The 121,896-nt window shown below is 39.9% G+C and overlaps 1 protein-coding gene across 2 annotated transcripts; it reads left to right on the top strand.

The window, feature by feature from the left end:
* Nucleotides 1-20,531: 20,531 nt before the first annotated feature.
* C1QTNF3 (C1q and TNF related 3) lies at nt 20,532-103,422 on the top strand. 2 transcript variants are annotated; one of them, XM_063456842.1, is made up of 6 exons: nt 20,532-20,713; nt 23,233-23,341; nt 39,071-39,225; nt 92,329-92,458; nt 99,015-99,114; nt 103,124-103,422. In XM_063456842.1, exons 1-6 carry the CDS (start codon nt 20,630-20,632, stop codon nt 103,281-103,283), a joined length of 738 nt encoding a protein of 245 aa, XP_063312912.1. In that variant the 5' UTR covers nt 20,532-20,629; the 3' UTR covers nt 103,284-103,422. The 2 variants fall into 2 exon arrangements, with proteins under 2 accessions (XP_063312912.1, XP_063312911.1); XM_063456841.1 differs by having other exon boundaries at nt 20,532-20,908.
* The last annotated feature ends 18,474 nt before the right edge of the window (nt 103,423-121,896 follow it).

The raw sequence follows: 121,896 nt of genomic DNA, 5'->3' as shown, positions 1-121,896 counted from the left end.
AGTCGCGAGGAGCTGAATGGGCGGAAAAATCTTCAAGAGGATTCCTGGACACAGCTACAAGTGACGAAAATCGTGTGTTTCTGAAAACCAAGATGGCGCCGTATGAGAACCGGAAGTGGATCCTCATGCAGCGCTGACCTCGAACGGTATGGAGCCAGGTAAGGGGTGTCCCTTAAGTAGGGAAGGGGTGTGTCATACGCCCCTCCCACAATTACAGGCTAAAAGGCCTTAATACATATATATATATATATATAATTAACCAGATGATCAGCACTATATATCCTTATTACTTACAGAACAACATTTGAAGATTTTCTGTTTTACACAATTTAAGCGCGCTGTTTATTGGTATACTAACTTTGTGTGTCATTTGTTTGCACTTTTGGTGAGTGCTACTCTAATTGTGTGAATTTGTGCACTATTTTGGTATTCTTAAGCACTTTACACTTTTTTGTGTTTTCTACTGGATTTCATTGGCTTAGAAGAATACGTACGTTTGTGCAACTGACAACGCGAGGAAGATACTGAAACTGGACAGGGATTGGGGTAAAAGAGGCCAGGCTACAAGGCTGAATACTGCAAAGGATTTTGCAGCACAACTTGTAAATGAGAAAGAATTGAGCAGAAAGAAAACAGCAGGTATTTCAGCATATTTGCTTTAAAAAGTGCACACGTTGTTTGGGAGCCCGGAGTGTCCCTTTATGATACCTAGACGGGGCAAAAAGATGGGTAAGAATGTCAAAATTGGTATTAAGAGACCAGGGCCGGACTGGGAAAAAAATTAAGCACGGGCATTTTTCAATCAGAGCGGCCCCCTAAGAAGGGGGCGGGGCCAGAGAGGGTGTGTTTTGCCATCACTAATGACAAGCACGCCCCCTCTCAAAGTGAGCATGTTAGTTCAATGCGCAGAGCTCCGCTGAAGAGCTCTGGCATTAGAAAAAGGCCCTGACTTAGTTCTGCGCAGTGCAAGCAAATTTAATAACATGCTTGCGCTGTTTGCTTTTAAATTGTCTCTAGTGTCTCCACAAGTGGGATACCAGAGGACAAAAGGGCCAGGAAAGTGCATGGTGCATATGTTTTGAGCCTGCTTGTGGGATTGCGTGTGTGTAGAGTGTGGTGTGGTATTGTGTAAATAGGTCAATTTAATTTGTGTTTGTGGTGTAATATGTGTGGCTAGGGGCTGTAGAGAGTGTGTGTATAGGGGGCATAGTTTTATAGGGGATGTAGCGAGTGTGTGCATACAGGCTGTAGTGTGAGTGTATAGGTGACGTAGTGTGTGTAGGGGCTGTAGAGAGGGTGTGTTTAGAGAATGTTGTATGTGTTTGCTGACAAGGAATGTAGTGTGTGTGTAGGTGGTGCAGTGTGTGTGTGTGTGTGTAGAGGATTAAGAGTGCATATAGGGTAAGGGATCTAGCGTGTATCTGGAGCGTAATGAGTGTAGTGGTGCAGTGTGAGGGGTGCTGTAGTGTGTGTGTGTGTATATATATATATATATATATATATATATATTTGCACGTATTTTATGTGTGAGGGGCGCAGTGTGTGTGTATGTAAGAGGGGTGCTGTGTGTGAGGGTGTTTATTCTAGGTTTCTAATTTTCTTTGTCTGTTAACTCACTCAGGGTTATTTTATATATTATATATATTTAAATATATATATATGTGTGTGGGAGTGTGCTGTATATGTATGAGCGAGGGTGCTGTGTGTGTCTGAGGGTGCTGTGTGTGTTTGGGTGCTGTGTGTGTTTGGGTGCTGTGTGTGTCTGGGTGCTGTGTGTGTCTGGGATGCTGTGTGTGTCTGAGGGTGCTGTCTGAGTCTGGGTGCTGTGTGTGTCTGAGGGTGCTGTGTGTGTTTGGTTGCTGTGTGTGTCTGGGTGCTGTGTGTGTCTGGGATGCTGTGTGTGTCTGGGATGCTGTGTGTGTCTGAGGGTGCTGTGTGTGTCTGGGTGCTGTGTGTGTCTGAGGGTGCTGTGTGTGTCTGGGTGCTGTGTGTGTCTGGGTGCTGTGTGTGTTTGGGTGCTGTGTGTGTTTGGGGGTGCTGTGTGTGTCTGGGTGCTGTGTGTGTCTGGGGGTGCTGTGTGTGTCTGGGGGTGCTGTGTGTGTGAATGTATATTTTATTTAAATTTAAATATATTTTTAAGGTTATATCCCCCCCTTCTTACCTTTAGCCTGGGAGGAGGGGGGGAACCGTTCTGCCTGGGGGAGGGGGGGTGCCGTGCTGCCATCTTTCCCTGGTGGTCCAGTGGTGAGAGTGAACTTTAGCCTGTAGGCTAGAGTTCACTCTCGCGAGATCTGAGCATTGCCGCTCCTATGATCTCCCGTGCCGGCCTCGGCCGCACGGCCATCGCGGCCCACCGGGCATTTGCCCGGTATGCCCGATGGCCAGTCCGGGCCTGTGAGAGACATACAAGTGAAGACTCATTTCGGGCGTTTTTCAAAATGTGTCTTCAGCTGTGTAGCCAAAATTCCTTACATCGGCCCTGAAAACAAAGTGTGAATACTGAATAATTTTAATGAAATTTACTAAGTAACTTTAATGTATTACTGGTGATAAGTGCTTTAAAGTAATGGTTATTTGCGGAGCCCTAGTTTTTCTTTTTAAGTAAATACCTTCCAAAAATACATACTTTATAAAGGTTTTCACATGTTTGGAATCAACTATGCAAGGTTTGATATATTGATTTATTATGATGTTGGATGTAGTTATTTATGCACCTTGGGGGTAATTAATCACTTCGCACAACGGACAGAATGAGAAGATCAGTTCATGATTTTTAAAAAGAAACATAAAAAATTATTTCATAGAGTTAAAAGGTAAGGCATATTTGTTAATTCCTATGTGATGTATATGGCAAATTAAACTGGGCAAAAAAAATGACATTCTGTTGCATACATACATTCCTCTTAAATAAACACATACATGGCTATTTACTAAACTGGGATGTGAACAATTCTTCAAGTCAGCTTTTGTTTACAGCTCTGCTATTTTGAACTAAAATGTGCACATTCTCTGGTTAGTTCTCAACAGACCAAAGTCCTTTGCCAAGGCAAAAAAGGCGTAAATCATTTGGCAGATACTGAAGCCTCTAGGAAGATAAATAACAGTGCTTGTTCAATAGATGTACTGACCTCTCTAATTTACTAAGCTGCCCCAAAACTGATCCAGATGAATTCTCACAACATGCTAGGCATGGTATTTAAGCTCCTAAGTCATATTGCTGTTAGTTTCATTTTTTTTTTTTAACCATCTATCTGCTGTCATTTTGTGCAAATATGTTTGAAATACATAGCAGAAATCAGTGAATGTGCCTACAGCTATTCCGGTTGGGATCTAATTTGGTACATACTCTGTGTGTAAATATATCTGCCACCCCAAGTTTGTTTGGTCAGCCCAGACTCAGTAGCAGATGTGACAGCCCCTGTGCATCATTCCAGTCTCCTATTAGGGCTGGACTGGGTATAAAAAAACAGCCCTGGAATGTATTTTTTATAACAGCACTATAATGCATCTTGTCACAAAAGAAAATTCAAACATGAGGGAGCTTGCTACAAACATTGTAAATAAACCAAACAACTTACTTTATGGTAATGTGCAACATGTGCATCAGTTTTAGCCCCATTGCTTCGACATTTGGTAACGAGACAGAAACATCTAAAATGTTGACTGTACAGCATGATTATAATACTATTATAATTATATATTTTTTGCTAAATGTTTTTGCTTTTCAAAAGTAAAGTGCCAACTGATGCACACACTCTCACTGAATCACACACACACACACACACACACACACACACACACACACACACACACACACACACACACACACACACACACGAGCTGTATACAAGCAAACACTGTTACACATATGCACACACTATTACACATGCACTAGCAGATACACACATGCACAGATATATGCATGCACACAAACACTGTTACATATATGCACCCACATATGCATTATACATATATGCTCAAAGATAAAACACACTATCATACAGATACACAAACTATGTTACACATCTACACACTCATAACCTGATCACCACCGCTAGGCAATGCTTATGAGTGATTATGGGTCCCTACTGCAAATCTGAGCCCCTGCATAAATTAGGTAGACTAAATCCTGATCACTACATAGTTATTTGGATGAGATGGGCTTGGACTATATAAAAATGGATATCAATTCTCAGGATGAAAATATTATTTTGCCTCTTTATAATTCACTGGTAAGACCAGATCTTAAATATGCTGCGCAATTTTCGCACCTGATCTAAAGAAGGATATTATGGCACTAGAAAACGTGCAGAGGCGGGCTAAAAAATTAATAGAAAGAATGAAACATTTTAGTTATGAAGAAAAGTTAACAAATTTATCTCATTAGTTTTGAAAAAGGGCGCTTCAGAGGGGTTATGATAGGATTATAAAAATGTTAGGGGCCAATGTAAACCAGTGTCTGGAAATCTATTCATAAACAGGACTATACATAGGACACACGGTAATGCATTTAGATTGGAAGAAAGGAGATTTAGTCTAAGGCAAAGGACGTTTTTTACATTTATTTTTAAAAGAACAGTACGGTGTGGAATTCTCTGCCTAGAGAGGAGGTTTATCAGAGTCTGTACAGATATTTAGAGCAACTGGATGAATAATTGCAAAAACATAATATTCAGGAATACAATTTTTAATATATGGGTTAACGGTTTATTGATATATGAGATATCTGACTTCCAATCGAGGGCAATAAGGAATTTTTTTCAACTTTGTTGCAAAATTGGAAGTGCTTCAAACTTTTTTATGCCTTTTTTTTTGGATGAACAGCAAAAACAGATGTGAGAAAGGTTGTACTTTATAGACACATCTATGTGACTATGTAACCATCACTGGGCTCTATACCAGGGGCTTCACACATATTTTCTGTGTAGGGCAAAACGTTACATTATTGTGCCAATAAAGCAGTGTCTTACACACATGGCACACAACTGCGCCTGCAGTTCCTTATTGCCAGCTTCTAGTGCTCCATTCCTACCTCCTCTTTCTTGTTACCCTGAATGACTTCCTGTGCGCTGGGGGGAAGTGAAGTTTAATCACTTCCTCCCAACACAGTGATCTCACATGGCATTAGTATGTAGAACAAATCCCAGGGCCATTTTTTTTTTTCAGGACATTAGTCCAAACAAATGGGACGGTCCCTGCAAAAAACAGGACAGTTGCAAGCATGTTTGAAATATGAACCTTGGTCATTCAATTTAATTGAACTTTAAATTTATTGCAGGAGAGGAGAACTGAGAAAATGCACAAAGTGAGAAAATTGAGTACAGAAAAATACAATGGAAAAATGTCCGTAAGACAGTACATACAATTCCAGGACAAGTGGCCTCCATAAAAGTACAACAAACCCACACCTAAGAATATATTAGTAGAGATTGAATTTTGCACATAAAAAAATAAATAAAAAACAGGTCTACTAAAAAGGCTGGAGACCTAAACGATCGTGAGAAAGGGTTCCATAGCAGAAGGGCCGAACCCAAATAGTAGTAACATAAAACATCATAAGAGAAAAAGTCCTCCACAATGGGAGTACTAGAATTTCATATACAATTGAACATATGTGAACCTCCACCATTACTAAAAGAAAGAAAATGACAAGAGATCAAGCAAACCTAATGAGAGACATTAAATTCAGAATTCTATTGTCATAGTAGTTATATACTCCTTTTTTAATACATATAGCAAACCTATTATTGGACCATACAACCTCTGTTTTCTTTCCATCCTGTGTGTTTGAAATGTCATATATCTGTCTTTGTCACCCAGAACTTGTCCTTCTTCAGTTGCTTACCATATGTCTTTCTTTACTTCCTTTCTGTTATTTTTTAATTTTTAAAAAAATAATTTATAAAGTGTGACCACAAAAGAGTACAACTTAAACGCCACAAACTTCTAACAATTAGTAACACAGCCACTCATGTATCTATCCCTGTTTGATGAGACATGCTTAACATTTAAATTAAAATAAATTATCTTCCTAAATAAGTCTTAATATATCAGCAGTGCATAGATTTGTTTTTTTTAGGTTATTTTATACAAATATATATTTCATATCAGTTGAAATATAAATGGAAATTATAAAAAGTACAGCATGAATAGTTTAGTACAAGTTTTATGTGGATGGTGGAGATGTTCAGTTCATTGGTCAATATGAGCATTTTTTCGGTACGCAGGGCACATGTGTTTTCTCAGTACACAATAAATTTGTGGTGAATTGAAAGGTGAATTTACAAAATGTAAACCACATTTGCACAGTTAGAAACATAGCATTATTGAGCTGGTGAGTTTTCCATTTTGACTGAAATGTTGCAAACATGTCTTTGGTTTCATCACAAACCCACTGTTTAGTAAAATAATCATATAGTTTATAGTGCACAGTTGGTTCCCATAAATATAATAAAGCTGTTGCACTGGAATATGAATCTACAATATTTCCAAATTAATTCAAAGCTCTCCGAAGACTCCTGCTAACATTTCTTCAAAAATCCTTATGCATTGGGGCAATATTTTCTTGTAACACATTTTAGTCAACTTATGATATATGTCTAACAATATCTAATGCTCCTTAAAGTGAGACTATAGGCACCAAACAACTTTAGCTTAATATAGCAGGTTTGGTTTATAGATCATGCCCCTGCAATGCTCAATGTTCAGCCAATTAGGAGTTAAATCACCTTGACAATGCAGGCCTTGTCACATCTCCCTGAATTTTACTTACAGAACCTTCCCAAACACTTCCTGTAAAGAGAGATCTAATGTTTAAACTTTCTATATTGCACAGTCTGTTTAATCTAGAATTTTTTATGTCCTGTTTTGTTAATAGTCTTATAGAACCCGTAGGAGGCTCGTGTGTGGTGTTAAAGTTCAATTTACAAAGTTAAAAAAATTCAGTTCATTTGTAACTTTCCTAATCAGTCCTATTACTCTTTATTAAATGAGCATTGTTAGATGAGCAACATTTAAGGTTATCCCCAATACTAGCTGGAGAGTACAACCTTTCAAAGATTTTGTCTTCCTTGCCCTGCTGACCGTTGGAAATTGATTTCATTATGTTGTCTCACCTTTAGCACTCAGTCTTTTGTAGTTGAACTCTAGTAGAGTTCGATTAACAAACTGACCTTTGAAGTGGACCTTGAGACAGATACTTTAGGCTGACATTCTTGACTTTGATGTCCATCATAAAGCACTCATTGATTTGGAAACAGCAATGGGCTATATGGTTACTAACTCATGATCAGGAAAGACCTTGTCATCGGTGAAAACGTTAATCTTACTTTATTTGAAAGCATTTTAAAGGTTAATACAGCTGTACTAGTATCCTTGTGTAATCTCTTTTGGTATTTCAAAAACTATTACAGAATATTAATATAGCATGAATATCACAACCAGGTTTCAAGGCAACTGACTCACAAAAAGTGGCATTTTAAATATGCCTACTGCTGCAATGTGGCTTTCAACATTTTGTTCTTCTCTATGTCCTCAGGAATTTTATGATTAGTTAAAAAGGAAATTCTTGTAAGCATTATTACATTTTTCTAAACACTAACTGGAGCACACATTCCTTTTCTTAACTTTTTAACACCATACATAGCTTCCTTTTAACTTTCGTATGCATTTTTCTATTAAAATGTAAAACTATTACCGGAATAAAAAATAGTGGGTATGACTTCAACATATCCTGTAACAAGCAAAACAAAATTTGCCAATCCTGTCCATAAAGTTCAAACAGTGTGCTTAATTCATCAGCTGGATTTTTGCAGATGGATTTTAAAAATATATCTTGTGTTTTGACGAAGTTTCTCATTTTTTCAATAAAACATTTACAATATAGGATGTTTAGTTTACACTTTTAAACAATGTCTAGCTTTGTTTCCATGATGCCATAAAAGGTTCTCCAAGACAACATCTAAGAAAGCTGTTCTTTAGTTTATTGTAATGACTGTTATATAATAGACTGGACTCCGAGCACACAATGGAAAAGAAATAGAATATTGGTACAGACAGTCATGTGGAAGCAAAAGTTCCCGTTATTGCACGTAACCAGCAATAAAATTACTCCCATCTATCAAAATTGTTGTTTAAATGCCATGTCCACTTAATCCTCACATCCAATGGTCAGTCCGATTACGTGCCTGATTTGGCCAAGCTTTCATTCACATTGTAAACGTTTTCATGTCTTGTTCTGCGTGTTCCCATATGTTTAGTGCCTGTACTTTTGTGTATTCCAATTGCTGCCAAATGGCTTGAATTTTTTCCTGTATCATTAAGTTACTAAATATTAATTCGCAAAAGATCTCAGACGTTTCAATTTATGTACCTTTTTTACAGTGGAGGAACTACAGGGGTCGCTGAGGTTGCAAGCTACAATATTTTTGTCATTGTAAAAAATGTGTGTTTAACCCCTTAACCCCTTAAGGACCAAACTTCTGGAATAAAAGGGAATCATGACATGTCACACATGTCATGTGTCCTTAAGGGGTTAAGGACCAAACTTCTGGAATAAAAGGGAATCATGACATGTCACACATGTCATGTGTCCTTAAGGGGTTAATACAGACTCATTGCCGATAAACCGGCAGACATTAAAAAAAAGGTATAGGGTTTTTCTGTTTAGAAGGATGAAAACGGTATGCATTTAAAAGGCTGTTGTTATCAGCTAGTATAGAATACAGACCTGAACATTGCCATGGTTGATGATAGATACATTTAGGCAGGCCCATCTATAATATGAATAGGACCCTGAGCAATGCATTTTCTTGGCATAAAATGCATCTATGTCATTATTTTAAACACAGATTCATATCATTTCAATTAATTTTTTCATTGTTATGTAGAGAACTAGGTGCCTAAAATGTTCTTAAATTTATAGTCTTTCTAAAAATGATGGACGGATTTTTGGGAGAAGATTTTCAATTTTTTAAAGAGAAAAGACCAGTATGTTTTAATGCTTTTATTTCATGACGGTGTACATTAAATTAGGAAAAAAAACACAGTGGATCTGATTATTTCCCACTTTTTCCTATTAGATAATGTTTTTCCCACAGTCTTTTCTACTTCCTGTGTTATTATTATTTTCTTTTTTTTTTTTTTTTAAATTCTTTATTTTAATTGTGCTTAGAATAACAAACTTGCTTGTGTTGCCACAACAGCAAATACAAGCAGATGGAGTAAACAAGATTGTCAATAACATGGCAAACATTAACAGCACATTTGTTTTTTTTAACAAGAGAAGTTAGGTTAGGTAGAACTGTCTATGACATTACTTTCGTCTAGGTTGGCAGCTACGAGAGGCAAAATAGACATTTCGAGTAGTGTCAGGTGCGTTTAAAGATTAGGCATAGTGTGGGCCTACGAGTATGGTGATGCCCTTAGGGCCGAGTAGTTGTATAAGCGTCGCTATAGTAGGTAGGTCGGTTGCCTTGTGCCATGTGTGTAACGGGTGTTCATCAAGAGAGTTAAATGGCACAAAAGTAAGAAGCGTGGTGTAGGTTGGCTGCAGGCATAAGCAGTGTGGGTGTGTCAGCTAGACAACCTGTTGTGTGTGACCTGGGGGTAACTGCCACTGGGCATTCAGGTGAGGCAGGGACAGTACTGGCAGTGATAGAGTTAATGCAGCGCCGTCTTGTAGCTCAGAGCCCGTCAACAGTGGGTTAATGGAGATATGCAAAATGAAAGACAACGGGCCTAGACCCCGCGCACCCTGGTGAACCGGGAGTCAATGCAACCTCAATACACCAACCCTGATGCCTATGCCACAGTTACAACAGCTTGAGACATTATAGTGTGATACATTATGCTTTTGAGTTCACTATAGGATGAGATTTAAGAAATACCAATAACAAATATTGAGTGATGCAATGATAAAACAAATAATCAGTTAACTAATGACAGACTGGCAATGCATACACTGTGAGACTGCAGTATTGTGGCAGAGATAGAGAAAAGCAAATCAATAGGGAAAAACAGAGTAATAAACGAAAGATGAATGTAATGAGTGCAAACTGAGCTCAGCTGCAGTTAAGAGAGTCCTTTCTGCTGCAAACCTTCACCCGATGCCATTAATGTGCTGGAACCGATAGTCCATTCTTTGGCCCGGTATGGTGTCTATTTGTGCCCTCTTGCTGGGCTGTGGCAGGTTCCGGACCTCGTATGGTTCAGGCATGTTCCGATACAATATCTCACGACCGGGTCGGTGTGGCGGGTTGTGGCTGTCTGGGATCTGGGTAGGTGATTGTGTTTCTTGCTCCTTCAGACCTTTAGTGTTGGGTCCGGCAGTGCTAGGGTTTGGAGGTTTCTGTACCCTGTCTCGCTGTCTGCGCCTTGCTTGTTTTCTCCGTGGGTGTCTCAGTTGAGTTGTGGCAGATCAGCGAGATATTTTCAGGGCGTGCTTGTGAAGCTGCTGCAAGGGCCCTGCTCGCGGCTTTGGGCGGCTTTTTCCCCTTAGTGACCTCTGCATTGCCACATAGAGTTGTCCTCTGTGCTGCCTGCTTGCCTGTACCTGCATGAGCCACATCTGTGGGTGACCCGGTAGGAAGTTAGGTCTCCGCCGTTCCGCAGTCCCAGCGTTTGCCGGTACCTGCTGTGTGGAGGGTGCGTCCGAGTGACCCGGCTGGGTGTATGAGGGTGCCGGTTGTTGTGATGCCGTTATGGCTGTCGGAGCAGGTTTGTACCTCTCTTCTAGACGCTCCCAAAATCGTTGGCATACTGCGTCAAATTTCGCCTGAAAGGCTGCTTCCCATTCACTAGCCGTCTGTTGCTCTAAGTGGGCTGCATTGCTGCCGGCCATCTGGCTGGGCCTCGTGGTTTTTGTCGGTAGGTTTTGCGCCCTGGAGTGTCCAGAGGGTAAGTGCACTCTGTGGGTGGGTAGACCGGGATAACCCCCACCGGTCCAGAGGGGGGGGGAACGAGGGCCCATGTGCACTGGGACAGCAAGTTGTGGCGGCGGGAGAGCGGCCATCCCTCCCGCGTCCGCCATGCAAGTAGGCCCTTGACACTTGTCGAGTGGGTACCGTTTGTCCTGTCGCTTGGATGGTGTCCTGGTGCTCCTCTCTGCGTCACCTCTCGTTTGCTGGCTTTGGTGTTACAATTAGTCACCGTTTTAACCATAAAAATCTGTTTTATTTGATGCTTGTTGCAGGAGCTTCTGAGGCTAACGTCCTCTCTGCTCAGCGGTTAGGCCCCGCCCCCATTATTATTTTCTTTTAAATATATTTTTATTGAGTTTTTTTCATTTGATTTGCTTTACTAGAGATGTGCATGGGCAAAAAATTTGGTTCAGTTCAGCACTTCCAAAATTCGGGACTTTGGCTATTCAGGAATCTGAGACTTTAGCATATCTCTAACCCTACCTCTAACACTAACCCTACCTCTACCCCTAACCCTGCCCCTACCCTACTAGGGTTAGGGGTAGGCTTAGGGGTAGGGTTAGAGGAAGGTTGGGGTAAGGGTTAGGGTTAGGGTTAGGGTTAGATTCCTGTCATCATTGCCTTATTTTCCCTCCCTCTCCTGTTTTGACACTTTTCAGAAATCCAAAGCACTTCCGAAATTCGGCACTTCAGCACTTTGGAAGCATCCGAATGGCCAAGATTTGTTCGAATTTACTAGTTACTTCTGGTGCGAGTTAATTATCTTTTGAGTATTACCTCCAGACAGACTGTTACGGCAGCTTATTAATATATATTTTGCCGATTGCTTGTTTCAAGTATCTCAAATATATCTGTTGAGGTTGATGATCATGTCCATAAAATTACATTATTTTCTATTATTTGTTGAAATACATTTAGTAGAATATAGACTATTGTTAATATGTTGAATAAACTCTTCCAAAGAATTCTGAGTTATTTTACAGATGGCTAATTGTAATCTATAGAACACTGACGTATAATCAGTTTTGCCCTTCAGAGATGCTGAGACCAAAGAAAAATGTAATTCCCAGTCCCACATTAAAATATTGGCATAGCAGGGGGAAATCTGGCATAGATGAGCTCCAAGATGAGTTATATAGAATTTATTATAAATTCTTAAAACTCAATTGAAATGTGTGGATTTTCAGGTAATACTTTCTTGTCTGCTTTCATTCTGTCTGCTTTTATTTACCGAAAAGAAATGTGACTTTAAAGATGTCCTGTATAGAATAATCCTACCATTCCATATGCCTTATGTCTTGTAAAATATTGGTTGTGTTGCTTGCGCATATTACTGCAAATGACAACTTAAACGTTATATGGAAATAAATTGTTAAAACTATTATTCATTTACCCTTCACTAAAATATTTTCCAGATTTCTGATACATTTTCCATCTGCGGCTCCTGATTATTTTGGTGTATTGTTTGGTTTCCTAATGTATCGTAATCTACGTAGTCATCAGACCTACCATACTACCATCTACCTTTTTGATGTTAATGTCATACCTTTCGTCATAGTCAATACTTCTGAATTTTGCTCTTACATTACATATTTTTCCACCATTTTATTTTTCATTGTTCCAGTGGATCCAATTCATTTTAAGTACAGTTGTATTTCTGTTAGATTCAATACACCCTTTTCTTTCTCGCTTTCTCTGACTCTCTCATCAGGGCAAGTACAAACTTGCTGAGTATTTGAAAAATAGCCAATATATATATATATATATATATATATATATATATATATATATATATATATATATATATATATATTGTGATCCTTGTTTGCAGTTAGCACGGTCCTCAACATGGAAACAGTCCTTTGGTTTTCACATAATCCAGGCACTTTATTGGTAAATCCACACAGGAGACTGCAAACAACTAAAAAAACAATAATGTAACAGGTTTCCTTTTAAACAGAATCCTAGCTCATCTGAGCACTGACTGACTTTCAATTTCCCTCTCTATCAAGGTTTAAACTTAAGCCTATCATAGATTTCACCAACTGTGTTAAATAGCAACACTCTGCACTCCAGCACTTAGTCACCTTGACTGCTCTCCTTCTGCACCCCAGTGCTCAGTCACCTTGACTGCTCTCCTTCTGCACCCCAGTGCTCAGTCACCTTGACTGCTGTCCTTCTGCACCCCAGTGCTCTCAGCCAGCCTGCTGCTTCCAAACCCTCAAGGAGAACCAAAAATCCCCCTTTACCTGCCTAGAAGGGAGGGGTATATTCCCACTGCTGCAGCTGATTACCTGCAGCTGAGCAATGGGGTTGGAGACAGTCCAAAACCCTGTCCTGGACCTCATTTCTCTTAGTTGTATATAAACTGAGGAGTGGAGCACCGGCCCGCCCTACTCTCCAAATGCTCCACCATTAGTTTGTGTTGCATAATACAACACATACAAAGCATACTTCCTCTGGGGTTAAATGTCATATGCCTCTCTGCATTCACTTTATCACAATATATATATATATATATATATATATATGTATACAAGAAATTGAACAGTCCTTGCAATCAGGCTTAAATATTAGCTTTAAATGCCGGGTGCCAGTCCAGGGGTATGAATATTCAAAATAACAGATAAATGGGCTGCACTCACGGTCTTTCCATGTAAAGTATTACTTCATGCTAAAAACAGATCAACAGTTCCGTCCACTCAGGGACCTTCCTCAGGATTTGACTTAGGCATTCCTTTAGCAGTTCAAATGGTATTACGAGTTTTACTCTTATCTACTATGGTTATCATTTTGTTGTGTTTATTCTATTATACATTATAGCTTCAGTACTCAACCTAAGTATCTCCACCAACCTCCCTCCTTTGTTCCACAGATTACAGCAAATTACCCAAACATCAGCTTTGACTTGATTAACCCCTTAAGGACACATGACATGTGTGGCATGTCATGATTCCCTTTTATTCCAGACATTTGGTCCTTAAGGGGTTAAAGATGAAATCACCTAAAATTCAACCGAGATTTGATTAAGGATCCAGTGGTGGAACTACCGCGGTCGCAGGGGTCGCAGCTGCGACCAGGCCCACCACTCCAGGGGGCCTGGCCGCCCTGTGGACCCCTGTGACCGGCTAAGTAATGCGGCCCTGGCCCACACAGTGTAACCGCCGAGGCCGCATTGAAGGGGCCCATCGAGTGGCCCATGCTGTTAGGAACTCTGACTCCAATCAGGCTGAGCCACTGGATCCCAGGGAAAGATAGGTGTGTCTGTATCAATATCTGTATGTGTGTGCATGTATGTCTGTCTGTGTGTCTGTATGTATGTGTGTCTGTCTGTGTGTCTGTATGTATGTGTGTCTGTCTGTGTGTCTGTATGTGTGTATGTCTGTGTGTGTGTATGTATGTCTGTGTGTATGTATGTATGTATGTGTGTCTGTCTGTATGTATGTGTGTCTGTCTGTATGTATGTCTGTGTGTGTATGTATGTCTGTGTGTATGTATGTATGTATGTGTGTCTGTCTGTCTGTGTGTGTATGTCTGTCTGTGTGTCTGTATGTATGTGTATGTCTGTGTGTCTGTTTGCATGTGAGTCTGTATGTATGTGTGTGTATGTCTGTCTGTGTCTGTATGCATGTGTCTCTGTGTGTATGTATGTGTGTGTGTGTATGTGTGTGTGTTTGTATGTGTGAATGTGTGTGTGTCTCTGTATATGTGTGTGTGTCTATGTGTTTGTCTGCATGTGTATCTGTTTGCATGTGTGGGAGAGGGGGGACGTATGGGATGGGGACGGTAGGTCTGAATCAGGGCTCTCAGCTAGGCTGTATCTGCTAGGCCAGGTTCAGAGATTTATTTGGAAAACTAATGGCCATGTGTCATGGAGAGGGGTGTTCCATTGCCTTAAACTATTCTGTTTCCTTATTTATATTTCCATTTATCTATTCTCTAGTCTCCTTTTTATATTCAGTATTTAGGCTTCTTATTTCTTTCTTCTGTGAATAGGACCACCTTTGGGTGGGATAAAATGAGACATCAATCTCATTCCTGGTAACTGCCCAGATAGGGGAAAGGACAACCTAAAGAACTGGGAGGTCAACCTGGTGTGAACACATGCCTATTACTCACCCAACCCAACCCACTGAGAGTGGACCATGCAGAGTTTGCTGTTTCAGGGTCCTAGTACTTATAGCATAGTGTGAGTGTGTCTAATGATGTGCTCCCCCAAAATCAGCACACCAAGGAACAAAGTAAGGACAGCAGAACAGGATCCTAAAATAGGGACTGTCTTACCAAAATCAGCCTGGTTGGTAGGCCTGGTTATGTAGTTTTAATCGTCCTAATTAATTTTACGTGTAATAAAATGTATTTGCCTAAATACAGCAAGTAAGTTCCTCCATTGCTAAATGATCCTTTTTTATCTTCCCGTTCTCCAACTCATGTCGGCATGTATTAAGATGTGTGGATTGCTACCTTATTTCATATTCCATAAACCCCCATTTCTTTTTATTGTGCTTGCATGAGAGTACAGTGATGAAATAGATTATCTGCCAGGAGCTGAATACTAGCAGATGGAGAAGGAGGGAGAGCTTTGGGTAAGGAAATATTGCTTCCCTTTTCTGTAGCAGTGGGAAGTTTGGAATTACATCACAATTTTTAAACCATTACCGAGAGTTTATAAATAGTTCATAGTTATTAGACAGTTACTAATAAAAAAGGATCCAGAAAGAATGTAATGTCTGAGATCTAGCTAAATCTATAATCTAGAATCTCCAGTCTTTCTACTATACAGGACAGAACAAAGAGGTTGTCAATGTGCAAAAGTAAAATAAAGAGATTTAAAAAAGTATATTAAAAACAAAAAAACAAAATCACCACTACAAGATATAGTTTATAAAATGCTATGTGATACTGCTATGCTTGCTAAGTTGCTATGTGTAGCAAGACCTACCTGAGGTGGAGCAAACCTTAATATGGCTGCTCCTTTTATGGTTTGGCATGTCTCTGGAGCTCCGTTGGTGGTAAGTGTTGACGTCTGCTTCAGCTCCCACGCATGTAGGAACCTCTTCCTCCTTGCCACAGAAGTGGATCGGCGTGAGGGAGGCCAGGTAGGTGTGTGAGCCGTGGCACACTGAAATGCGACAGGCGCCATCTTAACTTGGGCCCTGCTTACAAGTGTTTATTTTTTAACCCCTGCAGTGACATTCTGTGTATAAGATGACCCCCAATTTTAGACTAAATATTTTTTGGAAAAACATAGTCTTATACATGGAAAAATAGGGTATACCAGGGTAGAATAGGCTTTTGACTCAAAAGTACATTAAACACATCAGGATACAACTGGTTTGGGATTTCAAAATATATTAAAAAAATACTCCAGGCACCATAACCATAACAACTTTTTGGGAATTAAGTTGTTATGATGCGGGGAGGATCCAGGCGCCGGCTTACAAGGTGGTGAACCGGCAATGAATGGTTCATTACCAATTGGCTCTGCCAATGAACTTCCTTTCTTCATCTGAGGTGTAACGGATCCCCTATACTCCGGCTGAGTATATCCACGGTAGTTCCCCAAACATCAGCCTAGAACTGAAGAAGGGTAGAAACGGATGTGTTTAATCATGGCCATATGACACACTTATATACAAAACAAAGATGCAGAAAAACACGCCCAGAACACTCACACAAAATGTCCACAAATTCCTGTGTCAGAGTGACTCGGCATAAACACATAAAATATCAAAATACATAAAAAATACATACAAAACAAATTATATATAATTAAATAGCCCTGATGTGAGTGCCCTCAGTTCTCAAAATAGTGCTCAAAACCATGCATTTTAGGGGAAATGCCACCGTGTGGAAGTTCTGACCGGCCGCACACATGGTCCTGTGCCAAAAATAGTTCCAGGGCATTTGGTGCTTTTGCCGGTCAACTTTCGGGAGCTCCTGCGGCCTCAATACGGGGTGCTCCAGCTGGCTCCTAGGTAGCATTTGTTCCCCTTAGTCTCAGACACCTTCCCTCCAAAAAGGGAAAGGGAGTCGTTTAAAACTAAACCGCACTGTCACCTCCTGCCTAAAACAGTTCCATAACATTCGCAGCTAAGTCCCGCTGAGGTAACTGGGAACCCACAAAGTCCTCATGCCAAAATTAGTTCCATAGCGGTCACGGCTAAGTATCGCTGGGACTATTCGTGGGTTTGGTTCTCGCGAACAGCCACCAGAGAGCTAGCGTTCGGTTCCATGCGCATGAAGGAAAAGTGCCGAACCGGGGACACCCAGGGCAAGCTACTAATGGCAGTTGGGAAGATTTAACTCCCAAACAGGGTCTTGGAATATGGTCCATAGTCCTGGGGAAGGAGGCTAGCTAGCAGGCTCCTCCAGGAGCTCATGGCAAACATCCAGGGTAAGGAGCGTTTGTCACATGAGGCTTCAAACAGGGAGCCTTGGATTGGGAGCCACTGATGGCTGAGATATAAGTAATTCAACATTTACAAAATGGAGAAAGATAAGTGGTTTTCTCAATACGTTGTGTGATAGGGGAATGTCAGTTAAACACACTCAGTCTATCAGCAGTGCCCAGTTCAAGGATAATGGGCTGAACTGAAGACTTTCGGGGTTAAACCATTTCTTAGCCTTTGAGATAAGCATGCACCATAACAACTTAATTCTAATAATGTTTTTATGATACCCAGAGTGTCCCTTTAAGCAGACCATGATGTAACCTGTGTATTAATTTGAAAAGAAAAGAAAAATCCAGAATATGTTCTTCATCATCCAACATGCCACCAATATATCTTTAGTTTTCAGAGTTTTGTTGCCATAGCTGTATGATTAGCTTATATATTACAGTATATGTTAGTTGAAATATAAATTTAGGACCTACATAAGACAATGTAATATAAGCAGAGCTTGTGGATAAGACTGTACATATTTCATTATTTTTGCAATGTGCTTTTTTTCCAGACTCTTTTGTTACTTCACTGCTAGAGGGTAAGTGGAAATTGAAAAAGACAAATATAAATTATCGTGCCACATTTAATATCATAATGGCACACTGAATGGAGTAGTGAAAGATGCTGTCAAAATTCTCACAGTTTCCCAAACAAATATAGAGACTCCTATTGTGCACAAACAAAATTACCCATAACTCTAAATGCAAGGAATAAAGGGCACTTGAGAATTGATATGTGACGTCGTGTATCAAAGACAGTGTGCAAGAAAATGGCTTATAGAACCTTATGTATGAAAAAGCATCACTTAAAATTTAATTCAAAAGAATGTTCACAGTTGTGTGATAAAAACACAAGATGAAAGAAAAAAAATCATTGTGCGATACATGTATTACTAAATGGTTAATACACTTACCAGGAAAGGTTACAGGAACTTAACAGGTATAGTTTGGAGGAAAGATGAGACAGGGGGCATATGATAGAAACATTTAAATACATAAAGGGAATCAACACAGTAAAGGAGGAGACTACACAAGAAGAAAAACTACCACAACAAGAGGACAGTCTTAAATTAGAGGAGCAAAGGTTTAAAAATAATATCAGGAAGTATTACTTTACTGAGAGGGTAGTGGATGCATGGAATAGCTTTCCAGCTGAAGTGGTAGAGGTTAACACAGTAAAGGAGTTTAAACATGCGTTGGATATACATAAGACTATCCTAACTATAAGATAAGGCCAGGGACTAATGAAAGTATTTAGAAAATTGGGAAGACTAGATGGGCCGAATGGTTCTTATCTGCCGTCAGAATTTTTTTAAATTTTTTTTATGTTAAGAACATGTAAAAGTAATACACTCACAAATCTTTAAGCACATATGTAAAAATGTGCCAATAATGCCTTGGCCTTACAACCAACCTCCAGTCAGATATATTGGCATAAACAGCTGGTATGATGTACAGGTATTAGAGAAAAAAAACGTATGGGTCTATAGTAAAGGAATACTCCAAGCACCATTAAACCACAGCCTGCTGTAGTGGTTATGGTGCCAGGGGTGCCTTAGCTTTGTCCCAGTGTAAATTCATACAAATAATAGGTAATAATCCCATCCTGCATTAAAACGCATAGCTCAGTGGAGCTAATTGAAGCTCCTCGAGGGATGGCAGCAACAGGCACCCAGTGTACCCCAGGTAAGTTGTCAAACAGTTCTTAAACAGTTTGACTTCTTACACTAGGAGAGTGTCTGGAAACTCCTGGCACCATAACCTTTACAGTGGGCTGTAGTGGTTATGATGCTTGCAGTGTTTCTTTAAGTCTACACAGTGGATGAAACATGCAAGATGGAACTACTTTTTGATCTTTCGCATGATCAATCCATGTCTTAACATGTGAATAAATTAACTTTTGCATTGTATCAGATTAGTTTTCTTTACTAAGATTGCAATGAATGGCAATATTTTCAATGTGTATGATTTATAACATAGCCATGGCTTTCATGGACTTTTTGTCCATTTCGCCAATTAACCATTAATCACCCATTCTAAATTACTTTGTCCTGAAAGTAGGTTAAGACAAAGAATAGAACAGTTTGAATAAGTATTCATTAAAGTAAGAATTTAATGTAAATTCATAGTGGATTTAACATTTTATACAGGAAAAAAGTAATTGTTTTAGTACTCAAATACTTGATGGTGCAGGTATTAGAGGTATTCCCCACAAGAACCTCAGTTATATATACAAAAATAATTAAGTGGTTGACTCACCTGAATATTTATGAACTTCCAACTTCATGCATATGGTGTTCATGGACTGTATATAGTTGTAAATAGTCTGGGATGTATATATTGTGAAATTTTGTCACATATGTTATAGATGAATTCATAGAGAGATCATCAATTTAAATATTTGGTAGTAGTGATTTTTTTTTCTACCTTCATGAATTTGGTGTATTTAGTGTACAATAAATGATTTTTTCCCCATATTTATACAGTAATTCTCTTTTTTATGCATATTGTTATGCATGTGAGTGCGGTATTAATTGATTAATTTTTTGGATTTAACATTTTAGACCAAAGTAGTTTAAGTAAATGAATTCCCGCTTTAGTAAATATCCCTTTTAGAGTTAGAACAGACAATCTGTCTTTTCATCTAACACATTTTTAGAAGGTCTATTTGAATGCGATTTTTGCATTAAATAACAGAGAAAATAAAACAATTATTTCAATGACCAAACCTCACTTTGTTAACTTGCTGTAGCTTGAAAAATGTAAACTTCCAAAAATATTCCAGTGCCTTAGAAAGTTGATTATTTTTGGAATGCATTCACGGAGTGATGTACGTGTATGAAAATTTTGGCAAGAACACAGGCAGCCTGGTTCCAAAGCTGCACACTTTCAATCCATAGATTTTCCATGTCTAATGAAGGCTATAAATCCACTAAACTCATGCTTACAAATTCCCAACTCTCTTTATTTTTATTTTTTTTGTATTCTGACAGTACTATGCCAAAGAAAGGTGTCACACTTGCTTTGAATTAAAACATGACAGTACTATAGATAATGCACGACACACAGAAGCATAGAAATCAATTTGACTGGCAAAAGGTATGACTAATAGTTTCCTTGAGACATGGCTGATTATGCATTTAAGATTTTTTTTTTTCATTCTCACAGCTGCATCCAGTGGTATAAAAACCTCATGAAGGAACTTTTGCCTTTGAAACAGCTAGCTACATCTCTGCGTGTGGATTCTATTTAACTTGAAGACCCAATGGCTCCAAAATGGTTTACATTCTTCTGGCTGCTGCCTGTTGTTGCGGTTCCATTTTGCCTTTGTCAAGATGAACACATGGAGGTGAGGAGAAGATCTAATAAGCCAGTGGCCAAAGTAGTTGAAAGTCGTCACCAACGGACGAGCAATAATGTCCCCGAGAGGGCAGTAGTAGAAAAACGGATTCATCTTATAGAGGCTCTAACCATTAATGCTTCTACAAACTTGTTGATGAAACCAGAGGTAGATGATGTAGAACAAACATCACACAGAGTCCAGGTACTCTGAATTCTTATTCTCAGAATATGTCATGGTTATTTTGTAGCAGAGACGTTCTAGTGTTGTGGAGTAGAAAATGGTCTTGATTTTATAAAAAATGTTGCATAAATGTAAATGACTTTATTAATACTTAAAATTGTATTAATGCGTTTGTTTATTGTATACATGATGACGAGACATAGATGATGATTAGTTTTAAGGCAACATTAGGCACATTGTTTATGGGTCATCTTCACCAAACAGCGAATTGAAACCAAATTACAAATGTTTTAAATTCTGATATTTGAACCCTCATTTTGAAATTCAGTTTTAAATGCACTCACAATTAGTTCAACAACATTTGTTGGCTTCCTTATTTTTTAATATTGAAAAAAAAAACAACAACAGTATTTGACTATATATATATAATATATGATTGTGATTTTTTATATATATATATACCACTAAGCTTAATTGGCTTAGTGGTGCATGAAACTGTTAAATAGGAATGCTGGATAATAGAAAACTCTGTTAACAAATGATTTGCCCTGCAGAGTATGTTTTAATGTTAATGTGAAAAGATAACTTTTTGGCACACGTAGGATTGTAAATTTCTGGAGCCATTGCTAAATAGCAGTGATTGCTATACATTCAAAGATAATCTTGCTGTTGATATGGTTCAAGAATAATTTAAAAAATAAGACTGAAAATCTACTTCTAGGAATTAAATACTTGCATTACATATCAGCTTCATCTAAACAATAAAAATAAGTATTATTAATATTTAACAGTAATTTATTATTAATACATTATTAATAATAATTGAATAATTTAGAGCAAATTTAAATTTCACAGGCAAAGCCTTATGGCTGAAAAGTAATCCGGATAAACAAACAAAAATAAAAGTAATTTCAGTTTTTCTTTAATTAACACTGTTTCTAATGCCTGCTTCTCTGCAATCTAATGATTTTAATAATAGGTAGAACTGTTGTAGAATTCTGTAGAACTATAACTCCATAATGATTGCATAGTCTTTAGACTGGCAGAACATCATGGAAGTTATGATTGGGTTAAACCAGAGGATCTAACCTTTTTGGCACCCCTACCCTAAGCTCTTCAGGTTTGTGCATTTTTACCAGACTGCTTTCTAATCTGCAGCATACTGGACAACACACCCTGAAATATGGTTTTGATTAAAGAAACACTCCTAGCACCATAACCTCTACGGCATGACTTCTAACAGTGGTCCACCAGGCTAGACTCCTCATCTCCACTACTTCAGATAGAGAACTTCTGTCTGCCTGTCTGAGCTAAGCCCAGTGATGCAGTGCTTAACTTATTAGCTGACAGTAATGCGTTAATGTTAACAGCAGATGAGCTAGCCCTGCACTGAGCTTAGCTCAGGAGAGTTAACAAAAGATTTTTCTTAGGAGTTTCCATCTCTCTATCTGAAGTAGTGGACGCAAGGTGCAATGTAAACCCATGGAATGCAGTCAAACCTTTCAAAATACTTTGAATTCTTGCAGTGTAGGGTTGCCAGGGCACTCCTGGCACCACAACCACTACAGCACATTGTAATGTTTATGCTTAAAGTGTTTCTTTTAGCGTTCTTGTCACTGTACTCTGGTACCACATGAGTAGGATCTTGGTCATGATCATACTTACCATGGCTCCAGTTCAAGCTCTTGATGAATATATAAGTATCACAGGGCTTTTGTGCAAGCCTGTGTCATTCTCTGGTTGGTTGTACGTAGAGAATGGATACATGTTCTATCAGCCATCTCCTAGGTAAGGTCTTGCAAAATAAGTGAGTTAGCCTTATGGTAATGGTTAGGATTAAAGAGTGTGCTACACACTTGCATTTAGATTGAAAATAAATTACATTGCTCTGAATAAAGACCTAACCCAAATCTGTTTTTAGCCATTAGTATAATACTTACCAGTATAGATAACCAGGTGGTTATCAGGCATTCCCACCAATCAGATCTGGTGAGGAATCTCAGTATCCTTACTCGATTTCTGAGGTGTGTTATGCCGTGAGTTAAAGTCCTCCTTTTGTCATTTTTTCATCAACACAATAATTTCGTCAAATATATATTTTTATTAATATTTCCTACAAGTGACAAATCACCAACATTCCATGTTGACAAAGGTTCATTGGATGGACCTTCCATTTGATGCAGTGATTTTTCATAAATTGTGAAGTTATCTAGAGTAGATGCAAACATTCCTTCAAGCAGAAAACAGGAGTTTACTTTCCACCAATCCCATCACCGTTTATTATCTTGTCTTAAACATTAAATGTCATCAAAACAGATAACACAATGCATCTTTGTGCCTTTTAGACACCACAACAACCGGATTGCAATACATGCTGCAGAGGAGATTTTGGATACCGAACACCTCACTCAGTTCCAGGGCCACCTGGATTACCTGGGCCACCTGGCATTCCAGGTAATTAAAGCAAAATAAAAAGTTAAGTGCATTAAATGGGTAGTTAACATGATTTCATATATCACTTCTGAGCTACTTCTATATCTGTGTATAAACAGAGCTTAAATTATTTATTCTGCTGGGAGTGAACAAAAAAAAACACAAAACATTGAACCCTGGTAGGAAAATTGCATGTGTTTCATTGTCCCCCAGCTCCTCCATGTGTCTCTCTCTCCCCCTCCTCCCCCCTCCCCTCCTGTACCTTCTCACTAGTGCAGTAAAGCACTTCCTGGGGAGCCTAGGCCAGCCAGCACAAAACCAGGATACACCACTGCACACACACACACACACACACACACACACACACACACACACACACACACTTTCACAAACAGACACATACACTCTCATTAACAGAGACACACACACTCTCACTAACAGACACACACAATCCCTCACTAACACACTCACTAACAAACACACACTAACAAAATCACAATTTTTTTTTTTGCTTACGTTTTGGTGGATTTTTCCCTGTGGTCCAGTGGGGCTGGCTGCAGCTTGGCGGGCGTTTGGGCAGGTAGGCGCAGAGGGGAGGCGGGTTGTGAGGGAGCTCTGATCCTCCTGCTCAGCTCCCTTGCGCACCTCTGATTGATGCCAGAGCTGGCGGGACATCGTATTCCGACTCAAGCATCACTGTGATGCACACGAGGGAGCTGAGCATGGAGAGCTCAAGGGAGAGTGCTCCCTCGCCGAAATAGATTGTGCTATAAATTAAGTATATAAAAAAAATAAAATGAGAAAATCTCATCCCTACTTTTAGTATATGACAGGATCCTTCAGCCATATACATGCAACTTGGGTTAGACAGTGTTTTGATTGGATAGTTTGTCTATCTGATGATGTTACTGCTCTGTGCATGGAATAAAGCAGGGAAGACCGTAGAGACTATATAGAGGTTTTCAAACACCGTCTGACCCAAGGTGTTGGTATATAGCTGAAGGATCCTGTTATATACTAAAGGTAGGAATGAGATTTCAATTTTTTTTTTTATTAATTCTTTATTTTTATTGTGAAAGGTAGGTACAAGCATTTTCAATACGCCACAACAGCGTTCACTTGCATATGCATTCAGTTTAGGCAATGGCATGAGTTATTTGCACATTTTTTATATATATAACCAAGCTTAAAATTACGCGTATATGAGTTATCTATTTAAGACTTATGTCCAGGCTTAACTGAACGTTGCGAAAGAGAAAACGGTTTGTGAAGCTAGCTTTAAGGTGTAGGTAGCTTGACAACAAAGAGCAAGACATAAAAGTGGTGTCAAGATCAGGGGTATGCTGTGCTGTGTAGAGTGTCCACCCCATGTTGGTTTAGTGCAGCTAGTCAAGCGTCCTTGTCGGGATGCCGGGCGATCCGTCTGTTTGCAGTGCGGTCTGCCATAGTGGGATGAGCAGATTGATGACTTTGGTGGTAAATGCAGTCCCATTAGGTGTCCGTGGAGGGAAACAATTTTCCACCCAGGGGCATTTGCTGTCCAGCCTGATGCCTGCCTTGTAGAGGGGGAGAGTCCCAGTATGGTGACTTTAGGTTGTCAGGCAGTATGTTTCTGCCCCTCTGCGGTGAGTTAAGCAGCACAGTAGGGTAATTCAGGGCCTTAAAGCATTGTTCCATGGTGCGATTAGTACCCTCTGATGTTGTGGGTAGTAGTGCTGCACCTCCCTGGCTTGTGGTACCTTGGTACTTATTCGCAAGTTCCTGCTCGTTCAGGGTCTGCAGTCCGCCTGTGTAGTATCAGGAGAGGGGGATGCGTCCGGCAGAGTTGCCTGCCACGCGGTCTCCGCCATTTTGGAAGCGGACCCTCGACAAGTTCGTGGCACTCCGGTGGGTCACAGGGTGGGGACCGGAATCACCCCCGCCGGCCCAGAGGGGGGGGGGGACAGGGCCGGACCCGCCTAGCTTCTCGGTTCTGCCGTACCTCTGGTGGGCAGGATAGCTGGGCAGCGCCCGTCCACCCCGCTCACCGCCCGAGCGGTCTCCATCTTGGCTGACAGGGATCGCCCCACCGAGGGACTAAAACCTCACGGCAAGCCTCTCCCCGGTACCAGGGTCGCCTCTTGTGCTGTGGCACAGCTACCAGTTGCTGGGTAAGAATTTTGCAGGTTTTTAAGGGTTAAAACTGGGTAGATTGTCGGGAGCTATTCCTCTGTGCGTCCGCTCGGCATGGCGGTCCGGCACCACCCACCGAGATTTCAATTTTTTTTTTTTAACATATACTTCATTTAACACAGAATCTTTTTCCTTTCAAAACTTGTCGAAAAGATCATTATATTAAAAAAATAGCATCGAAGTGACAGCTGCCTTTAAAACTCATCTTAATGTAGAAAAAATGGTGAAATATGACTTATGAACCAATATTAACTTTCCTACACTAGGTTTTTTGTTCCTTACATCAGATATATTAGTTTATGGATACTAATGGCTTCTACTCAATTTTTCTGAGCTCCTGCAATATTTCGTGATACAGGGTCATGGAAATATTTCACAAACAGCTGTCAGGCGATTCCTGTAGATTGTCTGGAAATGCTCTCTGACTGGCTCTGGTGGGAGTTGGATCTCTGTTTCCCACTGCACACTGCTTGCGGCACCACCATGTAATTGATTTTCCAGGGTTGATTCCAGATGGTTGTCTGTTTGACTCTGACCCACCTGATATATTCTGGATGCTTTTTGTAGGTCACCTGTGGGTAACACATGTGCTACTGTTCTCATCTGATCCCAGCAACAATGAGCCAATCAGGTACAGGAACTCCTTATTTATGGAGGGCTATCTGGATGACCTGGGCCCTTTTCTGGTTCCAGTATCTTTTGTGATATTTTGCCCTGATCTTAATTCTCTGTTATACCTGACTATGTTCTGCTCTCCTGCTCTTGTGTACCTAACCTGGCCTGTTTGTCTTCTGTCTGATTTTGTGTTCAAGTCCATTGCTTGTTTGACTACCTGATATGTGTACCAGTCCCTGGCTTGTCTGACATCCTATTCTGTGTACCAGTCCCTGACTTATGCTCCTGACCCTTGCCTGTGTCTGGTATTGTGTATTTTATGTTTTGTTATTCTCCTGGCCTGTAGCTATGTTCCTTCCTAATTTTACCTTTATGTTAGTCTAGCTACTCTAAGGCCCAGTAATTGGCCTATTCATATCCTTTTTGTCTTTGCCTTTGTTAGTTTGCTGCCTCTAATTTTGCTAAGGATCCTTTAGCCAACCCTTACAGAGATAAAAAAAAAAAGATGTCTACAAAAGAAGCCAAAAACATAAATAATAAAACTCTTAAAGTGCAAATAAAATAAATATGATGACCAGGGCCGACCTTGGACCTTAAAGCTCCCTGTACTGAAAATCTTCACAGCGCCCTCCATGGTCACATATAACGTGTGTATAGGAGTGTAGTGTTTGTGTAGGGGGCTATATTCCTGACTACAGGGTCAGGAACACAAACATGTATTCCTGACCCTATAAAGTTAAAAACACTATTTAGGTGTCCAGCTGCCCTTTGCCCCCCTTAAAGAGGATAAAACCTCACCTTTATTCCGGCGTGCATAGGTCTGCTGGCACTGGCTCCATCCCTGATTCGCCTCTAATGCCGAGATCATCAGAATGGATGATCTCAGCCATTCCAATACTTTCTAATGGACAGGGCAGGGGGCGGAGCCATAAACTAGGCTGGCCAATCAGCATTTACTCATAGAGATGCATTAAATCAATGCATCTCTATGGTGAAAGATCATTCTAAGATGTGTAAAAAAATTTTTTTTTTTAATTCGCCAATTTTTTATTTTCCTGTTTTTGAAAAGAAAAGAAACAGTGGTAGTATATAGTAAACACATGTACAACATATTAGTCCATGTCGTGAGTTGCAGTTTGTATCACTTGGCAGGAATGCATTGTATGACAGATTTACATGTTTATTCAAACAGATTGTAGACAAACAAAAAGTTGACAGGCAACACATTGTGTGTATGGTAGTAGATATATATTGCTATAAAGAGATTTTGTTCAACCTATGTTCTCGGAATTTGGCAGGGGTCCGTTTGGGACCCTGTTTGTTGGGGTGCATGAGATCATACAACAGCTGGCAACCATGCGGTGGAGATGTTGCCGCCCTTTATTTAGGGTTTGGCTAGTGAGTGTAGATGCGACTCCTTATATGTGTTTATTCCAAAGTCCTGCTAGTGTTGTCGTGTTGGGTTTGACACTTTTGGATTGAAGTTGTGAGGGGGTGCATTAGTAGGCGAGGATGTGTGAGGGGATCAGTAAGGTGGGGCCTGTTAAGGCTCTGGAGGTCTATCTCGAGTATGGTGTGGTTATTGATCGGTTTGATGGTTGACCGGCTGTAAGGTGTAGTGACAATTTATGAGCAATGCCTCAGTATTGTATTTAGTTTGGAGACCAGCACATCCTTCAGTAAATGTTAATTGAACCCAGCAACCTGGACGATATGAAGTATCATTAGTGAAAGTAATCAACAACATAACAAATGATATACACTATGCACAAGTGGGTTTCTGTGATTATTCAATGTTAAAGTTGGTGAGCAAGCGATCCAAAGTGGTGTAGGTGTTGTGTATAAACTTCCCCAACATATGGTAGTATAAATATTTTTTTCCCCTTTACTCATAACTTAGCACGTCGGATATATGTTTCCCATTTCTCTTGGATCCTTCCAAGTGTAGTGCCCCTACGGGAGTGTTTTTGAGTCCTGCACTTGTAGTCAAGATTAATACATTGTATCCTTTGTTGTTCTGCATCTCCAATAGGTACCAGAGGAGGTCAGATGTCCGGCACCATGTACCATCGCTATTGATGTATAGTCACTTTTGTATAGAGTATGGTTGCCTAATAATACGCTTTAATATCGGGCAGAGCCAAGCCGCCCTCCTCTACTGATCTGCTAAGTATTCTACTTGCAACACGGCTTTTCCCTCTACTCCATACGAAGCGGACAAATAGTTTGTGGGTTGATTCTATGAATCTCTGGGGAGGGGCAATTGCAGTGTTCTTAGCAGGTATTGAAGTTTGGGCAGCAGGGTCATTTTGATGCCCGTTATTCGGCCTGTCTAGGATAGGTAATTGCCTTCCCATGATTTCAAGGTGTCAGATATTTCCCTTAACACTCTCTCATAGTTTAGTGTGAACATGTTGCCCAAATTCCTTGGGATCTTAAACCCCCAAAAAGTCATATAGTCGTTTCTCCAGTCTAGGAAGAAGGACGACGTCAGCATTTGCATCAACACTTTTTCAATGGATATTGCCATTGCTTGGGTGTTTGTGACATTTAATTTATAGTATGCTTGTCGACTATATTCATGGACTTCCCCTAGTAGCTTAGGCAGAGACTCCTGCAGTTTGGTAAGTGTGAGCAGGACGTCACCTGCAAAGAGGTTGGCCTTATATTCCCTGACTACCAGTTTTATTACATGTATAGCATCATTGGCTCTGATCCTTCCTGCCAAAGGCTCCAGTGCCATGACATATATGTCACGAATGGGTAACCTAACATGCAGAATAATAACCTATAGGTAAAATAAATACCTAAACCGGTCCTTAGAATGGCCGGGTTAAAGAACGATAAGAATAGAATAGTCAAATAGGCCTATGTAAAAGGGAACCAGAAAATAACCAAAAATGAATATCAGAGCCGACTCAAGGGAACCAGAAAGCAGAGTAGTCAGAGAAAAGCCAAGTTACTAATAAAAAAGCACAAAACCGGTAAGAAATGCATTCCTGGGGCACTAGTGAACTAGGAATAACAACAGGGCTCTGAAACACTGGCTAAAGGTGCTTTTCTATGTTTGGGGGTATGATAAACGTAGTCACAACACAAAAACGTGAGTTGGCATCTGTACTGCCCAGCACCTGGCGTCGGCACACGTGCACTCCATCATAAAAAGGGGCGTGCGCACAGTAGTTGGCATTCAGGAGACTGACAGATTGGGCAGGATGATCAGAGGAGGCGGCCCGCCGATCAGCTGTTCCTCCGATCGAGCGGACCGCCTTCTCCTATCATCCTGCCCAATCTGGCAGTCTCCTGAACGCCGGCTGTTGTGCTCACAATAAGTACAGGACTCCTCACAATATAGGAGGGGGGAGAGCCTTGACCCTTTGGAAATTGTAAATGGGTCCCTTAGAAAACCTACGTTTAAAACATAGTCTGTGGGGAAGCTGTAAAATGCTTTAAGTACTGACAGGCATGCCATATTTAGTAATTGAAAGCTCATGGTGTCTAAGGCCCTTTGGTGGATATGTCTGGTGATAGCAGCTATTTGGGATTGTAGCTCTGAGGTGTGTGTGGATTGATTTTGAATGTTAAGGTCCTATGGTTCTTGTTTCCATGCAAGTAGTTGGGTTTGGGATTTTCTATGCAGGTAGGTTGCCCTACGTATAAGTAGGCCCCTAGCAACCGGTTTGTGTGCTACCCAAAGTGTTTGATGGGACCTACCGGGTGTTACGGTGGTCACCAAACACTATATGTAGGTCCCCAGACTCCTCTTGTGGTTTGGTCACCCTGTGCCCATAAATGTGATGGAGCTATAGTGCTCCGACTGAGTACCTCTGCCAAGTTCACTTCCTAGCTATCAGGGACCCTGGAACACTTTAGACCCAGTCGCCGAGGCTTGACTGGGATCTTTAAGGTCCTTACATAGTTACATAGCTGAAAAGAGACTTGCGTTCCTCAATTTCAGCCTTCCTCACATATGTTTTTGCTGTTGATCCAAAAGAAGGCAAAAAACAAGTCTGAAGAGCTTCCAATTTTGCAACAAACAAGGAAAAAAATCCTTCTTCATCCCAAAATGGCAGTCAGATATCCCCTTGGATCAAGCAGCTATTACCCCACTAATTAGAAATGATATGCCTGTATGTTATGTTTTTTGGAAGTATTTATCATATGTATGGACTCTGCTAAAACCACCTCTTCAAGCAGAGAATTCCATATGCTTCTAGTTCTTACTGTAAAAAACAACAACAATTCTTTGCCTTAGATTAAGTCTCCTTTCTTCCAGCCTAAATGCGTGACCTTGTGTATGTATAGCCCTGTTTATGAATAGATTTCCAGATAATGGTTTGTACTGGTTCGAAATATATTTGTATAATGTTATCATATCCCTTATGAGGCGCAGTTTTTCCAAACTAAAGAGATTTAAATTATTTAACCTGTCTTTGTAACTAAAATGCTCGATTCCTTTTAACAATTTTGTAGCTTGTCTCTGCACTTATTCTAGTGCCATGATATCCTTCTTTAGAACAGCTGCCCAAAATTGCAGAGAATATTTAAGGAGTAGTCTTACCAGTTATTTATAAAAAGGCAAAATTATATTTTCATCCCGATAATTTATGCCCTTATTTATACATGACAAAACCTTACTGGCCTTAGTAACTGCAGATTGGCATTGCATATTGCTGCCTCATTGGTTGTGTATAACAATTCCCAAATCCTTCTCGTGTGTGGTTATTCCTAATTCACTATCATTTAGGGTGTAAGTTGCTTGTGCATTCTTGACATAACTTTGCATTTCTCTTCATTAAATTTAATCTACCATTTTAGAGTCCAGTCCCCCAACCTATCTAAATCCCTCTGCAGCAAAGCAATATCCTGTTCACATTTTATTACTTTACAATGTTTTGAGTCATCTGCAAAAACTAAAACATGGCTTTCAATGCCTATTGCAAGATCATTTATAAATATGTTAAATAGAAGTGGTCCCAAAACAGAACCCAGAGGGACACCACTAACCACTTTTGTCCAGCTTAAAAATGCACCATTAATGACAACTCGTTGTACTCTATCCTTAAGCCAATGTTCTACCCAACAACAAGAATATTCATCTACAACAATTCATTTTAGTTTGAAGACTAACCTATTGTGAGGAACAGTATGACATCCACTGCAACACCCTGATCTATACTTCTACTTACTTGTTCATAGAATGCAATTAAGTTAGTTTGACATGACCTATGTTTCATAAAACCATGCTGATTATTGCTAATAACAAGGTTCTTCCCAATGAATTCCTGAATATTATCCCCCAACTATTTTCCCAGTAACAGAATTTAAGTTCACAGGTCTATAATTTCCAGGCAGGGATTTTAAACCCTTTTTAAATATAGGAACGACATCTTCTTTCCTCCAATCCTCCGGTACTACACCTGAAACAAAAGAATCTTGAAAGATTAAATACAGAGGTTAACTTATTTCCCCACTTAGCTCCTTAAGTACTCGTGAGTGAATACCATCAGGCCCGGAGCTTTATTTACATTAATTTTCTTTAACTGCTGTAGCACCCTGTCTCAAGTCATCCAATCACAAGTTATCTGCAATTTTTTTGCAGCAATCATTTGCATATCTCTTGCCATAGGATCCTTATTAATATATACTGAAGAAAAATAGTTATTTAAAAAGTCTGCTTTTTCCTGGTCTTCGTTAACTAACAGACCCATCTCTGTTTCCAGTGTACCTATACTTTCATTTTTTGTTTTTTTTTTAGAATTGATGTACTTGAAAAAATTAGGGGGGTTGGTTTTGCATTCTTTGGCTATCAATTTCTCATTTTCTAGTTTAGCCACTTTAATTGCCTTTTTGCAAGCATTATTGGCTTTCTTAGATCTGATATAGGATATCAGGATATTTGATACAGTTCCCCACAATAAATTAGTGTTCAAACTCAAGGAAATCGGTCTAGATGAAAATGCTTGTTTTTGGGTAGAACATTGGCTTAAAAAAAGAGTACAAAGAGTTGTCGTTAATGGTAAATTTTCAAGCTGGACAGAGGTGGCAAGTGGTGTCCCTCAGGGGTCTGTCCTGGGACCTCTTCTATTTAACATGTTTATAAATGATCTTGAAGACAGCATTGAAAGTCATGTTTCAGTGTTTGCAGATGACACAAAACTTTGTAAAATAATACAATGTGAGCAAGATATTACTTTGCTGCAGAGGGATTTAGATAGACTGGAGGACTGGGCACTGAAATGGCAGATTAAATTTAATGTTGAAAAATGCAAAGTTATGCACTTCGGCGTAAAGAATACACAAGCAACGTATACCCTTAATGGAAGCAAATTAGGGATAACAACACACGAAAAGGACTAGGGAATTGTTATAGACAACAAACTATGCAACAATGTGCAATGTCAATCAGCAGTGGCCAAGGCCAGTAAGGTATTGTCATGCATGAAAAAGGGCATTCATTCTCGGGACGAGAATATCATTTTGCCTCTTTATAAATCACTGGTAAGACCACATATTGAATATGCTGTGCAATCTTGGGCACCTGTTCTAAAGAAGGATATTATGGCACTAGAAAAAGTGCAGAGGCGGGCTACAAAATTAATAAAAGGAATGGAACATATCAGCTTTTAAGAAAGGTTAACAAATTTAAACCTATTTAGTTTAGAAAAACGTCGCCTGAGAGGGGATATGATAACATTATCCAAATATATTCGGGGCCAATACAAACCATTGTGTGGAAATCTATTCACAAACCGGACTTTACTTTTTCCTAGCTTGTTGCAAAATTGTGCTTCTAACTGGGCTTTTTTGCCTTCTTTTGGATCAACAGCAAAAAACTAATTTGAGGAAGGCTGAACTTGATGGACGCAAGTCTCTTTTCAGCTATGTAACTATGTAACTATGTAACCTCTGATTTGTCAGATTTAAATGCTTTTAATTCCCTTTTCTTATTTAAAATATCTTGTTTTAATTCTCTACTAAGCCACATTGGTTTCAATTTGTTTCTTTTATATTTATTACCCAATGGTACATACTGAAAAATGTACCTTTCTAATATTTGTTTGAAGAGTTTCCATTTATCCTGGATCAGGCTACTAGAATTATAGTCCTGGACACCTTTTCCATCAGCAGAGCAGTAATCAGAGCTCGTTTCTCAAACACCAGATGATACTTGGTGAAGGTTAAACCAACAACTAACTTTAATACACATAGCACACATATTTATTCCCCCTGCAGCCTCATTTACATACAATAGGGTAAATAGAACACTATAGTACTTGGAAGGGTAGGGCCAGACAATTGCAAGGGCTGATGGGAGATTGAGGAGGGAAAGGATAGCGAGTTTAAACTACTGGTCTGGCAGTGTCCCTGGGACAATGGGACAACGCACAGCTGGGGAAACAATAGGACAGGAAAAAGGGGAAGGGGGAAAGGCACAGACAATCAATACATTCAACATACCCGGCACCAATAATGGGCACAGAATGACCAAACAACAAGAGGAATCTGGGGCCATACATATGTCTTTCTTACATCCCCAGTGATGGTGACTACCGTTACACCGGGTGTGCCGTTTTCTACAAAGTATTGCTCTTTGGAGTTCTCCCGCAAAGGTTGGGTGACACAGTAGAGTGTAGTAAAGCCTCCACGGGCTGCAGTGTTTAAATTTGTATTAGTCTGCGATTTGATCAGTGCATGGAGAACCGATCGATTGAGCATCCAGTCACTTGGTTAAGCGACGTTCCTGACATGAGAAAGTTATCTATGCGAGCATACGTGTTATGTACTGCTGAGTAGTTTGTGTATGTTCAGTCATTTACATGGTGGATCCTCCACACATCCTATAGATTGAAGGTAGGAAGCAATTTTTGTAAGGAATTGCATTGGTGTTTAAGGGGCTTGTATCGTACGCTCTTATATAAGAGCGTTGTGTCAAGTTTGCGTCTAGTACATGGTTGAAGTTGCCACATAGGACTGTCACTCCCTGTTGGATTTTAGACAGTTTATTAAGGATATGGTGAAGAAAGTTGCACTGGTTGGCATTAGGGGCATAGACGTTAGCTATGGTGTATAATATGGTGTAGAAATGTGCAGGAAGGGTCTGCAAGTAGCAGGAAAGGGCAGCAGGAAGAGGAAGCAAGGAGCGGAAAGGGACAGAAGGAGCACAAAGGTTAAGTAGGAGAACGAGCAGAAAGGATGAGAAATGAGCACGATGGGTCTGCAAATAGCAGGGAGGGTCAGCAAGGAGCAGGAAGGGTCATAAGGAGCAAAAAAAGCATCAGAAAGAGAAAGGAGCAGAAGGGCGCAAAAGAAGCTGAAAGCTAAAGGAGCAGAAGGAGCCAAGGAGAAGAGAAGACAGAAGACAGTGTCAGAATAAAAAGAAGACTGTGCCAAATGAAGGAGAAGAAAAGAAGATTGGAGCAGGAAGGACAAGTGAAGTGATCCTTCACTTCATTCTGGAAACCACATCATAAGGATTTGGTCCCTGGGCCTGGCAGGAAAATCTTGGACCTTCTCATCATCCCAGGTAAAAAAAAATATATCAGTGTTAATGTGTTCACTTTTATTTACTGAGTGTCAGGAAGCACAGAGTGCCGCTGGAAAGGGGTATCGCTGACTGGCTAGAGCTTTTTCATAAAAAAGTAAAACATTTTTATGAACCGGGAACTACCGATTGGCTTAGAGCGTCAGCTGACCACTCTAACCAATCTGCAGCACCCATGCCTGACGTCAAGCTGCACTTCCTGACACTCTGTTTCAGAAGCCAAATACCACTGAGCAACCTGGGGATCTGGAGCTGGAGGAAGCCTTTGGGTTTAAACAGACAGTCACACACACAGACAGTCACACACACACAGTCACACACAGGCAGACAGTCACAAACACAGGCAGACAGTCACACACACACAGGCAGACAGTCAAACACACAGACACACACAAGCAGACAATCACATAGTTACCTCTGTTCCTTGTAGAGGCAGACAGGCAGTGCAGCTCCTGGATTCTGGTCGTGGGGGGAAGCAGGGACTCCTTCCTGCTTCCCCTGCAGCAATAAGACGGCATTTGAGCTCCGCCCCCGCCACAGCTAAGCCCCGCCCCTGCCGCACGCTAAGCTCCACCCCCGCCACACGCTATGCTCCGCCCCGCCGCAAATTATTATTATTTTTTTTATTCATTTTTTTTTTCTGCCATGTGTGAGCTGAGCGGCCGCAGAGCGCCCCTTGCTCCATGGCGCCCTATGCGGCCGCAAAGCTCGCACACCCCTAAGCCGGCCCTGGTTGCATGTTTTGTTTGTGCATAATCAGAATGACTGGTATGGTGCTGGTATTTTTCGTATTTCTCATTCTTGCAATGTCCTTGCTTCACTTATATGGATGGATTTTTTTTTTATAACTATCAATGGAATCCTTTGAAAACATTCTAACACAATACTACTTGTACAAAATCTAGTAGGGCACATTTTCCCTCCATAAATTTATCAAGTATGTCCTCACAGTATATATACACACACATCTACTTTACCAAAAAATCTTATATGAAAGAAAAATAACAACATTATCGCTTTAAGTGTATGTCAGAATTCAGTGTTTAACTAATATCTCACTACAGAGATTCCCATCACCAAAACTATTATAAAGAGGGATTCTTGGCAGCTTATTGCTCTCTCACAAGTACACAGAGATTGCTATTATGCCGTTTCTAGATGCAGTTTCACACATTGCTTGCACTAATGAATTAGCTACTGGAGAAAATAAGATCACTATCAAATAAATGGAATTTTAGTAGACTGTGTTTTACTGCATTTTCCAATTAAATTATCGAAACGATTCATTAAAGTTTTCAAACAGATTTATTGGAGTTTCACAAAACAAATGTATTTTCTATTGAGCTGTTGACCAATTTTGACATATAAAATTCACTGCACTCAAGGAAAAAAAAACTCCCTGATTAAACTAGTTTCCTTTTTTATTGTTGCTATGTAAGAAAATGCTGCCATTTAGCCCAAATTATACAAATTCTAAGATCTCTTTTGGTAATGTATTATCAATAATAATGCATTGTTATGAGGCCTCTCAAGGTTTCACAACAAACCAATTAAAATATATGAATTGGCTAATGGCTAATTAATCCATTGCATAGAAAATACTTTATAGAATTTTTAAGCTCCATATACCAGTGTTACTAACATTCAATTGCAATGTGATAATGAGCATTACAGTGATTTCTCTCAATACATTGTAATTTATTTTGTCTTTCAAATGTTTGCATTGTTGACAAACAGTATAATTATTTTATGTATGCAAAATGGAAATGTATGCCAATCGAGGTTCTTGTGTATGAGAATGTATGGCTTCCTTAGTTGAAATGAATGTGTGGGTTAGTTTTTCCATATGATCCGATATTGTGCAATAAATCCAATTAGAACAATTCCAATTATTTATATGGCACCAACATAGTCTGTAGCATTGTACAATAGGCAAACAAGACAAACATTAAATTCTAACAAAACATGTAAGACATATGGGAACAGTTAAAGAGGGCCCTGCACAAATGAGCTTATAATCTAAAGGACAGCAAGAATACATTGTGTTGGAATAGATTCATTATTTTGGGCTGCAAATGTATATATGAAGTATGGATCTCCTAACCACAGCTATTAGACATTTAATTAATATGCAAAAATGTTGCTTCCCGAGAAGGAATGCTGATTACTGAAATAACTGTAATAAAAAAATCAGAAGATGTATAGATCAGGGTGTTGTAGTGGATGTGATCTACTTGGATTTTGTTAAGGTATTTGATATGATTACTCTAAAAATGTTACAGTACAAACTGAAAGTTACTGATTTCAATTAAAATCTGTGTTTCTGGATTGCTAATTGCCTTAAAGTTAGAAAGAAATTGGGTCAGAGCGAGACTTGTTGTTTAGGGTTTTTGTTTGAGCAAATTCCTGTTCAAGCTGGAGCAGTATTCCTGAAATGGAAGTTTTGATGCATATGTCATTAAGCAATGACAAACACTGGTTTGAGAATGTGAGGTTTTTGGTATTCTGCCTGGAGTTCAAACAGGTCTGGCTTTGTGTAATTTTTAAGTGTGGTGATTGGTTAGTCCTGGTTTAATCTAGCTGAAATCTTTGTTTATGGTGTGTGGCATGACATGGAGCAGTGTGGTATAACCTGGCATCAGCATCGCAGCTCTGGATCGCAGCTCTGGATTTTTAGGCTGTGGTTGAGTTGTGGCAAAATGTGGAATTGGGGCAAGTGAGTTTTGGAATAGATGGCAAGTGATGGTGTTGTTTTTATAATAATCACTTGTGTATTTGCTTTGAAATATGGCATCACAAACTTTTCTCAGAATTCCATTTTAACATATTGTTGCATTTTTTTTAATCTTGTAACTCTTGTTATCCTTTCTTGTTTGTTTTGTATCTACTGATATTTCTGTCTGCCTGTCTATACAGCTGTATAATTACAGAGTTCTCAGCAGCACTCCAATAAAAAAAAAAAAAAGGACTTGTCTATCTATATCTACTTGTGTGTGGTCTGTACTTTTCCTTATTGTCCTGTATGTACATTTTTGTTCCATCATTTAGTGAATTGAGTACGAAATCATAGATTTAGATGTATTAGGATTTTTAATTTACAAAATGTTTATTTCTGAATATATTAACGTAGAGCACCAGGTATATATTAATCAGCTCAGGAACACAATTAAAGGGACACTCTATGCACCAGAGCCACTACATCTAACGGTCTTCTTGTAGTTTTTGCAGTGTAAACACTGCCTTATCTGAGAAAAGGCTACCTTTACACTCCTCCCTAATGCCACTTCTAGTGGCTGTGACTCAGACAATCACTGGAGGAGCTTCCTGGTGCTGTCCTTCAATCTTTGGAGGACCAATGTTTGCTGTCTCCGCGCTCAGCATGAAGAGATTCTAATTGGTGCAGAGCGACGATTGCTGCCCATGTACACTAGCCTCCCAATGCTTCCCAAAAGGGAAGCATTGGATTAGCTGAGATTATCAATAATGATGATCTCAGCCAGGGAAGAAGCAGCGGCGGTGAGTCTGGCTCCCCGTGAAAAGAAGGTGAGTAATGGTTTACTTTTTCATTTTTTGGGGAGGATAAGGGGGGGGGGGGGAGAGTAGGGGCAAATCTAAATAGCCCTTAGATCAGTATAACATTAGGAACACATGTTCTTATTCCAAACATTAAACTGTTCCTCTAATTTTGAAAGAAAACTCGGAAACAGTAATTAGGAAAACCTTGAATCAAAGTGAGATCTTTATTTGAAATTGTTTTTAATTTTTTTTTTTTAATCCTACTCACAATTTAACATTTTTTTTTAAATCTTTGTTAAACTGTTAGTCATATTGAATATTGTGGGACTGCTACAACGTTTTAAATTAAACATTGTCATGCATATTTTCCACACCACAATGATGTTGATAAAATTAACATGTTAAACTGCAGAAAGATAAAAAAAAATACTTTTTTAAGCAAAACAAATAAGTTTTGAATGTAAAGAAAACCACTGCATGATTATGAGGCCAAAATCTATCAAATGCTCTTAAGACATATTGGTTCCAGGAGAATAACCGAAGTGTCCTTTAATATTAAAGCATTTCTATATTTCGGTGGCTTGCTTGTAATACAAAATGTATTTGGTATCTTTTATAAACTATTGTGGATAAATATGGAATGCTTAAAGAGGAACATTGTGGCTGAAAATGTGAAGGAGGATATCTTCATCAGTTCTCTATAATCTGATATCTAGTGGATCATTTGGAAAATTTGAAATGTGTCCCAATAAATATAATAATTTAATAACAAAATGATTCCTGTTTTTCATGAACATAATAACAAATAATATTCTATTGTATATATTGCACTTTCCTCATCTATCATGAGCAAACAAAAAAATAATCCATACAAAATAATAAAACATTCCTTTAATTTTCAGGAAATCATGGCAATAATGGAAATAATGGAGCTACAGGACAAGATGGAACCAAGGGTGAAAAAGGAGACAGAGGAGATATGGGGCCGCGGGGGGAGCGAGGTAACGTGGGAATAAAAGGAGAAAAGGGATATCCTGGAATTCCCCCAGAACTTCAGGTGACTAACATCAACTATTATATATCCATCCAGATGTATTGAATTGTTACCTTTGCCTTTGTATAGTGCAGTCAAATCAATCTGGTTTTATAATCCGAGAAAAGTTTGTTTCTCACGTCATTTTCCATTTAATAGGCAGTGCAAAGAATAATCCCAGAAACCCAGTTTGTCTGGGGTCCTGAGGAATAGATCTGTAAAGTTCTGTAGAATGTGAATGGATTTATCTAACTACCTTGTTTGTATTTAAAATAGTAGAAATGTTTGTTTATGTATGGCTTGGAGCAGACGAAAGATAGGGGTTGGAGGATCGCAATATTCTACAGTTACTTGTAACAAGTTACAAGGAGGTGATTTACTTAGAGCAAGTGAAGTTAGAAACAGAAAAATAATGGAGAAGACATATCAGTGTGATCACGTGTATCAGCAGTTTTTCTGTTCCTGAAAAGCCGATTAACTGCTAATTCCCGCAGTTGAATGCTTAAGAGGAGGAGAAATATATTGGTTTACATATGGAATCTGAAGCCTTTATTTTTTTAATTCTTTATTTTTTCATTTTAAATTGACATTTTAGAAATGCAATCAATATTTCGACGGAAAGATACATCTGTTCTAAATGTACACTGAGATCGAGAATGAATAATAACATGAGTCATACAATAGTCAGTTTGCAGTTTTCTTGTATCTTGGATCTGAGTCCCGACTTCCTGGCTGCTCTTTTGGATTACATTAGATATTATTTTAAGTATTTCTAGATGTACCAATTTGGTGTTATCAGTATAGAAAATTATAAAAAGGATTTAAAGAGGAAAGCTCCAATATCTATCCAATAGGGTAGTCTGCAGTTGTATGGTCGATGAGGGATGGTAGTTGAGCAGAGACTAACAGGAGAGAAAAAAAAAATTGAATGTATTTACTGTATTTAGGGAGTGGAGCACCAAGGGGACTCCAAAGGAATAGGGTAGTGATATGGAAAATCTCCTACAAAGTGAAAGCCTGTAAAAGGCTTAGTAGAATAGAACTTAACCTTTAATATATGCGTTAAATACAGTATCCTTGTCCAAAACACCAAAAAAGAAAACAAAACTATATACCTAATAAGAACAAGTAGAGACCAAGTGTAGATACAGTAAGAGCCTGAAATGGGGTATAATTAACTAAACAGTGCCTTTGTTGCAATATAAAATCGCTCAAGATAACAAGGCTGTTTGTAATCTCTCGAGAGTCAGACTGTACCATGATAACACATTCAAACCACTTGGTCTCTACGATAAAGACAATCCTCTGGATGGACATTAACCTGTGAGCATTTGCGGCTACAATGTAGTGCAAATACCATGTGCCCAAACTACCTAGTGGTAGGAGATAGGTTAAGTTACCTCAACTCATATGCTACCAAAACATTGTGGCAAAGTGTGTAGCAATAGTGTATAAGACTGAGGCTGGTCTGGGTATATGTGATAACATAGAATATAGGGATATACATGGGCAAAAAATTGGGTTCCGTTTGGAAATTTGGGTAAGAAAACAAATTCGGCAATTTGGCAATTTGGTTCGGTTCGGCACTGCCGAAATTCAGGACTTCGGCAATTCGGAACTTCGGCGATTCGGGACTTCAGAAATTCAGATCTTCAGCAATTCAGGACTTTGGCAATTCAAGACTTTGGAATTCGAATTATCTGTAGAGCGCCCTAACCCTAACCATACCCATAACACTACCCCTAACCCTACCGTCCCCTACCCCTACCCCTGTCATCATTCACGTCATTTTCCCTCCCTCTCTTGTTTTGCCACTTTACAGAAATCCAAAACACTTTGGCACTTCCGAAATTCGGCACTTTGGCAATTTGGTTTGGTTAGGCACTTCTGAAATTCAGCACTTCAGCACTTCGGAAATACAGCAATTTGCTACTTCAGCACCTCGGACATTCAGAAGCATCCGAATATGCAAATTGCCCGAAATTTGTCTGAATTCACATTCGGAACGAAATAAATTGCACATGTCTAATAATATAGGTTCACTCTCATAAAAGGGATTGCCTATAATAGGACTGTGCCTTCAAGGGAACCCCCTAACTCAAAAAGCCTAAGCCCCTACGTGTTGGTAAAAGAATACCTCCCCCCTACCTTTCCTTGTAGACTCATAAGAGGGAAGAATGCTCATAAAAAAGCCCTGAACTTTCTGATGATCTGAACTGTTTGCCTTTACTCAAGGCTTCAGTTAGTGTGTAATCACTATTGATAAAGTAAGGCTCACTCCTGACAAAGTGGCTGGGAATAGTGCATGTCAGAAACCCTGATGCGTGTTTCACCACTCTGGCTCATCAGAGGGGAAACGGACCTGCCGACAGTGTCCAGTTTAAAAAGGTGGGGAAGTGGTCTATCTTTGGCCCATTTGATAAAGCACAGCACCAATCAAGTGTGTCTAAGTCTACCTTGATTGGTTAGTATCTAAATTGAGAGAATAACTATTAACCTTTGAGTGTACAGTGATTTAGGAACCTCAAGGGTTCAATGTTTTAACACTTTAGTGTGCAAATATTCGGTTTTCACTCATAGACGATAATAATCATTCTAAGCACGTGTATATCCTATCACATTATGTCCCATTTTGAAAGAATTACAATAACGCATTGTCCAAAATGTATCCACATGTAGCTGAAAAAAAATATTTGGTATTTCCATTTGCGGAATACTGGTTCAGTTACAGTTGACTACACTGACAAGAATCTTGTTGGTTATCAAAATTTATATTTACATAATTAGCAAATCTTTGCAGAATTTACAGAAGTTTAGAACTTTGGAATTATTTACAACGACAAAGTATGCTCTAAGGAAAATTAAACCTTAATACGAATGGTTTTGTATGTCACAGCCTATTAATAAGAGCATATTGTTGATACCTCTGCAACAGGGGACTTAAGTGCGCTTTCTAAAACTCCTGTTGCAGAGAGGTTATAGATTTTGTATTTGAACTAAATGCATAGCATATAAATAATGAGTGGAATTTTATCGTCCCACACCACCTGATCTCTATGGTACGCATAATTTTGACACTGTTGCACATAGAAGGCTTATCAATAAACTACAATCTTTGAGTTTGGATTCCAATATTGTTGAATGGGTAAGGCAGTGGCTGAGTGACAGGCAACAGAGGGTTGTAGTCAATGGAGTATATTCGAAGCTTGGGCTTGTCACCAGTGGGGTACCTCAGGGATCTGTACTTGGACCCATTCTCTTTAATATTTTTATTAGTGATATTGCAGAAGGTCTTGATGGTAAGGTGTGTCTTTTTGCGGATGATACTAAGATATGTAACAGGGTTGATGTTCCAGGAGGGATAAGCCACATGGAAAATGATTTAGGTAAATTAGAAAAATGGTCAGAGTTGTGGCAACTGACATTTAATGTGGATAAGTGCAAGATAATGCATCTTGGACGTAAAAACACAAGGGTAGAGTACAAAATATTTGATAGAGTCCTAACCTCAACATCTGAGGAAAGGGATTTAGGGGTGATTATTTCTGATGACTTAAAGGTAGGCAGACAATGTAATAGAGCAGCAGGAAATGCTAGCAGAATGCTTGGTTGTATAGGGAGAGGTATTAGCAGTAGAAAGAGGGAAGTGCTCATGCCATTGTACAGAACACTGGTGAGACCTCACTTGGAGTACTGTACACAGTACTGGAGACCCTATCTTCAGAAGGGTATTGATACCTTAGAGAGAGTTCAAAGAAGAGCTACTAAACTGGTTCATGGATTGCAGGATAAAACTTACCAGGAAAGGTTAAAGGATCTTAACATGTATAGCTTGGAGGAAAGACGAGACAGGGGGGATATGATAGAAACATTTAAATACATAAAGGGAATCAACACAGTAAAGGAGGAGACTATATTTAAAAGAAGAAAAACTACCACAACAAGAGGACATAGTCTTAAATTAGAGGGACAAAGGTTTAAAAATAATATCAGGAAGTATTACTTTACTGAGAGGGTAGTGGATGCATGGAATAGCCTTCCAGCTGAAGTGGTAGAGGCTAACACAGTAAAGGAGTTTAAGCATGCGTGGGATAGACATAAGGCTATCCTAACTATAAGATAAGGCCAGGGACTAATGAAAGTATTTAGAAAACCGGGCAGACTAGATGGGCCGAATGGTTCTTATCTGCCGTCACATTCTATGTTTCTATGTTTCTATAATGTATTTCTGCATATTCTTGGCCATCATACATTCCACATGAATACATTTACTACTGCTTGGAGTGTTTTAAGGTCAGCTCAACAGACCGGTATTGGCAATGTTTGAAAGATATATAAAAAGCTAGGGACTAGGTGTCAGGGTGGCGGTCCGGTGCCCGGAACCCAGACACAGTGTCCGGGCAGCGGAGCAAGGACCGGAACCCAATGTGCCTGATGTTAAGAGGGAGTCCTCAGCATGGAGGCGGATTAGCAGGGACTGGTGCAGGGTAACCGCACGCCCCCTGGTGTTGAGCACCAGCATTTGTGCAGCCACATACCAAGACCCTGAATCAGCTTCTGCGGATACCAGGAACTAGGAGCTTGGAAATTAAGCAGACCTCCCAGGAGCTGAATAGGGAGGCTCTGCAGCAAGATTGTATCCAGTACTAGAAACAAGGCAAGACTAGAGATAGGCACCAAACATGAAAACAAGACAGAACTAATAGAACCCAGAACCAGAGAAGGATAGTAAGCTAAACCCAGAACATACACACAAGACATGAGGAAAACATGAACATAACATGGGCATGACTGAACAGGACTGTACGTGGGCTGGGTATACAAACTAAAACAAGACACGATAACAAAGGCAAAACAAGAGGAGAAATAACTAAGTACTACATATGAAAATCATGGGGATTTAGTCACACTATATGATCATACATTGCATAAGCCTGCCAACAACGCCAATGTACCCCATATCTGGCAGGTCCTACACTGCCTAATGTATGCTAAAACATCCTAAGTAGACATATATAGCACTTACCTGCAAGAAAGGGCAGAAGCTTTGAGCAGCTGCCTGTAGGACTCTGAAACAGAAAGCAATGATGGAAAACAAACGGGTGTGGCAACATAAAACAAACATTTAAAGGAAACCTGGAGATTGGGAAATCCAGGGACGAACTATAGGAACGAACCCAGAAATCCCAGCATAAAGAAAACCAGACATAGACTAGAAAACCAAAAAACCAAGAAAAAACAAACAAGAATTGAAACAAGAGTACTGGATACCAGAAGCCAAGTCCCGACATCAGAACAGAGCAGAGCAGATCATGACACTAGGATCATCTAAATGGAGGTGATGCGACACAACCAAGAGATACACAGGGCCCTCCACTTGTTTAGATTTGTGTATGCTTTATATAGTAATGGGGAATTGGTGTCATACAGATGGTGCTTATTGCTAGTGAGGTATATTACATAGTTACATAGTTACATAGCTGAAAAGAGACTTGCGTCCATCAAGTTTAGCCTTCCTCACATTAGTTTTTTGCTGTTGATCCAAAAGAAGGAAAAAAAAACCCAGTTTGAAGCCCTTCCAATTTAGCAACAAGCTAGGAAAAAAATTCCTTCTTGACCCCAGAATGGCAGTCAGATTTATCCTTGGATCAAGCAGTTATTACCCTACATTTGCCTAGATATTTAATGTTAGACTTACAGATTCAAAAAGGGAACTTGTCTTTCAGCTGGGTTAATTGTGAGGGCTCGATTTGTATTGGGAGAAGGTCAGATTTAGTAAGATTCAATTTGCATCAACAAATTTGTAAGTATCTCTGCAACAATTCAAGTAGGGCTGTTAAGGATGATTCAGGATTAGAGTTAAAAGCATATCATCAGTGCATGCTGCTATTTTAAAATTGACTCCTCCGATGATAACCCCTTCTACCCCCCGGCTGGACCTCACCACCTGCATCAGAGGTTCAAGGGACAATGCAAAAAGTAGGTGGGGCGGGAAGAGGAAGGCCGAGAGCATCCCTGATTCATTCCATTAGCTCTGGTAAAAGTTGGAGGACCTATGTTAGAAGAGAACCCCTGGGGAATCATAAAATGCTATAAGGAAGTTTAAAAAATTTAAGGGAGTCCAAAATGAGACAAAATCATAACAGACAAAATCATAAACAGATAAGGCTAGAGCAGGCGGTTAAATGCCTTCTCTGTGTCTAAAGACACCACGGCTATTGTGATCCACCCATGTTGGGCGTACCATATAAGATTTGTGCCTCTATGTGTATTTTCAGAGACTTGTCTGTTGTGAATGAAGCCTATGTGGTACAGGTGAATTAAAGATTCCAGGTATGGATTAAGTATCTTTGCCATTATTTAATCAGGATTTTAATGTACATATTTTTTTTTTTAATTATTATTATTATTGCCATTTATATAGCGCCAACAGATTCCGTAGCGCTTTACAATATTTTGAGAGGGGGGGATGTAACAATAAATAAGACAATTACAAGAAAACTTACAGGAATAATAGGTTGAAGAGGACCCTGCTCAAATGAGCTTACAGTCTATAGGAGGTGGGGTATTAGAAACATTAGGATAGGAAATATCAAGTAGGAGTGAAGCAGAGCTGGAGGAGAGAGCAAAGCACTATCCCATAGGAGAGCAAGAGACAGGTATGTAAGGGAGAGATTACTCTGGGAGGCCATACGCTTTCCTGAAGAGATGGGTTTTAAGGCCCTTCTTAAATGATTGAAGACTAGGGGAGAGTCTGATGGCAGTAGGCAAGTTATTCCATAGGAGAGGAGCCGCCCGTGAGAGGTCCTGCAAGCGTGAGTTGGCCGTACGGGTGAGAGCAGCGGTCAGGAGGTGGTCGCGGGCAGAGCGGAGGGTACGAGGAGGGGCATACCTCTGGATCAGTGGTTTATAAATCTTTATTTTTGTATGTGCATATAGGGTACAAGTAAGCTTGCCGGGCCACAACAGCTCCTGCAGGCCTATACATGACAAAACGATGGGTGGCATTCTGATACAGCACATTTTTTTTTTTTAAGTCAAACATGAAACAACACATTTTGTATATCCTAAACATGCATGCAATTAAGTTAACACATTCAGGCTGAGCAAAAAAGGTAAAATGGTAGGCATGTCAGTGGATTGTCTATATCAAGTGTGGAAGGTCACAATGTGAACCTCCATTAAGGATAGATTAGTAATACATGTCATAGCGATGGGTGGCATTCTGATACAGCTCATTTTTTATGTCAAACATGAAACAACAAATTTTGTATATCCTAAATATGCATACAATTAAGTTAACACTTCCAGGCTGAGCAAAAAGGTAAAATGGTGGGCATGTCAGTGGATTGTCTATATCAAGTGTGGAAGGTCACAACGTGAACCTCCATTAAGTATAGATTAGTAATACATGACATAGCGATGGGTGGCATTCTGATACAGCACATTTTTTTTGTCAAACATGAAACAACAAATTTTGTATATCCTAAACATGCATGCAATTAAGTTAACACTTTCAGGCAGAGCAAAAAGGTAAAATGGTAGGTACGTCAGTGGATTGTCTATATCAAGCTTGGAAGGTCACAATGTGAACCTCCATTAAGTATAGATTAGTAGCGTGAATGCTAACAATCTAGTGGGGCATTGAGGCAATCACAGTGTTCATTTGCATTGCATTGAACTATAATCAGGCTGATGCGTTCCGATAAGCCACATAGGAAAGAAAGGAAGAGCTTTTCGGTCTGAAACAGAGTGTATACCAGCTTAGCAGTTATAGCAGACATGGTTGAGTGAGGTGTGAGGTTGGTCTCTTGCCGGGTTAAGCATACAATTTAACGAGGCTTACAGGTTTTAATGTTAGGTTCCCTGTGTGTCTAAATGTAGGCTCAAGTTAGAAGCATGGGTGCAAGGGGGTTGGTGGTTTTGGTATGTTACGTACAGGGTATAATATTGTGGTCGGGTAGTGAAACCTGGTTGGTGAGAGGCGGTTTTGATGGTGCATTACCCCTAACCAAGGGGGCGGCGGGGAGGGGGGGGGGGGAAGGGAGTAGGCTGCAGTGTGTCGGTGCACTTCTTAGGCCCAGGGCCTTGTCTCATTCTGTACCTTTCAGAGCTGGAGTTACCGACATGAATTTTAGACTAGGGTGAAAGGGAAGTTAATGTACATATTTAACAGAGATATTGGGAGGTAATCTTCAGGTTTTGGTAATTAGCATATATTAGCCATGGTTTACTGCGGCTGAAGTTTGTCACCTTTTAATCAGGCATTGAACACTGAACATAGATGTTTAAACAGGTGCTCTCCGAAAGTTTTATAATAAAGTGATGTATATCTGTATGGCCCTGGGATTTTGTTAGGATTGAAGGGTCCTAAGGCTTCTGCTATCTCTTCTACTGTAGTTTCTGTGGCTAACAGGTCCATAGCTTCAGTGGGTAAAGTAGGTAACTGTAAGGAGTCGATAAAGGAAGCTGTTTGCTCCTGAGTTTCTGCTTCTTGGTCAGGTGACTTTAGGGAATGATCTGGGGTTTGCATGTGAGAGTTTTTTTTAATTCTACATGTTTTTTTGAGGCATCTGGCTAACAATGTGTCAGCCTTGTTGCTCTTTTCATAGTTCCTCTGTTTCATCCACATCACGGCTTTAGTTGTACCTCTTGCTGTAATATTTTTAAGAACCTCTCTAGCAGCAGCGAGTTGAGTGAATAAGGACGGTGTTGTATTTTAAAAAAAAAAAAAAAACATTTTTATGTAGGGCTTCTAGCCTGTAGAGTTCAGCCAGTGTCTCCTATATGCTGAATTCTATGCTTTTTAAATTCTGTGGCCAGGCTGATAAGTTTACCTCAGATTACCGCTTGATGAGCTGCCCACAGTGTTAATAGTGACGATACAGAGTCCGTGCTTGTGGTGAAATATTGCTTTATTTAATTGGAAACCGTGTCTGTCACCAATTTATCATGTAATGGAGGGGATTCATTCTCCAGGTCCAGGGGCATTATTTCAGGGATTGTATGGATAATTGAAATGTCTGAGTAATTCAACCAAGAGATTGTTTGACCCATGGAATTAGGGTCAGGTGAGATTAAAAATAATCTATTCAGGAATACAATCTGTGGGTGAGAGTAAAAAGTGTTATTCCAAGTAGATGTATTATGGATGGATAGGAATTGAGAGAATAATAGGTCGCCCTGTGATTACCATGGACTCTCACTTTCCAAATTGCTCCTGTCTAAGGCAGAAGAGTGTACTGTGTCAGTCACTACCTAATATAGTGTGATTAACTAATAGAGATGTTAAGTGAGTAGATACGGAGCCCCAGAATGCATGGTCAGGTGTAGCAGGTGCAGATAAGGAGCAAAAGGCATATTTGATCTGTCCTATGTTACCAGTTGTAGTGATATATTGCCCACAATGGTCTGTTATAGCAGAAATATTAGTTAAGGGGCAGGATGTTTTCAATCCCCAATGGATTTAGTGTCTGGTGAGTTTGACAACAAGCTGTATTTATAGTATCTATTTGTTAGTGGGAAATGCCTGGATCTTGTAAAGTGAGTTTCTTGAACTAATACTATGTCTGCTTGCGTCCTGTGAACCCAAAGGAGAGTTTTTTTTATTGGGAGAATTAAGCCCATTTGCTTTGATAGATAAACATTTCAGATGAAGTAACATCTAGGGCAGATGAGACGGTGTTTGTCAGAGAAGCACATTGAGGTGTCCTCAGGAACCAATGTGCATGTGAGTGTGTGTTTATAGCAGAGGTCATCAAGACTGTTTGATGGCACCCTACTGACAACCATGTGACTATATATAGGCCGGTAAATCTCTCCGACAACTCCTGGCTTACAGCCTTCCCATTTATTATTATTATTATTATTATTATGTTATTATTATTATGTTATTATTTATATAGTGCCAACAAATTCCGCAGCGCTTTACAGTGGGTGGACAAACAATCATGTAGTTGTAACCAGACAAGTTGGACACACAGGAACAGAGGGGTTGAGGGCCCTGCTCAATGAGCTTACATGCTAGAGGGAGTGGGGTAAAGTGACAAAAAAGGTAATGATAATATTAGACTAATGACTGTTGTGGTAGGTATGATGAAAATAGGTGTATCTGTGTATTTTATTATGTTAACCATACATTATGAGTTTCAAGCGAAGCCAGCTGTTCAGATAATGGAACGCCCGCAGATTTTCCATTTCAAATGCCACATGTGGCAATATACTTCATACCGAATCACAGTATTTAGTCTGAATAATTAAGTGGAAACTATGTAATGAAACTCAAAAAAATTATTTGATGGATATCCTAACCTGCGGCGTCTAATTCAAGCAGCTTGCTATTGATGTATTTTGATGTTTGTGTCCTTAAGAAAACCTGTTATATGTTTCAGTTTAAAGGTGGCACCATTGACCCTTCAAATACAAATAAATCGAACAAATTCTCACATACTTAGATTCAAACGTATTGAATGTGTAATGGAGTGTATATTCTGTTTTGATTAATCCTCTTTTCTCAATACTTTACAGTTGAGAGGTTTTGAAACATGAATGCACTGCTGTTTCAAGTTTTATTACATCAAAGTAAAATTCTTTGGTTGCTCATTTATATCATAAACAAATTTCTATACCTTCCTATGGGGTAAAAGACATGTTAAACAAATGATTATACTACTACATAGAATTATCTTTTAATATTTTATAAAGTAAACAGTGTTATTTTTCATCAAAAGAGGACGGCAACAACACATTTCTATCGTTTCTTATCTAATGATGCACATGGAATACGCATAAGGCTTTCCTAGATATAACATAAGGCCAGGGACTAATGAAAGTATTTAGAAAATTGGGCAGACTAGATGGGCCGAATGGTTCTTATCTGCTGTCACATTTTATGTTTCTATGTTTCTATGTGTAGGAGGGGGGCTGGCAGAGAGCGTTTAGTTACCTCTCCTGCAGCTCCTGCCAGCTCCCTTCTTCTCCGCGCCGGTCCGGTCAGCTCCCCTGTCAGCTCCCAGTGTAAGTCTCGCGAGAGCCGCGGGGTCATAGTGCGGCTCTCGCGAGACTTACACTGGGAGCTGACAGGGGAGCTGACCGGACCGGCGCGGAGGAGAAGGGAGCTGACAGGAGCTGCAGGAGAGGTAAGTAAACGCTTTCTGCCAGCCCCCCTCCACTGAACTGCCAATGCCACTGGACCACTAGGGAGTGAGAGCCCCCTCAAGCAGGGAGGGGGGACGAAAAAAATAAATAAAAATATAAATAATAAAATATTAATAATAATAATAATAATAAAAAAATTATAATATAATAAAAAAAATTTATATAACAAAAAAATTAATATTAAAAGTATAATAATTAAAAAAATAATAATACAAATGCCCACCCCCCACCAAGGCTCTGCATCACACTCTGCATCACACACACACACACACACACTGCATTCATACACACACACACACACACACACACACACACTGCACTCACACACACTGCATTCATACACACACACACACACACACTGCATTCATACACACACTGCACTCATACACACACACACACACACACTTCATTCATACACACACTGCATTCATACACACACACACTGCACTCATACACACACTGCACGCATACACACACACACACACTGCATTCATACACACACACTGCACTCATACACACACACACTGCATTCATACACACTGCATTCATACACACACACACTGCATTCATACACACTGCATTCATACACACACACACTGCATTAATACACACTGCATTCATACACACACACACACACTGCATTCATACACACACACACTGCACTCATACACACACACTGCATTCATACACACACTGCATTCATACACACACACTGCACTCATACACACACTGCACTCATACACACACTGCATTCATACACACACACTGCATTCATTATATACACACACACTGTAAATAAATATTCAATTAATATAATTTTTTTAGGATCTAATTTTATTTAGACATTTACCAGTAGCTGCTGCATTTCCCATCCTAGTCTTATACTCAAGTCAATAAGTTTTTTGGGGTAAAATTAGGGGCCTCGGCTTATATTTGGGTCGGCTTATACTCGAGTATATACGGTATATAAATATTTATATATAAATATATATATAAAATTTTATTCTAACTGTATTTTGATATTAAATACACTTTGAATAAAATTTTATATATATATATATATATATATATATAAATAAATATAAATACAATATATATATATCCATATGCATAATAACATAAATAATTTCATAAATATACTAAATGTACACGTAGACTTCAAATATATAGATACGTATATGTATATATTTAAATTCTATGTGCATATTTATGTAATATTTTACATAATTAAGTAATTTTATTAATTACAATTTGAGGGATCTGCCTGACAACCCAGGCCGAAAGTCCAGAGAATTTAATTTGCTAGCACTGTATTGAACCCTGTAACTTTCCATGACACCCTAAAACCTGTACATGGGGGGGATACTGTTTTACTCAGAAGACTTCACTGAACACAAATATTAGTGTTTCAAAACAGTAAAACATATCAAAACGATGATATTGTCAGTGAAAGTGACATTTTTGCATTTATCACACGCAAACGTCATTTTTACTGATGATATCATTGTTGTGATACATTCTACTGTTTTGAAACACTAATATTTGTGTTCAGCAAAGTTTTCCGAGTATAACAGTATCCCCCATGTACAGGTTTTATAGTGTTTTTGAAAGTTACAGGGTCAAATAAAAGGCTTGATTTTCATTTTTTTTCACATTAAAATTTGCCAGATTGGTTATGTTGCCTTTGAGAGCATATGGTAACCCAAGAAGGAGAATCAACCCCCATGATGGCATACCATTTGCAAAAGAAGACAACCCAAGGTATTGCAAATGGGGTATGTTCAGTCTGTTTTAGTAGCCACTTAGTCACAAACACTGGCCAAAGTTTGTGTTCATAATTGTTTTTTGCATTTTTTACACACAAACAAATATAAATGCTAACTTTGGCCAGTGTTTGTGACTAAGCGGCTACTAAAAAAGACTGGACATACCCTATATTGAATACCCTGGGTTGTCTACTTTAAAAAACATATGTACATATGAGTTGTGATTCAGAGATTTATGACAGATACCAGTGTTAGAATATCACTATTGATACATGTTAAAAATAAATATTTTGAAACAGCAATGTCCTACTTGTACTTATAGGCCTATAATGTGCATGTGTGTATGTATTCTGATGTATGGGCAGTTGGACTGTGAATGTGTGTGTGTGAGTGTATGAGTGTATGTATTGTGATGTATGGGCAGCTGGGCTGTTGGCTGTGAATGATGCACTTCCTTTCGTTTGGTTCTTTACTTCCTGTTACTGTTGGATGTTGGTGGAATGTTCGAGGGATTTGTGTAATTTGTGTAACAAGGCTGCAATATGAAGATGCTGTTATATATGTAATAATAAAGTGAGTACTTCGTTATACAGGAATTATTGCCTCCACCTTCACTCCTCCTCCCCCGATGTCAGCCGACGTCAGGGACCTAATGCGCATGCGCAGCGGGCACTGCAATTACATTAGGACTACCCCATAGGAAAGCATTGAATGAATGTTTTCCTATGGAGTTATAGCTGACGCTAGATGTCTTCATGCATGGCGTGGGCGTCCAGCGTTTGTCAGGTGACCAAAAGTCGACTAGCAACCCAGGAAGTGCATCCAGTGGCTGGTAGACATAAACTACAGGAAGAGTTAACCCTGATTTAATTATTACAGTTTCTCAATAACTGCAATAATAACAATTACAGTGTTAAACTGCCAGGGCACTGCTATAAGCTGAAATTTTCTGTGTGCCTATAGTGTCAATTAAACACACCCTATAAGTGAAAAGGGGAAAATCACCTACATTTTGTGATGTACACCTACATGATGGTATAAACAGATAACATGAGACAGATAAACTGACATAGTATATACAATAATTAAATTAAAAAAATATGTAAACAAAGACAGACAAAAAGGGTGTAAATACAAAAAAACATAAAGCATAAGGACATGTGTATTTCAAAGCAATAAGGTCATGCTCATAATAAACACATGAATGCACAAGAATACACAGTAATCTAAAAGTCAGAAATCATCCTCTGTCAGGCCCGGACTGGCCATCGGGCATACCGGGCAAATGCCCGGTGGGCCGCGATGGCCGTGGGGCCGAGGCCGGCAGGGGAGATCTCAGGATCTCCCCGGCCGGCCGCTGCAGGGCCAACGCTATCCAAGCGCCGGCCCTGCTGTGTGTCTCCATGGGCCGGTGGGGAGATCAAAGATCTCCCTCACCGGCCCAGAGACCCTGTTACATGCGGCCGCCGGCTGTGGGGTGTGAGGGAGGGAGGAGAGGACCGGCGGAGCTCTACCCAGCAGCTCCGCCGGGTCCTCTCGCCGGCAGGGGCTAGAGTTCACTCTCACCACTGGACCACCAGGGAAGGATGGCAGCATGGCACCCCTCCTCCACCCAGGCAGAACGGATCTCCCCCCCTCCCAGGATAAAAGGTAAGAAGGGAGGGGGGGGGATATAACTTTTTTTTTAAAATTATTAATAAAAAAAAATACATTTAAATTTAAAAAAATCACACTAACAGCCCCCTCACACACACATCACCCCCAGCCACACACACAGCACCCCCACACACACACACAGCACCCCCAGACACACACACAGCACCCAGACACACACAGCACCCCCAGACACACACACAGCACCCCGACACAAACACAGCACCACATGTGTGTCGGGGTGCTGTGTGTGTGTGTCTGGGGGTGCTGTGTGTGTGTGTCTGGGGGTGCTGTGTGTGTGTCTGGGGGTGCTGTGTGTGTCTGGGGGTGGTGTGTGTGGCTGGGGGTGATGTGTGTGTGAGGGGGCTGTTAGTGTGATTTTTTTATCTAATAAAAAAAAAACTTACATTTAAATAAAAAAATCACACTAACAGCCCCCTCACACACACATCACCCCCAGCCACAGATACATCTTCCCAGACACACACAGCACCCCCAGACACACACACAGCACCCCCAGACACACACACAGCACCCCGACACAAACAGCACCCCCCGACACAAACAGCACCCCCGACAAACAGCACCCCCCGACACAAACAGCACGCAGACACACACACACACACACAGCACCCCCAGACACACACACAGCACCCCCAGACACACACACACAGCACCCCCAGACACACACACACAGCACCCCCCCCCACACACACACACAGCACCCCCAGACACACACACACACACACACAGCACCCCCAAACACACACACACACACACACACACAGCACCCCCAGACACACACACAGCACCCCCAGACACACACACACAGCACCCCCAGACACACACACACAGCACCCCCAGACACACACACACAGCACCCAAACACACACAGCGCACCCAGACACACACAGCACCCTCAGACACACAGCACACATCACCTTCAGACACACACATCACCTTCACTCACACACAGCACCCTCACTCACACACAGCACCCTCACTCACACACAGCACCCTCAGAAAGACAGCACCCTCGCTCACACACACACACACACACACACACATATATATATATATATATATATATATATATATATATATTATATAAAATAACCCTCAGTGAGTTAGCAGACAAAGAAAATTAGAAACCTAGAATGTGATGGCAGATAAAAACACCCTCACACACAGCACCCCTCTTACATACACACACACTGCGCCCCTCACACATACAATACGTCCAAATATATATATATATATATATATACACACACACACACACACACACACACACTACAGCACCCTTCACACTGCACCACTACACACATTATGCTCCAGATACACGCTAGATCCCTTACCCTATATGCACTCTTAATCCTCTATATATACACACACACACACACACAAACAGAATCTCCTATACACACTCTTGGTCCTTTACACACTAGATCTCCTACACACACACACACACTGCACCACCTACACACACACTACATTCCTTGTCAGCAAACACATACAACATTCTCTAAACACACCCTCTCTACAACCCCTACACACACTACGTCACCTATACACACACACTTCAGCCCGTATGCACACACTCGCTACATCCCCTATAACACTATGCCCACTATACACACACTCTCTACAGCCCCTAGCCACACATATTACACCACAAACACAAATTAAATTGACCTATTTACACAATACCACACCACACTCTACACACACGCAATCCCACATGCACCATACACTTTCCTGGCCCTTTTGTCCTCTGGTATCTCACCTGTGGAGACACCAGAGACAATTTAAAAGCAAACAGCGCAAGCATGTTATTAAATTTGCTTGCGCTGCGCAGAACAAATACAGGGCCTTTTTCTAATGCCAGAGCTCTTCAGCGGGGCTCTGTGTATTGAACCAACATGCTCACTTTGAGAGGGGGCGTGATTGTCATTAGTGATGACAAAACACACCCTCTCTGGCCCCGCCCCCTTCTTAGGGGGCCGCTCTGATTGAAAAATGCCCGGGCCTAATTTTTTTCCCAGTCCGGCCCTATCCTCAGTTATTTTTTTTTTTTTTTTTATGTTATACTGATCACACAATATGTGATCAAATCCCACTAAAGTAACCAACGCCGAAATCTTCATATAGGTTGTCCTATGAGATATAATAAAAAAAAACATTCTAATGTGCCTTTTTTTTGGGATGTCTTAGAGACCATTTTGCAATGTATTTAAATCTGAGTGTAAGATTTTCATGGAAGCTGCAACCTCAAGAAATCTGTTTTTTTAGGGGTTCTGTTTTTTTTTATACCCATCTCAAATCATTACTATTTCTAAGGAATGCTTGTTTTTTTCAGTAGATAAAAACTTTAAATATCAAATTTAGGCAAATTAATCATCTCTGTAGCCCATCAAACATTTTGTTTCTGTTTAAAAAACCTGTTCTAACATTTAGTAAGAAAGTGCCTTTTCCTATTGAGAATGCTCTTTATTCTTGGGAGCTATTATAATAAAAAACTTTTTCTAAGTTTTAAATGATAACATTTATTATTTTTATTTATTTATTATTGCCATTTATATAGCGCCAACAGATTCCGTAGCGCTTTACAATGTTATGAGAGGGGGATTTAACTATAAATAGGACAATTACAAATAAACTTACAGGAACAATAGGTTGAAGAGGACCCTGCTCAAACGAGCTTACATTCTATAGGAGGTGGGGTGTAAAACACATTAGGACAGGAATTTACAATCAAATAAGGTGGGCTGCCCTTTAGGAGAGGGCAAGAGACAGGTATGTGAGGTAAGGGTTAGTCTTGGAGGCCATAAGCTTTCCTAAAGAGATGGGTTTTAAGGCACTTCTTAAAAGATGCAAGACTAGGGGAGAGTCTGATGGCGGTAGGCAGGCTATTCCACAGGAAGGGAGCCGCCCGTGAGAAGTCCTGCAAGCGCGAGTTGGCCGTACGAGTGCGGACAACGGACAGCAGGTGGTCATGGGCAGAACGGAGAGACCGAGAAGGGACATACCTATGGATCTGTGAGGAGATATAAGAGGGGCTAGAGTTGTTCAGAGCTTTATAGGTGTGAGTTAGTACCTTGAATTGACTCCTATAGCATACAGGAAGCCAATGTAAGGACTGGCAGAGGGGTGAGGTGTGAGAGAAACGACTAGAGAGGAAAATCAATCTAGCAGTTTTGGAGATATTGAGTTTCAGAAAGCGGGAGGACATCCAGTCAGAGATGGAAGAAAGGCAAGCAGTGACACGTTGCAGGACGGCAGGGGAGAGGTCCGGGGAGGAGAGATATAGCTGAGTGTCATCAGCGTACAGGTGGTAGTGAAATCCAAAAGAGGCAATAAGTTTGCCAAGAGAGGCAGTATAAAGAGAAAATAGAAGGGGACCAAGGACGGAGCCTTGGGGAACGCCAACTGAGACAGAGCAAGGGGAGGAGGTATCATTAGAAAAGGAGACACTGAATGAGCGTTGGAAGAGATAAGAGGAAAACCATGAGAGGACAGAGTCACAGAGACCAAGTGATTGAAGAGTTTGAAGAAGGAGAGCATGATCAACGGTGTCAAAGGCCGCTGAGAGGTCAAGAAGAATTAGTATGGAGTAGTGGCCTTTGGATTTAGCTGCGATTAGGTCGTTAGTAACTTTGATAAGGGCAGTCTCTGTAGAGTGGAGAGGGCGGAAGCCAGATTGAAGGGGGTCAAGGAGAGAGTTGGAATTGAGGAAATGAGACACACGGGTAAAGACAAGTCTTTCCAGAAGCTTTGAGGAAAAAGGGAGCAGGGATATGGGACGGTAGTTAGAGGGGGTGGATGGGTCGAGGGATGTTTTTTTTAGTATAGGTACTACAGTGGCATGTTTAAGGTCAGCAGGGACGATGCCAGAAGAGAGTGAGCAGTTGAAGATGTGTGTTAGAGAAGGCACAAGACAAGTGGAGAGAGATCTAATAAGGTGAGATGGGACAGGATCGAGCGGGCAAGTGGTGGGGCGAGAGGAGCAAAGAAGAGCAGCCACCTCTTGGACAGTAGCTGGGGAGAATGTCTGAAGGGTAGGAAAGGCATGATCTATGTGTGATTGAGAAACAGAAAGGCAAGGAGGGGAGAATTCTTTCCTTAGCTGTTCAATCTTGTCAGTGAAGTAACATGCAAAGTTATCAGCAGTAAGGTTAGTTTTGGGGGTGGCCACAGCAGGGCGAAGAAGAGAATTAAAGGTGTGAAAGAGACGCCTGGGGTTGCGGGAACATGAACTAATGAGAGTGGAAAAATAGGACTGTTTGGCAAGGGCAAGGGCTGCACTGTATGAACACAATATGAATCTATAATGGAGAAAGTCTGATTGTGTACGAGACTTCCTCCAGGAGCGTTCAGCACAACGGGAACATCTTTGCAGGTAGCGCGTTGATTTAGTATGCCATGGTTGGGGGCGGGTCCTCCTCGAGGTGCTTGTTTGGAGTGGCGCTGCAGTGTTCAAGGCATATGTAAGAGTAGAGTTATATATGGAGATGGCCTGTGAAGGACAGGAGAGGGAAGGGATGGACAGCAGTTGTGAATCAATGTCAGCTGACAACTGTTGGAGATCAAGAGAATTAAGGTCCCTCCTGAGTTGAGGGGGGTTAGGCTGAGGTTGTTGGGTGAGGGGGTATGTGAGAGCAAATGATAAGAGGTGGTGATCAGAGAGTGGATATGGAGTGTTGCAGATATTAGATACTGTACATGCATAAGTGAAGATTAGGTCAAGGGTATTGCCAGCTACATGGGTGGGAGAATTTGCCCACTGCGATAGCCCGAGGGAGGAAGTAATTGAAAGTAGTTTAGTGGCTGCAGAGGTCAAAGGTGGGTTTATAGGAATATTGAAGTCCCCGAGAATTAGGGATGGAATGTTAGAAGAGAGGAAATAGGGCAGCCAGGCAGCAAAGTGGTCAAGGAAGAGAAGAGGGGAACCAGGGGGACGGTAAATAACAGCAATGTTAGCAGAGAAGGGTTTGAAAAGGCGAATTGAGTGTATTTCAAATGATGGGAAAGAGAGAGAAGGGGGGGTGGGAAGAGGTTTAACCCCTTAAGGACACATGACGTGTGTGACATGTCAAGATTCCCTTTTATTCCAGAAGTTTGGTCCTTAAGGGGTTAAAAGAGCAGTGAGGGGAGAGGAGAAACCCAACACCACCACCTTTACATTCAGAGTTTCTTGGGTTGTGGATATAGACATAGAAACAGGTGTTAACACTCCCACAATGCATTACTTTTGAAATTGCAGTTAGAGACTTAAACTACATAATTAATCTAGTTCATGTAGCATTTCATATCTATTGTTAAATTGTTTTTTTGTGCATTAAATTGCTCCTCATGTTTCACAAATAGTAATGTTCTCTATAGATTTGGTTAAATTATATCTCTTATTCTGTCTCTTACTGTTATTCTGCAAGTACTTATTTTGTTTCAGCATTTTTATCTTTTATAGAAGAGACCTTTCTTAAAAAGTATCCTTTTATTTTTATGTTAAATTTAATTGCATTTCCATTACATAAAAATGATGGTATAAGTAGACAGCTGCTTAAAACAAACCGAGCATTATTTAAACTCTTAATGGTAGTGAATGAAAATCTGCATGGCCCAATTTAGGCCAAAATCGGGTTCTGGAAATATTCTACAATTCAACTGCAATCACCACTTGGGTATTTTAAGATTAATTCAAGTTCTGCAGAAACAGGATGCAAAAAGTACGGATTTTAAATTTCACATAAAATGCATCCTGGATGAATAGGGCAGATTAGGATCGGTTGACCAAATTCTGTCCCGCTTTAGTACATACAGTATCTCACAAAGGTGAATACACCCCTCACATTTTGGTAAATATTTTATTATATCTTTTCATGTGACAACACTGAAGAAATGACACTCTGCTACAATATAAAGTAATACATATGCAGCCTGTATAAGAGTGTACATTTGCTGTCCCCTCAAAATAACTCAACACACTAAAGAAGCTGAAGGTAAAGATGGTGGACTGGCCAAGCATGTCTCCAGACCTAAACCCTATTGAGCATCTGTGGGGCATTCTCAAAAGGAAGGTGGGGGAGCGCAACAGCTCCATGATGTCGTCATGGAGGAGTGGAAGAGGACTCCAGTGGCAACCTGTGAAGCTCTGGTGAACTCCATGCCCATGAGGGTTAAGGCAGTGCTGGAAAATAATGGTGGCCACTCAAAATATTGACACTTTAGGCCCAATTTGGACATTTCCACTTAGGTGTCTATTCCCTTTTGTTGCCAATGGTTTAGACATAAATGGCTGTGTGTTGCGTTATTTTGAGGGGACAGCAAATTTACACTGTCATACAGGCTGCACACTTACTAATTTACATTGTAGTAATTTTGTACATCTGGACAAAATTTGTTGTTTAATGAATAGAGCGATGCTATTCTTATGTACTATTTATTATCGACCTATTGATATTTGTTTATATCTCTATAAATGCAGTCCCTATGTTTTTTTTTGTCAGATAATTTTTTAGTGTTGTTCTGTCAAATAGTAGGATAGGGTAGAATTCCCAAACCTACTCTGCAGTAACTTTAGATGACATAATTGAGAAGTTTCTCTGGCTAAGTTTCTGTCCAAAAGTATTTCTGATTCAGTTCCGTGCTTGCAAAATGGCCAGATCAATGTACTTTACATTGAATTCTGACATTCCAGTTATATTCTCTATCATACTCTGAATGTTCCCAATTATATCTGCACATTTGTGGCTAATCTCCAAATGTTCCTCCTAATGGCATTTAGACAAAAGCCATATTGCAATTTCAGCTACATTTCCTATAATTTTTTTCTGAAATATACAATAGCGAGGCACATTTGGAGCTTATTAAATGATCCTCTGATGAGTTCTAGAAGATGTTCATCTATCAGTTTAAGGAAAGCAACACTCAATTTTGTTTGAAGGTCTTTACCCTCCGGCTAACAATCCCTCTTATCCTCCCCCAGATCTGTCTTGTTCCAGATGTCCCTAAACACATGAGTTCTGGGGCTTCATCTATTCAACCAATGTAAAACTTCAGTTTGAGACTGATTTTTATTAATAAGTAGAAAAGTTTTTAAAATGTTAAAACATCAGTAGGTGACGTGATATCACAATTATTATCCATTTTGATAAGCAAGGATAAATGTGAAAGTACTTTGTTTAGTCTAAGTTATTTTTGTGTGTGTGTTGTCATGTAACAGTGTGGCCTTTAGCATTATAATATGAGATGTACATTTTAGGAATACGAGTAAGTTTGGTAAAGGTCCTACCACTTGGTCAAAACTGAATAAAGAGAGCTAACTCTGCTTAGTGGAATCCTGCCATGGGGTTAGCTCATTGGATGAGAGTGTTATCTGAGCTCTCTCAGCCAATGAGTGCCTACCTGTGTCATTAGGTTTAGCTCACTGCTGCACATCTGCAACAGGGGAGGCAGCAGTGGGCTCCTAGTAAATGATCAAACTATTAGTTAGCAGTCTGACTACCTAACCTGGGAGGCCACAAGAGCACTTATGGCACCATAACCACTTACAGCAGGCTGAAGTGGTTATGATGCATGGAGTGTTTCTTTTAATCCCATTTCTAATTGTTTAAATAGAAAATAACTCACAAGGATTAGATGCGATTAAGTGCTTCAATTAAATTAACAGTGGAAAGGACAGCAGCTCTAAACACAAGTGAGGAAATACCTTATGTCCCTCACGCTTATTTACAGATAGAAAGCAATTTACAAGTGTTTAACTTGAAAAAGTGGAGTGCTGGAAAAATACATGCAATGATTTGCTTACCCTTAATTCAATATATATTGTGAATCTTGATATGGTTTAACATGAAAAAATAAAAATAAAACAATAATAGTGCAGATGATACTGAAAAAAGTGCAATGTGCAAACAAAATAAGTAAATTAACACTTACAGTATTCAGAGCCTAAATGTTGAGGCTCAATGATAACACAGGCAGTGGCGGATCCGGAGTCTGATCTCGGGAGGGGCACTTGTAGATTATGTAAATAAATAATCCAGGCACAATAACTACTACAGCTCAGTGTAGTAGTTATGGTGCCAGTAGTTCCAGGATCCCATCCAAGAGTAATTAGTCAAACCGTTTAAGAACAGTTTCACAACTTACCTGGTGTCTGCTGGGATATAGGGCATAAGAGCAGTGGTATGTGTGAGGGGTGAAGTGTGTGTGAAAGGTGCAGTGTGTGTGTGTGTGTGAGCACTGAAGTGTGTGTGTAAGTGCGTGAGGGCGGCAGTGTATGTCAGGGTTGCAGTGTGTGTGTTAGGGGGCAGTGTGTGTAAGCGGGGCATTGTATGTGTGTTTGGGGCTGTGTGTGTATGGGGGGTACTGTATACGTGTGTGGGGAAGTATGTGCATTGTATGTGTGTTTTTGGGCAGTGTATGGGGGCACTGTGTGTGTGTGGGGGCAATGTGTGTATGGGGCAGTGTATGTGTGTATGGAGAGCACTGTATGTGTGTGTTGGGCAGTTTGTGTGTGTGGGGCACTGTATGTATGTATGGGGCACTGTATGTATATGGGGGGGCGTGTGTGTGTGTGGCAATATGTGTATGGGTGTACAGTGTATGTGTGTGGGGGGCAATGTGTCTATGGGTGTGCAGTGTGTGTGTATGGGTGACTGTTTGTGGGGCAGTGTGTGTGTGGGGGCAGTGTGTGTATGGGGACAGTGTTTGTGGGGCAGTGTATGTATGGGGGGCAGTGTGTGCGTGTGGGGCAGTGTGTGTATGGGGCAGTGTATGTATGGAGGCAGTGTTTGTGGGGCAGTGTGTGTGGGGCAGTGTGTGTATGGGTGTGCAGTGTTTGTGGGGCAGTGTGTGTGGGGCAGTGTGTGTGTGTGCCGTGTGTGTGTGGCAGAGTATGTATGGGTGGCAGTGTTTTGGGGAAGTGTGTGTGCGTGGGGCAGTGTGTGTATGGGGGCAGTGTGTGTGGGGGGCAGTGTGTGTATGGGTGGCAGTGTTTGTGGGGCAGTGTGTGTATGGGGGGCAGTGTTTCTGGGACAGTTTGTGTGTGTGTGTGGGGCAGTGTTTGTGGGCCAGTGTGTGTATGTGTGGGGCAGTGATTGTGGGGCAGTGTGTGTGTGTGTGTGTGGGGGGCAGTGTGTGTGTGGGGCAGTGTGTGTGTGTGTGTGTGGGGGACAGTGTGTGTGTGGGGGGCAGTGTGTATGGGCCAGTGTGTGTGTGGGCCAGTGTGTGTGGGGGGGCAGTGTTTGTGGACCAGTGTGCGTGGGGCAGTGTGTGCATGGAGGGGAAGGAGGGTAGGGTTTTTTATGTTTTTTTAAAATGTAATTAAATAAAGAAATGTATGTCACCCCTCCCTTCTTACCTTTATTGAGGAGCAGGGGGACATTGCTCGATCCCTGGTGGTCCGGTGGGAATTCCCTGGTGGTTCCAGTGCTTAGAATGAACTCTAGCATGTAGCTCCAGGGCTAGAGTTCACTCTCGCGAGATTTGGAGCGTTGCTGTGGTAACCGTGGCAACGCTCCGTGCTCGCAAGAGTAGGACCCTAGGAACTGCAGGCTGAGCTCCCGGTTTCCCAGGTTTCTCCAAAATAGGTACAGCACTAGAGATCCTATATTACAGCAGCACTGTTGACCCCCCTCTGAAAAATTTGTGTGATTAATTCAATTTCTGTAGAAACAGGATGCAAAAAGTTCTGTGACCCCCCCAGAAAGAATTTTATGAATTACTCACTTTTTGGAATTTGACCGAAATTCCATCCCAGTCAAGAGAAACACAGAGACAAAGTAGGTGCTACTTTGTCTCTGTATACTCCCTACCTCTGACTCAGGGTGGAGTCTAATAGTCAACCCTGACAGCCATCACCAGAGACAGCTGCAGGGAATTGGCTGTGTGTATGGAGGATCCCAAGGTCCTCCATAGACCTCAATGCTGTCCTCTCAGGCACATCAGCATCATCGAGGGACACAGCACCTATAAGGGACAAATTCAGGTAAGTAATCTTACCTTTATCTGCTCTCACCGGCCAATGGTTATGTCAGCGTCGGGGGTGTTTGCGAATTCGTCAAAGTCTCCAGATGGTGACAGTGCCACTTTAAGCTATACCAAGCAGAGACTACTGGCTATAGTCACATATCACATGATCTACAGACACTCAATTGGTGTATTATTTTATTACAAAGTGCAAACCCAGCAAATTCTCAAGATCATCTTGAGGTTTTTCATATTAAATCTTTAGTAAAATAGAATGATCCCGTTAAGAACTAAATTTCATTAGTTTTATTCATTGAGCATACCTATAACATGCAAGCTATATATGCACAGTTCTGCCATAGCTACCATACCATTAGAAGTTAACACACCATTCTCCCACCCATTCCCACCATTACCGCTTATCTGTCAATAATTATTTTCAAATTATTTTATTGTTTTTTTGCAATTACAAAATATATAGAATATTTTCTACTTGAACTAACAGGAGTTGGGTGAATGGGAAAATACTATTAAAAATAAATATCTTCTAATATTTTACCTACCTCTGTCACTAATTCCACCCTTAGCTTAGCTTTTTCTGCAACATTCTCATCACTCTCATATATTTGTAATTTTTTTTTTAAAGTGGATTAATATGGGTAGTGAGGCAAAATGATCACGTGAGTGAATCTTGTCCCTGACTTTGACTATGAAGCCATGGGAGTAGACCTCTCACAGTCATAAAAAGCCGTTCCCTGCACAGCAGACCAGATGTACATTTCTTCATTTGTTGCAAATAAAATTGAAGCTGCTTGAGCAAGCTAATAGAAGCTCAGTTTTTTTAAGGAAGTTACCTCAGGTAAGTTGATATGCATTTCTCTACAGAAACTGTGTGGCTGTATTTTTTGCTTTAGTTCTCTAATCACTTCCTCTTGAAATAATACATCTAGAATATTGTATTAGATCCAGCACCTTCGGTGCTTACAAAGTCCCCATTATCTTTGTATACTAAGCCTACTGTTTGACCATCATATAGGGATTCTCATTAGTAACACACTTTTAACAGGTTTTATTTGGGGGATCAGGTGATAAAGAAACCCACCTTTTGTATCTGCTATGGCAAGAGAAATGAAATATTTGAGAACAGAACGCTGAGCACGAGCCATAACTTGTAGCTTAGCTGGGAAGGCACATATACAGTCACCTTTTAAATAATAGTTAGTCTACATCAAGGATTGGAACGCACAGACCTCAGATTACCAATTGAGAGAATAACTCACGGCCTCCAGAAAAAAAAAATGGGAAAAAAAAATTGTGAATTACCATCTACTAAAAATAAGGTTTTGGCAAAATCTTTAGTGAAAATGAATAGGTGATAAAGAACAACATAAAAACAAAACAAAAAACAAAACAAATTAAATTAAAAATAAAATAAACATCCCCTCCTTCATAAATCGAACCATTGTAACTGAAAGGCCTATGGTGAACGAGCATGCTGCGATATTGACAGAATCAATTTATTTCTAAAAAACTAAATAGCTGGCCACAATGTCCCCCATAGAGACAAAAGGAGAAAAATCCATTGGAAATAACAACACAGTTCTTTACAGATAACTTAAGAGAAACTGCAGGATGTATGAACCTGTCATATCTTCAGGAACGTGTTATGTTGTGACTGTAACCATTGCTGAGTTTATGTTCATGTCAGTGGACGATGTATAATCATTCATATAGATGTTCCATGGGAACTTATGCTATAGTGGTCAGATTCAATAAACTAGATTCTTAAAATATCTTTTTTTTTAAGACAAGAGTCCTCTTCAACTCCTCGGGAATCAGTCTGTGAAAATTAATTATTGGGAAAGGTTTATTTTCTACAAACTACAAAGTAATGAATGTAGTGAAACAGTGTCATTATTTTGCATAATCGGGCAAGAGTATGAAACTGCAATTTATTTACAAAGAAAAAAGACTGCCACCTCTTGATATTTAATAACTGAAAATTAGTTCAAGGAAAACTATCAGATCAAAGGATTTTTAATATCATGTTTACTTATCCCTATATTTAACAAATATGTATTTGTGAAGTGTGAAAAATAGCATTAAGAGCAGAAATTAACGTATGTCTTTTCTGCAGCTGTGAGCCACCATCTTACCAACCTGTCAATCATCATCATAGGCATTGCGTTTTGCACTTGGTAGTCGGCAATACTGATAAGAAGGGAAATAAAACATTAGGGGACATTTATCAAAGAAATTGGAAATTGATGTTTAACCCCTTAAGGACAAAACTTCTGGAATAAAAGGGAATTATGACGTGTCAGACATGTCATGTGTCCTTAAGGGGTTAAATGCTATCATTATTTTAGGAACACATCGATCTCTTACAATTTACGCTCATTTAAATTCTTATGAGGCATGAGTGTTTGGCACTGTTCTACCGTCATGAGTTTCAGTGTTTTGCAATTCTGTAAAATTGGGTCTCTTGCATCTGAGACCTCTGCTTCTGGCTTCCTTCCTTATTGCCTCTGCAGTATGGAGAAGGTTTAGTCTTAGAGCCTATCACTGGGCTTCTATTAAAAAAATAGTGTATACTAAAAGTGGACTAAAGGTTTTCATTATAAATTCTGTCAATTTTTTTTTACAGAAATATATATTTTAGAAGACTGTCAACTTGAGAGTGGTGGAAAAAAACACAGAAGTGTAAATAATACTTTTATGTCAGAAGAAATGGCGGAAAATTCATAAAGAAGTTGTGTTGTCAGAAAAAAAGTATATTAAAAAAAAAAAAAAAATATATATATATATATATATATATATATATATATAAAGAATCCAAATAAGATAGCACTCCCAGGACTTGTAAATACAGATAAAACTTAGCTTTTAATTCTCTTGAAAAAAAATCGACGTTTCAGTCTGCTAACCACAGACTTTCATCAGGACTAATGTACAAACCATAAAAACACATATATATACAAATATACATATTGGCAATCAACTTACCCACCACCGAGATAATTGCATCTCCCTGTCAGCTCGGTCTGAGTTTCCCGCGGGTTCTGCCGACGTCAGTGCGTGCGTCCAAAAAATGACGTCATAACGTGGCGCCGGCGTCATTACCGCTACACGTGACCACTCGACCGGAAGCATCATGGGGAGGCTGTTGCCGTGGTAACAGAATCCATGGCAACAACTAAAAACAAAGACACAAAAGACTGAGGAAGCAGTAGAAATCAAATTAAATTAAATAATATTGCATATAGACCCATATTATAATGTCCATCCTTATAAACCAAGGAAATTAGAGATATGGACATAGGTATTACGTTATTACCAAGACCCACTTGTCCTAAATATATCATTTAAGGGCCAGCACACATGAGTGCCAAAGTATACGAAGAATTCCCTCATTACTGAAAAATGCAATAATAAAATAAAGAAATACAGAGATTAAATATGTCCTAGGCAATAATATATATGAAGGAGCAAACATACAAATATACAAGTATGCAAAATAGGGGCAAGATTACTGCCACCACTCACTTGGGCATGTAAATACCCTGTCCACTTGCTTAGAGCGAGAAAGCTAGACCTAACAAGGAAAATTAAGACTTCTTTTGTCGTTATCAATGAGGAGTTAAAGAGAAATACCTATCACAACAGGTAGGCAAATTAAGCCCAAAATACATTACATCCAGTCACCTAGGTATATCAATAGATTTAAGGTGATACTATACTCATAATTCAAGGCAATAACAGAGGATGATACATGTGGTAATTCCACCAAAAAGTGGATACCCATGCCATCGCTGAATCTATATTTTTAACCACCGAGACAGAGTGAGAAGAGAATAACCATCCTCGAAACTGAATATATAGAGAGGTGGCCTAACCCCAAGGGTGAGCCCCCATCTCCTATGTCAGTATTCATCAGGTTGTAAATATTTCAAGATCACAAAAAAGCAGATAATGAATATTTTTCATTTAGTCCATGCGGATGAACTGTTTGTAGTGTCCTTATCCAGAATAGTTCTCGTTGAAGGAGCATCTTTTTGCGGTCACCACCTCTCCTAGGCATAGGGACGTGGTCGATAGCCATCAATTTCATAGATGGCATAGTATGACCCAGTTCCAGGAAGTGCTTTGCTACTGGTAACTCCGACTTGTGGTCCCTGTATGCTGTTCTAATACTGGACCTATGGTTCCGGATGCGTTCCCTCAATGGTAAGTCCGTTTTCCCAATATACGTTAAGCCACAAGGGCACGTCAGCTTGTAAATCACGAAATCACTGGTGCACGTTAATCGGTGTTGGATACGATAACTAGTTCCTGTATACGGATGTGTAAACGTCTTGCCAGGAATCATGTGTCCACACGTTACACATCCTAGACAGCGATAGCATCCCAAGTTTTGTGGAGTGCTTCCCTTGGTGTAGCAGTGTGATGGATCGGTGTTAACTAGCAAATCTCTCAAATTTTTGTTCCTCTTGTAGCAGAACATGGGAGGATTCTGAAAAATTGGAGGTAGTGTCACATCATTCTTCAGTACTCTCCAGTTTTCCTCAACAATCCGTCTAAACTTAAGGGATGAAGTAGTAAATGTGGTTGGAAAAATCAGTCTATCACTCTGTGTCTTTAGAGCAGGAGTATCAATTGTGGCCAATCCTCGATCAAGTGCTTTCTGTAAGACTTGGCACTTGTATCCTCGTTGCCGAAATTTCTCCCACATTATATCCAATTGTTCTTGGGCTCTTTGTGGATCAGAGTTGTTCCTCAGGACCCGTAGGAATTGCGAGTAGGGCAGTGAATTTTTCAAAGGACCAGGGTGAAAGCTACTAGCCTGGAGTATTGTATTGCGGTCCGTTGGCTTCGAATACAAAGTATAGGCCAAGCACATCCCCTCGCGCAATACTCTGATGTCCAAAAAGTCCACAGATGTTTCATTCATCACCGCCGTCAATTTGATATTATCAGTGCTTGAATTAATGGATCGAACCATCTCCTCTGCTTCAGATAGAGAGCCAGTGACCAACATAAAGATATAATCGATGTATCTTACATACTTTAGAATGCTGTCTTTATAGGGTTCCAGAATGTATCTGGTTTCAAAGCCAAACATATAGCCATTGGCATACATGGGCGCCATGGCTGCCCCCATGGATGTCCCAGCAATCTGTCTATACCATTCCATCTCAAATCTGAAATAGTTCTGGGAAAGGACTATCTCCAAAAGCTCTAATGTGAATTCTATAGGGGGTCCTGTATAATGCCTAGACTGTGATAGTATCGCTCTCATTGCATCTATTCCGTCCTGATGGGGGTATCACGGTGTACAGGCTTGCCACATCACACGTCAATAGGACTACTGGTCCAGAGGGTAATGTCGTCTCAGAAAGTATTTTCACAAAGCTAGGAGTGTCCTTTATACAGGTTGGAAGGTGTTCAATTGGACTTTTAAATAAAAAATCCAGCCATTTGGCTAACGGTTCCAGGACGCCCCCAATTGCCGAAACAATGGGACGCCCTGGAGGTTTATCCATGTTCTTATGAACCTTTGGAAGTGAATAAATCACGGGGGTTCTAGGTGTCGAGATTTGAAGATATTGGTACAGTTCCATGGAGATGTAGTTAGAACGTAACCCTCTTGATAAGCATTCTTCGATCAGATTGATTACTTGATCTGTAGGGTCCTTTGATAATTTTACATAGGTATTGTGGTCCGACAATTGCGATAGGAGTTCAGAGCGGTAGTCAGAATAATTCTGGATGACAATACCTCCTCCTTTATCGGCTGATCTAATTATGATGTCTTTATCGGTAGCCAAAGATTTAATAATGGCTCGTTCGTTCTTCGTACAGTTAGAGTGATGAGGATAGTTTTGTTTCAGATGGTCAGTAGACTCTTTGTGCACTGAGCGTAAAAAAGATTTAATGGACGTCTGGTTGGGCATGGGATCGAATGTGCTCTTCATTCTAAACTTATTTGTGGGGTTGGTTGTATCCATAATTTTGGTCTTAAAAAAGTCCTTAAGTCTTAATGACCGACCAAACGTATACAGTTCCACTTCCCAATCCAGAGGTTTAGCTCCAGAGGTGGGGACGAAAGATAGGCCTTTACTGAGTATCTGGATTTCCTCCTGTGTCAAGGTTCTGGATGATAAATTGAAAATAGGGGCTATCTCTGTTGGCGGGGTGGCCTTCCTCTTGCCCCAGAAGATACGCCCCTTCTGGCCACGTCTAGTGATGAATCTTCGCCTGATGTTCCGTGTCTGCTCTGATACCGTGTCCGTATGGAAGGTTCCTCTACTGATGCTCTGTCTAAAAAAGATTGTGCAGTACTAGATGTGCCGCCGGTTTTTCGTATTGGACGTGAGTCGTGTGGTAATTCAGACTCAGAAGTAGATTCTCCTGAAGTTCTATCTATTGTGAACTGTCTGGGTTTGCGAATAGGTCTACGTTTCTTGATGAAATACGGTGTATCAGTCTTACCGCTGAGCCATCTATAGACTCGATGTTCTTTGTAGTCAGCGGTCACTTTCTCCTGTTTCTCTCTTTTGAATCTCACCAAATCCGTCTTATAGTTCTTGATGTTATCCTCCAGTTTTAGTAGAGTAGTTGCAGATTCTGGTGCTGATAGTAATACAGCTTGTCTTGTTTCTAGTTCAGAGATCATTCTCCTCACTTGGATTAGATCCTCTCTGACATCCTCAATAATAATCAGCATCAAATCCAATGAACATTTGTTCAAAACTGAGATCCAACGCTTGCAGACCTGTGGTTTTAATCTGCCTATAGTAGGGATATTCTTAACACGGAAGAGAGGTAAGACTGATACACCGTATTTCATCAAGAAACGTAGACCTATTCGCAAACCCAGACAGTTCACAATAGATAGAACTTCAGGAAAATCTACTTCTGAGTCTGAATTACCACACGACTCACGTCCAATACGAAAAACCGGCGGCACATCTAGTACTGCACAATCTTTTTTAGACAGAGCATCAGTAGAGGAATCAGTAGAGGAACCTTCCATACGGACACGGTATCAGAGCAGACACGGAACATCAGGCGAAGATTCATCACTAGACGTGGCCAGAAGGGGCGTATCTTCTGGGGCAAGAGGAAGGCCACCCCGCCAACAGAGATAGCCCCTATTTTCAATTTATCATCCAGAACCTTGACACAGGAGGAAATCCAGATACTCAGTAAAGGCCTATCTTTCGTCCCCACCTCTGGAGCTAAACCTCTGGATTGGGAAGTGGAACTGTATAAGTTTGGTCGGTCATTAAGACTTAAGGACTTTTTTAAGACCAAAATTATGGATACAACCAACCCCACAAATAAGTTTAGAATGAAGAGCACATTCGATCCCATGCCCAACCAGACGTCCATTAAATCTTTTTTACGCTCAGTGCACAAAGAGTCTACTGACCATCTGAAACAAAACTATCCTCATCACTCTAACTGTACGAAGAACGAACGAGCCATTATTAAATCTTTGGCTACCGATAAAGACATCATAATTAGATCAGCCGATAAAGGAGGAGGTATTGTCATCCAGAATTATTCTGACTACCGCTCTGAACTCCTATCGCAATTGTCGGACCACAATACCTATGTAAAATTATCAAAGGACCCTACAGATCAAGTAATCAATCTGATCGAAGAATGCTTATCAAGAGGGTTACGTTCTAACTACATCTCCATGGAACTGTACCAATATCTTCAAATCTCGACACCTAGAACCCCCGTGATTTATTCACTTCCAAAGGTTCATAAGAACATGGATAAACCTCCAGGGCGTCCCATTGTTTCGGCAATTGGGGGCGTCCTGGAACCGTTAGCCAAATGGCTGGATTTTTTATTTAAAAGTCCAATTGAACACCTTCCAACCTGTATAAAGGACACTCCTAGCTTTGTGAAAATACTTTCTGAGACGACATTACCCTCTGGACCAGTAGTCCTATTGACGTGTGATGTGGCAAGCCTGTACACCGTGATACCCCATCAGGACGGAATAGATGCAATGAGAGCGATACTATCACAGTCTAGGCATTATACAGGACCCCCTATAGAATTCACATTAGAGCTTTTGGAGATAGTCCTTTCCCAGAACTATTTCAGATTTGAGATGGAATGGTATAGACAGATTGCTGGGACATCCATGGGGGCAGCCATGGCGCCCATGTATGCCAATGGCTATATGTTTGGCTTTGAAACCAGATACATTCTGGAACCCTATAAAGACAGCATTCTAAAGTATGTAAGATACATCGATGATATCTTTATGTTGGTCACTGGCTCTCTATCTGAAGCAGAGGAGATGGTTCGATCCATTAATTCAAGCACTGATAATATCAAATTGACGGCGGTGATGAATGAAACATCTGTGGACTTTTTGGACATCAGAGTATTGCGCGAGGGGATGTGCTTGGCCTATACTTTGTATTCGAAGCCAACGGACCGCAATACAATACTCCAGGCTAGTAGCTTTCACCCTGGTCCTTTGAAAAATTCACTGCCCTACTCGCAATTCCTACGGGTCCTGAGGAACAACTCTGATCCACAAAGAGCCCAAGAACAATTGGATATAATGTGGGAGAAATTTCGGCAACGAGGATACAAGTGCCAAGTCTTACAGAAAGCACTTGATCGAGGATTGGCCACAATTGATACTCCTGCTCTAAAGACACAGAGTGATAGACTGATTTTTCCAACCACATTTACTACTTCATCCCTTAAGTTTAGACGGATTGTTGAGGAAAACTGGAGAGTACTGAAGAATGATGTGACACTACCTCCAATTTTTCAGAATCCTCCCATGTTCTGCTACAAGAGGAACAAAAATTTGAGAGATTTTCTAGTTAACACCGATCCATCACACTGCTACACCAAGGGAAGCACTCCACAAAACTTGGGATGCTATCGCTGTCTAGGATGTGTAACGTGTGGACACATGATTCCTGGCAAGACGTTTACACATCCGTATACAGGAACTAGTTATCGTATCCAACACCGATTAACGTGCACCAGTGATTTCGTGATTTACAAGCTGACGTGCCCTTGTGGCTTAACGTATATTGGGAAAACGGACCTACCATTGAGGGAACGCATCCGGAACCATAGGTCCAGTATTAGAACAGCATACAGGGACCACAAGTCGGAGTTACCAGTAGCAAAGCACTTCCTGGAACTGGGTCATACTATGCCATCTATGAAATTGATGGCTATCGACCACGTCCCTATGCCTAGGAGAGGTGGTGACCGCAAAAAGATGCTCCTTCAACGAGAACTATTCTGGATAAGGACACTACAAACAGTTCATCCGCATGGACTAAATGAAAAATATTCATTATCTGCTTTTTTGTGATCTTGAAATATTTACAACCTGATGAATACTGACATAGGAGATGGGGGCTCACCCTTGGGGTTAGGCCACCTCTCTATATATTCAGTTTCGAGGATGGTTATTCTCTTCTCACTCTGTCTCGGTGGTTAAAAATATAGATTCAGCGATGGCATGGGTATCCACTTTTTGGTGGAATTACCACATGTATCATCCTCTGTTATTGCCTTGAATTATGAGTATAGTATCACCTTAAATCTATTGATATACCTAGGTGACTGGATGTAATGTATTTTGGGCTTAATTTGCCTACCTGTTGTGATAGGTATTTCTCTTTAACTCCTCATTGATAACGACAAAAGAAGTCTTAATTTTCCTTGTTAGGTCTAGCTTTCTCGCTCTAAGCAAGTGGACAGGGTATTTACATGCCCAAGTGAGTGGTGGCAGTAATCTTGCCCCTATTTTGCATACTTGTATATTTGTATGTTTGCTCCTTCATATATATTATTGCCTAGGACATATTTAATCTCTGTATTTCTTTATTTTATTATTGCATTTTTCAGTAATGAGGGAATTCTTCGTATACTTTGGCACTCATGTGTGCTGGCCCTTAAATGATATATTTAGGACAAGTGGGTCTTGGTAATAACGTAATACCTATGTCCATATCTCTAATTTCCTTGGTTTATAAGGATGGACATTATAATATGGGTCTATATGCAATATTATTTAATTTAATTTGATTTCTACTGCTTCCTCAGTCTTTTGTGTCTTTGTTTTTAGTTGTTGCCATGGATTCTGTTACCACGGCAACAGCCTCCCCATGATGCTTCCGGTCGAGTGGTCACGTGTAGCGGTAATGACGCCGGCGCCACGTTATGACGTCATTTTTTGGACGCACGCACTGACGTCGGCAGAACCCGCGGGAAACTCAGACCGAGCTGACAGGGAGATGCAATTATCTCGGTGGTGGGTAAGTTGATTGCCAATATGTATATTTGTATATATATGTGTTTTTATGGTTTGTACATTAGTCCTGATGAAAGTCTGTGGTTAGCAGACTGAAACGTCGATTTTTTTTCAAGAGAATTAAAAGCTAAGTTTTATCTGTATTTACAAGTCCTGGGAGTGCTATCTTATTTGGATTCTTTGTATTTTGCTGGACAAGCACCGGGCATACATACCTTGGGAGTGGAGTGCAAGATTATTTTTCTCTTTATATATATATATATATATATATATATATATATATGCAGAAAGTAGATAGAGCACTCCAGAGGTCTTTGTTCAAAGGTGGTTTATTCGGTGAAGAAAATCAACGTTTCGACCCTAAGGTCTTTGTCAAGATATTAAAACAAGTGCAACAGTGACATTATATAGCCTAACCAATAACAAAGTAATCACTAACCTGAGAAAGCTGTGTATCCCCAAACCATGTGTGGACGCTATGCTGTAATTGGAACCGGTGCCGTAGTGATTCTGTCGGCGGATAGTGACGTCACAAAAATGCGACCGGAAGAGATCGTGAAGGTGCATCTAGGTAACCTAGGCAACGGTCCGTGAATGTGAAAATGGGCTGTATAGTGAAGTGACCGTAGCTAAAAGAATATGGGCAAAAGATTATATTGCTAATTGAACTGGACAGTCATATGGCTAGCTAATGCTTATAGATTTCCTCTTTTACCATATCATCCAGTTCAATTAGCAATATAATCTTTTGCCCATATTCTTTTAGCTACGGTCACTTCACTATACAGCCCATTTACACATTCACGGACCGTTGCCTAGGTTACCTAGATGCACCTTCACGATCTCTTCCGGTCGCATTTTTGTGACGTCACTATCCGCCGACAGAATCACTACGGCACCGGTTCCAATTACAGCATAGCGTCCACACATGGTTTGGGGATACACAGCTTTCTCAGGTTAGTGATTACTTTGTTATTGGTTAGGCTATATAATGTCACTGTTGCACTTGTTTTAATATCTTGACAAAGACCTTAGGGTCGAAACGTTGATTTTCTTCACCGAATAAACCACCTTTGAACAAAGACCTCTGGAGTGCTCTATCTACTTTCTGCATACATACCTACGCTCTGCAGCACCAAGGCTTTTTTACATTTTGTATCATCTTTAAGGTAGAGTGCCAGACTTTGAACTTTTTATATATATATATATATATATATACATATATACATATAAAATAAAAATGATGGTTAGAGCACAAAAAACACAACAGATGCAAAAATCAGTCAGATTTAATAAACTGAACCAAAAAAATCGATCTAAATGTGTTGGTGATAAATCTCACTCCTCTTCCTCATTTGCAATATGTGTCCTGACTGTGTGAAATATGAAGTCATTTTCTAAATCATTAATATAATTGAAAAAGAAAATGATCATCACATGTAAAAAGGTTAATATAAGTTATAGGGGATTTCATTGTTTCATTCAGTGATATCATTTCAAGAGAAGTGACAGTCTCCTTTTAATGCTTTCAGGTTTTTTTTTTTTAATATTAAAAGTGCACATGTAAACAAATGTCAAATTGCTAATGGCACAAGTTCCCCCACAGAGCAAAATGGAGAAAAAACTCCATCTGAAATAACACACATTTCAGTATAGGAATTGTGTTCCATTTTTAATAACAGTAGAATAGAGGTATTGTTAGCTCAAAGGAACGAAACAATACGGAGGCAAAGAGGGCACAGAGGGCTATACAAAATGAGAGAATGAAACAAAACAGAAAATAATGGTTTAAAGAGGACAAAGGTGGAGGATAAGTACAATAATGCTACATATAATAGAGTATTGTTTAACTCTAAAAATAAAAGAGCAAATTGTCTCAATTGTCTATCCAAAGAGCCCAGACATCTTTAAACATTTCAAATGAATAATGGTTCATGGTTGTCACCCTAACTCTGCATGTCCTCAGAGATTTTGGTCATATCACATTTATTTTTAGTACAAACTGTACACAATGTTTTAGTTGTCTAAAGTAGTCATAAAAATCACCAGCAATAGAATCTTCAGGAAATGACTGCATCTCATCAGAATATGTGGTTATAAATTTTAAGTTCTAAAATATATTTTTCTGCATATTGGGTAAAATAAGGTTTTAGTGAAAACTGCTACTCCCTCTAAAAAAAGGACAAACACACGGTTTGATGACACATATGGGTGCTTCTTTTATTCTGAAGAATATGTTATATAGATTTGACAGATGGATTCTGATGGAGTTGCAAGATGTTGCATCGTATGTACCTCCGTCAGTGTGCCCAACACTGTTGAGTATTATGAGTGTCACTGTCTTATCTCACCTATCTACACTGGTTTACTCCCCCGGGACATGAAACATACTCATTGTAGTCTGGCAGCCTAGTCAGTATCACATATTACAGTCCACCAGGAAATATCCAAGTGGGCAGTCCAAGCCTGGAGAGCTTTAAACCTTAGGAGCTGAGCCACGATGAATTACTAATAGATGAATCAATATTTATGTATTATTTTTTTCAGAGGCGGAATACATTTAACCCCTTAAGGACACATGATATGATTCCCTTTTATTCCAGAAGTTTGGTCCTCAAGTTAAATATTGCATATCTTGATTTTTTTTCCATAATAAAACTTAGATCAATATTTTGAAAATCAGGCTGGATTAAAAAGTAATTTATCATATTTTTCTTCTCTCTCCATCACATACCTGACATTTCAAGTGGCATTTACAAATACCAGCCTAAGAATTGGCACAAAATGTAATGTCTGCTTTAGACACCTGATTGTTTCAGAGACAGTTGTTAAATGTACAATCCTTATCAACTCCTGTTTCTTGCATTGATGATTATCTTGTCATTAACTCTCCTACATCAACAGTGCATATACTGCTGGTTTTTCATTTCTAAAAAAAAAGTGCTTCCTTTCTCAGCATGATCAAAACATACTTGTACTTTAGAGGAGCCAACAATTTTACTGAATTTTATTGAATCAAGGCTACAAAAAAGTGTGTGTGTGTGTGTGTGTGTGTGTGTAACAGGGGGTTGCCTTCTAATCACCAATATCCCACCATTATTATTTCAGAAGATAAAGGAATACATGAAAAGGCATTCTTTTCTGTTAATTATTTTTATTATTAGACATTAGTGCAATTCGTTTTGTTCCGAATGTACATTCAGATGAATTTCGTGAAATTCGGACATTCGTATGCGTATGAATGTCCGAAGTTCGAATTGCCGAATTTCCGAATTGCTGAAGTGCCGAAGTAAACCAAATTGCCGAAGTCAGGAATTGACGGAGTTCCAAATTACCAGAGATCCAAATTGCTGGAGTTCCGAATTGCCGGAGTTCCGAATTGCCGGAGTTCCAAAAGTGGGTTAGGGTTAGGGTTAAGGTTCAGGGTTAGGGGTAGGGGTTAGGATTTAGGGATTAGGGGTAGGGTTAGGGTGCGAATTGCCAAATTTGCGAATTGCCGAAGTCCCGAATTTTGGAAGTGTCAAACCGAACTAAATGCCATTGGTCCAAATTGCCAAAGCAGACACATTTTTTAACTTACCCGAATTTTCGAACTGAACAAAATGTTTTGCCCATGAACATCCCTATTTATTATTGTATAAAAATAATAAAGTATAAACATATTTGTCAGTGCTCATTTAATTGTTTTTTTCGTCCTTCAACCGCAATATATGGTTTGTTCTTTTTTTTGAGCTGGTACATATATTTATATATTTGCTGTTTAAAAGTTAACCACTTTCAAAATTAATCCAAAGTAAATTAAATTATCAGGACAAAATTAATAATAGCTGCCTTAAAGAATTTTTCTACTTCTGCTGGTTTGACCTTTAATTTGAAATTCACTTTGAATTCCATTTGGATTCTTACTCCAATTTATTTTATTTAACATGAACTACAGATGGATTCTGTAGATTTAAAAAAACAAAAACTTGTTATAGTAATTAAAGTGGTTTAAAGAAATATCTTGGGTAACATCAGTAATGATCAGAGCTTACACTGGCTTTAAAGAAATAGTGAATGCAATAAAAACGCTACAGCATATTGAAATGCAGTGACATATGCAGCTACCTTCAGTCAATTGCTTCTTGTTGAAACCTAGCTGAAGAAGGTGCTCAATTCTCCTTGTTATATGCACATGTTAACCAATCATTGCAGTTCAACATTCCAAGAAAAAAAGAAAACATTGCAAATGTAATGGAAGAACTGAGGCATTGCATTGACATAATCATTCAGATCTCTTGCTATGCTTGAAATTTCTGATTGGAGATAAATTAAATTGAGTGGTCTTAATGTAGAAAGGCCACACCTTTCTACAGAAGGTCTCAGAGCTGTAAATGCAATCCAGAGCAAAGACCAAACCATAAAGTTAAAGGAACTGTCTTCAGAGCTCAGAAACAAGATTGGTCAGGACACAGAACTTTGGAAGACTACAAGCACTGCAACACTCTACTGATCTGGCCTTAATGGTAGATTGGCCTCTCCTCACTGCAAGACACATAAAAGCTCACTTGAAATTCGCAAAAATGCACCTAAAGAATGCTCAGGCTGTGAGAAACAAGATTCTCTGGTCTGATTAAATGAAAATGTAACTGTTTAGCTTCCAATCAAACCATCATGTCTGGGGGACCCCAGGCATTACTCATCACCTGTGCAATACCATCCCATCAGTGAACCACGGTGGTGGTAGTATTACCACCAAGCAGTTTTTGGGTGATTGACCTTTTGGAGATTGAAGGAAAGCTAAAAACAGCAAAATACTGTGATATCTACATTGAAAACCTAGCCCAGAGTTCTCAGGACTTTAGACTGTTCCGATGGTTTACCTTCCAACAGGGCAACTATCCTAAGCATGCAGTAAAGACACCACAAGAGGGGCTTGTGGAAGAGACTAGTCAGCGAATATACTTGACTGGCCTAGCCAGAGCCTGTATCAGAAGTGGATCTAAAGCCCAAACTGTGGAAGGGCACTGCTGGATTTTGTGACAAATTCTAAAGGTGAACACATACATCCACAAAACTACAGATTAATTTACATACATGCGTACAGTGAAAAAAATCTTCACATACTTGGGCATGCAGCTTCAATTATGACACTGACACTGATATGCTGTTTTTTTCCTGAAAAATTTAAAATATGCCTCCTTCCCCTGTGTGTGTTGCCGGCTTAAAGGGTTTCTCCAACCCTTTTTTTTTTATTTAATTAGGATAATTCCCTATGCTCCCTCCTAAAAAAAAAAAAAAAAAATACTCAAGGAGATTTTTAAAAGTAAGATTTACTTACCTTTAATACAAAAATTGATACCGCATTCAACATGAAGAAAATATAAAGATTTATTAGCAGACCATTGCCATATACCTGAATACAACTCCAATTTCTATATCACGAGAGTGAAGATATATAATCTTAAAGTGACAAGTGAAAAATAAAATTACCAGGTGCTTTAGATGTGCTTAAAGTGCTAATATTAATAAAACACACTGTCAACGTTCCTATATGTACAAATCTATATACAGCAAGATCAATCACAAGATAATAAATCAATATTTCTATGGAAATCATGGCGTTATGACGTGCTGACGTGCGGATGTGCCCACGTGCGGTATCGTCGTGACGGAGGAGGAGGGGCAACCGCCGGCGAGGGGGATGGCGGGTGATGGCGGGCTTTGAAGCGGCCGCTCTCTGATGAGGCGTCTGCACTCCTGCCGGCATCCTCGCGTCAGCTTTGATGGTTCATCCTAGGAGGCTCATACACCGCTCCCCCCCCCTCAACATAGCCCTTAACTCAGCATATAATAACGGCAGTTCGCTTTTGCTGTGGCTCTGCCTCGGGTGAGACTTCTCTCCTCTCAAGTGAAGGTACTTTTCATTTTCTACGTGGCTGCTTTCTTTTTTGTTTTGCCATAAAACTGCCACAATTCTGATATAACAAAAAGACTATTGGAAGGAACTGGGTTGTTTAGCCCCCAAGGACCAACATGGGTATTACCCTGCTCATTTCCTGAGACAGAAATCTGGATATATTTTTTTTTTAACTGTGATTTTTTTATTTTTTTATTTCAGTTTTTTCTCTCTTTGGGGTGTTGGATGTTTGGAACATTTGGTAGAATCAGTTTCAACTAATCTAACTTTCCTCACCTGTGGTCTATGAGGTTTTTTTTTTTTTTTTTTTTTTCCTGTCAAGAACCTGGTTTACTTCTTAGAGTGACAGGGGTTGTGGTTTCTTAACCTTAAGAATCTGTCCAAACGAAAAGTTGAGAGCTCTCCTAAACGTTTTCAGCCTATCATTGCTGCCTAAGGCTGCAAGTATTCAAAATAACCATGTGGGAGAACTTATGTTTCTTTTCTGAATAACGCAGCTGGGGCTCTCGACACTGTTAAAGTTTTGATGCGCACATTATAATTTTATACTTTGCAATTATATATATCCTCTGCCTATATATCACATAATATAAGTGGCAATACAATACAACTGAATATGGCTTCAAAGAAATCCACTGAGAATAAATCCTCATCAAGAAAGGATAAGAGAGAGGTCTCACAGGACAACTCATTAAATGCCTATTTCTCCCCTCAACATCACAAAAACCCGAAGTTGAAAGATAATGCTAATGACTCTACTCTTGATGCATGTGAACCCGAGGGGTTAACTACTATGGAAAAGGATCTAATTACCCCTACTTTATTACGCACTACTTTAAGATCGCATTTGGAAGAAATTAAGAATGAATTGGCGGTGACCGCGGCAGAAATAAAAATAGAATTTAAACAAGAGATAAATCTCCTTGCGGTCAATATCCAAAGGATGGAGGACCAATTTAAAGCAATTGACTTCCAAGTTAAATCTCTTACAGATGAGAATAAGAAGGCCCAAAGTAAGATCTTGGCCCTTGAAAATAAATTAATTGATTTGGAAGATCGCAGTCGTCGTAAGAATTTACGTTTTAGGAATATCCCGGAGAAAGATAGACAAGAAGACACCAAACAAATTCTGCTGGACTTTGTTGCAACATTGGGAATTCAGTTTGACCCACATGATCAAATAATAGAAAGGTGCCACAGGATATTCAAACCCCAATCTATGCAGAAAGATCTACCAAGGGACATTATTGCGTGTTTTTTTTCTTATGAATTCAAAGAATCAATTCTAAACTCTGTCAGAACTGGGCAAAGTAATTCTGGACGTTTCCAAAACATTCAGGTCTTTCGGGATCTATCGTATGAAACTCGTCAAAACAGGAAATTATTCAGCTCAGCAACCCAAATTCTCAGAGCTCATAACATAAGATATAGGTGGCTATATCCCCTAAAGCTGTCTCTGACACATGAAGAAAAAAGAGAGACTTTTGATTCAAATTCAGATTTACTTGAATGGTTGAGGGGCAAGAAATTACTATAGCAGATCCAGAGTGCTCTCTGGGGCTAGGGGGAGGGGGGAGGGTGAATCAGGATGATTAATAGATAGGGCAGTTGTTTAACTATCTGACTTAGCTGTGTTTTTTTTTTTTTTTTTTTTTTTTCTCACGGTTTAGGTGTGTTAGGTTATTAATATGATTAGATAACAGGATTTTTGGAGTGGTGGTTGCTTAGTCTCCTGATATGTAGAGATGATAAGGGTATAATAATCGTATAATAAGTACAATAAGCGTAAAAAGTAATAGCACTACTACAGAATAATTTAACCAACTATTGCGGTCAACGCAAGGGTGCAAATAATAGATATAAAGTAAATTGGTTGTTTGCTGCAACGTTTTGGGAATTTTGGACACTAATTGCCACACACTGTATAATGTTTACTAGCCTAATTGTACCACTATAACACTATCTTTTTTTTTTTTTTTTTTTTTTTTTTTTTAGGCCTATGCACAGATAGGTCGAAATAATATAATAGCACGATTCATTAATACAGGTATTGCAATTAATATTTCTCTATGGGGTTGAGTATGGGATAATATATGTAATAGCACTTATACAGAACAATTTAGCTAATTTGGATGACCCAAATGAGGTGATAAATAATAATAATGTATGTAATAGGTTTGATGCAGGCTAGATAGATGCTAATTGAGAGACACTATATAATGACTATAACGTCAATTTAACACTACTATAAAGAATTTGGGTCTGGTTTGTGTGTAGATATCCGGACACAAAGTAACACAAATGACACTTTTTTTTTTTTTTTTTGTATATTGTCAACATTTCTGTAAGATGCTAAATATTATACAAGGTGTGTAATGGTGTCACCATAGAACAATTTAATTATTATGGTTGACCTATTGACGGTGGCGCACAATGTTTAGACTGTGCTTTCGACGAGGATAAGTGGCTTCCCATAAATATTTTGATATAATCGAACATAACTACACAATGAGATGCTATGATCCTATAGATCTATAATAATGGATACTGTTCCGTGGTGATGATCACAACATAGTGTATCTAACAGCACTTTTATAGAATAATCAGATCTATGGTTACGGCCTAAAGTTGGGAATAAACCATTTAAGGATATCTGGCCTATCCATAGATAACACCATGCAATATAAGGACATAGGGTTTTGATATAAATGAATATTTTCTATCACTACTCACTATGCTTAAGTAGTGTAAGGCTTGGCCTAACCACTACCGAGTGGCAGGGGCACACGGACAATCCTGTATCAGGAGTCCGTATGCTATGCCACTCGGATGTATAGTGGTATACAATAAAGGCTGATATGTATTGCGTTTATTACGTTTGAAATTAACTGAAATAATTGGAATCTTGTCTATTCGTTACTAGAAGAGGTCACTGTTTTATTCTCTATCTATTGGAAATAGCATGATCCTACGAGGCTGCCTTTTTCCTTTTTTCCTTCCCCTTGCCTCTCGATGGGTTGCCCCTCTTGGTGTAGTACTACTACACTGTTTCCGTTGATTTCTATTTCAATCAGAAATCTACGGGTTAAAAAAGAGAAAAAAGAACTATGTTCTTTTTAAGTCTGTTTTATGTTGTGTATTGACGCTGAATCTACTACGAATTTATTCGGCGAGATTAGGTGCAATATGTTTGTTGTTGTGTTTTTCTATGGGTGTTTTTTTTCTGTCCTTTTTCTTTAGAGCAAACGATACCCTTGACAAAGATATCTTATCTAATGATACTAAAGCTTTCTTGCCTCCAGACATCGGGGCGTCGATTAGTTTAATAGATGCGCAATTTTCAATAACTCCAGATGCTTAGGTTTTTATCACTGAATGTTCAGGGCATGAATACTAATAAAAAAAGGAGAAGACTATTCAATACTCTTAATGAGCACAATGTACAGGTGGCATTCTTACAAGAAACTCATTGGCTCAAGGATATCAAACAAAGATGGGGAGGGCATAAATACTCTAATATTGTCCACGCCTCACTAACAGAGAACAAAAAAAGAGGAGTTGCAGTTGTGTTTAATTGTAATATAGAGTTGGAAATTAAATATATTGAATTGGATCCAGAAGCGAGATCCATAATTATTGTTTGCATTATTGATAAAGTGACCTACACTCTTGTCAATGTCTATCTGCCGAATGTTGATCCTATGACTAAATTTGCTACCATAATGGACCGAGTCGATAAAGTATCAAAGGGACATTTAATCATAGCGGGGGATTTTAATTGCGTATGGGATCCTAAAATGGACAAGACGCATATTTCAAAAAAAATTTCTAATAAAAGAACTATTAAGCAGGCTAAAAGACTTTACAATATTTCTAAACAATATAATATCCATGATATATGGAGACTATTACATCCCACTGATAAAGATTACTCTCATCAATCATGTGTGCACGGTACGTATGCTCGCATTGATTTTTGTCTCCTTGACGCAAATTCGATATCTCTGTGCAACTCAATTGAAATCAGAGAGAGTCTATGGTCAGACCATAGCCTTATATTAATGGATCTTGGAAATAAATCCCCTATGGCCCGTACTACATGGAGATTAGACGATGCCCTTCTTAATGATGCAGACAATAAAAAGGAATTAATTCAATTATTAAATAATTTTTGGCTAGAAAATAGTTCCTCTGATACAACACCGGCAAATAATTGGTGTACACACAAAGCCGTTATGCGTGGTTACTTAATCAAATTAGCCCATAAAATGAGGGTTCTTAATGGTAAGACCCTGACCGATTTATACATTGAGTTTTATAATATATCGAAACTTAACAAACAGAAGCCATCTATAGAATTAAAAATTAAGCTAAATACTTTAAAAAAACAGATCAATTTGAAGGTTGAGCAAAAAATCAAATTAAATATTCACAAACTAAAATTAAACAATTATTATACGGGAAACAGGGCAAATAAAAATTTGACAAAAAGACTGCAAAACCACTATGCCAAAAATAGAGTCGAAAAATTGACAGATGGACATAGGATCTATTCGACACCGTCTGCAATTGGGGAGAGATTTAATCAATTTTATGAGGACTTGTACAATCTCAAACTGTCCCCTAATTTAAACGATACTCAAAATTATCTAGCCTGTACCCAGATTCCTAAAGTTACACCGCAAGACCTAATAATTTTAAATAGGCCCATTTCGGAGGATGAAGTCAAATTGCAAATAAATAGACTTCCTATTAACAAAACTCCGGGACCAGATGGCTTTACGAATATGTATTATAGACAGATGCAGCCTCTATTAAGTAATCCTTTAACAGAAATGTTTAATCAAATAGCCCTAAATAAATCTTTTCCATCTGAATTGTTGCAGGCGAATATTATTCCAATACTGAAACAAAATAAATTAAGCTCTGACCCCAGTAATTATAGACCCATAGCGTTAATCAATACAGACATGAAGCTATACGCGGCAATAATTGCCGATAGAATTAAGAAAATTATTTCGTCACTGATTCACCCTGATCAAATTGGATTTGTCCCAGGCAGGTTAGCATCCAACAACACCAGGAGAATAATCGACATTATAGATTGGGCCAATAGAAATGAGCTTCCCCTCCTGACCCTGTCATTAGATGCCGAGAAAGCATTTGACAGGGTCGGGTGGGGCTATCTTAGTGAAGCCCTTAAGGCTTTTGGACTCATGGGCTGGATACACAATGCCATCATGGCTCTCTATTCTTCTCCCTCCGCCAGAACTGTGGGTCCGAACATCACAGCAGGGTGGTTTTCACTCAAAAACGGTACGCGACAGGGATGCCCTCTTTCTCCTCTGTTGTATATTTTGTCTATAGAGCCATTGGCTATTAACATTAGGAACAATGCATTAATAAAAGGTGTACAAACCAATTCGTTGAACGCTAAAATATCTCTCTATGCGGATGATGCGCTACTTACGTTGACTACCCCTGAGTCGTCTTTAAAATCTTTAATGTTTGAGATCGATAGATACTCTGCTATCTCAAATTTCAAGCTAAATATAAATAAATCTACGGCAATGTTTATGAACTTGAATAATGAGATAGTAAATAGTTTAGTCTTAAGCTATAAATTTATATGGACCGATTCACAGATAAACTACCTGGGATTAGTTATAACGTCTAAAGTGTCAGAAATAATGGAGCGGAATATCTCGATTCTTATGAGAAATATGAACCTCAAACTTAGAAAATGGAGAAATCTAGAAAACTCCTGGCAAGGAAAAATAAACATCATTAATTCATATATTTTGCCTAAATGGCTATATTTGTTTTCCATGATTCCGCTTGGGGTTTCCAGACCTTGGTTGGCGATGATCCAAACATATTTCAACAATTTTATCTGGAATAACAAAAAACCAAGAATTGCCCAAAAGATCTTAACCAAAAAATTGACAAATGGAGGCCTACATTTCCCTAGTATTCTTTATAGTTATCATGCTAACATTATTAGGCATATATATTTCCTTCAGGACCCTAAACAGGTCTTGGAACCATGGTATATTATGGAGGCGAACGTGGCCCATGTAGATAAATTACAATATTTGATGTGGACAGCTACAAGTAAAAATTTAGTAAATTCGCCTATAAATAACTCAGCGATACTATCGCAAATATTAGAAGAGTGGATACTAATTAAAAAAAAATTAGGCCTAATAAATATGATACCTAAGACATGTCCCTTGGATATATTCCAACTACTTATACAAGACTTTTCGTTAAAGAATTGGGTCTGCGCGGATAGAATAAGAATTGCAGAAATTATGCAGGGAGACAATATCCTACCCTTCCAGAATATTATTGATTCTCTGCATATTCCTCGCAGAGAAATTTTTACTTATCTCCGCATAAAAAACTTTATTCACAAAAACGTGATTAAATCATCTTCCATTTTTGCTAAAAAGCTAGAGGTCATATTTAATTTCCAATCTATTAATAAGATTATGTCTGCTGCAGCATCAATGTTGGAACCTCTTAAGGAGTCTCCCCACAGCTTGATTAAGACGTGGGAACAAGAACTAGAACTGCAAATTTCTCTGGACGATTGGAATGTCTCTTTGAGCCTGGTGAATAAATATATTCACTGTTTGAATCTGTCTGAATGCCACTTTAAAGTCCTCCACAGATGGTACTATACTCCGGCAAGATTGGCGAGAATGTTCCATAATTCCGATCCAACTTGCTGGAGATGTGGTTCTCATCCAGGTACTTACATACATATTTGGTGGGCCTGTCCAGCTGTCAAATATCTATGGTCTTGGGCCTTTTATATTTTTACAACTGTGACTACTAATAGAATTACGGAGAATGCCGCTTCTGCTCTTTTACATCTAAACCTGTCATTTGATGCAAAAAAAGACATTTGTTTTGCTATTCATTGTTTAGTTGCTGTTAAAATTATTATAGCGAGACATTGGAAATCATCTAAGCCGTATAATAAACGGTTATTGATTGATCAGGTCCTGTTCCAAATATCTATGGAACACGAGATGATCAACAATGATAACTCGAAGAAAAAACAATGGTATGGTGATTGGCTGTATAAATATAAGATATTATTTTGCTCCTCCAATAGCCCTTCTTGATTATATTATTATTCGAAATTTAGCAGTTGACATATGGAAAGCGAGGAATATAGATAAGTGATAATAAAATACATATAAGCGAGTATTGAAACTAATCGATCATGTTGCTCTAGATTTGGTGTGGGGCTTTTATTGTTTGTGTTTTTGTTTCTCTTTTGTGATTGTAGACTATGTCCGTATATATACTGTGCTATAATTGAATACAAGACAAATCTTGATGATATATAATTTAATAGAATGCTATGTGATTCTGTATTTGTCTGCTAAACAAAATATGAGACCAGTATATTGTTGTATATGTAAAGGAAAAAATTTTCTAATAAAAAACTATATAAAAAAAAAAAAAAAAAAAAATATTTCTATGGAAATCTCATCCAGTATTCAGTAATTCCTGCAGGGAAATATTCTTATTTGTAGTTCACTAGTTGCTTTGTGTATAGTTCATTCCATCAGGAAAAAAATAATTTAACAAATACCGTATTTATCGGCGTATAACACGCACAGGCGTATAACACGCACCTCATTTTTAGAAAGAAATTCCAGGAAATTTCCCCCCTCATCCCATAGTATTCCCCCCCCTCATCCCATAGTATTCCCCCCTCATCCCATAGTGTCCCCCCTTTCCATAGTATTCTCCCCCCTTTCCATAGTATTCTCCCCCCTCCCATAGTATTCTCCCCCCTCCCATAGTATTCCCCCCTCCTCCCATAGTATTCCCCCCCTCCTCCCATAGTATTCTCCCCCCTCCCCTCCCATAGTATTCTCCCCCCTCCCCTCCCATAGTATTCTCCCCCCCTCCCCTCCCATAGTATATAGTATTCTCCCCCCTCCCCTCCCATAGTATTCTCCCCCCCCCTCGTATTCTCCCCCCCCTCCCCTCCCATAGTATTCTCCCCCCTCCCCTCCCATAGTATTCTCCCCCCCTCCCCTCCCATAGTATTCTCCCCCCCTCCCCTCCCATAGTATTCTCCCCTCTCCCCTCCCATAGTATTCTCCCCCCTCCCCTCCCATAGTGTACTTTCCTCCCCCTCCCCTCCCATAGTGTACTTTCCTCCCCCTCCCCTCCCATAGTGTACTTTCCTCCTCCTCCCCTCCCATAGTGTACTTCCCCTCCTCCCCTCCCATAGTGTACTTTCCTCCCCCTCCCCTCCCATAGTGTACTTTCCTCCCCCTCCCCTCCCATAGTGTACTTTCCTCCCCCTCCCCTCCCCTCCCATAGTGTACTTTCCTCCCCTCCCATAATTACTTACCTGTCCTGAAGCGTGGGCCGGCTTCACACCGTGCACCGCGGAACAGGAACTTTAATTTAAGGTTCCGGTTTCCGGCGGGACTGAAAGGAAGTGTGCACACTATTGTGCACACTTCCTTTCAGTCCCGCCGGAAACCGGAACCTTAAATTAAAGTTCCTGTACCGCGGTGCGCGCTGTGAAGCCGGCCCACGCTTCAGGACAGGTAAGTAATTATGGGATATCGGCGTATAACACGCACCCACGATTTTTCCCCTATTTTCAGGGGAAAAAAGTGCGTGTTATACGCCGATAAATACGGTAATTAATTTCAGCAGTGACCATATTTGATGTAACATACATTGGTTGTACTGTATACTATAGAAAAAAAAGGTTTGCAGCACAAGAATTCCATGTAGCAAAAAAATTTGAACAAGCAGGGAATATCTCCCTATATTGCAAAAACATGTGTATACATCCAAATTATTTTATGTGCACAGGAGGTATATACAAAATTATATAGAAAAGTTAAAAAAAAAGACATTAGAAAAAATGGGGAAAAAAAAGAGAAAAATAGTCTGAATGTATATATACATATATCATGACAGGAATGCGGTTTAGATCTGACCCCTGATGTACTGCATCTTTGACTCCAGAATATAGAAAAATATAAAGATGGGTGTAATGTCCAATTCCTATGGCTGCATACAGTTTCAGATGTGAAATTGGAGTTGTATTCGGGTATATGGCAATGTTCTGTTAATACATCTTTATATTTTCTTCATGTTGAGTGCGGTATCAATTTTCGTATTTGGATATTACATTTTTTGGCCTGAGGGGGTGGCCAAAATACCGGCACCTATAATCTGATTGAGTGCTAACACACTTTGTAATTTTTACTTTCCTTTATCCAGCACTGGACGAACACTGCGGCGCTGTTTGGCGTACCCCCATCTTATGTCATAGCAACCTCATCATAGTCCAATCAATGGATAAAGTTTATAAAGTTTTTGATTGTAGGGTTTAACCAGCTCTGAACTGGCATGAGGGCGAGGGAAGTGGAGGAGCGATGACTGGGCAAAAGAAATGTATCACTAGAGGCAGTGGCGTACACATGACCTATGGGGCCCCGGTGCAAAAATTGATCCGTGGGCCCCCCCCGCACACTTACTCTGCGCAGGCCGGGGCCGCAACACATGGCGGCGGGCACCTGGTCGCAGGGGTTGCAGGGCTGCGACCGCGGTATGTACACCAGTGGCACACTTAACGGACCACTACAGACACCCAGATCACATCAGCTCAATGAAGTGGTCTGGGTGTCAGGTCCCTCTAGTTTTAACCCTGCAGCTGAAAGCATAGCAGTTTCAGAGAAACTGCTATGTTTCACTGAGGGTTAATCCAGCCTCTAGTGGCTGTCTCACTGACAGCCGCTAGAGGAGCTTCCGCGATTTTAAGACACTGAACGTCCATAGGAAAGCATTGAGTAATGCTTTCCTATGGGCGGTTTGAATGCGCGCACGGCTCTTGCCGTGCATGCGCATTCGGAGCTGAGCGGCGGAGGGATCCCCAGCGCCAAGGGAGTCCGGCGCTGGAGAAAGGTAAGTGCTGAAGACACACACACTCTCACGAACAGATGCATACACACTAGCTACCAGACAAACACATTTACTGACAGAGACACACTCAGCGACAGACATACATACACACTCACTTACAAAACATACTCTCACTGACAAACACACACTCACTAACAGACATCAAACAGACTCACTAACACAAACACACTCAGTAACAGACACACACAGTAACACACTCAGTAACAGACACACACAGTAACACACTCACTGACACTCACTAGCAGACACACTCACTGACACTCACACTAACAAACACACTAACACTCACAGTAACACTCACAGTAACACACAGTAACACTAACACACACACTAACACTCACAGTAACACTAACACACACACACTAACACTCACAGTAACACTAACACACACACTAACACTCACAGTAACACTAACACACACACTAACACTCACAGTAACACTAATACACACACTAACACTCACAGTAACACTAACACTCACAGTAACACTAACACTCACAGTAACACTAACACACACACACTCTAACACTAATACACACACACACACACTAACACTAATACAAACACTAATACACACACACACACACACTAACACTAATACACACTAACACTAATACACACACACACACACACACTAACACTAATACACACACACACACTAACGCATTTTTTTTTTAATTTAATCCCCCCAGCCTCCTTACCTTTTGGAGTGCTGAGGGGATTCCCTGGGGTCCAGTGGTGCTGCTGGGCTCCTTGGAGGCCGGTCACCCGGCGGGCAGTCAGGCGGGCGGGCGCGCGAGGGAGCACTCTCCCCTGAGTGCTTCCTCTTCAGCTCCCTCGCGCGCCGCGTACTGATACCGGCGCCGGAAGATGACGTCATCTTCCGGCTCCGGTATCAGTGCGGTGCGCGAGGGAGCTGAAGAGGAAGCACTCAGGGGAGAGTGCTCCCTTGCGCACCGGCCAGCCTGACTGCCCGCCGGGTGTAAGCAGGGCCAGCCTCGGGGGGGCCCGGAGGTGGCCGGCTCCTGGGCCCCCCAGGAGAAGAGGCTGGCCCAGAGCGTACATACCGGGTCGCAGGGGCGGCCGGGCCCCCTGGCGGGCCGGGCCCGGTCGCAGCCGCGACCCCTGCGACCCTGGTATGTACGCCACTGACTAGAGGGGGTAAGCACATAGGGAGGCATGCAATCAATGTTTAGGGAGGAAGGGCAGATAAGAGCTTCCTCTTGCAGGCTCTGCTGGCAAAGGAGAAACTGTCATGTTTGTTGGCAATGGGCAATGCTAGCTTACAACAGACTTTTTATTTTTTGCACAGAATTGACATTAGGCCGTCTAGAAGAGAGTTCTGGGCTGTTTAAGTCGCATGTGCTGGGGGTGCAACTTGCCTCCAGCACACAATTCAAAATATCTCAGGATGTGTAATGTTTCAAGTAGAAACACTGCACATACAGACTCCTACCACCATCACCACTTCATAAACAACTTCCCCAGGGAAGCCAACCCCACTGCTACATAAACACAGAGCTGCAGAATAAGCCTCCCCCTTAAACAAATAATACAAGCAACCCACACACACACAAACACACACAGTCCTCACAGCCACAACACAATTAACAAACCATATACATACACACAACCCCACAAGCAGCCTTTCCCATGTAATACCACATGCAGACCTACACATACACACACCACCAAACACACAATGTGATATCATTCACACAATTCTACAAGCAGCTCCTATGCACAGCCCACATTCATAGGCATTAAACACAGTACCACAAACTACTCATTAGTGGCAGAACTAAATGAGAGAGGGCCCTGACACATCTGTATACACATACACACAGATACACACACCAACACACAGGTGATAGTGCCGCCACTTCTACTCATGAACATATACAGTACAATAGACTCCCCACATACACATGATTACAACTCTACAACGCAACAGCAGCACCCAAAAATAGCACAAGGAGAATACACCAACGTACACAACTCAATTTAAGAAAATAGCACTGGCACACCAAGGGAATTCAAGATTTTGTTTTGGCACAGTATTACTAAAAGTTTGTCTACCCCTACTCTACAGTATTGCAATATGGCATGTATTACTTTATCACAGAGCTCTACTGTGATGTGTAATGTGTGTGAATCATAACATAATTTGTAACAGTGCTAATATAATACATCATACTTGAGTTAATTATACACCACATTATGGGGTTATTGCTGTTGGCCCAGAAAGCTGTGTCTTTAAATAAAACTGTCTGCCCATGGCAGAGGGAAAGCATGAGATAAATAATTTAAATTTGTAGCAAATTTTGCATAGATTACTTTCTTTTGTCAGCAGCAACTTAAAAAGAAAATACATTTTTATTTTCCAGGTTGCTTTCATGGCTTCCATGGCAACCCATTTTAGCAACATAAACAGCGGAATCATTTTCAGCAGTGTGGAAACCAATGTCGGAAATTTTTTTGATGTCATGACAGGAAGATTTGCAGCCCCAGTGACAGGTAAGATATATGAATTTAATCTGACTCAGACAATAATATCAGCAGATATTGACTCAGACAATAATATCAGAAGACGTGCTTGTGTGTTTTATATATATATATATATATATATATATATATGTGTCTGTGTGTGTGTATACATCCCTTTTCTGTATTTTGAGTCCTGACTGATGTAGCATAACATTTACATACTAATTCGCTGTGGTAACATCTTTTTCACATAATTATGTGCAATTTAGTTTTTTTTCTAACACAATACTTTTTTGTTTGCGAGCTATACGTCTGTACCATGATAACGCCATTGAGAGGATTGTCCATAATATTTGTATCAAATATGCATGGCATTTGCTGCTGCATATCACTATGAATTGCTAACAATAACACAATTGCTGGGCACTGTGGCTTCTCTGGCAAACAAGTGAGCAGGGCCGGTGCAAGGATTTTTGCCGCCCTAGGCCCCCCATATGTTCTGCCCACCACATGACATCACAATGCCCCACCCATATGCTCTGCCATATGGGCCAACACCTGTTCTGCACAAAGTGTCTTTTATCTGAAAAGGCAGTGTGTTTACATTAAAAAGCCTGCAGGCACAGGCTTTAGACACTAGAACCACTACATTATGCTATAGTGCTTCTTGTGACTATAGTGTCCCTTTAATGTGAGGTAAATTAGAGATTAGTGCCACTAATAATATATTGGATTGCCGACTTACCACCAGATGAGGACAAGAGGACGATGATGGGCTCAGGCTGCAGTCTGGCTCCAAAGGTCTGGTGTAGAAGAAGCTCTCTGGAGACTGTAACAGTGCTCACAATAATTAACGAACAGGAAGCAGCTCCATTTTATTGGGTTCCTTACACAGCTCATGGTCTGGGCCCCCAGTGCCTGACCGTGAGTATGCCTACAAGGCCCACCCATAAATCCCCCTACATGGCCCACCCATGAGTTATCATAGGGAGTGGAGTGTATGTGTGTAGGGGATGTGGTATGTGTTATTGTAGAGGATGTAATATGTGTGTTCTTATGGAATATAGTGTATAGGGATACAAATTTGTGTAAGGTATGTAGTGTGTGTATAGGGGATGCAGTGTATGTTTGTGTGTAAGGAATGAATTGTATATTTCTTGGTTTGTGTTTAAGGGATGCAGTGTGTGTCTGTAAGGGGTGCATTGAGTCTGTGTAAAAGATGCATTTGTTTGAGAAGCAGTGTGTGTGTGTGTGTGTGTGTGTGTGTGCGTAAGGCATGCATTGTGTGTTTCAGTGTTTCTGTTTGTGTGTGTGTGTGTAGGGATGCACTGTATGTTTCTGAGTATGTGTAAGGATGCATTGTGTATGTGTGTAGTGTAATATAGAGGGTTTGTGGGGTAGGATAGGGACTGAGAGGGGAGCAGCTCTTTATTTTTTAATTTTTTATAGTGCTCTCCCCTCTTGTCAATTAGTGATCTCCCCTTCCCTCCTGTATCTCAATGTTCTCCCCTCCTGTTCCTTAGTGCTCTCTCCTCCCCTCCTGTCCCTTAGTGCTCTCCCTTCGTCCCCTGTCCCTCTCCAGTGGTCCTTTCACTCCCCTCTCTCCCTCCTTAGTGGCCTTCTCACTCCTCCCTTAGTGGTCCTCTCACTCCCCCCTTCTTCCCCCTAAGTGGTCCTCCCTCTCCCCCCTTAGTTTTCCTCCCCTCTCCCTCTCTTAGAGGTCCTCCTCCACAACCCCTTAGTGGGTCTCCCTCTCCCCCAACTCCTTATTGGGCCTCCCTCTCCCCCCTCTAGTGGTACTCTTCAGTCCCCTCTCCCCCCCAGTGGTCCTCTCACCCCTTAGTGGTCCTCCCTCTCCCCTCACCCCCTTAGTGGTCCTCCCTCTTCCCCCCTCCCCAACTCCTTAGTGATCCTCTCACCCCCCCCCCCTTGGTGGTCCTACCCACCCTTAATAGTCCTCTCCTCCCTCTAAGTGGTCTTTTCCCTCCTCCCCACCCCATGGTGGTCCTCCTATCCCCCTTAGTGATCCTTCCCCTCTTCCCACCCTAAGTGGTCCTTCCCCTCTCCCCCCCCCCCCGTTGGTCCTTCCTCCCTGTTTAGCTTCCGGGTACAGGAAAAAGAAGCTCCTGTATCGCGGTCCGTGCCGCCATGCTACAATGAGTGATCGGCAGGAGGGAGCGCTGTGCACTTCCCTTCTGCCGATCACTCAAATCTGGCGCCCTAAGGGCTGGTGCGCCCTAGGCAACTGCCTAAGACGCCTATAGGACGCGCCAGCCCTGCAAATGAGAATGAACATGTGTTATGTGAGCAATGGCATGATTGCCAAGGATGGCGGGCATACTATGCTGTCCTTGGGGACCCAGCTCTAAACGCCGATGGGCAGCATAGTACATCACGCCATCCTATGTACTTACCTGCTTGCTGGTGATCCTCCGATGGCAATTGAGATGGCGGGACTTGCCTGGCATCCCAGGGAGTCCTCCTGCTGCTGATCCGACCCTCCCGGGCCATGTGATCGCAAGGTCCTTGCGAGGACCTCACGATCACTTGGATGGAATGTTTGTGTTTGTGACTAAGTGACTACTTAAAAAGACTGGACATACCCCATTTGCAATACCTTGGGTTGTCCACTATTGCAAATGGTATGCCATAATGGGGGTAATTCTCATTCCTAGGCTACCATACGGTCTCAAAGGCAACGTAACCCATCTGGCGAATTTCAGTGTGAAAAAAACTGAAAAATGTAACATACTATATTTGACCCTGTAACTTCCCAAAACACCATACAACATGTACGTAGGAGGTACTGTTTTACACGTGAGACATCGCTGAATACAAATATGTGTCTTTTATTGCAGTAAAAGCAAACAGTATTATGACATTCACAAATAAAATGTCATGCTGAACTAAAAAAAATAAGAAAATCTTAATTTACCACATTGTTTTACATTTTATTCATATTAAAATATGTTTCATAGCTAAATATTTAATGTTAAATGAAAGCCATATTTCTCCTGAATAAAATTATATATAATAGGTGTGGGTGCACTTAATATGAAACATGAATATGAGGTGAATTACGGTTGAACCGACATATCTTCTGTCCGTACTCCCTCCTCTGATGCTCGCCTTCAAGACTTCTCGAGGGCTGCATCATTCCTGTGGAACTCACTTCCCTCCTCCGTTAGATGCTCACCCAGTCTCCACTCCTTCAAAAAAATCATTAAAAACCCACTTCTTCATAAAAGCATATCAATTAAACTGTTTATATCTCCATACTGATTCCTCTCTTGCAACTGCCATTAGTCTAATACTATCCTTACCTTTTGTGTCACTTTACCCCACTCCCTCTCGCCTCTAGCATGTAAGCTCATTGAGCAGGGCCCTCAACCCCTCTGTTCCTGTGAGTCCAACTTGTCTGGTTACAACTACATGTTTGTTCGTCTACCCATTGTAAAGCGCTGCGGAATTTGTTGGTGCTATATAAATAACACAATAACATAATAAATTAATAAATATAGTCAAATTCCAAGTTTTGTTTACATTTTATTTTGATTAAAATGTGTAAATTTGGCTCAGTCCTTAAGGGGTTAATAATGTCCAACAGGGCATTATACATTATATTAAAAGTAAAAGTAAGTATTAGAGTAACCCTTTTAACCTTATCTGCTTGTATAGTTAGCCCTGCAGTCAAATTAATGGGTAATTTCTTTAAGAATATTTAAATAATATATTGGTATGACTAAATAGACCTTTACTGGTCTTTAAGAGGTTAAATTAAAAAACAAAATGAACAACACAGTGAAAATTGCTTTGTACCTGATTAGGCAACAAAACACATTACTCATTTTCAGACAAGTGCTGTATATTTGATGATGGTCATTTGTCTGCATAACGTTTGATACATTAGTGAAGCTACATTTTTTTTATTCGAAAGAGTTACCTAAACGTAATTTACTTGAGGGATTCACGATGGTGTATTTACCATTGTATCAACATTCTCACATGTCATTGTAACCAAGGTGAACTAATGCCTGACTTAGTTTCATTAAAATCATGTTAACGCCTAGGTTTCCCCATAGGTTTCCGTTTTTAATTGTGTTTAGAATACATTTTAATCCCAGAATTAACAGCGATAAAGAGTTTTATATCATCTTTCTTGCAAAATGTCAATGGAGCAATCAGCTATATTATTAATTATGGAATTATAAATCAAAATAATATATGTGCGTATACTCCCTTGTTTACAGTATTTTTTTTTTTTACAGTAACTCCCTTTAAAATCATCTTTTTCTTTTATACTACTGCCAGATATGGAATATAGAATAGACTGGATGAAGGGAAACCCAATGAAACCACATGTGTGCAAACTAATAGGTTAATTCATTAGACACTATACCAAACAGGAACCACACTCAATCCACATAAGCTAAGGGTGCTAAACCAGACCATGGGCCAGCACAATCCCAACATTCGGAAATATCGTTAATAGAGGAGAGGTCCAGGCACTCAAATAGCTTCATGCACATTTATTAGAACAAACAGAACACTGCAATGTTTTGACCCACAATTGGGTCTTTGTCAAGCTTGACAAAGCCCCAATCGTGGGTCGAAACATTGCATCTCTAATAAATGGAACAAAAGCTATTGGAGTGCCTGGACCTCTTCTCTATCACCGATATTCATTAAACGCTGACCTGTAGGAAAAATAAAATAAAATTGTAAACTTTAGGACAATATAACCAAGCTGAATTTCAAGCTTAATTTGAATGATACATTTAAGGTCAAAATAGTTGTACAGGAAAGATTTTCCCAGTCAGCTAGGCTTTCCGTTCGACTACTTCTGCCTTCAATTTAAAATTCACTTTGAATTCCCTGCACTTCTCACTTAAGTGAATAACCCTGAGTTTGAGAATTGTTTTCCAAATTAGCTATTTAGATTACATTTTAGCAATTTGGATTTAATGCACCATAATTCGCAGTTTGATACATAAACCCCATGTATTTGAATGCCTGATCACTCTCCATGCTTTATAAATGTCTAAGATTATCGAACACATACTAGGCATGGATCATACCACCCAAACTCTCAAGTCAGAGCTGGATTACAGCTCCGAAAAAGTGTAAGTGCACATCTTGCTATTTTTTTTATTTCCGATTACTACAAAAAACATATTACACTATTAGTTCCTGCACTCTTTATCGTTCCATATACTTGTTTAAGGACAACCCAGGTGCTACACCAACCCCTCTGTTTTATTTGACTTTTACTCAACCTGACAAAAAAGACACTGGGTTTGGTTGTTAAGCTGCCGAACAGAACAGTACCAGAGTTTGCCAGATTTCGCTAAGGTTTTTTTGTTGCTTTTCTTTTTTTGCCTGTTAGTATATGTAAGATAGATATTAACAATTTTGAGTCAAACCTGAACACTCAGAACCTAGTCATACAACAAGACAGAGAGGCAAAGAGAAGCAGTAGGTTAGCAGTACTTATAATTGCTTGGTTTAATGCAATTACTGTAAGGGACAAGCTATTTAATGAAAACCAAATGTGTAATATCAATAGAACAAGCTAGACGGTCAAGGAAGCACCATAAGACACTAGTTAAAAGAAAACTCCAGATTCCATAGCACACTGTACACTGCCACTTACAATGGGGGCTAAGAGGACTTGCACCATAACCACTACAGCACACTGTTATGAATATGATACTTGGACTGTTCTTTTAAAAGCAGAACAGGGGTATAAATAGAAAACCAAGTTACAATCAAATGTTATTGGTTATCACAAGTACCCATGACTTTACGCAAATTTGTGTGCCTAAATAAGTCTGTACATGGATACATTTCTTAATTCCCACAGCTTGGGAGAAGCTGTAATGGGTGCAGAATCATATGGGACAAAAATAAGGCTTTGGGCCACCGTGATAAATACTTTGAATTAAACATTACTTGTATTGATGAACTGATTCCTACAGTATTTTGGGTGGGGGACTGGTTCAAGTACTTTTAACATAAAAGTAGGTTTACAGTCTAAAAAAAATGCATATTTCATATTTGCTTCTTAGTTGTAAATTGTATGGGAGAAAAGTTACCAATTAATACTTATCGCATGTATAGTCATTGAATCCACAATTATTTTATTTATTCCTTAACTGAGTGCACAATATAATTTAGAGCGATTTATGCTAGTGCTGGTGGCCATGAATGAACAGCTTCAAATGGTCTCTGGGGCTTTTTTTGTGCGCAAAGTACTCATTAAATAATAGCGTAATGTACATTAATTAAAAAATGATTGCTTCTTCGTCATCTTCTTAAAAAAAAAAAAAAGACTATTGGCACGGAACAGATTAAAGAAAAAACAATAACCGAAGATGTACTCTGCCCTGTTAATTAAAGATGGCTTTTTTTTCTTCATGCAAATTTTTTGAGCAAGCGAAAGAAATGACACCTTTATTTCAAAATCATCATCATGAAAACATAATGATCATATATACCTGCAAAGTGCTACTAATATTAATCCAATTATTAAATAACTTTTGAAATAATTCATGTTTATGCCTGTTATTTTTGTTCCTTGTTACAGGTGTATATTTTTTTACATTTCATATGCTCAAGCATGAAGAAGTTGACGATGTATATGTGTACCTAATGCATAATGGAAATAGCATAGTCAGCATGTACAGGTAGGTTTTAAATGTACCATTTTTCCTAGGTTATTTTAATACTTATATTTATTAATTTTTTTGTATTTCTGTGGTGACAAAGAAGAATAGTTTCTAAGTACTTTCTTAAAAAAAATAAGTTGGGAAAATAACTTTTAGAGTCATATACAATGCCGATTAGGCTCATCCATTGAGTAGACTCTTGCTTACCAGTGCCACATTCTCTTCAAGGGTAAGTCTAACTTACTTGAATCTACCATCATCGGAGTGGCTTGTGTGTGACACTCTCTGCTCCATCCCTTCCTGTGTGTATTCTTCAAAGTCATAACGCCCCTGTTATTCTAACCTCCATCCCTATCTAAATATTGCTCCCAACCTCCCATTTCTTGTCCTGTGCCCCTCTATCCTGTCTACACACTCTACTTGCAGCACACTCACGGACACTCAACTTTTCTCACTCTCAGTTAAGACTCTCCATGAGAGCCAGAGAGGGGACGACTTTGGTGATAAACTTAATTTGTATATGGTTATATTACTATGCTAAACGTGAACCTGTTATTGAAATAAACAAAATGTTATTCGCAATGCACAGAGATCAGAATATTCATTACACATCTGTAATATAAAATATGTGGACCATAAAAGCCTGGAAAAAAACTGCACAACTCAGATTTAGTTACATGTGGCCATATCATACGTGGGCTTAGGTTTAATGTTGTTGAATAAGCTTTTCAAATGATTTAATAATTTTGGTAAACGTTTGAAATAAAAAAATGCAACATATCAATATATCAAAATGTTACTAACTACATTTTTTTTTAATGATGTTAAATCATTTTAAACGTTTATCCAAAAAACATTAAATAATTAGTAAATAATATTTAATTTGAAGCCTTAGTTCATACATTTGCCACAGTTCAAAATCTTGGTGGTCCCAACTCCCAGTCATTATTCTATAAGTGGTAATTTGATCTTTTAGTCCTTCCTGCCTTGCTTTGACAATAGGAATGTGCTGGGAGATACGTGACTCGTTACACATTTAGTGAGTGACGTGTGTGCATTTTAAAAACTCAGAATCTTGTTTTCAGATAATAAAGAAAGACACAACGTGCCCTATATTTTAATTAATGCAATTGTGAAATTACCAAAAATATAGAGCAGTATACTTTACAAAACTCTATGAATACATAACAACAGCTATCTTAGATGACAACATAATGCTTAGTCCATGACTGTACAAAAGTACTTAACTTCGGATGGGTCTTACCATGGTTCTGTACAACACAACTGAAACTTCTAAAATATAGTCAATTAACGAAATTTCTTCCAGTTTTGCATGTATACAGAGTCTCCCTCACTTTATCTTTTTGGAGACACTTTTTTTTTTCAGAAACAATCTTAGCCCAGGACTCCAATTTAAATCTAAATATCCTGTCAGTTTTGAAATCACTAAACAGTCTTTCTCATGTCTGCATGCCAATGATGTATAATATTTATCTTTATATAAATTATTGCACAATAGCAAAACTGTGACCTGTGTACTGATCGGTTTTGTGGTTGGATAAATATTAATTGCATCTGTTAACATAATTCTGAAAGTTATCCATTTTCAAAATCCTTTTTTCTAAAAATCAATGTTTACTGCAAAAAAAAAAATATATATACATTCAACGTAACTAATGCATGGAGAAAGTCATAACTCAAGTATCTCAAGTGGTCACTGAGGCATGTATATTGACTGATATCGTTCTAGTGAGAGCAGACCATTGCTTTGCTCCAGGGAGACTATAGTGACATGCATTATTAGATTGTGTGATGGGAATTGTTTTTGTGTGCAGAGAGGTAGAAAGATGGCAAAAAACTATTGACTTGAAAAATGAGTCTTGAGAAGCTCAAAAAATATTAAAACAGAAAAAAATAGAATAATATAATATAATATATATTAAAAAATATATAAGTTAATTATATGCATATATGAGAAAATGACACAGTTGGAAATTATACAGTAAAAAAAAGAGAGCAACAATTCTAGGAATTTGTAGCAAATATTTTGTGGGTCAACTTTTCATTTTAACATTTAAGAAATGTTACTTCAGAACAACCATATTATACACTGATCAGCCACAACATAAAACCACTGACAGGTGAAATGATCAACACTGATTATATCAATGTAATGGCATCTGTCATGGGGTGGGACATGCTAGGCTATGAACAGTCACTTCTTGAATTTTTTGGGTTGGAAGCTGGAAAAACGGCAAGTGAAAAGTTCTGAGTGACTTTGAGAAGCGCAAAATAGTGAGATGTGCATGGGAAAAATATTCGTCTCGGTTCAGCATTCCGAAATTCGGGACTTCAGCACTTCGGCACTTCGATTCTACACTTCGGAACTTCGACACTTTGGGACTTCGGGTTAGGAGTAGGTTTAGGGTTAGGAGTATGGTTAAGGTAGAGGTAGGGCTACTCATACCCTAACCCTACCTCTACCCCTAACCCTACTCCAACCACAAACCCTACTCCAACCCTTAACCCTACCCCTAACCCTACCCCTAAACCTAACCCTACCTCTACCCCAACCACTAACTCTACCCCAACCCTCTCCTGTTTTGCCACTTTTCAGAAATCCGAAGCACTTCGGCACTTCCGAAACTCGGCACTTTGGCAATTCGGTTCGGCATTCCAAAATTTGGCACTTTGGAAATTTGTCAATTCGGCACTTCAGACATTTGGAAGCATCGAATTTTCGAAATGTGTCCAAATTTGCATTCAGAATGAAACGAATTCCACATGTCTACAAAATAGTGATGGGTATATGTTTAGGTCAGATAATCTCAAAAATGGCACGTTTTGACGGGTATTCCCAGTATGCAGTGGTAAGTATATACCAAAAGTGGGGCAAGGAAGGACAACACATGAACCATTGGTGCCCAAGGCTCATTGATGCACATGAAAAGGGACAGCTAGCCCATCTGTCTCGATCACAAGAAATAACTATTGTAGTATGAAAAATGTAATAATGACCATGACAGAAAGGTATCAGAACACACACTGCATCACAGTTAGTTGCACATAGGGATGTGTAACCGCAGTCCAGTCAGAGTACCTATGTCCAGTCCACTGCCAAAAGTGACTTCAATTGACAAAGAGTACAATGTGCCGCCTTGGCCTCCAAGTTCCCCAAGTCTCAATCTGATTGAGCATTTGTAGGATGTGAAGGACTTTAAGCATCTGCTGCTAATGTCTTGATGGCTGATACCACAGGACACATTCTGAGGTCTTCTAAAGTCTATGCCTCGACACATCAGAGCTGTTTTGGCAGCACAAGGGGGACCTACTCAATATTAGGCAGGTGGTTTTAATGTTGTAAATGATCAGTGCATAGTTGAACTTAGTTTAGTTTGATTTTACAACCTCTAATGGATTAGGCAAATCCCATGATATTGTGACACTCTTGGCATATCACCTGCCAAGGAAGGTGTAAAGAAAAACTATCACTTATGAGAATTTTTGTACAATTTTAAAAGGTTCTAGGGTCCAAGGTGAAGGAACACCCTTCATGCTTATCAGTTACCCATTTCCCCTTTCTTCCATAGATTAGTCTCCTTATTAAAGTTAACGGAAAAATAATATAGGTAAATCTTTGTCCATGTGCTAGATAGGGACTGACACAATTCCATTGTATCAAAGAGTTGTGTAAATAATTGTGATATCACTATTGTTTTTATTAATAAAAATATATTACATAAATGATTTTATAGGACCAATCCGAGTCTAACAGGAGTAATAGCTACGTTATGCAATTAAAAAATACTCTTATCTCCAATGTCATAGTTATTTTTTAAGAGTGTTCTTACCACAATAAAATTTCAGTATATAAGTATGACAGCACCCAAAGCTTTTCAGTTTTTGTATTTTTAACTACTATTCACAATTACTAAATAGGTTGTATTGTTTGTGCTATTCAGGTTTATACATGGATGATGCATAAATTCTGTTGTATGTTACATTGACGTGTGCATTACTTTTTAAGCTATCAAGCCAAAGGGAAGCAAGATACTGCAGGTAACAGTGCAGTATTAAAACTGGCCAAGCAAGATGAAGTCTGGCTTAGAATGGGAACTGGAGCTTTACATGGAGACCATCAGAGATATTGCACCTTTTCTGGATTTCTCCTTTTTGAGACTAAATAAAAACAGCTGGTTGCATTGTTCTGTTCTGTTTTACTTGTATTTCTAGAAATGATTCCATGGAGCAATATGGTAGTATTATACTGTATAGAATGTATGTATGAAAAGTCTTGAACAATAAACATGGCAGAGTTTGAAGGAACATGTAGCATCTGTTATTTTTTTTTTGTTGAGTTGTCAGAATATGCAAGTTGTGTATTTCCAACCTTCATTCATTATTAACTTCAGGTACCTTGCTACTTTTACTTTACTATAATCTCAAGTGTTTATGGTAAGTTTCATAATGTATCATTAAGTAAGGAAACTTTGAGGGATACAAACAGTATTTCCAATAACTATCCAGTACCCGTGCAACTGGCATTAACAGCTGACCAAGTCATAATAAGTACGAGACAAAGAGTAGCCAGCTCAAATTGAAATCAGTAGAACAAACTTAAAATTCCATTAAAAGTCCATTATCTGTTTAAGTAAAATGCCTCTTATCAAATATTGTTGGGTCACCGAGCTCTATGGAGCAATTTATTATTATTATTAGCATTTACATGACACCAAAATATTCTGTAGTGCTTTACAATTATAAAGGCCCTGCTCAAAGAGATTACAATATATGAGGAGTGGGTAAAGACACAAGAAAAAAAACAGCTTGTCAGAGGGGGTAGAGATTGAGAGATAAGATGCATGTATTGAACTAAGCTAGTAAAAGTGTTGTGTTGAACAAGCAGAAGACATTGGATTAAGAGAGTGAGCAGGGCTATGGAGGGGAGTGAACTGATGAGGGCAGTGAAATAAGTGACGTGTCACCCAGAAAGATGGTAAGCGCTCTCAAGAGACCAATTTTGGTGAATTCTTTCAGTGACTTCTTTATCACTAGAGGCAAGGGGAGAGTCTGGTGGTATGGGGTAGTGAATTCCAAAGGAAATGTGCAGCTTATGAAAAATCCTGCACTTGAGAGTTGGAAGTACAGGAATGAGCAGATGTAAGGAGAAGGTCATTGGCAGAGTAGAAATAAGAGGTGCTGTCACGATTCGGGGAACCCAACACGCTAACACACACACAGACACACACACAGAAAGTGTGCAGTACCGGTCCTTAGAGTGGCCGGGCTAAGCACACACAGAATAGTCAGGAGACAAGCCGAGTAAGGGGAACCAGAAAACAGAATAACGAGAAACAAGCCGAGGTCAAAGGGTAGGAGAAAGTCACAAAGTCAGTATAACAAGCCAGAGAGTACGTAACCAGAAATCACACGTTCAGAATCAATACTATAAAGCAAAGACCACAACAGGGCAGGGAGGAACAGGAAAGGTAAGTATTTAAACCATCAGGTTAATTCTGATTGGATCATTTCCAATCAGAATTAACAATCACACGTGGGAGATATCTAAACCTCCCACTGTGATTGAGGCACTGTGCCTTTAATGCCGGGTCAGGTGACTGACCCCGGCGTGACATATCTTGGGCAGTCTTCCAGCGTGCAGCGTCATGCATGCTGCCGCTGGGGGGCGTGGAGGAAGACGCGGGCGGCATCCGAGGCTGGAGGGATGCCGCTCGCCGAGACCACGTGGAGAAGGGGACCGCGGACGGCTGGAGGGTGAGTGCCGCGAGCGGACTGCAGCCTCCCCTTGCAGCCGCCCGCGGGGTCCTGACAGGTGCATTTGTTGAAGAGGAAATGTAGTGAGGAGTGGAGTTAGTGAGGGCTTTTTAGGTTACTGTTAGCAGTGTGAATTGGATCCTGAAGGGTACAGGAAGCCAATGTAATGATTGACAAAGGTGCGAGGTGTTGTAGTAGTGGCCAGTATTTGGTAGGCCGACGAGTAGTGAGTTACAATAGTCATATTAGAAATGATGAGTGCATGAATAAATAACTTAGTTGTATCTTGAGTTAGAAAAGGGTGAGTGGGGGTAATATATTTTAGGTGGAAGTTACTGAATTTGGAGACCAACTAGATGTGAGAAAAAAATTTAAGACATGAGTTGAATGTAACACCAAGGCAGCAAGCTTGAGGGGTTGTGTTAATAGGTGTCCATTTGACGTGCAAGGAGATTTTTATAATCAGATCATTTATTTCACTATTAGTTGCTAAGATCGAGGATCCATTTCCCTTTTTACTTTTTTCCTAGGTACATGCTCTGAGGAGGCTGCTGTACGTTGACCTATATTTTTCTATATTTCTATAATGTCTCTGTTTGACAAGCATCTTAATATGCTCCTAAGTCTCACCATAAAGCTACTTATGTCTCTCTCTGGATAAGAACTATCTATTTGGACTATGGTGGATCTTTGTTTCCAAATCATGTTGCTTGGGTTAGTATTAATGACAAGATATAGCCATGGTAGGTTGAGATGCACTTGAAAATGACTAGCAATGTGGTTATCTGTAACTGTTGGCTGCAATTCTCGACATTGTGCAGCATCCACAGGTCCATTCACTGACGGGGAACAGACGGTGGCCACTCCATCTTCTCAAGTGGAGCTTGATGCAGAGCTAGGACAATAATGCATCTTAAAGGGGCACTGAGTCCCATGAGAGACTGGTCATGTGACATCTCAGCACTATAAATTATCTACACTCCCTCCAGTAAGTGCTCAGTTGTTTAATGCCTTGTCTCAGTTTGCCAGTTTATCCTTGTGTCTAAAAGTGATCACTGAGTATCCTCTGGGTTACCTGTATGTGGCTTTCTTCCTGACTTCATCTACTCCTGCCTGCCCTGACCTCCAGACTGCCTTTGACTATGCTTTTCTGCATTAACATTTTGGGTTTTATGAGTGGTCATCCCATTCCTAATAAAGCACCTGTGGCATTATAAACTCACCTATACCCTGCCTCCACCTCCAGAGTACCTAGTGGGTAATGCTTTTAAGGGATCGCTGCTGCTCTGCACCAGATCCCAGAAAAACAAGAGCCCAATAACAGAGCTTTTAGGGAATGGCTCAGATCTTAGCATACAGCTGGTCTTTTAAATCAGCACCCCACATGTCTTCTTAAAGGACCACTATAGGCATCCAGACCACTTCAGCTCAATGAAGTGGTCTGGGTGCCAGGTCCCTCTAGTTTTAACCTTGCAGTCGAAAACATAGCAGTTTCAGAGAAACTGCTATGTTTCACTGAGAGTCAATCCAGCCTCTAGTGGCTGTCTCTCTGACAGCCGCTAGAGGCGCTTCCGGGATTCTCACTGTGAAAATCACAGTGAGAAGACGCTGGACGTCCATAGGAAAGCATTGAGTAATGCTTTCATATAGGCTGTTTGAATGCGCGCGCTCTTGCCTTGAGGGTTGGGGGACCTAATGACCCTATAGTGCCAGGAAAACAAGTTTGTTTTCCTGGCACTATAGTGCTCCTTTATTAATTATGCTTTAACCCCTTAAGGACCGGCCTGTTTTTGCGATGTTGTACGTCAAGGACCAGGCCTCTTTTTACACTTTTGTGGTGTTTGTGTTTAGCTGTAATTTTCTGCTCTCTCATTTACTGTTCCCATACAAATTATATATTGTTTTTTCAGGACAAAAAGGTCTTTCTTTACATACCATTATTTATATAATCTCATGTAATTTAATTTTTTAAAAATGAAAAAATATGATGAAAAATTGAAAAAAATACATGTTTTTTGACTTTTATGTGAAAAATCTTTTACTCATCTACAAAAGCGAATGAAAAAAACTGCTAAATAGATTCAAAATTTTGTCCTGAGTTTAAAAATACCCAGTGTTTACATGCTTTTTGCTATTTTTTTTGCATGTTATAGGGCTATAATTACAAGTAGGATATTGCGGTTTCAAAACATACATTTTTAAAATGTATCAATAGTGACATTGTAACACTATTATCTGTCATACATCTCTGGAAAACACCTCACAGGTATATATATTTTTTTAAAGTAGACAACCCAGGGTATTCATCTAAGGATATTTTGACACTTTCTATGCAGCCATTTTACCACCAGTCTTTGCCAAACTTCGCATAGGTAGTTTTTTTTTTTTTTTTCACATACATTGCAATTCAGGTATAAATTCACAGACCCTGTTATGTGTTGCTGCCAAAAAACACACTAATATGTGTTCAGCAACATCTCCTGAGTTCAGTGATACCAACCCATGCATAGGCTTGCCGGGTTGTTTGGGGGCTAAAAGGCCACATTTGGCAGGTGTGCATATCTGTTTTCCAACTTTGAATTTTAACATGTAGTCAACCTGCGCATATGTCCTATTTGGGACATTTGTAAGGCCAGCCAATGTATTTTACCCCCATCAAACCATATATTTTTGAAAGGTAGACACCCTAGGGTATTTCAAATGGTGGTATTTTAACACTTTCTATGCACTAATTCTACCACCAGCCTTTGTCAAACTTTTGGGTAGCAATGTTTTTTGTGTTTTTTTACACACACATTGTAATTTAGGCATGAATTAATAGATCCTGTTATGTGTCACTGCCAAACAACACCCCAATATGTATTCAGCAACATCTCCTGAGTACAGTGATACCACCCCATGCATAGGCTTGTCGGGTTGTTTGGGGGCTAAAAGGCCACATTTGGCAGGTGTGCATATCTGTTTTCCAACTTGGAATTGTGACATGTAGTCAACTTGCACCTATATCCTATTTGGGCCAATGTATGTTACCCCCATCAAACTATATATTTTTTAAAAGTAGACAACCCAGGGTATTTTTAATGGTGGTATTTTAACACTTTTCATGCACTGAAGTCTACCACCAGCCTTTGTCAAACTTTTGGGTAGTAATTTTTTTGTGTTTTTTCCCCACACACTTTGTAAGTTAAGCATGAATTAACAGATCCTGTTATGCATCACTGCCAAGCAACACCCCAATATGTATTCAGCAACATCTCCTGAGTACAGTGATACCACCCATGCATAGGTTTGCTGGTTTTTTTGGGGGCTAAAAGGCCACAATAGAGACTTGTGCATGTCAGTTTTTCAACTTGATATAAAGGTATGCTTGGCCTATCTCCAGTTTGGTGTATTTTTGCATCCCCCAGTTAGTGTTACCATCATGAAAGTGTATATTTTTATCAAGTAGACATTCCAGGGTATTTTATATGGGGTGTTTTAACATCATTTCCCCAACCATTGTGCTAAAATATTTTCAGAGAACCTGCATGGTGATAATTTGTGAATTCTGCTTTTTGATATTTGCCAGCAGGTTATATGTTACTACCAGAAAACACCCCAGTTTTTTTTCTGCAAAGTCCCCTGAGTACACCTATGTGTCACGTATTCATCCGCTTATAAAAATGTGGTTAATTACATTTACTGTCCACACAGGAAAAGTTGTGCCGAGCAGCAATCTAATCCACAAAAGGGTTAATACTGAGCAGCAATTATGCAAATAGTAACCTGGTAACTGACTTTGGGGTCAAAGGCCGGTTACAGCCTATCAGATCTAGAGGAGGGGTATTTAGGCCCAGTTCTCATCCTGCTCAGTGCCCTGTCGTGGTTTCCCTTGTGGTTGTCTGAGAGCGCGTTATTGATTCTGGTATTTCTGGTATTTCTGGTATTTCTGGTATTTCTGGTATTTCTGGTATTTCTGGTATTTCTGGTATTTCTGGTATTTCTGGTTATTTGACTTTGGCATTGTTTTTGACTTCCCTGTTTTCTGGCATCCCTGACTCCTGGCTTTTCCTTATCCTTACAGAGGGTATTGTCATTGAAATGCAAGTATCGCAGCACCAACTCATATCTTGCTCTAGACATTGTTTGGGAGTATATAGGACTAGAACAGATTGGGTTGGTGCTCCAGTAAGATTGAGGGCTTCTTTATTATCTCCATGAGCATTGTAAGAGCCCAGAAGTTTTTGAGTTCAGGGACATCTGTGGGATGCCAAGCATGCTATCTGACTACATAGCTACCTGGATTTGCATCAAAAAATTGGGTAGCAGAGAGATTAGTCTGGGAAGCAATCTCCTCCCAGATGGTATCCTCCAAAAATAACTCCATATATTGAATAGCGGAGAAGTCCTGCACATTGACATTAATGCCTGCGTTGGCACTAAAAGGGGGGATGTTGGGCTCAACTAACTGTGGAGCTACCCAGTCCTCCTCCACATCCGGCATAGCAGATGAAGCACAGCTTCTTTTTGCAGCCGGCTCACAGACAGATGACGTGTCACTAGACGTGTCGCTAAACTGACCTGGGTCAAAATCGGACACAGTGTCAGTGGCGTCAGAGTCTGACGCCAAGAAGGCATATGCCTCCTCCAAACTATATATGCGCTGCATGTTTCACCAACACAAAACGAACAAATTGCTAACACAAAGTTTTTTTTTAAGTTTCTTTTTTTTTTTTAAATAGACTAAAACAGACTAAAACAGACTTTAGCGGCAATCCCTAAACTGACTCCTGCAAAGAGAATCTAATGAAGATTTGGGAGTAGGAAACTGACTAAGTTTGACGCTTATATAAAAAAAAAAGTCGAAAACACAATAAACACCCTAAAAGACACTAAAAGACACTAAAACACACTAAAGCAGCTTTTTGACAAGAACAAAAACACGTAAGGGCAAAAAAAAATAATTACAGACAGTACTAATGCACTGCTGTAATAGGACTTACAGGGAAGGGGTTAAAATTGATTTTTCTTTTTTACTTTTTAACAGGTTTTGACACTAGCAACACTTTGAACACTGCAACAATCTATCCGCTCTGATCTCTGTCTCTCTCCCCTCACAAAACGCTACAGAGGAGAGAGAGGCAGAGATCAGTGTCAAAGTGAGTGTTTGTAACACCCACTTTGACATCAGCTAATTGTGAGCGACTGTGGATCGCTCACACGCCGCAATTGGCTGTTACTATCTGCCTGGGATGCAGGGCAGATAGTAACAACGGAATTTCAGCGGAAGCGATCTCTGATCGCTCCCGCTGCCCTTTTTCCGTTATAACGGTTCAGGACCGTCACCGGTCCTCAACGGTATGTTACCGATGACGGTCCTCAACCGTCATTGGTCGGCAAGGGCTTAAAAACTCTCAAAAAACAAACACAAAACAGACAGAAAGCAATAAAACACAATGCTATACAACCTCACGTGGATGAATAACACTAGCACTGTATGCTTGTTGAAAATATGTCCACTAAACCAAGCACTGTTTGTGTGTATGTTAAACAGTGCTACCAGACTATCCCAGGTTTCCAGGTACAGTTCCATTTTTGTCTTGTCCTGTATCATCCAGTATAATTTATTTTAGAAAAATATATTGTATCAGAGCTGGAATAGTGTAACTTTTTAAACTAAGCAGTTTCCTGCACACTGAGGGATACCTCATTAAAGTTAAAAACTCAAGATTAAATGCATCTGTTTATACTATTGATACTAAAGAAAGTGAAAACCACAATTTGGACAATTGTGCAACACAAAGGGAAACTATTCCTTTTTGACTCTTTAACCCCTTAAGGACCGGACTGTTTTTGCGATGTTGTACATTTGCGACCAGGCATCTTTTTACACTTTTGTGGTGTTTGTGTTTAGCTGTAATTTTCCGCTCTCTCATTTACTGTTCCCATACAAATTATATATTGTTGTTTTTTTTTAGGACAAAAGGGGCTTTCTTTACATACCATTATTTATATAATCTCATGTAATTTAATTTTTTAAAAATGAAAAAATATGATGAAAAATTGAAAAAAATACATGTTTTTTGACTTTTATGTGAAAAATCTTTTACTCATCTACAAAAGCGAATGAAAAAAACTGCTAAATAGATTCAAAATTTTGTCCTGAGTTTAAAAATACCCAGTGTTTACATGCTTTTTGCTATTTTTTTTGCATGTTATAGGGCTATAATTACAAGTAGGATATTGCGGTTTCAAAACATACATTTTTAAAATGTATCAATAGTGACATTGTAACACTATTATCTGTCATAAATCGCTGAATAACACCCCACATGTACATATTTTTTTTTAAGTAGACAACCCAGGGTGTTCAATATGGGGTATGTCCAGACTTTTTTAGTAGCCACTTAGTCGCAAACACTGGCCAAAGTTAGCGTTCATATTTGTTTGTGTGTGAAAAAAGTAAAAAACTAAATTGAACGCTAATTTTGGCCAGTGTTTGTGACTAAGTGGTTACAAAAAAAGACTGGACATACCCCATTTGCAATACCTTGGGTTGTCTTCTTTTGCAAATGGTATGCCATCATGGGGCTAATTCTCATTCTTGGGCTACCATACGCTCTCAAAGGCAACGTAACCAACCTGGCCATTTTCAATGTAAAAATATTTGACCCATATATTTGAACCAGTAACTTTCAAAACCGCTATAAAACCTGTACATGGGGGGTACTGTTATACTCAGGAGACTTTGCTGAACACAAATATTAGTGTTTCAAAACTGGAAAATGTATCACAACAATTATATCATCAGTAAAAGTGCTGTTTGTGTGTGAAAAATGCAAAAAAAGTCACTTTCACTGACAATATCATCGCTGTGATATGTTTTACTGTTTTTAATCCCTAATATTTGTGTTCAGCGAAGTCTCCCGAGTAAAACAGTATCCCCCATGTACAGGTTTTAGGGTGTCGTAGACCGTTACAGGGTAAAATACAGTGATAGCAAATTAAATTCTCTGGACTTTCGGCCTGGGTTGGCAGGCAGGTCCCTTAAATTGCAATCAATAAAATAACTTAATTATGTAAAAATATTACATAAATACGCACGTAGAATTTAAATATATATGCATATTTATATATTTGAAGTCTACGTGTATATTTATATAATTATTTATGTAATTTTGTATATGGAAATATGAATAGTTTGTATTATTTTTATTTATTTATATATACATAGATATATATACAATTTCATCTAAGTGTATTTTGATATAAATATATATATATTAATATCAAAATACAGTTAGAATAAAATTTCGTATAGATATATATATTTTTTTACATTTGTATTATTATGTTTACATGTTTAATTTAATTTAAATTACTTATTATTTGTATTTTATAATAATATATATATACAAAATATATAGTTATTATATATTATATATATATATGTGTGTAATTTAATTATAAGTGTATTTTTATATTAATATATGTACATATTAATATAAAATACACTTAGTATGACATTATATATATATATATATATATGTGATATATATGATATATCATGATATATAGACATATATTATATAAATATAATATATGTCTATATATGATATATATATATATACACACATATATAATTATTATTTTTTTATTAACTTTAACTTTATTTTTTTTAATGATTTTACACATGCAGGGAGACTGCCTGTCAGCACAGACAGTCCCCCTGTAGGCAGACACATGGACACCTATTGTGACCATGTGGTCGCTCTGTTGAGCGATCACATGGCCCCAGGGGTCCTAATTCGCCATGGGGAGACTGTCTGGGCAGCAGGCAGTCTCCCCACAACGGGAGCACCGCCGATCGCCGCCGGGGGAACAACGGCGATCGGGTAAGTACATCTTAAAGTTAGGACGGTTCAGGACCGTCATCGGTCGGCAATGGAAAAATGCAGATGACGGTCCTGAACCGTCCTCCGTCCTTAAGGGGTTAAGGGCAAGTTATGTTTTTAAACCTTTAAGCGCCAGTGAAACACTACTCACTTATGTACTGTCATATCTATTCCACTCTTAGGGTTGGACAAATTAATTCAATCATTTTATTTTATTTTCACATGCGTATTGAAATCTCATTTAGGTCTATCAGATCAGGAGGTGGGAATGTGTGGTTTCCAGACAGGGAGAGAAGTAAAACTCCATTAGTGGAATTTCTTTGGTTTTGGAAAAAGACATTTAAACACTGATTAATCAGGTTTGTAAATAGATAAATGTTTTCTGAATCAAAAAGGTGACATGGAAGCACAAACAGTAACATGAAAAGGAAAATAGGCACATCAGCTCTGTAAGAGGGAAGACTTAGTTATTATTAATATTTTATTATTTATATAGCGCCATCAGATTCCGTAGCGCTGTACAATGAGTTTTAAAAAGTCTTCAAGAAACAATCAATAAAGGTCAGCAATAAATAATTGCTTATGTGAAATTTTACATTCAAATAAGAGTGTACCCTTTATGACTGTGCATTCTATCCTTGCTTTGTGCTCTTGCACCTTTATGTAGGATACATATTCCTTCATTCTAATAGTCACATCTCCGTAACATCATTAAAAAATGGTTAATTCAAAACAGTGTATGTTGATTGTTGTCCTCTGAGAGAAAGACCAGTTATAATAAATCTACTGATAAATGTTAAAAAAAATAATAATCAGATCTATCATGTTCAAACATGATGTAAGCTATGGGCTTTTGCTTTACTTATAACCATGCCAGCAACATAACTTACCATGTAAAATCTACCAAATTTCTGTATCATTCAACAGCAGGCAGTTCCTCAGACATGAGCTCTAGTCCTGGTCTCTTCAAAAGCCAAAGCAGGAAGTCTCCAATTCTTCTTGTTCCTTGTAAAGGCTAAGCTCACCTAAAGCTGTTACAACAAACAGAGAAACACAATCAGGGGTCAAGTCCTGGGGAAAAAAGTGTGGGAACTCACCCAAGATTCCGCCTCCCCCCCTTAAAAAAAAAATTACACTCCTATGCATATAGTGCAGTGCAGGGTGTGTATAATGAATGTAGTGTGTTTGTAGTGAATGCAGAGGATGGATAATGAATGTAGTGTGTTTGTAGTGAGTGCAGTGTGTATAATGAATGTAGTGTGTTTGTAGTGAGTGCAGTGTGTATAATAAATTTAGTGTGTTTGTAGTGAGTGCAGAGTGTGTATAATGAATGTAGTGTTTTTGTTGTGAGTGCAGTGTGTGTATAATGAATGTAGTGTGTTTGTAGTAAGTGTAGAGTGTGTATAATGAATGTAGTGTGTTTGTAGTGAGTGCAGTGTGTATAATAAATGTAGTGTGTTTGTAGTGAGTGCAGAATGTGTATAATGAATGTAGTGAGTGCAGTATGTATATTGAATATAGTGTGTAGTGAGTGCAAAGTGTGTATAGTGAATGTAGTGTGTTTGTAGTGAGTGCAAAGTGTGTATAATGAATGTAGTGTGTTTGTAGTGAGTGCAGAGTGTGTATAATGAATGTAGTGTGTTTAATGAATGCAGTGTTTGTAGTGAGTGCAGAGTGTGTATAATGAATGTAGTGTGTTTGTAGTGAGTGCGGAGTGTGTATAATGAATGTAGTGTGTAGTGAGTTCAAAGTGTGTATAGTGAATGTAGTGTGTTTGTAGTGAGTGCAAAGTGTGTATAGTGAATGTAGTGTGTTTGTAGTGAGTGCAGAGTGTGTATAGTGAATGTAGTGTGTTTGTAGTAAGTGCAGAGTGTGTATAATGAATGTAGTGTGTTTGTAGTGAGTGCAGAGTGTGTATAATGAATGTAGTGTGTTTGTAGTGAGTGCAGAGTGTGTATAATGAATGTAGTGTGTTTGTAGTGAGTGCAGAGTGTGTTTAATGAATGCAGTGTGTTTGTTGTGAGTGCAGTGTGTGTATAATGAATGTAGTGTGTTTGTAGTAAGTGTAGAGTGTGTATAATGAATGTAGTGTGTTTGTAGTGAGTGCAGTGTGTATAATAAATGTAGTGTGTTTGTAGTGAGTGCAGAATGTGTATAATGAATGTAGTGAGTGCAGTGTGTATAATGAATATAGTGTGTAGTGAGTGCAAAGTGTGTATAGTGAATGTAGTGTGTTTGTAGTGAGTGCAGAGTGTGTATAATGAATGTAGTGTGTTTGTAGTGAGTGCAGAGTGTGTATAATGAATGCAGTGTATGTAGTGTGTGTGTAGTGAATGCAGAGTGTGTATAATGAATGTAGTGTGTTTGTAGTGAGTGCAGAGTATGTATAATGAATGTAGTGTGTGTAGTGAATGCAGTGTGTATAATGAATGTAGTGTGTAGTGAGTGCAAAGTGTGTATAGTGAATGTAGTGTGTTTGTAGTGAGTGCAAAGTGTGTATAGTGAATGTAGTGTGTTTGTAGTGAGTGCAGAGTGTGTATAGTGAATGTAGTGTGTTTGTAGTGAGTGCAGAGTGTGTATAATGAATGTAGTATGTTTGTAGTGAGTGCAGAGTGTGTATAATGAATGTAGTGTGTTTGTAGTGAGTGCAGAGTGTATTTAATGAATGCAGTGTGTTTGTAGTGAGTGTAGAGTGTTTGTTTAATGAGTGCAGTGTGAATAATAAATGTAGTGTGTTTGTAGTGAGTGCAGAGTGTGTATAATGAATGCAGTGTATTTGTAGTGAGTGCAAAGTGTGTATAATGAATGCAGTGTGTTTGTAGTGAGTGCAGAGTGTGTATAATGTATGCAGTGTATGTAGTGTGTTTGTAGTGAATGCAGAGTGTGTATAGTGAATGTAGTGTGTAGTGAGTGCAAAGTGTGTATAATGAATGCAGAGTGTATATAATGAATGCAGAGTGTGTATAGTGAATGTAGTGTGTTTGTAGTGAGTGCAGAGTGTGTATAATGAATGCAGTGTGTATAATGAATGCAGTGTGTATAATGAATGCAGTGTATGTAGTGTGTATGTAGTGAATGCAGAGTGTGTATAATGAATGCAGAGTGTGTATAGTGAATGTAGTGTGTGTAGTGAGTGAAGTGTGTACAGTGAATTTAGTGTGTTTGTAGTGAGTGCAGAGTGTGTATAATGAATGCAGTGTGTGTAGTGAATGTAGTATGTTTGTAGTGAGTGCAGAGTGTGTATAATGAATGCAGAGTGTGTGTAGTGAATGTAGTGTGTTTGTAATGAGTGCAGAGTGTGTATAATGAATGTAGTGTGTTTGTAGTAAGTGCAGATTGTGTATAATGAATGCAGTGTGTGTGTGCTGGATTATGTGTGTGTGTGTGTGTGTGTGTGTGGGTGCTGGATGATTGTGTGTGTGTGTGTGTGTGTGTGTGTGTGTGCTTAATGAAGTGTGTGTGTGTGTGCTGGATGATGTGTGTGTGTGTGTGTGAGCTGGATGAAGTGTGTGTGTGTGTGTGCTGGATGATGTGTGTGTGTGTGCACTGGATGATGGTGTGTGTGTGTGTGTGTGTGCGCTGGATGATGTGTGTGTGTGTGCTGGATGAAGTGTGTGTGTGCTGGATGAAGTGTGTGTGTGTGCTGGATGAAGTGTGTGTGTGCTGGATGAAGTGTGTGTGTGTGCTGGATGAAGTGTGTGTGTGCTGGATGAAGTGTGTGTGTGTGCGTTTGCTGGATGATGTGTTTGTGTGTGCTGGATGTATGTGTGTGTGTGTGGGCTGTGATGTGTGTGAGTGTGTGTGCTGGATGATGTGTGTGTGTGTGCTGGATGATGTGTGTGTGTGCTGGATGATGTGTGTGTGTGTGCTGGATGATGTGTGTGTGTGCTGGATGATGTGTGTGCGTGCTGGATGATGTGTGTGTGTGTGTGCTGGATTATGTGTGTGTGTGTGTGTGCTGGATGATGTGTGTGTGTGTGCTGGATTATGTGTGTGTGTGTACTGGATTATGTGTGTGTGTGCTGGATTATGTGTGTGTGTGCTGGATTATGTGTGTGTGTGTGTGCTGGATTGTGTGTGTGTGTGTGCTGGATTGTGTGTGTGTGTGTGCTGGATTATGTGTGTGTGTGTGTTTGCTGGATGATGTGTGTGTGTGTGTGTGTGCTGGATTATGTGTGTGTGTGTGTGTGCTGGATGATGTGTGTGTGTGTGCTGGATGATGTGTGTGTGTGTACTGGATTATGTGTGTGTGCTGGATGATGTGTGTGTGTGCTGGATGATGTGTGTGTGTGTACTGGATTATGTGTGTGTGTGTGTACTGGATTATGTGTGTGTGTGTGTACTGGATTATGTGTGTGTGTGTGCTGGATTATGTGTGTGTGTGTGCTGGATTATGTGTGTGTGTGTGTACTGGATTATGTGTGTGTGTGTGCTGGATTATGTGTGTGTGCTGGATTATGTGTGTGTGTGTGTGCTGGATTGTGTGTGTGTGTGTGCTGGATTGTGTGTGTGTGTGTGCTGGATTATGTGTGTGTGTGTGTGCTGGATTATGTGTGTGTGTGTGTGCTGGATTATGTGTGTGTGTGTGTGCTGGATGATGTGTGTGTGTGCTGGATGATGTGTGTGTGTGTACTGGATTATGTGTGTGTGCTGGATGATGTGTGTGTGTGCTGGATGATGTGTGTGTGTGTACTGGATTATGTGTGTGTGTGTGTGTACTGGATTATGTGTGTGTGTGTGTGCTGGATTATGTGTGTGTGTGTGTGTACTGGATTATGTGTGTGTGTGTGCTGGATTATGTGTGTGTGTGTGCTGGATTATGTGTGTGTGTGTGTGTGTGTGCTGGATTATGTGTGTGTGTGTGTGTGCTGGATTATGTGTGTGTGTGTGTGCTGGATTATGTGTGTGTGTGTGTGTGCTGGATGATGTGTGTGTGTGTGTGTGTGTGTGTGTGTGTGCTGGATGATGTGTGTGTGTGTGTGCTGGATGATGTGTGTGTGTGTGTGTGCTGGATGATGTGTGTGTGTGTGCTGGATTATGTGTGTGTGTGTGCTGGATGATGTGTGTGTGTGCTGGATGATGTGTGTGTGTGTGCTGGATTATGTGTGTGTGTGCTGGATTATGTGTGTGTGTGTGTGCTGGATTATGTGTGTGTGTGTGCTGGATTATGTGTGTGTGTGTGCTGGATTATGTGTGTGTGTGCTGGATTATTTGTGTGTGTGCTGGATTATGTGTGTGTGTGCGTGCTGGATTATGTGTGTGTGTGTGCTGGATTATGTGTGTGTGTGCTGGATTATGTGTGTGTGTGTGCTGGATTATGTGTGTGTGTGTGCTGGATTATGTGTGTGTGTGTGCTGGATTATGTGTGTGTGTGTGCTGGTTGATGGGGCGGGATGCATTTGCTTTTTAACCTTTATGTGTTTGTTTTTTTTACTTTATTCCCCCCTCCCTGCTTCTTACCTTGTCAGGGAGGGGGGAGATCGCCTGGTGGTCCGGTGGGGGGAGCCAGCCGCTGCACACAGGGGCCATCACACGCTGTGTTCCCTCTCCGGCTCCAACTCTCGCGAGACTCGCCTGTGCGGAGCGTTGCCATGGTAACCCGTGGCAACGCTCTAACAACGGCGGGTCTCGCGAGAGTTAGAGCTGGAGAAGAACACAGCGTGTGATGGCCCCTGTGTGCAGCTAGCAGGGCCGGTCCTGCAGGACTGGGAACGGGAACGGCGTTCCTGCTTTGGAAAAAGTGCAGGAACGCCGTTCCCATGCGTTCCTGCAGGACTCGAGCCCTGAACACAATACTCAAAACAATATATAATAAAAATTGGAAAAGTAAAGGTTGTTTTTTCCAACACAAGTTTTTTCTCAACATAACACATTTACGGGATCCCTAGGAGGCCATGTATTTTTTTTTCTGACTTGAAAATAACTTGCTATCTTGAGATAACACGTTGCTTCCTCTCCAAAACTAATTGGACAAACTAGCCCTCTGCCTCTCTGGGCTTCCATAAGAATTTAAAGGGCAATTTATTGATCTACTGCTCTGATGAAAATAAGGTTGTGTAAGATATTGAATACAAAGATTTTTAACATAGTACAGTAACTGAAAATAGAAAGTGAATATTCTCCTCCCAAAATGCACTGAACAAAATTATAAACGCAACACTTTTTTCCCCCTCCTGCTCAAAGATCTAAGACTTTTTCTATGTACAAAAAAGGCCTATTGTTCCCAAATCTGTTTAAATCTGTGATAGTGAGCACTTCTCCTTTGGCGAGATAATCCATCCACCTCACAGGTGTGGCATATCAAGATGTTGATTAGACCGCATGATTATTACAAAGGTGTTCCTTAGGCTGGCCACAATAAAAGGCCACTCTAAAATGTGCAGTTTTATCAAACAGCACAATGCCACAGATGTCGCAAGTTTTGAGGGAGCGTGCAATTGGCATGTTGACTACAGGAATGTCCACCAGAGCTGTTGCCCGTGAATTGAATGTTTATTCCTCTACCATAAGCCAACTCCAAAGGTGTTTCAGAGAATTTGGCAGTACATCCAAATGGCCTCACAGCTGCAGACCACGTGTAACCACACCAGCCCAGGAACTCCACATCCAGCATCTTCACCTCCAAGATCGTCTGAGACCAGCCACCCAGACAGCTGCTGCAACATTCAGTTTGCATAACCAAAGAATTTATGCACAAACTGTCAGGAACCGTCCCAGGGAAGCTCATCTGCATGTTCGTCGTCCTCATCGGGGTCTCGACCTGACTGCAGTTTGTCGTAGTAACCGACTTGATTGGACAAATGCTCACATTCAATGGCGTCTGGCACTTTGGAGAGGTGTTCTCTTCATGGATGAATGTCGTTTTTCACTTTACAGGGCAGATGGCAGACAGCGTGTATGGGGCTGTTTGGGTGAGCGGTTTGCTGATGTCAACGTTGTGGATCGAGTGGCCCATGGTGACGGTGGGGTTATGGTATGTGCAGGCATATGTTATGGACAACGAACACAGGCGCATTTTATTGATGGCATTTTGAATGCATACCGATACCGTGATGAGATCCTGAGACCCATTGTTGTGCCATTCATCCAACACCATCACCTCATGTTGCAGCATGATAATGCATGGCCCCATGTTGCAAGGATCTGTACACAATTCCTGGAAGCTAAAAACATCCCAGTTCTTGCAAGGCCAGCATACTCATTCGACATGTCACCCATTGGGCATGTTTGGGATGCTCTGGATCGGAGTATACGACAGTGTGTTCCAGGTCCTGCCAATATCCAGCAACTTCGCACAGACATTGAGGAGGAGTGGACCAACATTTCACAGACCACAATCAACAACCTGATCAACTCAATGCAGGGGTGTACCTAGAGCATTTGGCAACCAGGGCGGCTCCTATTTTTGGCTCCTCCTCCCGTGTTTTGTGGTGGTATTTGAATGCAGTGTTATGGTTATATATAATGGTGGGGTTTGTATGTAGTGTTGATGTTGAAATGCATTAGTGTATTTGTGTGTAGTGTTGACGAGATTTTGAGATGTATGCACATATACACATACACACACATACACTGACACACATGCAGATAAATATACACACAGTCACACACAGATACACATTGACACACATGCAGACATAGTGGCGACTCTAGGAACAATATATAGGGGGGGGGCAGATAGGATATCACAGTCAAAACGGGAGGGGGAAGGGGGGAGCACTAAAACTTTTCACTAGGCGATGGGGTAATGTTCTGCCATTGGCTGTCTGATGCCAGCATGCTGTGCTCTGCATGCTGGCATCTGACAGCACATTTGCATAGAATTCACATTAGCCACCAATGTATTTATTGTTGTGGGCTGGCTGACACCTCTTAACTTCGATCTTTGTTTAGCAGATTACTACCCTATTTGCTATCCTTATGTGGTATTGCCATATTTAAGGACACCAAATAAGGAGCTATTTGCTAAACAACACCCTAATTTGGAATCTTTAAATATGGAAATCTCACAAAAGGGCACCAATTTAGGGAATTATCTACTTAACAGCAAAAACAGCTCTTTTCTTAATTTTAATCTTTCAGTTGTTTATTAGATAACTCCATCATTCATTATCCTTATGTGGGATTGCAATATTGAGGGACACCAAATAAGGCAGCATTCTACTAAACACATAGACATTTTTATGCACACAATAACACAATAGATGTATGTCTGTGCGTGTATATCTGTGGTTGTGTGTGTGCAAATATATATATATATATATATATATATATATAGTTGCAAGAAAATGTATGTGAACCCTTTGGAATGATATGGATTTCTGCACAAATTGGTCATAAAAGGTGATCTGATCATCATCTAAGTCACAACAATAGACAATCACAGTCTGCTTAAACTAATAACACACAAAGAATGAAATGTTGCCATGTTTTTATTGAACACACCATGTAAACATTCACAGTGCAGGTGGAAAAAGTATGTGAACCCCTAGACTAATGACATCTCCAAGAGCTAATTGGAGTGAGATGTCAGCCAACTGGAGTCCAATCAATGAGATGAGATTGGAGGTGTTGGTAACAGCTGCCTTGCCCTATAAAAAACACACACCAGTTCTGGGTTTGCTTTTCACAAGAAGCATTGCCTGATGTGAATGATGCCTCGTACAAAAGAGCTCTCAGAAGACCTACGATTAAGAATTGTTGACTTGCATGAAGCTGGAAAGGGTTATAAAAGTATCTCCAAAAGCCTTGCTGTTCATCAGTCCACGGTAAGACAAATTGTCTATAAATGGAGAAAGATCAGCACTGCTGCTACTCTCCCTAGGAGTGGCCGTCCTGTAAAGATGACTGCAAGAGCACATACATACATATATATGTATGTATGTATGTGTGTATATATATATATATATATATATATATATATATATATATATATACACACACATTTATATATATATATATATATATATACGCACAATCAAAGACATAAACCCACATAACACAAACAAAGACAGACCTACACGCACAATCACATACATAAACACACATAATCACAACACACACTTGACCACAGAGATACACGCAATCACACACATAATCACAGATATACACAAACACAATCACAGAACCACACACATACAATCACAGGCAC

This window comes from Pelobates fuscus, chromosome 5 (genome assembly GCF_036172605.1).
Source record: "Pelobates fuscus isolate aPelFus1 chromosome 5, aPelFus1.pri, whole genome shotgun sequence".
NCBI lineage: Eukaryota > Metazoa > Chordata > Amphibia > Anura > Pelobatidae > Pelobates > Pelobates fuscus.
The sequence above is the reverse complement of the archived record's forward strand: the minus strand, read 5'-3'. Positions and strand labels throughout refer to the sequence as shown.

Bases quoted from the DNA above. Each gene is read 5' to 3' on its own strand.
- C1QTNF3 (XM_063456841.1), top strand. From the start codon at position 20,630: ATGGCTCCAAAATGGTTTACATTCTTCTGGCTGCTGCCTGTTGTTGCG. The intron at 92,459-99,014 runs GTAAGATATATG...TCCTTGTTACAG, and splicing joins ATTTGCAGCCCCAGTGACAG to GTGTATATTTTTTTACATTT. The intron at 99,115-103,123 runs GTAGGTTTTAAA...TTACTTTTTAAG, and splicing joins AGCATAGTCAGCATGTACAG to CTATCAAGCCAAAGGGAAGC.